Source organism: Mirounga angustirostris, unplaced genomic scaffold (assembly GCF_029215605.1).
Source record: "Mirounga angustirostris isolate CCGP_5_RB_7025 unplaced genomic scaffold, mMirAng1.0.hap1 SCAF_8, whole genome shotgun sequence".
In the NCBI taxonomy this organism is placed as follows: domain Eukaryota; kingdom Metazoa; phylum Chordata; class Mammalia; order Carnivora; family Phocidae; genus Mirounga; species Mirounga angustirostris.
In genome coordinates, this window is record NW_026991716.1 from 82,080,982 (window position 1) to 82,225,160 (window position 144,179).

General features: G+C 36.1%; 1 protein-coding gene across 3 annotated transcripts; it reads left to right on the plus strand.

Annotated features, from left to right (window-relative positions):
• Positions 1-18,752: 18,752 nt before the first annotated feature.
• Positions 18,753-94,479, plus strand: MANEA (mannosidase endo-alpha). Of its 3 annotated transcripts, XM_045867240.3 has the most exons (6): positions 18,856-18,992; positions 31,065-31,151; positions 32,605-33,183; positions 62,144-62,253; positions 88,187-88,263; positions 88,889-94,479. In XM_045867240.3, the coding sequence occupies exons 2-6, from the start codon at positions 31,133-31,135 to the stop codon at positions 89,544-89,546; spliced, it is 1,443 nt and encodes a 480-aa protein (XP_045723196.2). In that variant the 5' UTR covers positions 18,856-18,992; positions 31,065-31,132; the 3' UTR covers positions 89,547-94,479. The 3 variants fall into 3 exon arrangements, with proteins under 3 accessions (XP_054361446.2, XP_045723196.2, XP_045723197.2); XM_054505471.2 differs by lacking the exon at positions 31,065-31,151 and having other exon boundaries at positions 18,753-18,992; positions 32,966-33,183; XM_045867241.3 differs by lacking the exon at positions 31,065-31,151 and having other exon boundaries at positions 18,866-18,992.
• Positions 94,480-144,179: the final 49,700 nt, after the last annotated feature.

The window sequence follows — 144,179 nt, forward strand, 5'->3', positions numbered from 1 at the left end:
TCACCTAATCCTGACTTGGTGTCAGGAAAAGCTTTTTTTTTTTTAAAGGAAATAACATGTAAACTGAATACTAAAACTTGAGTAGGAATTTAGCCTTGTAGAGGGGGAGAAGGAGAGAGTATTATAGGCAGAAAGAACAATAAGTATGAAAGTAAGAAAGATCATGGCATACGTCAAGCCTAGGAATAGAAAATAGTTTATTATAGCTGGAGTACAGGTGGTATAGAGTAGTGAGTTTTGAGACAGGAAAGGCAATTGATAGCCAAAGTCTTTAGGGCTCTTTAAGTTGTGTAGAAAGAGTCTACTTTATTTCCTGAGAAACAGAGAAAGTATTGAAGTTTATAAGAAAGGGAGTTACATGTCAAATTTGAATTTTAGAAAGAACATTTTGACTGCAGTGTGGAGGTTGGCATTGAAAGGCCAAAGGCAGGGGAAATATCAATTAGAATCAAATGAGAGGTGATGAAATTTTTGATTAAAGTAGTGACATTAGAGATGGAGAAAGCTGAGAGGTTTAAAATATATTTTTGGAAGACTCGGTGATTTATTTGATTGGGACCCTAGAGGAAAAAAGAGACAAAGATTTCTGGCTTGAGTAATGGGTTGGATAAAGGTATCTTTGTGGGTATTTTTTTTTTTTTTGTCATGACACTGATCAATTCTGACACTAACAGGGTGTCCTACAATTCAGTTAAATTCTGACACTAACTACCCTGCAGGTAGCATCAGACTCCACAATTTTAAAGTCTCAGTCTATAAGACTGCTCTCACTTCAGATGCCAATTGCAAGTTTTGAGTCACAAGGTTATCTGCAGTTCTGTTCCACTAAGCTAAAAAGTCTTGCTAAGCTGGTAAGGGTTCCTACAATCCCCACCCCCTCCATTGTTCAGGTCTGGTAACTTGTTAGAATAACTCACAAGGCTCAGGGAAATACCTTACTTACTATTTTATTTTATTATATGGTTACAACTCAGGAACAGCCAAATGGAAGAGATGCATAAGATAAGCTATAGAGGAGGGGACATGGAGCTTTCATGCCCTCTTTGAGTGCACCTCTCTCCCAGCACCTTGGTGTGTTCACCAACCCAGTAGCTCCCCGAACACTGCTGATTAGGGATTTTTATGGGGGTTTCAACATCCAAGTCATCTCATAGAACAAATGATGCCCCTAGAACTCTTATCACTAAGGCAATTTCAAGAGTTCTAGGATCTGTATGCTGGGGACTGGGGACAAATACCAAATATTTATTTTTTTATTATACTGCAACCTTCCATGGAGAAATGGGGCAGAAGGAGAGGAGCAGGTTAAGGAAGAAAACTTGTGTTCAATCTTGGACATGTTGCATATGAGTTTCCTAAAGTATTTATAAGCATAAATAATCAAAGAGAAGTCAATGGGTCTGGAGTTTAGGAGAAAAATCTGAACTAGAAACTTTGCTTTGGTGATTCTTAGGATACTGTTGATTATGAAAGCCAGGAAACTGAACGGAGGTTGCCAACAGTGAGTACATTGCATGAGAAGAGAGAGGACCCAGACAGAAGAGAGTCAACTCAAGGGCTCAACCAAGAAAGAAAAGCCTAAAAAGGAGATCATGGGGTCATCAAAAAAGTAATAGGAATAATCACAGGACAAAGCTAACATATTTTGAGCACGTGTGGGCACCGAGCATTAAGTGCAGTGCACTTTGCATGAATTGCCTTATGTAAAACTAGAGAGTATGGAGTCAAGAAAGTCAGAAGAAGAAAGTGTTCAAGACAGATGGAGCAGACTAAAGAGCTGAATGTAGCCAAGAAATCAAATATGGTAGAGACTAAATTTTTTTTATTTCATTTAGTGCAAGGAAATCACTGGAGACCTTGAAAAAGCAATTCCTAAGGAGTGTTGGGAGCAGTAACCATCATACAGAAGGTTCAGGAAGTAATGGAAGGTGAGGAAATGTTTCCCATGAGTATTGCTAACAGTTCTACTATTCTATGTACCCAGAATAGAAAACATGGAGTCATTTTTGATTCTTTTCTCTCATATGTCTTCTGATGTTAATTCTATGCACAATTACTCTTGCTTCTTTCTCACTTCTCCTTGTCATTGCTTTTAATAGGACCACTCTTATTCAATCCTTGGCCTATACTCTCACACCCCTGCTTCAGTTCCTGTTTATGGAAAATCATATAATATGTATTATTTCAGGCCCATTCCAAATACTGCTTGTTTGATTAAATTTCCCTAATGATCTCATACTCAAGCAATCTACTTGTCTCTGAACTCTTATAACACTTCATTGGTACTCTTTTTATAATTCTAATGACTTTCTGCCTTGAGTATGACCACCCACATACATGCCTTACCACCCTTTCTACACTGTTAATTTCATTAGGGAAGAAATTATATTTATTTTTACATTATACATCGTTCCCAAAATAGAACACCTAAGTGTTCTATTTTGTTCTGCATAATTTTGAGTTAGTGGAACTTCATGAAGTTTTACCTAGGCCTTTTGAATATTTTCCCTTTGAAAAAGTGATAATATTATCTGTTCTCCCTACTTAATATTATAGGATAGTTTTCAGATTTTTTAAAAAAATATTTGGAAATATAGCATTATAAATCATTAAAATATAAAACAATTTAATATTTGCCTTGTTATTACCATCGCAGGAGTAGTTAGTGTTATTAGTAGCAATATTAATACGACCATTTTATACTAAGAATATTTAGATATGTCGCAAATCAGCCAGTTACTAGTTTAAAGGTTAATTTCTTCAATTCAGAGTATATAACACCTGTGGTGAAGTGTCTGCCAGTTTATTTTGATGAATAATTCAAGGAGCATTGATTTTACTAAGAGACTGTTTCTTTCCCTAGGTGTTTATATTAGGAGATGTAGAAGTGATTTACATCAAGTGTCTTGAGGCCAATTGATCAATTTATTACTTTTTTACTTTTTTCAGTACAAAATTAATGTGCACTTATTGTATATGTGCAAACTACTCTTAAATGTATACATAGAAACTGAAACCCCAATTCCCAGAAATAACCAGTTAAAAGTGTTTGGTATATTTATTTCCAGAAACTTGTTCTACATGAATACATATTTTGTTGTTGTTGTCAGTGTTGTCCTCCCTCAGTCTCTCTCTTTCCTCACCTCTGTGGTTGTATGTATTTAAATATACATACAAATATATGCATATGTATACACACAAAAGAATTTATATATATATATATATACACATACTTACACACACACACACACATATATATATATATATAACACACTTATAGATATTGTGGTAGGTGGAATGATGGGCCTCTGAAGCTGTGTTGTTTAAGCCACTAATTTATGGTAATTTGATAGGATAGTGATAGAAAACTATACAGACATAAATGTATTTCTATAGCCATCTACATAGCTTGGCAGCTTCATTTTTCTTAAAAAATATACATGGACACCTTTTCGTGCCATTTACTTATGGGTATAGCTTGCACAATATAGGTGTAATTTGTAGGAGAAACTGCTACAAATAGCTCACACAAAGAATAAACTTTACCAGGTGTACCCAGATTGCCTTTTGGAAAAGTTCTCTCAACTAACATTTCCACCAATAATATACGAGTGTCCATATTCTGTGTCCTTGCCTGAACTGGATATTATCAGTCATTTTAATGTCATGGCCTTTGTCTTTTGCGGGAATGAAAATTGCTTTTGTGACCATTGAATGCCATTATTTTTTCTTTGTCTGAATCTCACACAGATTCCAATGTGACAGAAGCCCACACATGATTTTGTAAGACTGGCCTCTTAACCTAGTATATTTTCTTAGTGTCTGTAAGGAATTGGCAGTATAAAATTCATTATTAACTCAGAAAATAGTTAGATAGTTTTGAATAAAAGGTCCATACTACTGAGTCTCAAATCTTTGTGTTTGGACTTAACTGAAGGGTAGTTAACTGTCTATATTCAATCAGATGCTTTATGTACCTCAGTTGATGATGTTAGCAGCACTTACCAGATTCCAATGTCACTCTCCAGTCTCTTCCTACTGCTACAACCATTTCCACCCCAAGTTCTGAGAGTATTCATTTCTAAATAACTTAAATAAAAACATAGGAGGTGTCTTAGGATATTTTCTGAATGCACAACAGCTTATATGTAGTGAGATTAAGGTAAATCTTCGAGGATTCATAAGAAAATAGAATAGCTCAGACAAAGAGTAGATACACTTTATCAGAGAAGACTTTCATAAGGAATGTCTTTCAAATTATACCTGCTTAGGGAGGTTGGGAAGATGGCAGAGTAGGAGGACCCTAAGTTCACCTTGTCCAATGGATACAACTAGATAACACTCACGTCAGTGTAAATAATCCAGAAAATGACTCAAAGACTGGCAGAACAAACTATACAACTAAAGGTAGAGACAAGGCCATATCAAAGAAAGTAGGAAGTGTGAAGACACTGTTTGGGAGTGAAAAGGACCATGGCTGTCTGTGGTAGGTAGGGAGCCACCCCACAGGATACAGAGAAGGGGAGGAAAACAGACTATCATACTAGCGAGCCCATCTAGGGAAAACAAATCCCTACAATATTTGGCTTTGAAAGCGAGGGGGCCAAATCTTGTGATTTCTTACAACCAGTAGGACTTAAAGCCTGGAATTTTAAAAATTGGTGGGCCTGGCTCTGAGAGAGCCCAGAGGGTATTAGAATGATGAGCACTGGGTGTTAACACTCAACTAATGAATCATTGAACATTATATCAAAAACTAATGATGTACTATACCTTGGCTAATTGAATTTAAATTAAAAAATAAAAAATTAATTAATTAAAAAAAAAGTGGAGTCCTCAACCTTAAAGAGACAGCATGACAAATAGCCTGCAGGGATATAGCCTGGAAGTAGCACTTTGAAAAATGCCAGGACCAGAGGGGAGGGAAGTTATTTACCCATCTCAAAGCTTGGCCCAGAGAGGCAGGGATCACAAAGAAGACCCTCCAGGAACAAAGGAGTTGGCAGGTGCCCTTTCCTTCCCCACCTCCCAGCATGAACACATAGCCACCTGCGAGAACAGGTGTAGGTTCCACACTTATTACCTAACTTGCTTATACCACCCCCCCACACCCAAACCTTGCTTCAGTGGGTCCATCCTTCTCGGCCATGCTTGCCTCAATTCTGGCAATGTGGGCCCCATTCCCTAGAAGACCTCGCCAACACCTCATCCCCCAACCTGTGCATTTTGTGGAACCCAGTTCCAGTAGCGGTGGCAGCAGCAGGGCAGGTCTCATTGTGTAAGCAGACCAGTGCACACCTTCTTAAAATGCACCCCACCCAGCCAGGTACCAAGCACTGCCCACAACAGGCAGAGAGAAGCTCTGCAGACAACTGGACTGAAAGAAAAAGTGGCCAGGACTCAATAGCAGGGCACATGTAACATACAGGGGAGATACTTCTGGAAACATAAGCTCTGGTGAACAGGGGACACTGTGCTACAGGGCACTATGGGACCTCTTCTTCATAAAGTTATTATCTTCAAGAGCAGGAGATGTAACTGAGTTTCCTAACATACATAAACAGACACATAGAGTTAGACAAAATGAGGAGACAGAGGAATGTCTTGCAAATGAAAGAACAGGACCAACCGTAGTAAGAGACAAAAAAAAAAAAAAAAAAAAAGAGAGACCTATAAGAAACAGAGATAAGTAATATGCCAGGTAGAGAATTTAAAGTAATGATCATAAAGATACTCACTAGGCCTGAGAAAAGAGTGGAGGACAACAGTGAGACCCTTAACAATCAGATAAAAAAAGAGCCAATCAGAGATGAAACACAATAAATTAATTTAAAAATATACTTGATAGAATAAATAGGCTAGAAGAATCAGAGGAACTGATTAATGACCTGGAAGACAGAGTAATGGAAAGTAATCAAGCTGAGCATAAGGAGAAAAAAGAATTATGCAAAATGAGAATAGACTTACAGAACCCAGTGACTCCATCAAGCATAATGACATTCACATTATAGGGATCCCAGAAGATGAAGAGAGAGAAAAAGGGGCAGACAATTTCTTTGAAGAAAAATAGCTGAAAAATTCCATAATCTGGAAAAGGAAACAGACGTCAAGATCCAGGAGGCACAGAAGTCCACCTACACAATCAACCCAAGGAGATCCACACCAAGACACATAGTAATTAAAATGGCAGAAAGTAGTGATAAAGGAAAAACCTATAAAGCAGCAAGAGAAAAGAAGACAGTTATACACAAGAAATCCCATAAGGCTATCAGCACAATTTCAGCAGCAACTTTGCAGGCAAAGAATAAAGAGAAAGGAATTCAGGTATACCACTAAAGAAAGCCAACAAACCATGAAAGAGAGGAAGAAAAGAAAGAATGGAGAAAAACTAAAAAAAAAACACAAAACAAGTAACAAAATGGCAGTAAATATTATCTATCGATAATTACTTTGGATGTAAATGGACTAAGTGCTCCAATCAAAAGACATAGGGTGACAGAGTGAATAAAAAAAACAAGATTTGTCTATATGCTGCCTACCAGAGACTCATTTCAGACCTAAAAACACATGTAGATTGAAAATCAGGGAATAGAGAAACATTTATCATGCAAATGAATTGTAAAAGAAAGCTAGAGTGGCAATACTTACATCAGACAAAATAGACTTTAAAACAAAGTTTGTAACAACAAAGAAAGACACTATATAATCATTCAGAGGACAATGCAACAAGAGGATATAACAATTGTAAATATTTATGCACCAACATAGGAGCACGCAAATACATAAAATAGTTAATAACAAACATCAATGAGGTAATCTATAGTAATACAATAATAGTACTTTAACACCCAACTTATATCAACAGAAATGGGACTTTAACACCCAATTTATACCAAAGGAAAAATCATCCAAACAGAAGATCAAAAAGGAATCAGTGGCTTTGAATGGCATATTGGATCAGATGGATTTAATGGGTATATTTAGAACATCCCATCCTAAAACAGTAAAATACACATTCTTTTCAACCTTATATGGAATATTCTCCAGAATAGATCACATAATAGGCCACAAAACAAGTCTCAACAAATTAAAGAAGATAGAAGTCATGCCATGCATCTTTTGTGACCACAATGCCATGAAATTAGAAATCATCCACCAAGAAAAAATCTGGAAGAGCACAAATACATGGAAGTTAAATAACATGCTACTAAACAATGAATGGGTCAAACAAGAAATCAAAGAAGAAATTTAAAAAAATACATGGAAACAAATGAAAATGAAAACACAACAATCCAAAATCTTTGGGATGCAGCAAAAGCATTCATAAGAGGGAAGTTTATGGCAATGCAGGCCTACCTCAAAAAAACAAGAAAAATCTCAAATAAACAACCTAACCTTACATCTATAGGAGCTAGAAAAAGAACAAACAAAACCCAAATGCAGCAAAAGGAAGGAAATAATAAAGATTAGAGCAGAAATAAATGATACAGAAACAAACAAACAAAAAGAACAGATCAATGAAGCCAGGAGCTTGTTCTTTGAAAAGATTAACAAAATTGATAAACCTTTAGCCAGACACATGAAAGAAAAAGAGAGAGGGAGAGTATGAGGGAGAGAGAAAAAGAGAGAGAGAGGACTCAAACAAAATCACAAGTGAAAGAGGAGAAGTAACAACTCCACCACAGAAATACAAACAATTTTAAGAGAATATTATGAAAAGCTATATGCCAACAAATTGGACAACCTAGAAGAAATGCATAAATTTCTAGCATATAACCTACCAAAACTGAAGCAGGAAGAAATAGAAAATTTGAACAGACCAATTAATAGCAATGAAATTGAATCAGTAATCAAAAAACTCCCAACAAACAAAAGTCCAGGACCAAAGGGCTTTACAGGTGAATTCTACCAAACATTTAAAGAAGAGTTAATACCTATTCTTCTCACACTATTCCAAGAAAATAGAAGGAAAACTTCCAAATTCATTCGATGAGGTCAGTATTAACCTGATACCAAAGCCAGATAAAGACACCACTAAAAAAGAGAACTATGGGCCGACATCTTTGATGAACACAGATGCGAAAATCCTCAATAAAAGATTAGCAGACCAAATCCAACAATACATAAAAATCATTCACTACGATCAAGTGGGATTTATTCCTGTGTTGCAAAGGTGATTTAATCTTCATAAATCAATCAATGTGATGTATCACATCAACAGGAGAAAGGATAAAAACCATATGATTATTTCGATAGATGCGGAAAAAGCATTTGACAAAGTACAACATCCATTCATGATGAAAACCCTCAACAAAGTAGGTTTACACGAAACATATCTCAACATAATAAAGGCCATATATGAAAACCCACAGCTAACATCATCCTCAATGGGGAAAAACTGGCAGCTTTTCCCCTAAGGTCAGGAACAAGACAAGGATGTCCACTCTCACCACTTTTATTTATTTATTTATTTATTCATTCATTCATTTATTTATTTATTTATTTATTTATTAAAGATTTTATTTATTTATTTGAGAGAGAGGATGAGAGGAGAGAGAGAGCACATGAGAGGGGGGAGGGTCAGAGGGAGAAGCAGACTCCCTGCTGAGCAGGGAGCCCGATGCGGGACTCGATCCTGGACTCCAGGATCATGACCTGAGCCGAAGGCAGTCGCTTAACCAACTGAGCCACCCAGGCGCCCTCTCACCACTTTTATTTAACATAGTGCTGGAAGTCCAAGCCACATCAATCAGACAACAAAAAGAAATAAAAAGGCATCTAGATTGATAAGGAACTAGTAAAACTTTGACTATTTGCACATAACACAATACTGTGTATAGAAAGCCCTAAACACCAAAACACTACTACAACTGATAAATGAATTCGGTAATGCTGAGGATATAAAACTAACATGCTGAATATTATTCAGTCATAAAAAATGAAATCTTGCCATTTGCAACAACATGGGTGGAGCTAGAGAGTATAATGCTAAGTGAAATAAGTCAGTCAGAGAGAGACAGATACCATATGATTTCACTCATATGTGGAATTTAAGAAACAAAACAAATGAGCAAAGGAGAAAAAAAGAAAAGAAACCAGGAAACAGACTTAACTACAGAGAACTGATGGTTACCAGCATGGAGATGGGTAGGGGGATGACTGAATTAGGTGAAGGGGATTAAGAGTACATTTATCATGATGAGCACTGAGTAATGTATAGAATTGTCAACTCACTATATTGTACACCTGAAACTAATATAACACTGTTAACTATAATGGAATTTAAAATAAAAAATAATAAAAAATTTAAGAAAACAAAATTACACCTGCTTCACCTGCTTACCAAGTTTCCCCAGATTCCTCCGAGATTCTCCTTAGATTTTTTTTTATTTTTATTTTTTTTATCTTTTTTTTTTAAGATTTTATTTTATTCATCTGAGACACAGAGATACAGAGAGAGAGAGAGAGCATGAGCAGTGGGAGAGGCAGAGGGAGAGGGAGAAGCAGACTCCCCAATGAGCCAGGAGCCCGATGTGGGGCTCAATCCCAGGACCCTGGGATCATAACCTGAACCGAAGGCAGACGCTTAACCATCTGAGCCACCCAGGCGCCCCTTCTCCTTAGATTTTTTTTTAAAGACTTTATTTATTTATTTGAGAGGGTGAGTGAGAGAGAAAGAGAAGGAGCAGGGGGAGGGGCAGAAGCAGACTCCCCACTGAGCAGGGAGCCCAGCAACACGGGGCTGGACCCCAGGACCCTGGGATCATGACTTTAGCTGAAGGTAGATGCATAACCAACTGAGCCACCCAGGCGCCCCAGAGTTAAGTGTAGGGTTCTCCTTAGATTTTTGTTGTGTTTTGAAGTGTTTCAGCTTTATTTAACATTTTAAATGACTGTACAAACTCATTTTCGTATAATGCACAGTACTAAAAAAGTACAAAATGTTTGCCATAAACATAGGGTTATGAAACTCAATACCCACAATGGTTGCATCATTAAGCCCAAATAAGTATTTTTGGTCATTTCACTTTTTCTGAAATCTTGTTGCACATTGCAGCTGCTCTACATTTTCTTGCACCTACTCTCTTCTGAACTGGTTAAGGTTGCTCAGCACATAAACAGCCACTATCCACCAGAAGGTTGTAAAAATCCCCGTGAGTGCAACAGTCCTATCCAGACGACTTGGGGAGCAAGCAGAGGCAGACTGTGGGTCCATGCATCTCATTTTTTAAGTATATTAAACATATATCCTTAGATCTTTTATCATAAAATATTTTCATATGTCCAAAAATCTGAAATACATGTAATTACTGTCCATTTAAAATTTAGTAATATTTGCCTGAGTCTTCAATCTTTCTTTCTTGTTTCTTTGAACAGTTTTCAGGAGCTCTTCTAAAACAGTCTGTGCCTAATGGGTTGTTGCTGTTATTAATTGTATTGTTGCCTTTGTTGTTTGGCTTCAAATTCTCTTCGTTTTTGACAAAGTATTCTCTCTCTCTTTCTCTCTCTTTCTCTGTCCTGTTATATATTAAATGCAAATAGTTCGGAATTAAATTTTACCAAGCATTTCTATGTGTGTGGGAAGGGGACTATCTACGTTGGTTAGTTCACCCACCATTGTGTTCACCAGAAACTTGATATTGAAAGTAAGTTGATGTGAAAAATGAGCTTTTCCTTTTCCTCTTGATACCGACATCTCAAGCTAACTTGACAGAAAAATAGAGTATATTCTGCACTGGCAACTCAGTTCTTTATTCTGGCTGCAAAGTCACAGAGAATTTTTAAAGAGGTCAAATACTTCTCTCTAAAAACTTGGAAAGAAAATTAGAAACGTATTTGTTTATTTTTAGGGCCTTCTTATAGAAGAGGGATTACAGTATTTTCTGTAGCTCCATAAAAAAGAGCTAGGATCAATTTATGGAAGGGATAGGCTTAGTTTTGGCTTAACTTGAGGGAAACTTTGCAGCAAGTTGTCCTGACTTTGTGGGCATTGGTTGCCTCTTCTTGGATGTTTCCAAGCAAACTAGATTAACCATGTGTTTGGAGTGTTGTAGAAGAGATTGTTCTACTAAGAGAAATGCTGTCTCACTGAACTTTAATATCCTTTCACACTCTAAAATTCTATGAGTTGCCGTAACTCCAACAAAGCTCCAGTAGATGTGAGCCTGATGTAATCCAAGCGGAACCAATGAGCCCAAGCCAGGTACCTCTAGTCAGAATTTTCAGAACTACAGAGCTGCCCATGGTAAGAGCTGGAGGGAAAAGAAATCTCAGGCTTGGAGACAAAGATACCCCAGGGAGAACTAGGAAGATAAGAATCATCTGGGGAGCTTAAACTTACATAGGAGAGAATCAAAATTGAACCAGAAAGTTTGGAGAAAAATTTGGGGGAAGCCAACATATTCTGTTTTTGGTAAGCCCAATCTAAAATTTCCTTACCTTGTTTTTTTAAATGGACTAAATATCATTGACACTCACTTGAAAAATGGTTTTTGAAGTCAATGTTTTCTCATTCTTTCGATATTTTCTTCTATACTTTTCCTGAACAAGTTGTACAAAGTTGAAAAATTAATGTTGCAAAATAAAGATATGTCATACCTTGAAACAAGTTCTAAACATATAAAAGCAGTTAAAATATATGTGTAAAACTGTATTTCTAATCTTTCTGGGAGCACATTAATATTTTTCTAATGAATCATAAAATATTAAGAGAGCGTTTAGAGAATATATGTGTATTTCTTTGCTATGGAATCATAAATGGTAATTTGATAAGTTCTGCTTTCATTGTTGTATTTTTTTTTATTCTAAAAGATGATTAAGCATCATACTCAAAGAATTTATTTTGAAAGAAGCAGGAACATAAAAATGTTACCACCAAGTTATCACACACATGAATAAACACACACACACACACACACACAGTGCTTTATTTCTTATTTAGTCAATAAAGGATGAATTTCTGGCCACTAGATACATTCAGTTAAAGAAACATATTTGAAGACTTGCTATGTGAAAGGCATTGAGCTAGGGGCTATGAAAATATAAAGATGAATGAAGGAAAGCCCGCCTTACAGGAAAACAAACTCTTGAATATAATTGAAGTAGCCCATACAGTGGTAAGTGGATAATTAATATAAACCACACAGTGTGTATCTCTTTATCTTCTAGATAACAAGCTTCTAGAAGGCAGACATTTCTTCTGAACTGACATATTCTGACAGTAGGCACCCCCCAAAAAATTATGAATAAATGCATAATCAAAACCAATTATCATAAAACTAACATACTGAGCAATCTCAACAAAACAAAACAACCAAAACAACCAGATGAATAAAAACCCCAGGTTAGATTAGTGTGATTAATTTTAACTCCATGTATGTATTTGAAAGACAATTCTCTCACATCCAAAAAACCATTTTAATGTCCACAATAAAAAGAAGAATAAATGGTACATCTACCGTTTTTCTTCTCACACTATCTTTAGACCAACCTCATATCTTGTAATTAATGTAACATTTACTGAATCCCTACTGTTCATTGCTTTATTTATTCAACACATTTTTTGAGCACCATATTAGTTCCTTTAGCTGCTGGAACCAATTAGTACAAACTTGGTAGCTTAAAAAAAAAACATTCATTTTCTTGCAATTCTGGAATTCTGAAGGCTGAAGTCAATTTCACTGGGCTGAAATCAAGGTGTTGGCTTTGTTGGTCTCTCCCTTTGGAGGCTGAGGGAAGAATTTGGTTTTTTGCCTTTTCCAGCTTCTAGAGCTGCATTCCTTTCATTCCTTTCCTCCCTTTCCTTGTAGCCCTTTCCCCAGTCTTCAAAGTTGGCAGCATACCATTTTGCTTCAGCAGCCACACTGCCTTCTCTGTCAAATTTCCCTTTCCCTGCCTCTGATTAGGACACTTGTGATGATAGGGCCCACGCAGACAATCTTCATCTCAAGATACTTAATCACATCTGCAATGTCTCTTTTGCCATGTAAAGTAACATTAACATTTTCAGAGGATTTGGAGCTAGTTCTCTTTAGGGACCAATACTCATCCTACTACATGCACCTACTACGTGCTGGATATAGGAGACCCAGCAGTGAATTAGACATCTTTGTATCTGTGCTCATGGATCTTGACATTAGGGGAGGTAGAAAAGATGTACAAGGTACAGACCTGCTTTTTAATTGGGTTCTCTAATAGATATTTTATCAGAGAATAAGTGCATGTTCTTTCTTTTACTCTTTTAGCAAGAGAAATTGCCAGCTACTTCTTAGAATAAGCAGGCACAGAAAATCACCTTGCAGCACTCACTGTTGAGAAAAATTACCTGTGCTCTCTCTTATATAAATAGAGGATGAGTGGGCTCATCTATCTTAAGCAGTAACAGGCCTTTTTTTTTTTTTCTTTAGTAACTTTGCAAACTGCTCCTTTTTTTTTTTTTTTTTTTTTTTTTTTTAACATCAGGAGATGATGATGGTTTTATGGCAGAAGAAAGGTTAGGTCAATTTGGTTAAGGAATCTATGTTATCCTGGAAAGAAAGAAAGAAAAAAAAAAACCTAATGCCTTAGAAAATAACTGTAAAATCTGTAGTAGATTTAGGTAGTACAACATTTGGGGGTTGGCTAATTAGGGTATACAATTAATGCTTGATCACAATACATGAAACTTCCTTCCCTTTAAACATTGACAGGCTAGGTATCAGCCTGTGGAGTAATTGTACCACTCAGGAAGTGCCGTATCCTTCTGCTGGCCCAGATTTCAACTAAAGACAACCATCTGTCTCAAGTGCCACATGGAACAGGGTCTTGCCAGGAGAGATGGCCCATACCCAGTCATCAGTGCATTCAGTCTAGCCGCACCAATTAGCCAGAGGTGAATGCTTTGCCACCTCTGTGTGGGCCAGTAAGGACACCGGAACTCTCTCCCATCTCCATCACTTGCAGTGCCATAACCTGGCCAAGTACTTCAATCAGAAATGAAAAGAGCTTCTGTCAGAGGGACTTGGCCTATTAGGTTGGTTTCTCAGTCTGCTTAGGGCCGCTATAACAAAATATGACAGCCAGACGATTTATAAACGTCAAGCATTTATTTCTCCCAGTTCTGGGGGCTGGAAGTTCAAGATTAAGGTGCCAGCATGGTCAGGTGAAAGCCCTCTTTTGGGCCATAGATTTCTTATTCTATCCTCAGATGGCAGAAAAGGGCCGGGGTCTCTCTGGATCCTCCTTTCTAAAGGCACTGTTATCTATTCATGAGAGCTCTGCTTTCATGACCTAATCACTTCAAAAGTCCCCACCTCCAAAAGTCTCCACCTCCTGGTACCATCACCGGAGGAGTTTGGTTTCAACATGTTTTGAAGGAATGCAAACACTGAGACCATAGCAGTTGAGAATTACCTACACTGAGTTTAATACTAGGGTGTGAGTCAATCCTAAATCAGCCTCTATAATGAGTAAAGAAGGCACCTTAGCCCCTGTGGCGACTATAAGGCCAGGGAATTTACACGGCTTTGAGTTAGAGACATGGCCCGCCAACACTAGTTTCCTCTTTGACCTGTGTCACAATTCATGAATTTATGTCAGATAGAGTTAGATTGTATTCTTTGTTGTCAAGACTGGTAGGTACTCAAGATCTCTGGTTACACATGGTGAAAAATTAGAGCAATAGGGTGATGGGTAAGAGTTTGGATCTCTGAATTATCTGCTGCTATCAGCTGGTAGAGGCTTTGGTGTTATATTCAGGGGATTTCTTGAGAGTTACATTCTTTGCATCCCAAATGATGTCAAGAGATAGCCTAGTCAAGAGTTATACCTTTATAAAGCAAAACATGATGTAAAGAATGGTATGACAATTTAATTAATGAAGAAATTATTGCTGTGTTTCATAGCACTGCCTGTACTCACTGTAATAGTGATTAATGTATGTATGTAGTAGTAATTATATTGTACGTAGTACAATAGCATTAGAGAAGGTAGACTTGACATGGACATTGAAGCATAGTGTAGTAGATAATTGAACTTTTGTTTTGAGATTGACTGCATTTGTTTGTTGGCTATTTAGAATCCCAAAATCCTGGTTTTGGAGGAATACCGTAGTGTGTGTCTTGTGCCTGACTTCCCATTAAGGAAGCCAAAAGGACCAACTTCCTTTTCAAGGAAGCTAAGGAGATACAGACATATAACCTAGGCTTAGCTAATCAAATTTTTCCAACCAAAGATTTTAATCTTGAAGAAGTAAGGCAAACAATGCAGGCAGAATGGATAAATTCTTCATGGTGGTGTCAAAAACATTTGAGAGTTCAGTGCACACTTGAAAGTATCAGTGCCTTAATCTGTACCATTTCATGAGGCTGTGATCCCAGTTGTCCAGCCCTTCTGGGTTCCCGCCCACTGCCTAATTTACTAGGCTTCACCTTCCTGCTATACTCTGTAACCTTTCACATGAGGTCTATTTGTGCTTTAGTGTGCCAGATTCAGTTTCTATTGCTGGCAAAAAAGAACTCTGATTAACGTGAGTGGAGAGGATATCGACAGGAACTGAGAAGGCATGTCAGGTGAGTGGAGTGATGAACAAAGGTATGAAATGACATAATATGTCTAGGAGATTCTAATGAACTGCAGGGCCTGGAGGGGAAAAAAAGACAGTATTCAGGTGACAGACAGGACAGTTCTAGGACTAGAGCAAACAGTACATATCAGAAGTAGGATTAAATAATAATGAGTCAGTAACCTCTTAGTCTTTTATTCTTTTATCCCCTGAATAAATTATTTATTGCATTCTTGTTATATGTCAATAACTTTTGTTGGCTCTGGACATATAAAAAGGGCAAAATCCATGCTGTCAAGGAGACGCTAATCTTTTACAGTGCAGTAGGGGATTTCAGGATACAAATTCCTTTCTTGCTTCAGTTTAAACATTTAGATAACTCTCTCTCTCTCTCTAGAGTCAATTGTTGCCACCAGTTTATCAATTTTAAAAATTGACAAAAATAGAAATTCTAAAGTAATATTTCCAGTATCATAGAATCCTAGTAAATCAAAATAAGAGAGTATCAGCCCTGAGGGCCTAGTTTTTTTCCTGCATTTTTTGAAATAATCATTATTCCCTACTCTAATACGTTTATGGGAGTTATTATATTAATAAATATCCTGATGTTGAATGAAAGAAAGGGTATTTTATTTTATAACTATATTGGTGCTTGCCTACTTCTTAAAAGCTGTTTGATTATGTCTGCCAACATAAATTAGGGTAGATTCTCATTGCATGACTTTTTCTACCCATCAGATTCAATGCAAAACAGTATTTATAAATAGGACTGGTATTGCAACTAATGCCTCATCTTATAACTCTGACTGTTCTGTTGGTCCCTTGCTAATGGCAAGAAATGTTGAAATATCACTTATAGAGAGAATGTTATCATTGGTTTTTTTTTTCCACATCACTTTTTTTTTTTTCAAAGTGTTTTTGTGTGGATTACTTAATTATTGGGAGGTATGGGAACAATGTTTTGTTGTAATGATCACATATATTTTTACATACTAAATCTTGACATTTTTCAAATACAGGATGGCTATAATTTCTGCCAAATTCAATTGTCTATTTTTCGTATGTATTTTAACTAAAAACTAGCACTGGAGGAATATGCCATTCATCTAATAAATGGATTGCCAAAAGGAAAAAAAGGGAGAGCTGCAGATAAATTGATTTTGTGTAGTAAATAGACATTTCAAATGTGTTGCATCAGGGTGGTCACTGAGATCCCAAAGGAAAAAAAAAATGATCCAAACAGGGAAGAATGGGGAAAAAATACAAATTTTGCTTATCAAATTCTTACTGAAACTATTCTAATGCATTAAACCAATAGTAGCCTTTGGCTTCTCCTAATTCCCATTTATTATTATAATAGTCTCTACCCCCACAAGATCCTTGGGGTTGATCTTGTCTTGCTACTAGCAAAACAGCATCCATTTCTTTTTTGGCATTAGCAATAAAGATCTTTCTCCTTATTTCCCAGGCCTGTGCATAAATTAATCAATAAAGTCAAATCCATTCCAATCAAAATCCAAATAGGGTTTTTTATGGATCTTGGCTGATTCATCCTAAAGTTTATATGAAAGAGCAAACAGCCAAGAGTAGTTAAGGCAATTTTAGAGAAGAATTGTAAGAAAGAGGGGCTCGCTAAATTTTTCAATGTGTAGAGCTGAGTGCATATAACCAACAAGAGAGAAGTATTAAACTTTAAAAATATATAAAGATTATCTACAAATTAATTTCCAAAAGCAACAAAGCCTATAACATACTCATTTTATTTATATTTTCTGTGTCTAAAAATATTTCATAATTAAGCTTTAAAACTTTTAGAAAATAAAAGAGAATATCTTATGGTCTCAGGTTGGGAAGACTCTTAAACAAGAAAGCAAAATGCATGAAACTATAATGTAAAAATTTGTTAAATTCAATTAGCATTACTTAAAATATATAGCTTTTGGTTATCAAAAGATACCACAGAAAGTTAAAGGACAATCCATAAACTGAGAGAAGCTATTTGAAACACATATAACCAACAAGAGAGACGTATTTGAACTTTAAAAATAAAGATTATCTACAAATTAATTTCCAAAAGCAACAAGCCTATAAAAAGTGAGTTAAAATTGAGAACAGGCATTTCACTGAAACCAAATGGCCACTAAGCATTTATAAAGATGCACAACCTCATTGGCAAGGGGGTTAATGTAAATTAAAAGAGCAAATTAAGAGATGCTATTGCCAGGCAAAAATTTTAAAATCTAACAATAACAGGTGTTACAGTGATGTGCCAGCCTATGTGAAATGTATCTGTGTATAGATAAATCTCAAAACCCAAATGTGTAGCGAAAAAAAGCTGGAGGGGAAAATGCTGTATGATTCATTATAAAAAATACAACACCAGGATAACTTATATTTTTAAAGAAATCACACATATATAACTATGCTCAAAATTAAAGGAAATAAATAATACAAAATTTAGCATAATGGTTATTTCTGTCTGGGAGCGAGATGGTGAGGGCTTTTGAGAAGGCTTCAAAAATACTGGTATTCTTCATCTTGCTAGTAGCTCTGTAGTGGGTACCAGGGTATTCTTTTTATTATTTTTTAAAATGTGCACATACGGGATACATTCATATATGCATATTTCACAACTAAAATTCCTCTTAAAACTCCAGTGTGATTTTAAGGACAGCCCTTAAAAAATTGTTCACGTCAGCAAGTTCTAGACTGTGAGCCAGGATTTCCTTGTTACTATGTAACCAAACAAAATAGAGAATTCTCTTGGCTTCTCAGGCTGATGTAAGATAGAAGCCTTCAGCTGTAACCCCTATTTCGAAAGTTCTTGTTCTTTACACCTGTCTCATTGTTCTCAATTATTTCTGTACTCCACTACAAATGTGATTTTATACATTTGCAAATTAAATGTCATCTTTATTTACTTAGGGCCTTCAAGAAAAGTTTGTTTTTTTTTTTAAACTGTTCCCTAAAGAGTTTGAAAACAACCGGTGTACTCGAGTTAAAGCAACTTTGGAAAGCCTCCCATCAAAACCAGCTGTCCTGTATTAGAGCTTCCCAGAAGAACCTAAGAACAGTTTTTAAGAGAGGGGTGGGTCCTCCCTAGTCGGAGAGGTGGGTGGGGAGTCCAGCCAGAGTCGGCTCCGCCCCTTTTCTCCATCCGCTCGGGACACCCGGAAAAGCTCTCCTCCCCTTTATCCACGCCCCTCCCGACGCTCACAGATTAGGGGGAGCCCATGCCTGGAAAGCCAGCGCCCCGCCCTCTTCTAGAGCCCGGAGTCAGGCCCCGCCCCCCCCGGGGCTGCAAGAACGCTCTGCGCGCGCCTTTTGGGAGGCGGGGCTGGAAGGGCTCGCGGCGGGGAGGCCGCGGGCTGTCTGCGCCCGCTCTCCCTCTCCTCTCAACCCCTGCGGCTCTGGCTGAAACGTCTGCTTGTGGCCGGATTCCCAGACCCCGGTGAGTAGCTGGAGGATTCAGGGTTCCGCAGACGCGGCTGCGGCGAGTACGGGACCCACCCCCAGAGCCTGCGCGCCTGTCCGTCAGCCAATGTGCTTGCAGCTTCTGCAGATGGCCTTTAACCTCGCGCCCCTCGGGCGGGCGGGAGGCGGCGAGCTGCGTTTTTCGGGACTCCGGGGTACCTCACTGTCAATCTTAGCTCTTGTGTCTGGTTAGTTTTAGTGCCTGCCTTTTACAGACCCTGCCGGGTTTGTGTCGGCCGCTTCTTTGGAGCGGAACCTCCCGTCGTCGCCTCGGTTTTCCCTCCTCTCCCCAGCAAGTTGGGAATTCCGGGAGTGACGGAAGCCGTTCAATGCCTTGTCCTTTTTGTAGCCGGGCTGCTGCTGCGCCTTGAGCCTGCGGGCAGAGGGGGAGGATCGAGGCCTACTGCGCTCGGGGTGTCGCAGGAGGGTCGCGGCCGCCTGCCTCCTGGCGCCTGTGGGCCTCTGGCGAGGAGATCAGGGATGGCGAAGCCACCCCAGAGATTTTTTTTTTTTTTTTCATTCATTTGTCAACACGCTTGGCTCTATCAGCGTAGACTTTTATCTTTTGCTAAGTTTCAGGACGCAGCTATGCCGGACTAATGTCTTTTTCCATTTTCCACAGGAGCAAATTGAAATTCAGGCATTTATGATAATTTTCGTTTTATTGTTAGACCCATGGATAAATGTTGAGAGAAAACGTGGAAGTATTTAAAGATGAATAAAACAAGGGAGGATAATATAGGACTTTAAAAAAGACAAATAGGACTGGAAGGGGTTATATTAAAGTATTTTCGATAGTAGTTTGAAAGAAAAATACAAAATACAGGTTTGGTAATGCTGTCACAGAGCATTTTCATGACCATGTGATTTCCTTCTTATTGAGCTATATGTAAGCTCAGGAAAAAACGGTGGGGTGCAGTGAATCTTGTAGACTTTCGGGCTCTGTGCATAAAACATTACCAGACCCGTTTCTGGTAGTCATGTGATGAACAGTAAGCGTGAGATCAGAAAATAAACTGTCCTCAGATTAAAGTTGAGTTGCAATTTATGAGTAGGTAACATAATTATTTTCTAAGCCCATACTATTTAAATGAAAACATGACCACATGTCAGCAGTTTCCATCTGTCTAAAAAAAAAAAAAAAAACTCAACCTAATTTGTGTAGTAGGTTGTATGTAGGACGGTGGAATAGAGGCAAGAGCTTGAGTTCTAGAGCCAAGTTTGCTCTGCTTCTTGCTGGTGCTTAACCTCAGTGTTACTTAGCCCTTCACTAAGCCCACTGAAAACTTACCATTTGCTTTGTACCTCTGTTACATCTGTCATCTGCAAAATGGTGTTAAAAAGAAGTTTTACTTCATAGGTTGTTAGGAAGACTAAAATGGAAGGATACGATTATGCGTAACTGAATTTCTGTTAACCAGAGGGCGTAAGTGTTTACACTAAAACCACCTGGGCAAGGAAGCCTTGGTATAGAAACTGATTTTGAACGTTCCAGGTGTATCTTCTGTTATTTATCTATAATGGCTTCTTAGAAAATAAAATTAGAAAACAATACTAAAAGAAAAAAGCACTAGGAGTCTGTATAATTTAATAATAGGTAATTAAAAGGTGAAATCTTTTGGCCTAACTAGATTGACAGCAAATACTTTCTGAAATAAGTTGATGTCACAATGCTCTGGATCTCTTAGACCTCTAAGTGAAAAACTAGCATTTCGAAGATTAAAAGCATAAAACACAAAAGTAGAAACCATAGAGTTTCAAGAGAACCTATTAGGTATAACTACTGTGTATTACTATGTAATGTATACTGCCCTTTGAAGAAAACAGGTTTTCAATAGCCAATACTTTGAGTAGATTCCTACTTTGGGAACCCATACATCTGTAATTAACTTGTAATTTTATTTTCTCAGGTGACTTTTGAAACTTCTTCCTTTTGCTGAAGCCAAATAAATAGTTCCTCCACTCCTTTCTTCTTAGATCATTAGACCTGTTAGCATTTCAAGGGTCACTGTGGTTTTGCTGTCTTGAACATGATAATTTTTATTAAAATGAATTTTTAAATTATTGGATGTTTCTTCCTATATAATATGTTCAATATAGGTTAATGGTCAACCATCTATATAGTCAGTAGAATCTGTTTATACACATACTGCCCAAATATATACTAATGTCAAAAACAAAAGGGCCTGAAATTGTTTAAGCTGACCATTTAATGGTCACTGTGTATAAAATGTGTGGGGCTCTTCAGTGTAAATACAAGAACATTTTTTGACCTCAAGGAGCAATCTAGTAGTGGATACAATACATGTAAGTAAATAGCATGATGCAGTAGGTAAAGAAATGCCACTTTAATAAGTAGGCAATGCTGTAACAATAGAATGTATGAGAAAATGAGTACTTTTCAGTCTGGAATCATTAGGGAAGGTATCAAGAAGTGGCAACATTCCAGCTTTGTCTTGAAGGATGAGTAGCATTTTAAAAGTTAGCCGTGTAGAGAATAGACGTTTAGAGAGAATTAACTATGTTATTAATTGCTTGCTAGATGCCCATATTTAATAACCATTATAATAAATACTCATTTTTATTCAGTGTTACTCTAAACAGGAAATGATTCTAAAAGTTTTATAATTCATTTCATGCTCAAAAATCTGTGAATGAGGTAATAACTCATTGTATAGATGAGAAAAGCAGAGAAAGATGAGGTCATTTGAATAGGTGAAAGCTTTAAAAGGCACAGCTGTAGGATATTTGCCTTTAATCACAGTGCTCAGCCTTTAGGTTGAGGTGACTTACCGTTAATTGAGATGTGGAGGTTAGGATAGAGCCAGTGAATCATCTATAATGTAATAAATGAACATTTTAAGTGAGTTAAGTAACGTAAAAGAGAGGGACCCACTTAAACTACATTTACAGGCAAGGGGGGGGGAATAAGGCAGCTTCCATAAATGGACATTTTGTTTTGTGTTCTTGTGTAGATCTGAGAAATGAATCAAATATAAAAGTTTCAGAACTATTTGTCTTCTATATTTTTTCACCTTTAACTTCACCTTTATTTTTAAATCTAATTGGTATTTACCATATGATTAAATTACTATCCTTTTACACTTTCACATACATTATCTTGCATGATTCACAGAACAGCTTTGTCAGAAAACACAACAGATAATAGTTTCTTTTTTTAAGAGGTAAACATGGCTGATTAGGACTTTGTTTTTTTAGATTGCAAGGCCAATATTCTATATCCTGACTCTTCCACACACTTCAGCACTCAGCCTTTCAAAAGGCAAGATCTTACTAATTTTTTTAAAAAATTATTTTTATTGTTATGTTAATCACCATACATTACATCATTAGTTTTTGATGTAGTGTTCCATGATTCATTGTTTGTGTATAACACCCAGTGCTCCATGCAGAACGTGCCCTCTTTAATACCCATCACCAGGCTAACCCATCCTCCCACCCCTCTCCCCTCTAGAACCCTCAGTTTGTTTTTCGGAGTCCATAGTCTCTCATGGTTTGTCTCCCCTTCCGATTTCCCCCCTTCATTCTTCCCCTCCTGCTATATTTCTAAATCCTGTAGTCATTGCTCCTGTTCTCTGTGACTTGGCAATGTTCATTACTGTTATTTCCTAAACTTTTCTTATGAAGTATTATGTTCTAATTTTAGAAGGTAGAGTAGGAAAATATCACTAGATTTTATCACCCAGAGGTAATCATTTTACATGTTTAAGTGCTTTTCTTTCCTTTGTGCATCTTTAATGTAGTTGAGATCCTGTTATGCCCATAATTCTTTTTTCTACTTCATGGCTTGTCAAGTTTCTGTCTTTAAGGGAGGGATTTGTTTTCATCTTGATAATTTGGAATTTTCAGGACAAGAGATGATAGAGGCAGGCCAAAATTATTGTATCATCTCTTTATTCTTCTCTGTGGGGCTGCCACATTCCATACATTAGAAATTCACTCTCTGGAGTCCTGTATTGCAGAGCTTGTAGGATGGTATGAGTTGGCCCTTCCCAGAAATAAGTGTTAGGTTACCAGCGTATGTCCTCCAGTTTGCTGGTGGGGTTCTTTCTTTTTTTTCTTCTTCTTTTCAAATTTTATACTTAAATGTTTCAAAAATAGTACAAAAAACTCAGTTCCTGTATATTTTTCCTGGATATTCACCAAATGGTAATATTTTACTATATTTGCTTTATCATTATACACATATACACACTTATGTTTTACATTGTATATAATTATATACATTACATGAAATATGTTTGTGTGTACATAGGTATATATGTATGTGTGAATATATGTGTGAGTGTCTAATATATTGTCTGATGTTTCCTCATGTTTAGAGTCAAGTTAAATTTTGACAAATACCATAGCAGTGATTGTTTCCTTCTTATGGCATCCTCAGAGTTCATTTTGATCACTTGTTTAAGGTGGTGTCTGCTAGGTTTTGCAGTGAGTTACTGTTGTTCCCTTTGTATTAATTAGGTGTCTTTTGGGGAGATTCTTTGCCAATATATAGATATCCTGTTTCTCATCAAATCATTTAATATCCATTGATGATTTTTGCCTAGTATGCTGGTTATGGTAGTTGCCAAATAGTGATATTCCATTATTCCATCTAAATTTATTAGTTGGCACTCTAACATGAGTCTTCTTTATTCCTTTTATTTTTGCATTTAAAAAAAATATCAGTATGAAAAAATACCTGTATGGATTCATGAATTCTTATTTTAGTACCTATCATTCATTACTCCTTGTTGTTTTGCTGAAATTGTCTAGGATTTAGCCAGTTGCCCCTTCAGGCTGGCTCCTGTGTCCAATGGACATGTCCCCAACACTTTTTGAGTACTTCTTACTTTCTGGTAAGATGATCAAGGCTCATTTTGTACTTTCCCAGCCACAGTCTGGGAATCAACATTTCTCCAAGGAACCTGGTTCTTCTAGGTAGAGAAGGATATTTAAAAACCAAAATATTGGCATCAGATGTGTTCATTGCTGCTGGGATTTCTTGGGGTCTAGACTCTGTCAGCGTACAGAACTAGGAAATTTTAATATATTAATGTATATACACACACAAACACACCCCTATTTACTGATAAAAGCCACACATTCATACAGATACTGCTAACTACAATCTGACAACACAAGTTTTATTCTAGCTTCCCACTTTATACATAACTTTTTTGTCCGTGAAAAACCTGGGCCCCAGTTTCCGGCATACATTTGCTTACGTGTAGAATACACATTAAGAATTGTAGGACACCTGGGTGGCTCAGTCGGTTAAGTGTCTTCTGCCTTTGGCCCAGGTCATGATCCCGGGGTCCTGGGATCGAGTCCCACATTGGGTTCCTTGCTCAGCGGGGAGCCTGCTTCTCCCTCAGCCTGCCATTCCTGCTTGTGCTCTCTCTCTCTGACAAATAATTTTTTTAAAAAAAATTGCTAACGTGTACCATTCCAAAAAACAGCTTACTAACTGGGCTTTAATATTTAATACTTGTTTTTTTAGAGTATGTGAAATATGACATGGCTCAAAAAGCCAAAGCTGTACAAAAAGGTAGAGTCCCATTCTCCTCCCTCCACATTCTCGGTCCCGTTTGTCCTTACCCCCATACATAATCAACCTCAAGATTCTTGTTTGTTCTTCCTGTGTTTCTTTTGTGCACTTGAGAAAATGTATATTTTCTTGTTTGTATTTTCCTTTTACTTAGAATTATATACAGAAAATCAATTTGTCATTTCAAAGAGTTCTTCCTCATTTTATTCAGCTGAACACCCCAATATTTTACAATTACAGTGCTGTATATGGATTTATGTGCTATTTATGTGGTTCTGTATTTTTAAGGTAATTTTCATGAAGTAGGACTTCTGAGTCCAAAGATAAATGGATGTGTAATTTTGTTAGCTATTGCCAAATTTACAAAAAGGCTGTACCAGTTTACATTTCAGGTAGCAATGTTTGGAAGTGCTTGTTTTCCCACCGTTTTGCCAACAGGATGTATTTTTGTTTTTGTTTTCTTAGTCTTGTAGATAAATGATATTTTTATGTAGTTTTATTTTGCATTATTTTAAAGGTTTATTTTAGAGGGGGAAGGGCCAGAGAGAATCTTAAGCAGGCTCCATCTCACAACCCTGAGATTATCACCTGAGCTAAAATCAAGAGTCACATGCTTAACGGACTGAGCCACCCAGGAGCCACTTTAATTTGCATTTTTAAAAATTTTGAGTGAGGTAGAAGATCTTGCCAGTATTTTCACTGTCAGTTGTCTTTTGTTAATAGTGTTTTCTGATATGCATATCTTTAAATTTATGTAGTTAATTTGCCTTTTTATATATTGCATCTGAATTTTGAGTCATTGTTATAAAGCCTTCCATTGCACTCAGGTTATAAGGGAATTCAGGTGGAATTCCTTAATCATTTCAATGGCTTTGAGCCCTACAACATGCATTATTCTTTGGGAGATTGTGGAGGAAATAGGGGAGGATTGTTTAAAACCCCTGATTCAAGAATAACAGAAGCTAAGAACATGAGTAGAAAATAGAAAGTGGCAGGATCTTGATAAAACCCATGGCTTTAATTTCAGTACTCATGCATGTAAGGGAGTAGGATTAATCAGAAATAGATATTTACAAGGACTTAAAACCAGTTTCGAAGATTTTACTCTGATTAGATTAAGATAATCTTCCTCTACCCTAGCAGTCCTCAAGACGCAAACATAATTTTTTTCTGGAGGAAAATAATATATAGAGCTTCATTGTCTCTAAAAATTTTCATTATAATGACTGCCATTCAATTAAAAAAATTTACTTAGCATACAAAAAAAGTAACCAGATATTGAGAGAGAACAAAACAACAACAACAAAAAACAGGCAATAGAAGCAGAATCCCTAAGATCCAATTCAGGTTAGTAGAGGTGGACTTTAAATAAGTGGAATTAACATGTTCAAGGAATTAGAAGATGGAAAATTTTAGCAGAGAACTGATGGCTTTGAAAAGAGTTAAATGGAAATTCTAAGTAAAATTATAACATTAAATCACAGCTGAAGAGAATTAGGAAACAGGAAGCGTTCAGAAGGACTCAGACTGAGGTAAGGAGAGATGAGGGAAATTTTAAAATGTTTAAAAAAAAGAGGATATAAAATTCTAACATGAGTATTGTATTCCAAAATGAGATATGAACGAGAAAGCAATCATGGAGCAAAAGCAATATTTGAAGAGATTGTGGTCAAGAATTTTACAAAGCTAAGGAAAGATATCAACCCAAAGACTGAAGAAGCATGTTGGACCTAAAGCAGGACAAATACTAAGAAAACCATATTCCATAGCAAAACTGCTGAAAACCAAAATGAGAAAAATATTAAAAGGAGCCAGAGAAAAAGAAAATATCCTTAAAGTCTTTAAAAAATCAAGGAAAAGAACCACAAAACAATAGTTGAGCTTTCAACAGAAACAAAGATAATGGGTTGTGCTGAAAGAAAATTGCCAATATAGAAGTCTATAGATCTATGTTACAGTGGAGGCAAAATATATTTTCAAACAAATTAACATGGGATTTATCAGCAGCGGGCTGATACTAAAAGCCTTATTAGAGGGAATAATTTCTTCACCATAAGGAAAATTGTTTTGAATGGAAGTAGGGGGATGCAGGAGGAAGTGAAGAGCAAAGGAAAGGGTAAATGTAATGAATGCTGACTGTGTAAAACCATATCCCATCTGGTGGGGTTTAAGATTTGTGTAAAAAGGGGCGCCTGGGTGGCTCAGATGGTTAAGCGTCTGCCTTCAGCTCAGGTCATGATCTCAGGGTCCTGGGATCGAGTCCCGCATCGGGCTCCCTGCTCCTTGGGAGCCTGCTTCTGCTTCTCCCTCTGCCTCTCTCTCTCTCTCTCTCTCTGTGTGTCTCTCACGAATAAATAAATAAAATCTTTAAAAAAAGATTTGTGTAAAAAATAAAATACACCAAAACAGGAGCACAAAGTTGGGGCAGAAGTGTGCTTTTATTGTTGAGACATAATAAAGTTCTAATTCATCCTGGATTTTGATAAGAATGCATGCTATAATCACAAAGATAAAAATAATAGCAAAGACAATGTAAATGTAAAATTAACAAATAGGGAAAAATAAAACAAAAAGGTAAGAGGAAAAACGGAGCTTAAAAGGAGGCCAAAAGGAAAAGCGAGGATGTAAGAAGTAGATTTAAATACCCATATTTGCAGAACTGTAAATATACTGCATACTACAATTACTGGACAGACTATCAGATTAGATTAAAAAGAGCAACAATAATAAAACAATGTGCTATTTCAAAAAAGCTAACCATTTAAGGTGACAATAAAATGATGAAAATGATACTCTGTTCCAGCATGAACCAAATGAAATCCATTGTAGCTATATTAATATTGGAGTAGAATGTGAGACAAAACCCATCAGTGGAGAAGGAAAGGACATTTCTTTGTAAAACAAGATTTAATACTTCAGGAAAATAGTCTGCAAATTTGTCTCTACATAACATTAAAATTATATAATGTAAACTATAGATATAAATACGGTAGTGGGGGATTTTTAACACAGAAGAAAGATGAATGAGGATATGAAAAATATAAACAAAATGGTTAGCATATTTGGTTTGGTAGACACATGTAGATACCTGTAACCACTAGCTGTGGAATATGTATCCTTTTGAGGTGTATATGGGACACTTAACAGAATTGGTTATAGGTTAAGCCTTAAAACAAGTCTCAACATATTTCAAAGGACTGAAATCATACAGGGGATGTTTTCAGTGGATTCACACTATAAATCAACAATAAAATGAGAAAGTCTCCCAAATATAGTACATTTATAAATAGTCATTGGAGGACAAATAATGGAAATTTGAATATATTTTGAACTAAGTGGTCATAAAAATACAGGGGTGCAAAACTCATAAGATACTGCTAAAGATGTGATGGCAACAGCAGTGGTATAGTGTTTGAATCATTCTGAAATCCTAAAAACAGACCATTAAATAGTAAAACTAAAACAAATATCTGTAACTGAAATGACTAGTTATCCCCATGGACCCCAAGGTATGAGTGGAAGGGGACAGCTCACTAACAGCTATAAGACTTGTATTCTAACTTGGTTTGTGCTGGAGGAAGGAGAAGAAACAGTGCATCTGCTTCAACTGATAACAGGAATAAATATAGATATTCTATATGTAGAATATATTAAATGTAACATAGATGTTAATTTGAAAGAAGGACAGCCCAGTCTGAGAATAATAGCTGCAAGGGGCGAGGGGAACTTTGAAGTCTTCTATCTGAAGAGGCTAGAGCATCTTGGTTTTCAGGACAAAACCACATATAGAAGAGTAACTTCTGGAAATAACTTTCAAATGGAGCAGAATAACAAAATAGAAGCCAAGGAAATAAAAACATCCAGATAAATGTGGGAATGGAGAAAAACCCAGCTGATCTCAGGAAAAAATTCGAGGCCATAGTAAGATTTCACAAAAACAATAGTTCTCTCTAATGCATGAAGCTAGAAAAACTATCACAATAAAACACTCCTAAAAATTGAGAGAAAATTATTTCATGTAATATTTAGTAACAGAAAAAGGTAAGTCAAATCCCATACAAAGTCAGTATAGGCAAAAAAGTTCAACATACTTGTAAACACTGAAGGCATGCCAGAGAGACATGTTCACAAAATAGGACTAGTGTAGCCTAATATTTACATAGAAATAAAATCGTTATGAGATATGAATGAATAAGCAAATTACAACTATGAAAAGTAAAAGAGCTAATTATTTCATAAATGACTACAAGGTAAACACAACAGATCAGGCCTTACAAGAGGGTAAAGAAACTTAGAGAAAATGCAGTTGGAAAAATTGAGCAAAATTCAACAAAATAAAATTTTCTATAGAAGAAAAAGTGAAACAGATATTATATTTGGAAACATTTGCTGACAAAAGTTGATGCCAGTAGCTTAGTTAATTTCTTAATGGGAAGATAAGGGAGTTCCTGTATGATTGTTTCTTTTTTCTCTATGAAGTACTGTTCACCCTTGAGCACTGGAGGTTAAGGGTACTGATTCCTGTGCAGTTGGAAATCTGCATATAACTTTTGACTGGAAAAATTTAACAACTAATTACCCACTGTTGACTGGAAGCCTACTGATAACAAACAGTTCATTAACGTATGTTTTGTATACCCTACATATTATATCTGTATTCTTACAATAAAGTAAGCTAGAGAAAAGAAATGGTATTAAGAAAATCATAAGAGAAAATGCATTTTTACTACTGTACCATATTTATGGGAAAAAAATCCACATATAAATGAATCTGCACCATTCAAACCCACATTGTTGAAGGGTCAACTGTATAAGACATAGCTATCTGAAGATAATAAAGGGAGTTGGTGACATTAGCAGTAGGTTTGATGAAAAATATGAAAATGACATTCTGAGGTTAGAAAAGTGAACATACTAGAGTATGGTAATGGGATAGTTAAGCGGTCTTGAGTGTTCATTTGAAATTTATGGCCATGAATTCATAGTGAAAAATCAGCCTGGTTGCGTGTTTTTGTCCAGTATAGTTCCGTAGTTCTCAAAGTCAAGACACACGTCATTTATTTGAAGTTTTACCAGGTATGTATCAAGAAAGGAGAGAAGTGAGGAATTAAAATGTTGGATTATGGAGGATGAACTATGTCACTAGAGGCAAAACATGAAGAACAGGAAAAATAGAAACAGTGGACTAAGTAGATAGGACATCTCAATGTCAAGAAATTACCAGAATGAGACTACTAAACTAGATGGGCTCAAAGCGCAAGAGGTTATGTTTGGAAAATGGAAAAAAAAAAGATTTTGGAGTGGTAAAAGATTTAAAAGACAGGATCAATAGTAGGAGTATGATACCTCAGTTGGTGAAGTGGGGGTAGAAGAACAGATCTGTAGAAGTGAGGCAAAGAATTGGGAGACTAAACTACTGGATGGATCATCCATGTTGGTAGAGTCACTAAAAATAGTAATGTGGGAAGAGAGTTATGTTAAAATTATTATGAATGGGAGATTATTAGATTGAGCAAATGGTGAAGTTTGATGTCTTGAATATTTTTAAGTGCTCCATCCTTCTACTCTGAACTTTCATTATGCCAATATTTTGTTACAAGTCTTCAGTGATCCCCTCTTTACTGGAAGAGTCCTCTTTGTTTGGTACAGGATGGTTTCAGCATGGCACTACAGCTTTATTTTTCCTCCTCCTCTTGTTTTCTTGGCTGCATGTGGCCTGCAGAGGCTTTTTTGTTTCACAATGTGTCTTTCATGTCCAGAAAACATATATTTGGGCACACTTTCTCCAACACTATGGCCATCTCTTTTTCCTTTCCTTTTCCACCAGCCTATGCATATTGTACTCATTCTTCTAAGCTCTTACTATTTTTGTCCTAAAGCATTTTCTTCAACTCCTTAATTTATATAAGCATTTTATTGCTTTATATATGCCTTTCACTTCTCTGTTGGCACTTTTCTTCTTTGAATTATAGTTACTTGCGTGCTTCTTCTGCCTTCCTCATGGACTCTTAAGTACCTTGAACATAAGAACTATGTTTTACTAATCTATCTAATCCATCTATTTCATGTGGCGCTTAGCATACTAGTTTTTACACAATTGAGTTGCTCAATTGAGTTATACATCTTTTTAGTTTTCTAGACTTTTTTTGGTATTTCAACCAAATGAAATTTTTGTTTGTTGAAAAACAACAGTAGGGACTTAACTGTTTCTCATCTTAAACTATGTCTACTTTCATAATGCTTGTTTTAGTTTATGTGTAATGTTAACGATTGGCTATATGACAAACTTAAATGAGTCTAGTTTGTTGGTGTGATCACAATGTCTCCATTTAATAATAAAATATAATAACTTTGGGGGGTCACTAAATTAGAGTCTAAGGAACAATAGAGAAAGGGCTACTTTTTATTTCCAAATTTTAAGAAGGAGAATACTTGACATGAAAACATTTTCATCAAACCAGTGGATTAATACAGTTGTAAAATAAAATTCTCCAGATCTATCTACCTACGCCTTTCCATTTTCATGGTTTTTTGTATGGGAGTGGAAGAACTGATGTGATGGAATGCAAGGATGGGAAAGAGGTAAGACACAAAGTAAAGTGTCAGAGAAGGTTTAATAATGTTGTTCCCCAATATTTTTGTATATTTTATGTATATCAAATTATATATAATTATACGTATTTATAGCATATCTAAGTATATGTAAAGCATACAAAAATCTATGTAGGAGATTAATATGCATATTAATGTGTATATAATTACTTAAAATTTTGAAACTGGCAAAACAAAATTAAGATTGGTTAGGTATGTTTATGTTTTGGAAAAACTACAAAGAAAGGTGAGGGGATGGTAAATACAAAAGTCAAGTCCTTCTTAAGGAGAAGGGGCAGGGCTGGTGATTGGCAAAGGGCCCAAAAGATGGAAATGAGCATTTAAACCGGCACTTTCCTTTTTGAATGTTTGTGTTTCAACCTAGACATATGTCTTCTATATTGATCTTTAGATGTAATGTATTTCACAATTAAGGTTAACTTTGAGAGGAATCTGTGATTTTAGTCTTAAAAGAAATATGCTTGCTCATCTTAGTAATTCTTGCATATATGCATAATGGAAGTAGCAATTTGTAGAGAGGGTTTGTGTGTGTGAGACAGAATTACTTGCTGGTTAGATTAAGTTTTACTTATCTGTCTTTTCTATTAGGGTTAGTTTATTGTAACTTAATTCTCTAGAATAACAACAGTATCGTTTATTATAAAAAGTCATATTTTATAAATAAAGTCAATGTCAATTTTTCCCCAAATACCTTTCTAATAAATTTGTAAAGACATTTTATTCCTATGTACGTATATATACCTATGTACATATATACACATTACACATATATGTGTATACAGTTACTGAAACATAAAAATACATACACAATACCATTTTAGAAGTTATAAGTCTGTGTTTATAATCTTTGTTCAATAAGGTGTTCAAAGTTATAAAGTAATATATTTTTAAATTAGGAACCCCTCCCTTGTGATCATTCTTCTTTTATTTCTCATTCTTTTCATTTCAGAAATGAAATAATATGTGTGATTACTCCCTTGTGCAATCATTATTTTAGTTAAAAAAAAGTTTGTTGAAAATCCACTTACTGACGAGGCTTTTAATCCATTCATAAGTATTTCCTTTTTTAAACTGTGAGCCTTTAATTTTATATTTGGAAAGTTTTAGTCCACTTGCATAGAATATTTCCTTCCTATATTCAGCATACACAAAATCTGTTCGAATGATGCAAAATACTTTCTTAAATAAAATTCCTAAGATGTTTATCTGACAAGATATAATTGCTATTTCCAAATAAAATACTGCTATTTAGTCTAGCCATATATAGATTTTGTACACATCAGTATTTGATGATAGAACTAATATATTGCACTTTTAAAACTTTTCAATGTAATGAACTTTATGGATTTTAGTTTTCATTTCGAATACATTGGGAAATATTGTCAATACCATTTACTAATTACCATTTTTCAACAAATTACAGCTAAACATTTACCATTTTGGAGTTTAAAGTATGTCATCATGGCAAAGTTTCGAAGAAGGACTTGCATCATTTTGTCACTTTTTATTCTATTTATTTTCTCCCTGATGATGGGTTTAAAAATGCTGAGACCAAATAAAGCTACTTTCGGAGATCCTTTTGGACTTGAACTTCTTCCAGTACTTCATCAACAAACTCGCTTAGGGAAAAGCTTTGATTCCCAAAACAATGACAAAATCAACAGTGAAACAAATAACAAGAATTTAAAAAGTGTTGAAATCACTATGAAGCCTTCCAAAGCCTCTGAACCTTACCTGGAAGAGCTGCAACCTCTGAATTATTATTTACATGTATTTTATTACAGTTGGTATGGAAATCCACAATTTGATGGTAAATATATACATTGGAACCATCCAATCCTGAAGCATTGGGACCCTAGACTAACCAAGAATTATCCACAAGGGAAACACAGTCCCCCGGATGACATTGGCTCCAGCTTTTACCCTGAGTTGGGAATTTACAGCTCTCGGGATCCTTCTGTCATTGAAACTCACATGAAACAAATGTACTCAGCTTCAATTGGTAATTATTTTTATGGTGTGTGTTTAGATACGTGATTGCGTGTATGTGTGTATATGTGTGTGTGTAGAAATGTAGACCGTTTAAGTTACTAATTACTCTTCACATTGTTATTAATTACAAGTTTAAGCTTATAAACTCTAAATTAAGCTGTATGTATGTACTTAAACATCCAGGAAACCACCTTTTAATACTATAAAATACATTGTTTAATTTTTAATTTTTAGAACATTTCTGGATATATTTTTATTGATTTCTAATTTAATATTCTTTCTGAATTAAATTATGATCTACATAAGATACAATGAATTCTCCCATTTCAAGCATACAGCTCAATGATGTTTCTCTTCCCAAGATGAAGTAAAATATTCTATAACCCAGAAACTTTTGTCATTCTTCCTTATGCACCCCTATATTCTTCCCCAGGAAACTGTGAATCTGATTTTTCTCACTGTAGAATAGTTGTGAATGTTCTCTTACTGTATGAAAATAGAATCATCTGGCATTTTTGTGTGTGTGTGGTCTTTTGCTTGGCACATCATTCTGAAGTTTACCCTTGTTGTTAACTATGTCAGTAGTTGAGTCATTGTTATTGCTGAGTAGTAGTCCATTGTATGATTATAGCAATTTGTTTCTGCATTCATCTTGATGAACATTTGGACTGTTTCAAATTTTAGGCATGTAGTATATAATTTGGTCTTGGTTTTCTGTTTTTTAAAACTTGTCTAACAATCTCTGCTTTTTAAATTTGGGTTTATTTGTATTTAATAAGGATATGGTTTATTTTAAATGTTTTGTTTGCTGTTTTCTGTTTATCCTGTCTGTTCTATTCCTTTTTCCTCTTTTTCTGCCTTCTCTTGTATAAGATACGTTTATTCCATTTTTTTCTCTTCTTACTATATATTTCTTTTATTTATATTATGACTGCTCTAAAATTTACAATATGCACTTTAACTTAACTGATGAGAAGTCTCTGGTTATTTTTATTCCCCTTTTCCCTCAACTTTGTCTTCCCTCTAACTTCTGGCACTCCAACTGCACACATTTACATAGAGTCATTATCCCACAGGTAATTAATAAAAAAATACATAATTGGATGCCTGAGAATTCTTTAAATTGTTAATCTACCCTTTAAAATAAAAAAGTCTCTGTTATGTTTCCTCTGTCTTGTTAGTGTCCCTAACACTAGGGCCACAAGAACAAATTGGGTGTTCTCACATTTTTATAGCTGTACAAAAGGCACAAACTCACTATTGAGCTAATAGGTATATAGAGATGTGCAAGGCTTTTTCATGAACAAAACATTGTAGGATTCTGTGAATCTGCATCAGCTATGCAAGATGACTTGTTTTTCGTTTTTCTTCTGTAATTATTTTTTTCCAACTATTTAAAAAAATTTAATTTTCTAGTATATACTTACAGCTCCAGTTTCTATGTTCTATAATATAAAATATGACATGAAATAGGATTGGTAAATCCAGAGATCATTGACTACAGTCTCTGTTTACAATTTATTTTGGGGGAGAGGACTTTTCAATGACTTTACTATTTTGTACAAAGAATTTATATCACATTTAAGGCTTTTTTGTTATTACAAGGTTGGCTTGTTTGTGACTGCTATGCTTGACAAAAGCATATCCATGGAAGTTAAGATTTTTTTAATACAAACTGAACTTTATGCAATGAGTGCCCCCCCCAGGTATGTTTCATCTGAAGAAATAATACGTAAATGACATACTTTGTATGTTATTATTTGTAATTAGGAAGAAAATTTTCAAATCATATGTAGTTTTATGCCTGTCTTATGTTTATGAAGACCTTTCCCCCATATATTATTTTACTACTACATAATATGTGTGAACATGAGTTACTTCAAAACATTGTCAACAATACAATTATTTTAATTTTAAATGTTGACTGTTCACTATTGATGCAAATATTTTATATCCTTTGATAGAAATAAAAGTGACATTGCAGTCCATCTATAAATTATTTTCTTATCGGTTAAATATTGTACTCATTTTTATTGAAATACATTTAACATTCCGTAAATTAAAAGTATACAGCACAGTAATTTGATATATATGTTTGCATATGATTACCATTGTAGCCATCAGCAAGCCCTTTTATCACATCCCATAGTTATCATTTCTTCTAGTGGTGGAAAAAATAAAGATCTAGTCTCCTAGCAAGTTGACTGTTTTTAATAGCCTTTTTGTCTATAATCACTGTACTGTGTATGAGATCTCCACATCTTATTTATGTACTAGTTGCAAGTGTGTACCTTAAACAACCTCTCTTCCATGTCCCCACTCCTGAGCCCCTGGTAACCACCATTTCACTCTATTTCTTTGTTTTGTTTACATTTCATATAAGCCATCTGACAGTATTTGTCTATGTCTTCTTAGCATAATGTCCTCAAGATACATCCATGTTGCTGCAAATGGCAGGATTTCACTACTTCTGGCCAAATAGTATTCCATTTTATATATGTATATGTATATATATCACACTTTATATGTATTTACATATATGTGTGTGTGTGTGTACGCATGCAAGTGCATCTATATCTATCCATCTATTTATATTTATCACCATGTCTTTGTCCATTCACTCATTGATGGACACATTTTGGCTGTCGTGTAATGTTGCAGTTACACAGGAATACAAATATCTCTTTGGTAACATTTCATTTCCTTTGGATTTATACCCAGAGTTGTGACTGCTGGATTATACAGTAGTTCTATTTTTAATTTTTGGGGGGGGGAGCTTTATACTCTTCTCCATAGTGGCTGAACCAATTTAGATTCCACCCAAAAGTGTGCAAGGTGTCTCTTTTCTCTACATCCTTGTCAACACTTACTATCTCTTGTTTTCTTGATAATACCTGTTATAACAGGTATGAAAGGCTGTTTCACTGTGGTTTTGATTTGTATTTCCCTGGTGGTTAATGATGTTGAGCACCTTTCATGCCAACAGTGGCAAGTCTTCTTTGGAAAAGTGCCTGTTAAGTTCCTCTGCTCATTTTTTAATTGGATAATTTGTGGGGATTTTTTCATTATTGAGTTATAGGAATTCTGTGTATATTTTGGATATTAACTCATTATCTGTTAAATGGTTTACAAATAATTTATTTGCCTTTTCGTTTTCTTAATTGTTCCTTTTGCAGTGTAGAAGCTTTCAGGTTTGATGTAGTCCCACTTGTTATTTTTTTCTTACTTGTGCTTTGGGTGTCCTATCCAAATGTTTAATTCTGATCCATTTCTAGGTGGTGTAAGAGTCCAGTTTTCTTTTTCTGCATGTGGTTATCCAGTTTTCCCAGCATCATTTGTTGAAGAGATATCCTTTCCCCATTTAATATTAATATTCTTTGCTCCCTTATCCTTTACTAATTGACTGTATATATGGGGGTTTAATTCTAAGTACTCTATTTTGTTCTGTTGATCTAAGTCCCTATTTTTATGCCAGGATCATACTGTATAATTAGTATAGCTTCATAGTATAGTTTGAAATCAGTAAATATGATGGCTCCAGTTTTGTTTTTCTTTGTTATCTTTGCTTTGTCTATCCAGGAGTCTTTTGTGGTTCCATACAAATTCGAGGATTGTTTCTTTTATTACTATGAAAAATGCTATAGGAATTTTTTTTGGCTTGAACAGTGGAGGGATTTTTAATAATTTTTATTTAAATTCAATTAATTAACATAGGGTATTACTAGTTTCAGAGGTGGAGTTCAGTGATTCATCAGTCTTATGTAACACCTAGTGCTCATTACATCCTGCACCCTCCTTAATGTCCATCACCGAGTTACCCCATCCCCCCAGCCCTCTCCCCTCCCGCAACCCTTGGTTTGTTTCCTGTGATTAAGAGTTTCTTATGGATTGCTTTGCTCTGTAGATTTATTTATTTTTTTTAAGATTTTATTTATTTGTCAGAGCGAGAGCACGTGTACAAGCAGGGAGAGTGGCGGGCAGAGGGAGAAGCGGGCTCCTCACTGACCACGGAACCTGATATGGAACTTGATCCCAGGACCCTGGGATCATGACCGGAGCGGAAGGCAGACACTTAACTGACTGAACCACCCAGGTGTGTCCCACCCTCTGTGATTTCATCTTGTTTTATTTTACCCTCCCTTCACCTATGTACCTCTGTTTTCCTTTTTAAATTCCACATGAGTGAAGTCATATGGTAATTATCTTGTTCTGATTGACTTTTTTCACTTAGCATAGTACCCTCTAGTCCCATCCATGTCGATGTAAATGGTAAGCATCCTTTCTGATGGCTGAGTAATATTCCATTGTATATGTATATACCACATCTTCTTTATCCATTCCTCTGTTGATGGACATCTCAGCTCTTTCCACAGTTTACCTATTGTGGGCTTTGCTGCTATAAACTTTGGGGTGTAGGTATCCCTTTGGATCACTACATTTGTATCTTTTGGGTAGATACCTAGTAGTTCAATTGCTGGGTCCCAGGGCAGCTCTATTTTCAACTTTTTGAGGAACCTCCATACTGTTTTCCAGAGTGGCTGCACCAGCTTGCCTTCCCACCAACAGTGTAGGAGGGTTCCCCTTTCTCTGCATCCTCGCCAACATCTGTCATTTCCTAACTTGTTAATTTTAGCCATTCTGACTGATATGAGGTGGTATCTCATTGTGGTTTTGATTTGTATTTCCCTGTTGCCAAGTGATGTTGAGCATTTTTTTCATGTCTCTGTTAGCCATTTGTGTGTCATCTTTGGAGAAATGTCTGTTCATGTCCTCTGCCCATTTCTTGATTGGATTATTTGTTCTTTGTGTGTTGAGTTTGATAAGTTCTTTGTAGATTTTAAATACTAGTCCTTTATCTGATATGTCATTTGCAAATATCTTCTCCCATTCTGTCCGTTGTCTTTTGGTTTTGTTGACTGTTTCTTTTGCCGTGCAAAAGCTTTTTATCTTGATGAAGTCCCAATGGTTTGTTTTGCCTTTGTTTCCCTTGCCTTTGGAGACGTGTCTAGCAAGAAGTTGCTGCACCAAGGTCAAAGAGGTTGGTGCCTGTGTTCTCTGGGATATTGATGGATTCCTGTCTCACATTTAGGTCTTTCATCCATTTTGAGTCTATTTTTGTATATGGTGTAAGGAAATGGTCCAGTTTCATTCTTCCATGTGACTGTCCAATTTTCCCAACACCATTTATTGAAGAGACTGTTTTTCCATTGGATATTCTTTCCTGCCTTGTCAAAGATTAGTTGACCATAGAGTTGAGGGTCCATTTCTGGGTTCTCTGTGCCATTGATCTTTGTGTCTATTTTTGTGCCAGTAGCATATCATCTTGATGATTACAGCTTTGAAATAGAACTTGAAGTCTGGAATTGTGATACCACCAGTTTTGGTTTTCTTTTTCAACATTCCTTTGGCTTTTCTGATTCCATACACATTTTAGGATTATTTGTTCCAGCTCTTTGAAAAAAGTTGATGGTATTTTGATAGGGATTGCATTGAATGTGTAGATTGTTCTAGGTAGCATAGACTTTTTAACAATATTTGTTCTCCCAATCCATGAGTGTGGAACGTTTTTCTATTTCTTTGTGTCTTCCTCAATTTTGTTCATTAGTGTTCTATAGTGTTCTGAGTACAGATCTTTTGCCTCTTTGGTAGGCTTATTCCTAGGTATCTTACAGTTTTGGGTACAGTTGTAAATGGGATCGACTCCTTAATTTCTCTGTCTTCTGTCTCATTGTTGGTGTATAGAAATGCAGTTGAGTTCTGTGCACTGATTTTATATCCTGCCACTTTACTGAATTCCTGTATGAGTTCTGGCAATTTTGGGATGGAGTCTTTTGGGTTTTCCACATAGAATATCATGTCATCTGCAAAGAGTGAGAGTTTGACTTCTTCTTTGCCGATACAGATGCCTTTTATTTCTTTTTGTTGTCTGATTGTTGAGGCTAGGACTTCTAATACTATGTTGAACAGTGGTGAGAGTGTGCATCCCTATGGTGTTCCTGACCTGACAAATTATATTCGCTGTGAGCTTTTCATATATGGCTTTTATGATATTAAGGTATGTTACCTCTGTCCCTACACAGTGAAGAGTTTTAATCAAGAAGGGTTGCTGGGGCACTTGGGTGCTTCAGTCAGTTAAGCATCTGCCTTTGGCTCAGGTCATGATCTCAGGTTCCGAATCGAGCCTGGTGTCGGGGTCCCTGCTCAGCGGGGAGCATGCTTCTCCCTTTCTCTCTGCCCATGCTTGTTCTCTCTCTCTCTCAAAATCTTAAAAAAAAATAGGATACTGTACTTTGTCAAATGCTTTTTTCTGCATCTATTGAGAGGATCATATGGTTCTTAGCCTTTTATTAATGTAGTGTATCACATTGATTTGAGGATGTTGAATCACCTTTGCAGCTCAGGAATAAATCCCACTTGCTTGTGGTGAATAATCCTTTTAATGTTTTGTTGGATCCTATTGGCTAGTATCTTGGTAAGAATTTTTGCATCTATGTTCATCAGTAATATCGGTCTGTAATTCTTTTTGATGGGGTCTTTGTCTGGTTTTGGGATCAAGGTAATACTGGCCTCATAGAATGAGTTTGGAAGTTTTCCTTCCATTTATACTGTTTGAAACAACCTCAGAAGTATAAGTATTAATTCTTCTTTAAATGTTTGGTAGAATTCCCTGGGAAGCCATCTGGCCCTGGTCTCTTGTTTGTTGGGAGATTTTTGATTACTGCTTCAATTTCCTTGCTGGTTATGGGTCTGTTCAGGTTTTCTATTTCTTCCTAGTTCAGTTTTGATAGTTTGTATGTCTCTAGGCATGTATCCATTTCTTCCAGATTGCCTAATTTGTTGGCATATAGTTCTCATGATATGTTCTTATAATTGCTTGTATTTCGGGGCGCCTGGGTGGCTCAGTCGTTAAGCGTCTGCCTTCGGCTCAGGTCATGATCCCAGGGTCCTGGGATCGAGCCCCGCATCGGGCTTCCTGCTCCGCGGGAAGCCTGCTTCTCCCTCTCCCACTCCCCTGCTAGTGTTCCCTCTCTCGCTGTGTCTCTCTCTCTCAAATAAATAAATAAAATCTTTAAAAATAAATAAATAAATAAATAATTGCTTGTATTTCTTTGGTGTTGGTTGTGATCCTCTCCTCTTTCATTCATGATTTTATTTACTTGGGTCCTTTATTTATTTGGGTCCTTTCTCTTTTCTTTTTGATAAGTCTGGCCAAGGGTTTATCAATCTTATTCTTTCATAGAACCAGCTCCTTGTTTCGTTGATCTGTACTGTTCTTTTGGTTTCTATTTCACTGATTTCTGCTCTAATCTTAATTCTCTTCTCCTGCTGGGTTTAGGCTTTATTTGCTGCTCCTTCTCCAGCTGCTTTAGGTGTAAGGTTAGGTTATGTATTTGAGACCTTTCTTGTTTCTTGAGAAAGGCTTGTATTGCCAGGTACTTCCCTCTTAGGACCACTTTTGCTGCATTCCAAAGGTTTTGAACAGTTGTGGTTTTTTTTGTTTTTTTTTTAAGATTTTATTTATTTATTTGAGAGAGAGAGAATGAGAGACAGCCCGAGAGGGAAGAGGGTCAGAGGGAGAAGCAGACCCCCTGCTGAGCAGGGAGCCCGATGTGGGACTCGATCCTGGGACTCCAGGATCACGACCTGAGCCGAAGGCAGTCGCTTAACCAACTGAGCCACCCAGGCGCCCGAACAGTTGTGTTTTTATTTTCATTTGTTTCCATGAATTTTTTTAATTCTTCTTTAATTTCCTGATTGACCTATTCATTCTTTAGTAGGATGCTCTTTAGCCTCCATGTATTTGAGTTCTTTCCAAATGTCCTCTTGTGATTTGAGATCAAGTTTAAAAACATTGTGGTCTGAAAATATGGAGTTAATCATCCCAATCATTTAGTACCAGTTGAGACCTGATTTGTGACCCAGTGTGTGATCTATTCTGGAGAAGGTTCCCCGTTCACTTGAGAAGAATATGTCTTCTTTTGCTTTCAGATGGAATGTTCTGAATATATGTGAAGTCCATCTGGTCCAGTGTGTCATTCAAAGCCCTTATTTCCTTACCTTCTGCTTAGGTGATCTGTCCATTGCATTGAGTGGGGTGTTAAAGACCCCTATTATTATTTTTGTTATTGTTTTGTATATTTTGTTATTAGTTGGGTTTTTTTTGTTATTAATTGGTTTATATAATTGGCTGTTCTCAAGTTAGGGGCATAAATATTTACAGTTGTTAGATCTTGTTGGATAGACCCTTTAATTATGATCTAGTGTCCTCCCTGATCTCTTAGTCCAGTCTTTGGTTTAAAATCTAATTTGTCTGGTATAAGGATTGCCACCCCAGCTTTCTTTTGATGTCCATTAGCATGATAAATGATTTTACACACCCTCTCTTTCAATCTGGAGGGGTATTTTTGTCCAAAATGAATCTTTTGCAGACAGCATATCGATGAGTCTTGCTCTTTTATCCAATCTGATACCCAGTGTCTTTTGATTGGGGTATTTAGCCCATTTTCATTCAGGGTAACTATTGAAAGATGTGAATTTAGTGCCATTGTATTACCTGTAAAGTCACTTTTTCTGTGTATTGTCTCTGTCCCTTTCTGGTCTGTGTTACTTTTGGACTGTCTCTTCGCTTAAAGGATCCCCTTTAATATTTTTTGCAGAGCTGGTTTAGTGATCACAAACTCTTTTAGTTTCTTTTTGTCCTGGAAGCTCTTTATTTCCTTCTATTTTGAATGACAACGTTTCTGGATAAAGTATTAGCTGCATATTTTTCTCATTTAGCACCCTTAATATATCATGCCACACCTTTCTGGCCTTCCAGGTCTCTGTGGATAGGTCTGCTGCCAGTCTGATGTTTCTGTCCTTGCACGTTACGTACCTCTTGTCCCGAGCTGCTTTCAGCATTTTCTCTTTGTCTCTGAGATTTGCAAATTTCACTATTATATGTCAGGGTGTTGACCTTTTTTTTTTTTTTTTTTTTTTTTTGAGTTGGGGGACCTCTGTGCCTCCTAGACTTGAATACCTATTTCCTTCCTCAGATTAGGGATGTTCTCTGCTATAATTTGCTCCAATATACCTTCTGCCCCCCACCCTTTCCTCTTCTTCTGGGATCCGAATTATTCTAATATTGTTGTCGCTTTATGGTATCACTTATCTCTCTAATTCTCCCCTTGTGATCTGGTAGTTTATCTCTCTTTTTCTCAGCTTTATTCTCCATCATTTGGTGTTCTCTATCACTAATATTCTCTTCTGCCTAATTTATCCCAGCAGTTAGAGCCTCATTTTTTTTTTTTTTTTTTTTAAGATTTTGTTTATTTGAGAGAGAGAGAACACAAGCAGGGGGAGGGGCAGAGGGAGAGTGAGAAGCAAGTTCCCCGCTGAGGAGGGAGCTGGATGCAGCTCTTGATCCCAGGACCCTGGGGTCATGACCTGGGCCGAAGGCAGACGCTTAAGCAACTGAGCCACCCGGGTGCCCTAAGCCTCAGTTTTTGATCACACCTCATTGGTAGCCTTCTTTATATCAACATGATTAGATTTTAGTTATTTTATTTCTCCAGGAAGGGATTCTCTAGTGTCTCCTATGATTTTTCAAGCCCGGATAGTTTCTGTATAATCAGAATGACAATTCTGATTGCTCCATCATCTTACTTACATCCAAACAGATTAGGTCCCTGGCAGTCAGTATTGCCTCTTGTTCTCTTTTTGGAGGGTTTTTTCCCATCTTGTCATTCTGTCCAGAGAAGAATAGATGAACAAGAGAACAAAATAGTAAAATAGCAACAATGACCCCAGAGAATTATACACTAAACTCAGAGACCAGAAACCATCAAGAAAAAGAAAATAATCAGACATGTGAACAAAACCAAGCAATACACTAGATACACTAAATCCTGAGTGTATTTTGGTCTGTTAGAAAACTAGGTCCCAAAACTATAGAAAGAAAAACCTATATATATAAAAATAAAATACATTGAAATGATAGAATGTAACTGTAAAATGAAAATTAAAAGAGACTTAAAAATATAATCAGGTGAACAGAACAGAGCATTACACTTGATTCTGGGTGTATTTTGGTCTCTTTGTTAGAAGAAACTACATCTCAAAATTGTAAAGCAAGAAAAACATATATACAAAAATATATAATGAAAGGGGGTGCCTGGGTGGCTCAGTTGGTTAAGCGACTGCCTTCGGCTCAGGTCATGATCCTGGAGTCCCGGGATCGAGTCCCATATCGGGCTCCTTGCTCAGCAGGGGGTCTGCTTCTCCCTCTGACCCTCCCCCCTCTCATGTGCTCTCTCTCTCTCAAATAAATAAATAAAATCTTTTAAAAAAAAAAAAATATATATATATAATGAAAGGAAAGAATAGCTAAAAAAGAAAATTAAAAACTTAAAAAGTGTTGATAAAATAAGAAATTAGTTAAAAAGGAAAATTAATTAAAATTGAAAGACTGAAGAATTATGAGAAAAATACCCCAAATTCTATATACTGTTTTCCCCTAGTGCCGGAGTTTTGCAGTTCTGTGTGATCGGTAAACTTGGTCTTAGTTCTTGCTGATCTGGGGGAGATGCCTGTTGCACTGATTCTTAGGTGTCTTTGCCCCGGGCGGAGCTGCACTGCCCTTGCCAGGGGACTGGGCTCAGTGTAGGTGGCTGTGGATTGCTCTATGTGGCTTTTGTTCCCTGAAGGCTTTCTGCTTACTTTAGAGGATAAAAATAAAAATGGCAGTATCCTGATCTCCAGAGCTGAAAGATTGCCGAGCTGCACTCCTCAGTGCACCCTCAGGGAGAAGCAGTCAATCACGTTTATCTCCCTGGTTTCTTTCAGCATTCTGTGCTCGCCCAGCCTGTGACCCAAATGTTTTGATTTCAGTCACGCTGCCACCCCTTTTGGAGTCTGCAAAGCCTGCAGACTCTGTAGCACGCACCTGTGCTTCCCCTCCCAGGGGAAGCATAAGGGTCTTGCCGTGCTTCTGCCACTTGCTGGGCCTTGATTGGAGAGTGGTTGCCTTACCAACTGTGCTGTGGTTTGTGGTTTACAGGAACACCCAGCTGAAAGCCCACTCCTGGGCTCACTGATTGCAGCCGGCTTCCCTGCTCTGATGCCTGGGAGCTCTGCCGCACTCAGTCACACCCGTTCTTTCTGTGACCCAGTGGATCCTGAGACCACACTGTTCCAGCTAGGATTCCGCCCTGGTTCGCCACCTGAGCGCCTTTCAGGCGGGGACATCCTTCACTGGAGAAGATTTCTGAAAGTTCCAATTTTGGACTCTGCTGCTATATCACTTTCTGGTAGTTGGCTTTCAGAGGGTCCTTCTCCCGTGGTTTATCTTTCAACATATCTTCTCAGATTAACTTCTCCACACCTCCTACCTTGCCAAAAGTTGTCCCTTTTCTATTTGTAGAATTGCAGCAATTCTTTTCTTAGATCCTTTTCTATTTGTAGAATTGCAGCAATTCTTTTCTTAGATCCTTTTCTATTTGTAGAATTGCAGCAATTCTTTTCTTAGATCTCCGGTTGAGTTCGCCAGTGTTCAGAATGATTTGATAGCTCTCTGGCTGAATTCCAGGGACCAGACAAAACTAGGGTCCCCTACTCCTTTGCCATCTTCCCCGGTCCCCCACCATCTGCTACGGGAATTTTCGTAGTGATTGTGTTGGATATATAAATGGCTTTGATAACATGGATATTTTTAAATTTTTTTTAAGTTTATTTGAGAGAGAGAACGAAAGGGGAGAGGGAGAAGCAGACGCCCTGCTGAGCAGGGGGCCTGACTTGGGGCTCGATCCCAAGACCCTGAGATCATTACCTGAGCCGAAGACAGATGCTTAACCGACTGAGCCACCCAGGCACCCCAATAACATGGACATTTTAACAATATTAACTCTTCAAACCCTTGACATGGGATATCCTTCCATTTATTTATGTCATCGTCGGTTTCTTTTAGCAAAGTCTTGTAGTTTTCATAGGTCTTTAACTTGATTAAATTTATTCCTAGGTATCTTATTATTTTTGATGCTGTTGTGAGTGGGTGTTTTCTTTAGTTTTTTTCAGATGCTTTATGGTTAGTGTATAGAAAACAACTGATTTCTGTGTTTTGATTTTATATCCTGCAACTTTATTGTATTCATTGATTAGACCCAACAGTTTTTTCAGTCTTTGGGATTTTCAATATATAAGATCATATCATCTGTAAATAGCAACAATTTTAATTCTTCCTTTCCTATTTGGATGCTTTTCTTTGTCTTGCCTATAGGACTTCCAGTACTATGTTGAGTAAGAGTGGTGACAGTGGGCACCTTTGTATTATACTTGATCTTAGAGGAAAAGCTTTATTTCTCTTTGTTGAGTATGATGTTACCTGTGGGTTTGTTTTATATTACTTTTATTATGTTGAGGTATGTTCTTTCTGTACTCAACCTGTCGAGGGATTTTATTATGAAAGAATGTTGTATTTTATCAAATGTCTTTTTTTTTTTTTTTTGCATCTTTTGAGATGAGCCATATGCTTTTTATTTTTCATTCTATTAATCTGGTGTATCACATTTATTGATTTATGTATGTTGAATCATCCTTGAACCCTAGGGATAAATCCCACTTGGTCATGGTGTATAATCCTTTCAGTGAATTCTTGAATTTGGTTTGCTAATATTTTGTTTAGAATTACTGCATCTGTGTCCATCAGGGATCTTGGTCTCTAGTTTTTTATTCTTGTAGGGTCCTTATCTTGTTTTGTTGTCAGAGTATTGCTTACCTCATGTAGTAACTTCAGAAGTGTTTCCTTCTCTCCAGCTTTTTGGAAAAGTTCAAGAATTGGCTTTAATTCTTCTTTAAACATTTACTATAATTCACCAGGGAAGCCATCTGGTCTGCATATTTCTGTGTTGGGAGGTTTTTGATTATTGATTCATTCTCTTTACATGTCATCATTTTTTTCAGACTCTGTACTTATTCCTGGTTCAGTCTTGGAAGATTATAGGATTGTAGGAAATTATTCATTTCTTCTGTTATGTAATTTGCTTGCATATACTTGTTTATAGTAGTCTCTTATGAGCCTGTGTATTTCTGTAGTCAATTACAATTTCTTCTCATTCATTTCTGATTTTATTTGAGTTTTCTCTCTTATTAGTACTCTCGCTAAAGTGTTGTCAAATTTATCTTTCAAAAAAACCCAGCTTTTTCTTGACTTTCTATTTTTCTGGTCTCTTACTCATTTTTTTTTTTTTCCAACTCTGATTTATTATTTCCTTCCTTCTAACTCTGAGCTTTGTTCTTTTACTTCTTTGAGGTGTAAAGTTAGGTTTTTTGTAATCTTTCTCATTTCTTAATATATGCATATATTGCTATAAACTTTTAGAAATGTTTTGCAGCATCCCATTTGTTTTGGTATGTTCTGTTTCCATTTTCATTTGTTTGAAGATACTGATTCAGTCTATTTTTAGTCTGTTTCACTTATTAGTTGTTCAGGAGTTTGTTTAGTTTCCATGTATTTGTAGATTTTCTAGCTATTTTGATATAAGTATAGATATCCCTACTTCCTTTTGGTTTCCACTTGCATAGATTATCTTTTTATCCCTTCACTTTGTATCTTCTGTACATCTTTAAAGCTGAAATAGATCTCTTACTGGCACCACATAGTTGGGTCTTGTTTTCCATATATAAAGTCATTTCATTTGCAAACATAATTTTACTACTTTCTTTCCAACTTGGGTGTCCTTTCCTTTCCTAATTGCTCTGGCTAGATCCTTCAGTACTATGTTTTTTGTTTTTTTGTTTTTATGTTATGCTTTTCCTTTCCCCCAAATTTTTATTTAAGTTCTAGTTATTTGACATATACTATAATATTGGTTTCAGGAGTAGAATTTAGTGATTTATCACTTACATACAATACCCAGTGTTCATCACAACACATGACCTCCTTAATACCTATCAACCATTTAGCCCATCCCCTGCCTGTCTCCCTCCATCAACCATGTTTTTTCTCAATCATTAGAGTCTCTTTTTTTTTCTCCTTCCCAGATGTTCATGTTTAAGATGTTTCTTAAATTCCATATAGGAGGGAAATTATATGGTATTTGTCTTTTTCTGACGGATTTATTTCACTTAGCATAATACAATCTAGCTCCATCCACATCACATCATTGCAAATCGCAAGGTTTCTTTCTTTTTTTTTCTCTTTTTTTGATGGCTGAGTAGTTTCAGTGCTATGTTAAATGGAAGTCCTAAAAGTGGCCATCCTGCTTTGGTCTTGATTCTCTAGGATAAACTTTGAATCTCACTATTGGCTATTCACTGTGTTTTGTTTTGTTTGTTTTTTTAAATATATATATAGCTTTTGTTGTTTCCTTCTATTCTTAGTTTTTGATTTTTGAGTATTTTTATCAGGGAAAAGTTGAATTTTGTCGTATGCTTTTTCTGCATCAACTGAGATAATTTTTCCCCTTCATTCTGTTAATGTGTTATATTACATTTATTAATTTCTACATATTGTACCATCCTTGCATTCCAGGTGTAATCCTTTTACCATATTGTTGAATTTGTTTTAGTAATAACAGTTCTTCCTTATCTTATGATGGGTTGGTGTCCTGATTAACCCATAGTGAGTTGGAAATATTGTAAGTCAAAAATACATTTAATATGCCTAACTTAACAAATATCATAGCTTAGTCTAGCCTGCCTTAAATGTGCTTAGGACACTTAATTTGCCAGCAGTTGTGCAAAACCATCTAATACGAAGCCTCTTTTATAATTGTTAAAAACCTCATGTAATTTACTGAATACTATATTGCAAGTGAAAAACAAAATAGTTATATGGGTACAAAATGATTGTAAATGTTTCAGTTGTTCACCTTCATAATCACATGGCTGACCAGGAGCTGTGGCTCATTGCTGCTGCCCATCATCACAGGGGAGTATTGTCCCACATATTGCTAGCCCAGGAAAAGATCAAAACTCAAAATATCATTTCCACTGGATGCCTATCACTTTCACATTATCATAAAGTTGAAAAATCTTGAACCATCTTACATCTGGTACCATCTGTATCTTGTTGAGGAATTTTTACATCAGTGTTCATTTGGGATAGTAGTAGTCTAGTTTTCTTGTGTCTTTGTCTGCTTTTGTATTAAGGTAATGCTGATCTCATACAGTGAGTAAGAAAGTTCTCCCTCCTCTTTAATTTTTTTGGAATAGTTTGAGAAAATTGGTTTAATTCTTCTTTACTTATTTTATAGAATTCACCTATGAAGCTAATGGGTCCAGGGCTTTTCTTTGGGAGATTTTTGATTACTGATTCACTTTCCTTACTAGTTATAAGTTTATCCTGTTTATTTCTTGATGGTTTAATCTTGGTAGCTTTGAGCTTCTAGGAATTTGTACATTTCAATCTGGCTATCCAATTTTTTGACATATTTATTCATAGTACTCTCTGATAATGGTTATTTCTGTTATTAGATTTTCATTTCTGATTTTAGTAATTTGTATCTTCCTTCCTGTTTCCTCAGTCCATCTTACTAAAGGTTTGTTAATTTTGATGATTTCATCAAAGAACCAACTTTTGTTTTCATTGATTCCTGTTGTTTTTTAATTTCCTATTTCATTTATCTCTGCTCTAATCTTTATTGTTTCCTTCCTTCTGCAAGCCTTAGGATTATTTTTTTTTATTATTATTCTAGTTCTTTAAGTTGTAAAGGTATGTGGTGGTTTTGAGATCATTCTAATTTTTTAAATGTAAGCATTTATACCTGTCAGTTTATCCCTGTAGCACCACTTTGTCCATATCCAAGTTTTGATATGTTTTTGTTTTATTCATTTTTAAGTGTTTAGAAAACACTTCGCTTATGATTTCTTGTTTGATCTGTTGGTTGTTTAATCCTTTTGGCTTTAATATAGTGACTTAGGAGGATTTATTTTCAAATGTTGAATTTTATTCATTCTTGGAATTAACTCCATTTGTTGATGATTTATTGTTTATATAATACTAAATCCTATTTGCTAATTTTTTAAAAAGATTTTGCCTGTGTCCATGTTCAGCTAGTGGATCAGTCTGTAGTTTCTTTTCTTGAAATATATTTGTCTTTTTGTTATTAAAGTAGTGTGGTGGGGCACCTGGGTGGCTCAGTTAGTTAGGCGTCCAACTCTTGATTTCAGCTTAGGTCATGATCTCAGGGTCATGAGATCAAACCCCACATCAGGCTCCATGGTTAGTGCAGAGTCTGTTTGAGATTCTCCCTCTCTTTCAGCCCTTTTCCTTGCTCATGTGTGCAAGTGCTCTCTTTTCTCTCTCCTAATAAATAAATAAAATCTTAAAAAAATAAAAATATAAAGTAGTGCTGGTTGACCTCATAAAACTAGTTAAGAAAACTTCCCTCTTTTTTTCTGGAAGAGGTTGAGTAGAGATGGTAGTATTTCTATGATGTATTTGATAGAATTCATTAGTGAAACTATCTTGGTCTAGTGGTTTCATTGTTTAATTATAAATTCAAGTGCATTAATAGGACTATTCAGGTTATCTATTTCTTCTTGAGTGAGTTTGGTCCTAATTTTTTAAAGAACTGGTCAATGTCTGTTTTTCAGTATTATGGACAAAGAGTTGTTTGTATTATCCCTTTATTAAGCTTTTAAAATATATGGGGTCTGTATATTCTGTATGTTTTACCTCTTTCTCCATGCTTTTGATAGTTGTTTTTTTCTTCTTTTTTTTTTCCTTGGTCAATTTATCTAATTAAAGTTTTTTATCCTTTCAGGAAATCAACACTTGGTTTCATAATCCAGAGAAAGGTTGCTTGTGCTGCTGTGGAATTATCTTACAAATGTCAGTTAAAGTTCTTGATAGTATTATTCAGGTCTTCTATATGTTTTCCAATTATCTATTTGTTCTATCACTTATTGTTAAAGCAATATCGATGTATTCAAGTGTAATTTTGGGTTTATCTACTTCCCCTTTCAGGTCTGCCGTTTTTTTGTTTTCTATATATTAAAGGTCTTTTGTTAGGTACATAAACATTTAGGACTGTTACATCATTTGGATAGAGTCCTTTATTATTATGAAGTATTCCATTTTTAGTGCTGGTAATATTTGTTTTCTAAAGTCTACTTTGTCTGACATTAATATAACAATTCCAGCTCTATTTGATTAGTGTTTGCCTGGTAAATCTTTTCTCATTCTTTTTAACCTATCTGTTTTCATACTTCAGTTGTGTTCAAGGAAATCATTCTGTGGTCAGGTCTTGCTTTCTTTTAAATCCAGTTTGAAAATTCTGTCCTTAAAATGGTATGCTGAGACTGTTCTCAGTGTGATTATTAATATGATTAGATTGATTGAAATCTGTCTTGTTAGCCACATGCTATTTATTCCATTTCTTTGTTCCCTCTTTTTTTCTGCGTTCTTTTGGATTAATTGAATAGTTTTTATGATTCATTTACTCTCCACTATTTGCTTATTATTTTTTCTTTTTTAGTTGTTGACATAAGGTTTACCAAATATACCTTTTTATCATCAGTCCACTTGCAAATAAGACATACTTTGTACGTAGTATAAGGACCTTACCACAATATATTCCCAATTTGGGGCGCCTGGGTGGCTCAGTCTAAGCGTCTGCCTTCAGCTCAGGTCATGATCCCAGGGCCCTGGGATCGAGCCCCGCATCGGGCTCTCTGCTCAGCGGGAAGCCTGCTTCTCCCTCTCCCACTCCCCCTGCTTGTGTTCCCTCTCTCGCTGCCTCTCTTTCTGTCAAATAAATAAAAAATATATATATATATTCCCAATTTTTTCCCTCCCATATCTTTTGCTATTGTTGTCATAATTGTCACAGAAGACCCTGTACATTACTACTCTTTTTCTTGTAGATCAGAGGTTGGCTAACATCTTCTATAAAGAACCAGTGATATTTTTGGTTTTGTGGGCCACATTGTCTCTTTACAACCACTCAAGTCTGCATTATGGTGTAAAAGTAGCCACGTGTAAACAAATGTATAGAAGACATAAAAGGCAAGATTTGGCTCATGGGCCATAGTTTGTTGATGACAGCTTTAAACAATCATTCATCTTATAAAGTATTTAAAGGACAAATATTAATTTTCTCTTTATTACATTTTCAATGTTCTTGTAATGCTGGTCTGTATACAATGAATTCTTTCAAATTTTGTTTATATCCTTTGTTTTGAATGATGCTTCCTCTGCTATAGAATTCTCAGTGGTCAGATTTTGGAGGTTTTACTTTCCTTTTGGAACTTTAAAAATGTTATTCCATTATCTTCTATCATGGTTTATGATGAGAAATATACTGTAACTTTTACAAATCTTTTCGTATCTTTACTTTCCTGTGTGTTTCTGTCATTTTGCACTGACTTTAAAATTCTTTTTCTGTTTTTGATTTTTAGCAGTTTAAACATATGTATATGTGTTGGTTTTGGTATTTATCTTTCTTGGTGTTCTCTGAGCTTCTTGAACTTGTTGTTTTGTATCTGTCATCAATTTCTACCTCTTCTGAGTTTTTAATTACGTGTATGGTAGAATGTTGATGTTTATCCTAGAACTGTTGGATGTTGGACGTTTTGTTTTAATCTTATATTTTAATTATTGTCATTCTTTGTGACTTGCTTGAAGTTACCTCTTTCCTCAGCTCTGTTCAGTCTGTTCATGAGCCTGTTGAAGGTATTCTCCGTCTTTTAACATGTTTTTCATTTCTAGCATTTCTATTTGATTCTCTTTATTGAAGTATAGTTAACATACAATGTTGTATTAGTTTCAGGTGTACAAAACATTGGTTCAATGTATCTTATATATTACTCAGTGCTACTATAAGTGTAGTCACCATCTGTCACCATAAAATGTTATTACAATATTATTGACATTCCCAATGCTGTTATCTTTCATCTCTGTGACTTATTCCTTAACTATAAGTTTGTACTTCTAAATACCCTTTATCCATTTCACCTATCCCCCACCTCCCTCCCTTCAGGCAACCACCAATTTGTTCTCTATATTTATGAGTCTGTTTCTGCTTTGTTTGTTGTTCCTTTATTTTTTAGGTTCCACATATGACAGAAGTCCCATGGTTTTGTCTGCCTGACTTATTTCACTTCACATAATATCCTCTAGGTTCATCCATGTTGTTGCAAATGGCAAGATCTCATTCTTTTTATGGCTGAGTAATATTCCATTGCGTGTATGTATATACATATATACACACCATATCTTCTTTAGCAGTTTATCTATTGATGGACACTTGGTCTGCCTCCATATTTTGGCTATTGTAAATAATGCTGCAGTAAACATAGGGATGCATGTATCTTCTTAAATTAGTGTTTTTGTTTTCTGTGCATAAATACCCAGTAGTAGAATTACTGGATCATAAGGTATTTTTTATTTAAGGTTTTATTTATTTATTTGAGAGAGAAAGCGTGTGCACAAATGGGGGAGGGGCAGAAGGAGAGGGAAAAGCAGACTCCCCACTGAGCAGACAGCCTGATGTGGGGCTCAATCCCAGGACCCTGAGTTCAATGACCTGAGCTGCAGGCAGAGGCTTAACTGACTGAGTCACCCAGGTGCCCTGACCATATGGTATTTCTATTTTTAATTTTTTGAGGAACCTCCATACTTTTTCCACAGTGGCTGCACCAATTTACAGTCCCATCAACAGTGCACAAGGGTTCCTTTTTTTCCCACATTCTTGCCAAGACTTGTTATTTCTTGTCTTTTTGATTCTAGCCATACTGACAGATGTAAGGTGTTTTGACTTTCAGTTCCCTGATGATTGGTGGTGTTGAACATCTTTTCACATGTCTGTTGGTCATCTGTGTGTCTTCTTTGGAAAAAATACTCAAGTCTTCTGCCCATATTTTAATCAAATTATTTTTTCATTTTTTTTGGTGGTGGTGGTACTGGTGTTGTATCTGTGATTTGGAGATTTCTTCTTCTGTTTAGTAGGTTGCCTTTTAATTTTGTTCATGGTTTCCTTTGCTGTGAAAAAGATTTTATTTTGATATAGTCCCAATAGTTTATTTTGCTGACATAACTAGAAAAAATTTGCTAAGGCCAATGTCAGAGATTGCTGTTTTCTTATAGGGAGAGATATAGTTGCAGGTCTCACATTTAGGTCTTTAATCTAGGTCTTTAATCCCTTTTGAGCTTATTTTTTTGTATACTGTGAGAAAGTGGTCCAGTTTCATTTCTTTGCGTGTAGCTATCTAGCTTTACCAGCACCATTTATAGAAGAGTCTTTCTTTATCCCATTGTGTATTCTTGCCTCTTTTGTTATAGACTAATTGACCATATAAACATAGGTTTAGTTCTGGGCCCTCTATTATGTCCCATTGATTTATGTGTCTTATTTTTGGCCAATACCATACTGTTTTGATTGCCACAGCTTTGTGTAGCATACCTTGAAATCTGGTAGTATGATACCTTTAACTTAATTCTTCTTCACAAGATAGCTTTGACTCTTTGAGATACTGTGGTTCTATACAAATTTTAGCATTATTTGTTTCAGTTCTGTGAAAAATGCTGTTGATATTTTGATAGAGTTTACATTGAGTCTGTAGATTGCTTTGGTTCATACAGACATTTCAACAATATTAATTCTTCCAAACCATGAGCATGGAACATCTTTACATTTATTTGTGTCCTCTTTAATTTTTTTCATCAGTGTTTTATAGTTTCAGAGAACAGGTTTTTCACCTCCTTGGTTAGGTTTATTCTTAGATATTTTATTATTTTTGGTGTTATTGTAAATAAAATTGTTTTCTTAATTTCTCTTTCTGCTACTTTGTCATTAATACATAGATAATGCAACAGATTTCTATATATTATTCTTGTATCTTGCAACTTTAACTTTTTCGTTTATTCTTAGTAATCACATCATATGCAAATAGTGACAGTTTTGCTTCTTCTTTACCAGTTTTAATACCTTTTATTTCTTGTCTGATTACTGCAGCTAGGAGTTCAGTACTATACTGAATAAAAATGGTGAGGGTGGACATCCTTGTTTCATTCCTGATAGAGGAAAAATCTTCAATTTTTATTGGGTGGGATGTTAACTGTGGGTTTTTAATATGTGGCCATTATTAGGTTATGTTACCTCTAAACGCACTTTGTTGAGAGTTTATCATGAATGAGTATATTATTATGTCAGTTGCTATTTCTGCATCTGTTGAGCTGATCATGTGATTTTTATCCTTTCTCTTGTTAATGTGATGTATTACATTGATTGTTTTGTGAATATTGAAACACCCTTGCATCCCTAGAATAAATCCTACTTGATTGTGGTGAATGATCCTTTTAATATATTGTTGAATTGTGCTTGCTGGTATTTTGTTGAGGAGTTTGCATCTATGTTCATCAGAGTTTTTGGCCTCCAGTTTTCTTTTTGTGTGTTGTCTTTGTCTAGTTTTGGTGTCAGGATAATGCTGGCCTCATAGAATGAATTTGGAAGTTTTACTTCTGTTTTGGGGAATAGTTTGAGAATAAGTATTAACTCTTCTTTAAATGTTTGGTAGAATTCACCTGTGAATCCATTGGGTTTGGGCAATTTTTTTTTTTTTTAAATAGAGTGCAAGTTGTGGGAGGGGCACAGGGAGAAGAAGAATCCTAAGCAGGGTCCATACCCAGAGCAGAACCCCATGTGGTTCTTGCTTTCTTGACCCTGAGGTCATGACCTCTGCCAAAATCAAGTTGGGTGCTTAACTGACTAAGCCACTCAGGCGCCCCTTGTCCCAATTTGTTGGTATGTAATTTTTCATTATATTCTCTTAAAAATCTTTACATTTCTGTGGTGTTGGTGGTTATTTCTCCCTCATTTCTGATTTCATTTATTTGAGTCCTCTCTTTCTTGGTTAGTCTGGCTAAAAGTTTATCAATTTTATCTTTTCAAGGAACCAGTTTCTGGTTTCATTGATCTTTTTCTTTCTTTTTTCTGTTTCTTCTTTTTTTTGGTCGCTATTTTATTTATTTCTGCTCTAAACATTATCATTTCCTTCCTTCTACTGTTTTTGGCTAGGTTTGTTCTTTTGCTAGCTCTTCTTGGTGTGGGTTTGGTTATTTATTTGAGACCTTTTTTTTTGTTTCTTGAGATAGGCCTGTATTGCTATAAACTTCTCTCTTAGAACTGCTTTTGCTGTGTCCCAATGATTTTGTACTGGTGTATTTTCACTTTCATTTGTCTCCATGTATTTTTTTATTTCCTCTTTAACTTCATCATTGACCCATTCACTGTTTTGTAGCATGTTGTTTAGCTTCCCTGTATTTATGTTCTTTCCAGATTTTTCTCTTGTAATTGATTTCTAGTTTCATACTATTATGGTCAAAAGATGCTATATATGATTTTAATCTTCTTAAATTTATTGAGACTTGTTTTTTGTGATATGTATTGGAGAATGTTGCATGTGCATGTGAAAAGAACGTATATTCTTCTGTTTATGGATAGAATGTTCTTTATATATCTTAATTTCCATCTGGTTTAATGTGTCATTCAGAGCTACTTTTTCCTCATTGATTTTCTGTGTGGATTATCTAACCATTGATACAGTGGGGTTTTAAAGACCTCTACTATTTTTGTAATACTGTCAATTTCTCCATTTCTATCTGTCAATGTTTGCTTTATATATTTAGGTGCTTCTATTTTGGGTGTATAGATACTTACAATCACTATATCTTCTTGTTGGATTGATCCCTTTATCATTATGTAATGCCCTTTTTTGTCTTTTGCTACAGTCTTTGTTTTAAAGTTTATTTTGTCTCTTATTAGTATCGCTACCACAGTTTTTCTTTTCTTTTTTTTTCTGGATGGTGTATGTTTTTCCAGATCTCCTTCACTTTCAGTGTGTGTGTATTGTTAGGTCTGAAGTGAATCTCTTGTGGGCAGAATATAGATGGGTCTTGTTCTGTTATCCATTCAGTAGCCCTGTGTCTTTTGATTTAGTCCATTTACATTTAAATTATTGATAGGTATGTACTTATTGCCATTTTGTTAATTTTTTGTTTTAGTTTTACTCTGTCTTCTCTTAACTTGGTTTGATGGCTTTCTTTAGTGTTATGCTTGGATTCTGTGTGTGTGTGCGTGTGTGTGTGTGTGTGTGTATCCATTATAGGATTTTGGTTTGTGGTTTCCATTAGTTCATATGTAACATGCATACCAGTCTATGTTAATGTTTGCTTAAATTCAAACACATTCTGAAAGCACTAAGTTTTTACTCCCCCTTTGTTTTATATATATATATATATATGTATATATATATATATAGTCATATCTTTTTCTTTTGTGTATGCCTTGAATGATTTTTGTAAATATAATTCATTTTACTGCTTTTGTGTCTTAACCTCCATACTGGCTTTTTAAGTGATTCATCTACTACTTTTACTATATGTGTGCTTTTACCTGTGAAATGTTCTCTTTTATAATTTTTTTATCTGTAATTATGGCCTCTTCTTTTGATTTGAAAAAGTATGTTTATCATGTAAGGCTGTTTTAATGGTGATGAATTCCTTTAACTTTTGATTGGAAAACTACCTCTTGTTCTGTTCTGAATTATAACCTTGCTGGGTCTTCTTGGTTGCAAGTTTGTTTGTTTGTTTTTCCCTTTCATCCCTTTGAATATGTCATGCCACTTTCCTCTGGCCTCCACAGTTCTGCTGAGAAATTAGCTGATAGCCTTATGGAGTTTCCTTTGTATGTAACTGTTTACTTTTCTCTTGCTGATTTTAAAATTCTCTCTTTATTATTACTTTTTGCCATTTTACTTATGTGTCTTGATGTGGACCTTGGGTTCATCTTGTTGGGGGCTGTGTGTGCTTCTTGGATCTGATATCTGTTTCCTTACCCACATTAGGGAAGTTTTCAGCTTTATTTTTTCAAGTAAATTTTCTCCTCACTTCTCTCTTTCCTTTTTCTGTTATCTCCGTAACAGGGATGCTATTACACTTGGTGATGAGTTTCCTTAACCCATTCTTATTTTTTTATTAATCTCTTTTCTCTTTGTTGTTTGGCTTGGTTTGCTTCCCGTTGCCCTGTCTTCCAGATCACTGATCTGTTCTTTTGCATCCTCTAGTTTTTTGATTCCCTCTAATGTTTTTTTCTTTCTTTTTTTAATCTCAGCAGTTGAGTTCTTTAAGATTTTATTTATTTATCTATTTGACAGAGAGAGAGAGTGCACGCACACAAGCAGAGGGAGAAGGAGAAGCAAGCTCCCCATTGGGCAAGGAGCCCGATGTGGGACTTGATCCCAGGACACTGGGATCATGACCTAAGCCAAAGGCAGATGCCCAGTGACTGAGCTACCCAGGTGTCCCTGACTGGTTCTTTTTCTATACATTTCTGTGTTGAAGTTCTGACTTCATCCACTCTGTTGTCAAATCCAGTGACTGTCTTTATGACCACTACTTTGATTTGAATTCTCTATCAGGCATATTTGCTTATCTTAATTTCATTGAACTCTTTTGATGTGATTTGTCTTGTTCCTTCACTTGGGACATATTTCTCCATCTTCTCATTTTGTCTGACTCTCTGTTTATGTCCCTATATTAGGGAGGTCAGCTGTGTCTCCTTGTCTTAAAACTAGTGCCTTCTGTAGAAGAGATCCTGTGGTACCCTGTAAGTCCTTCCTTGGTCACCAGAAACAGGTGCTCCAGGGGTGTCTCCTCTGCATGCTGTGTGTGCCCTAATGTGGCTGAACTGCATTTGTCTTCAGTCCAGCCAACTGCAATGACCTGATTTGCCTGCTTTGGGCAAACAAGGAAGAATTTGTGCAATTGAGAAGTCTGTTTGAGGCCTCTGCAATCTCGTAGGTGGGTGGGGTCAGCAGTCAGGGTGTCTGAACTTAGCCTGTCTACCACAGCTGTGGGATACCAAACAGCAAACTTTACTTTTTGCTCAGCCAGTGAAGAGGCTTTGATGCTAGAACTGTGGGCATTCTGGTGTGTGGGATTATCTTCCCCTCTCCCCAGGGCAGGCATCACTTTTGAGTGGTGCTGGTCCCTGCCGGGGCTGCTTGCAAGTAATGGTGGGGGCAGGAACCACTTTGGTGGGATGCTTGTCAATGCAGGAGGGTTCGATGGGCAGATCTGCATGTAAATAGTGCTAGCAAGATAGGTAGAGAGTGTTATGCTGGCTCCTGCAAGTGTCCAGCTATCTAGGATCAGGGAGGGGAAGAGAAGTGGCAGCCACCAGTATTTTTGTTTCTAGAGAAGTCTCCTGATGATCCCTACCCCTCTAGCGTATGTTCTGAAATTACTAAGTAGATCTCCTTCATGTATACCCCAGGCACTTTTCAAACTGCTACTATTGTGCTATGTTTCTGGCTGAGTTATTTGTTATTCTGGCTTTTTAAAGGCAGGACTCTGTTTCCTGTTATTGTCTGACTCTCCTGGAGTTAAGCCCAGCTAATTTTTAAAGTATGTGGAGTTAAGTTTTGCTGATACCAAAAGCTCCTGAAGTTAAGGCCCATTGGTTTTCAAGGCCAGATGTTATGGGGACTCATCTTCACAGTGCATTTCCCAGTGTCTTGGGTGCCTGGTATGAGGTTTAATCCTCTCCTTTCTCTTTGCTTGTAGTGTAAGTCCTGTTTGTGGTTAATCTCACCCAGTGTTTTGGTTCCCAACTGTGTCTCCACGGCTCCTACCCTTTTTGATGTGACCGCCCGTCTATGATTAACTTTGGAAGGTCTTTTCTGCCAGTCTTCAGATCATTTTCAGAGCTAGTTACATAAATGTAGCTATAATCTCAGAGATGTGTCCATGGGGGAAGGTGAGCTTGGGATCAACCTACTCTATCTTCCCTGAACTATTTGATTCTTAGTTTTCGTCTCTGCTGATAATTTCCCACCTGATCCACATATGATGGCTGTCTTTCCATTAGATCCTTTAATGTTTTAATCATAGTAATTTTATATTCCTTGTCTAATTATTTATATATCTGTTTCGTATTGGAGTCTGCTTCTGTTGACTATTTTGCCTCTTGACAGTTATTTTTTTCTTGCTTTTTTATATGCCTTATACTTTTTGTTGAACATGGGTTATCTTGTGTAGTGATAATAGTGTTTATGTCTGGAACTGGGCTTGCCTTTCTGCTAAATCTTCAGTTTGAAGTAATGTTTTATATGTTTGAAAGAAACAGTAAGTTACCTATATATAAGGGAAGCTATCATAAGCTCTGTGGAGTTAAATGTATCCTAATTTATTTGCCATTATCTTTTTATAACCTTCTTTGTAATTACTTTTGGGGGTCTTATTCTATATAAGGCATTCTCTATAATTTTTAAAACATGCTTTTAGGGAATGAACTGAACTTATCCCCGTTTTACAAATGGAAACTTAAGTAAAATTAAACACCTATCAAATAGTAGAATGGGAACTTGATTCTCCAGGTGTCTGATTTCATATCTTATGTCCTTAACTATTACCCTGTTTAGATTCATCATTTGACTTCACCTAAAAAAAAGGATTGGGTATCACTTATATTGAAGGCCCTGTGATATGTGCTATGGAGAGACAACATGATCAATATGATATCTGCATTTAATAAAATGTTAGGGGTGCCTGGGTGGCTCAGTCAGTTAAATGTCTGACTCTTGGTTTCAGTTCAGGTCATGATCTCATGGGTCATGAGATAGAGCCCCTTGTTGGGCTCTGAGCTTAGTGGGGAGTCTGTTTAAAGATTCTCTCCCTCTGCGCCGCCCCCCCCCCCCGCACTTGTGCCTGGTGCCTTGCACTGTCTTGTGCTCTGTAAAATCTTTTTAAAAATAATAAAATGAAATGCTAATATTCTAAGAATAGACCTTAAAGTATCCCTTTTCACTACACAATTGAAATAGTAGAAATATGCAGTAATCTTATTTATAAATGATACTTAGTTTATACGTGTTAGAGAAACCTTTGGTTGCTGTGATGATTCATAACCATTTTAAGTGGTCCAGCCATCCTCATGAGGAGGATCATCATTGGCTTATTTCCCAGGCCATTACTTATTCAGAACTCATGAGTGATATAGTCCAAAAGATACTGTACAAAGATAAACTGGATTGTGGAGCACAGTATGGAGATAGACATTTGGAAATGATAATTTGATACGATACAAAGCTGAAAGAAAGTAATAATGAGGAACAAAGAACATTCTTCTCAAACCTTAGAGGATAACTTCAGTGAGGATAAGGAGGAAGAAAAATCAGTAGATAAGAATGAAATGGTTAGGGTATTAGGAGAATCAACAATATAGCAATGCTGTCCAATAGAAATTTCTGTGATAATGATAATGTTCTTTATCTGTGTTATTCAATACAGTAGAAAATACTAGTCACTTTAAAGCTAGAGAATTTCCCGAGCACCGTCAAAATGGGACTTAATCCACTGGTTTTGATGGTTGGTTTACTTCTGTCAATTATGTTTTGGGAAATCTGACTTTCTTGCTCATTTACTTCTCCTCTTCATGTTTTTGCCTCAATTTGGACAGGTAATTCCTTACTGTCCAGCTCTTTGGCTTTAAGAAGTTTTTTGTAATCCATATTTTATTTAATAATTTTTTTCATGGAAATGTTGGCCTATGTAACCTAATCTATTACTAGAAACAGTAATCTTTTGTTTTGAATTTCATGGAAGAATGGTATACTTACAATTTTTCTAGGCTTCATGGCATAATCTTTCTTTTATATGTTCCTCCTTTACTATTTTGTGTCAACTTTTTTTTTTATTTTTTTGTAGCATTTTTTTCATAAGTTCCATGTTGAGAATTTTTTTTTACTGTGACTCTTGATTGGTACTGTTCTTTTTATAAGCTAGGCTAGTAGGTAGCTTAGATGTTTGATCAATTGTTTCCAGACACTTTTCTTACCAGCACTTTTCTGTATATAATATACTCCCTTCATGGCTAGTCATAAGCTTCCCTAAAGCACTTCATGTATTATAGATTACTTTTTTCTACCTCTTGTGTTCTTATTGCTATTCTTATTTTCAGAGTGGATAGAAGACATAGACATCTTTTTTTTTTTTTCTGTAAACTGTAAGGAAAGTTCTCTTGTTTTTCTAGATGGGGCTGCTCTGTACATGGCAGGTCTACTATAAAGTCATATAATTTAGTTCTCTGCCAGTTTCTAACCTTGTAGTTCCTATATTTCCACATGCTTCTCTTTTGGTACCATCGCATTTCTCTCCATGCCCTAAATAGCATGTTGGTTGATTTAGAAATAAGTAGCATTTTTCTAATGGCCTTTCTTACAGGGAGAAATTAATTTTTTTTCTTGAATCTTCTTAATTGCCCCAAATTAGAAGCATCCATGGTATCGTCCAGTAGGTGAATGGATAGACTGTAGTATATCCATGCAATGAGTTATCATGCGGCAGTAAAAAGAATGATCTATAAATCCACAAAAAGACATAAATGAACCTTAATTATGTATTGCTAAGTGTAAGAAGCCAGTCTGAAAAAGTTACTGTTATGATTCCACCTATTAGCATTGTGGAAAAGACAAAACAATAGAGATACTGAAAAGATCAGTTATTATCCAGGGAATTAAGGGAGTGAGGGAGGAGGGATGAATAGATGGATGTCAGAGGGTTCTGAGGTCTGTAAAACTATTCTGCATGATACTGTAATGGTGGGCAGATATGCTTATGTCAGAAGCCATACAACTGTACACCACATTCTTATTATAACAAGAACCATATGTGGGTTGGGGAGTGGGTTTGTAAGAGGAGAATATATGGAAACTGTACTTCCTGTGCAATTTTTCTGTAAACCTAATCTGGAAAGTAAAACCTATAACTAAAATATATTCATACTTGATAAAGAGTTCATAAATAGACTAAAGTAATTAAATAACTAGGTAGTATCTAACAGCAACAGTAACAAAACAGCAACTTATATGAGAATGTGTTTCTTTTCTGTTGTTAATTTGGTCTTTATTCCGCCTTCTTAAATTTTTTTTTTAGAATTCCTCCAGTCATTCTTGTTTCTGTATTTATTTTTCTTTTTGGTCTTTTCTATTAGGTGTACTAGCCCTATCTTGGTACCCACCTGGTACAAATGATGAGAATGGAGAAAATACTGATGACTTGGTACCGACTATTTTGGATAAAGCTCATAAATATAATCTGAAGGTATTTAATTTTATTTTTTTTGGAGATATCATCGATATTAGTATCAGGTGTTCAACATAATGATTTGGTGTGTTTATTTTGTGAAATGATCATCACAGTAAGTCTAGCTAACATTCATTACACAATTACAAATTTTTGTGTGTGTGAAGAATTTTTAAGATCTGTTCTCTTAGTGGCTTTCAAATGTATCATACAATGTTAACTGTAGTCACTATGCTGTACATTATATACCTAGGTCTTTTTTATTTTATGACTGGAAGTTTGTACCTTTTAACCATCTTCACCCATTTCACCCCCTCCCCACCCCCACCTCAGACAACCATACATCTGTTATCTGTGTCAATGAGGTGTTTTAGGATATTTGTCTCTGTCTGACAGACTTATTTCACGTAGCATAATGTCCTCAAGGTCCATCTATGTTGTAGCAAATGGCGAAATTTCCTTCTTTTTGTGGCAGAATAATATTTGCCTTTATATATACACCACATTTTCTTTCTCCACCCATCCATTAATGGACATTTAGGTTATTTCCATTTCTTGGTTATTGTAAACACAGGCACACCTCATTTTGTTGCGCTTAGATTTTGTGCTTTGTAGATACTACACTTTTTTTAAAAAATTGAAGTCTTGGGGCAACCCTGCATATAGCAAATATATTTTCCAACAGCTTTTGCTTCATGTTCTGTGTCACGTTTTGGTAATTCTTACAATATTTCAAATTTTTTCATTATATTTGTTAAGGTGATCGGTGATGAGTGATTATGACTTGCTGAAAGATCAAATAATGGCTAGCATTTTTTAGCAATAAAGTATTTTTTAGTTAAGACACATACATTGTTTTTTAGACATAATGCTATTGCAAACTTAACAGACTACAGTGTAGTATAAGCTGAACTTTTTTATGCACCGGGAAGCCAAAAAATCCATTTGACTCCTTTTTTGCAATATTCATTTTATAGTGATGGTCTGGAACCGAACCTGTAATGTCTCTGAGGTATGCATGTAATTGTGCAGTAAGCATCACTATTTTTTCAAACTTGTTTTTGTTTCCTTTGGATAAATACCAGAAAGGGAATTGCTGGATCATATGGTAGTTTTATTTTTAATATTTTAAAGTACTTCCATAGTGTGTTCCATAGTTGCCGCATCAATTTATATTCCCACCAACAGTGCACAACGGTTCCCTTTTCTCCCCAACCTCTCCAACACTTGTTATTTCTTAAAGATTGATTTATTTTGGAGAGAGAGAGGGTATGTGCATCCATGAACAGGGCTAGGGGCAGAGGGAGAGAAAGAGCATCTCAAGCAGACTCCATGTTGAGCACAGAGCCTGATACAGGACTCAATCCCATGACCCTGAGATCATGACCTGGCCAAAACCAAGTGTTGGATGCTCAACTGACTGAACCATCCAGGTCCTCCCAACATTGGTTATTTCTTGTCTTTTTGATAATAGCCATACTAACAGGAGTGAGGTGTATCTCACTGTGGTTTGATTTGCATTTCCCTGATAATTAGTGAGGATGAGCACCTTTTCAGGTACCTGTTGGCCATCCAGATATCATCTTAGGAAAATTATTCAGAACTTCTGCCCCTTTTTTAATTGGATTGTATGCTTTTTAAAATTGATTTTGGATATTAACTCCTTATCAGATATATGATATGCAAATATTTTCTCCCATTTGCTAGGTTGCCTTTCACTTTGTTGTGCAGAAGCCTCTTAGTTTGATGTAGTCCCACTTATTTTTGCTTTTGTTGCCTTTGCCTTATGATGTCAAATCCAAAATATCATCGCTAAGACCTTTGTCAAGGAGCTTCTCACCTATGTTGTCTTCCAAAAGTTTTATACTTTCTAGACTTATGTTTAAGATTTTAATCCATTTTGAGTTAATTTTGTATATGGTGTAATTTAGTGGTTCAGTTTCATTTTTTTTGCATGTAGCTCTCCAGGTTTCCAAACACGATTTATTGAAGAGACTGGCCTTTCTCCATTGTGTATTCTTGGCTCTGTTGTTGAAGATTAATTGACGATATCTGCATGGAATTTTCTGGGAGGGAGGGAGGCTTTCTATTTTGTGTGTTCCATTGATCTGTGTCTGGTTTTGTTTTTTTTGTTTGTGTTTTTCCGAGTACCATACTGTTTTGATTACCATAGCTTTTTTTTTTATTTTAAAGATTTTTATTTATTTGACAGAGAGAGAGAGATAGAGCAGGAACACAAGCAGGGGGAGTGGGAGAGGGAGAAGCAGGCTTCCTGCCGAGCAGGGAGCCCAGTGCGGGGCTCGATCCCAGGATACTGGGATCATGACCTGAGCCAAAGGCAGACGCTTAATGACTGAGCTACCCAGGCACCCCAATTACTGTAGCTTTATAATATAATTTGAAATTAGGGACCTCGATGCTTCCAGGTTTGTTTTTCTTTCTTAAGATTGCTTTGGTTCTCTCTTGTGGTTCCATACACATTTTAGGAATATTTGTTCCATTTCTGTTGACAATGTCATTGGAATATTCATAGGGATTGTACTGAATCTATACATTGCTTTGTGTAGCATGGACATTTTAACAATATTAGTTCTTTTAGTTCATGAGCATGGAATATCTTTCCATTCGTGTTTTCTTCACTTTGTTTTCATTAATGTCTTATGCTTGTCAGTGTCCAGATCTTTCACCTTCTTAGTAAAATTTATTCTGGTATTATTTTTGATGCAGTTGTAAATGGATTTTCTTGATTTCTGTTAGCTCATTATTAGTGAATAGAAATACCAACATTTTCATATACTGATTTTGTATTCTATGACTTTACTAAATTTCGTATTCTGCAACTTTACTAAATTAGAATAAAACAATAAATTGTTTATTCTAACAGTTTTTTGATGAAGTTTTAGACTTTTCTATGTCATCTGTAAATAATGACAGTTTTGTTTCTTCCTTTCTAATTTGTATTCCTTTCATTTCTTTTTCTTGCATTGTTACTCTGGCTGGGAATTCCAATATTATGTTGAATAAAGTGATGAGTATAGGCATCCTTATCTTATTCGTGATCTTAGAGGAAAATACATTCAGTATTTCTCCATTGGGTATGATGTTAGCTGGGGGCTTGTCATATAGCTTTTACTATGTTGAGGTACATTTCCTCTATACCCACTTTATTGATAGTTTTATCATAAATGGATGTTGAATCTTGTTGAATGCTTTTTTTTCTCCATCTATTGAGATGATACATTTTTTTTTGTTAACATATAATGTATTACTTGTTTTAGGGATATAGGTCTGTGATTCATCAGTCTCACAAAATACACAGCACTCATCACAACACATACCCTTCCCAGTGTCCATCACCCAGCCACCCCATCCCTCCCACCCCCTCCATTCCAGCAACCCTAAGTTTGTTTCCTGAGATTAAGAGTCTCTTATGGTTTGTCTCCCTCTCTGGTTTCTTCTTGTTTCATTTTTCCTCTCTTCCGCTATGATCCTCTGCCTTGTTTCTCAAATTCCACATATTAGTGAGATCTTATGATAATTGTCTTTCTCTGATTGACTTATTTCGCTTAGCATAATACCCTCTAGTTCCATCCACGTCATTACAAATGGCAAGATTTCATTTTTTGGTGGCTGCATAATATTCCATTGTGTGTGTGTGTGTATGTATATATATATATACACCACATCTTCTTTATCCACTCATCTGTCCATGGACATCTGGGCTCTTTCCATAGTTTGGCTATTGTGGACATTGCTGCAATAAGCATTGGGGTGCAGGTGGCCCTTCAGATCCCTACATTTGTATCTCTGGGGTAAATACTATTTTTAACTTTTTGAGGAACCTCCATACTGTTTTCCAGAGTTCCTGCACCAGCTTGCATTCCCACCAAGAGTGTGTGAGGGTTCCCCTTTCTCTGCATCCTCGCCAACATCTGTCATTTCCTGACATGTTAATTTTAGCCATTCTGGCTGGTGTGAGGTGGTATCTCATTGTGGTTTTGATTTGTATTTCCCTGATGCCAAGCCATGTTGAGCACTTTTTCATGTGTCTGTTGGCCATTTGGATGTCTTCCTTGGAGAAATGTCTGTTCATGTCTTCTGCCCATTTCTTGATTGGACTATTTGTTCTTTGGGTGTTGAGTTTGATAAGTTCTTTATAGATTCTTTATAGATTTTGGATACTAGCCCTTTATCTGATATGTCATTTGCAAATATCTTCTCCTATTCTGTCGGTTGTCTTTTGGTTTTGTTGCTGTTTCCTTTGTTGTGCTAAAGCTTTTTATCGTGATGAAGTCCCAGCAGTTCATTTTTCCCCTTGCTTCCCTTGCCTTGGGCCATGTGTCTAGGAAGAAGTTTCTGTGGCGAGGTCGAAGAGGTTGCTGCTATGTTCTCCTTAGGGATTTTGATGAATTCCTGTCTCACATTTAGGTCTTTCATCCATTTTGAGTCTACTTCTGTGTGTGGTATAAGGAAATGGTCCAATTTCATTCTTCTGCATGTGGCTGTCCAATTTTCCCAACACCATTTGTTGAAGAGACTTTTTTCCATTGGACATTCTTTCCTGCTTTGTCGAAGATTAGTTGACCATAGAGTTGAGGGTCCATTTCTGGGCTCTCTATTCTGTTCCATTGATCTATGTGTCTGTTTTTGTGCCAGTACCATACTGTCTTAATGATTATAGCTTTGTAATAGAGCTTGAAGTCTGGAATTGTGATGCCACCAGCTTTGGTTTTCTTTTTCAACATTCCCCTTTTATTCTTAATTAATGTTGCATTTCACATTGACTGATTTGCTGATGTCAAACCATTCTTTCATTCCTGGAATAAATCCCATTTAATCATGGTGTATGATCTTTTTAATGTATTGTTGAATTCAGTTTATTAATATAAGGTTTTTGCTTCTATGTCCTCATGATTGTGGATTGCTGCACTGATAGTGGGGTTTATGGTTAGATTGTGTCTCAGCCTGTCCTATCCATTTCAACATGGGTTTTTTTTCTTGTTAGCCTGATGTATAGATGTAAGTTAGCTATTTTTTGCTTTTCTTACAGAGGAAATTATTCTGTACATAGTTGTAGATTTGGTATATCCATAGGAGGAGGTGAGTTAAGGATCCTCCTATGTCACCATCTTGAACTGGGCCTTCTGAAGATATTTCATTTTATTATCAAGCTACTCAATTCTTTTGGACATGAGTATATTAGTTTTTGGAATAGTTATTTTTATTAAAAATGTGTGAAAATATGAATGAGAATCTTTTCTAATACTGTATTTTTTCATTTTTCATAAATTTCTATCATGAATTCCAAAGCTTGTGTACATTATAATTTATTAAAGATCTCTACTATTTTAAATACATATATTACATTCATTTACTTATTGTTTACTTAGTAGAAAAGGATTGAAGTGTTCTTTTATGAAGATAATATAGTAATTAGATTTACGTTTAAATATTTTAGATGTCAAAGATGTACTAAAAACAAGTGTTGTTCACCATGTGAATTTTAGTATTTATAAAGTAATTGGAAAACAAACTGCCACTCAAAAATTTGTCAAAATCTGATATTTACTTAAGCTGTATTTAACACATATACCCCCCCACACACAATCACACACCTATTTATATACATATAAGATGCAGATGAAAGTCTGAAGACAGCTGTGAGACCAAGTATATTCTTTTTTTTGTTTTGCTTTTTAAGATTTTATTTTTTTGTCAGGTAGAGAGAGCACAGCAGGGGGAGCAGCAAGCAGAGGGAGAAGCAGGCTCCCTGCTAAGCAAGGAGCCTGATGCAGGAAGTCAATCCCAGGACCCTGGGATCATGACCTGAGCAGATGCTTAACTGACTGAGCCACCCAGGCGTCCCAGACCAAGTATATTCTATCCATATATTAAAGGGTGTTACAAATGGCAGAAATTTTTTCACAGTATAAGGTTTTCTTTTGGAAATTAATGAATCATGGAAACAAACAGAAATGGTGATTAAAAGGATTTCAGTAGCACTGCAAAGGAAAATTCTGTACTAAATAGTAAGAGGATAAGCATTGTTTTTATCCACAGATACCTTTCAAAAATTGGTTATGTAGAAGGTGGCAACATTAATCATAATAAATTCACAAGAACTATAACCATAGATTCTGCATTCTTTGGCCATATTCAGTATAACTAAGCAACAATTAAGGCCAAATGAAACATTTAAAAGGTATCAAATTTTAAAAAATTTAATTGTAAAATTCTAGTTACAATAACACTTAAAAAGAAAAATCAAGAGTGAAATTTAAGATGATATAAAAATAAATAGCACTGAGAAAATTACTGCATTATTAATACTAGTGGGATAGCGATAATCTAAAAAGCTAAAAAATAATAAGCTGAAAAGGGAGAGGAGGAATTAATAAGGATGAAGTAAACAATTAAATAGAATACAAAACCTTCAAATCAGTAGCCTGGATAAATCCATCATTTTTTCACTTATAAAATAGAAAAGTCACTGGTGAGATTAAAAAAGGAAAAAAAATAGAGAAAATATATCAAAAATTAAAAGGGAGTATACCCATAGATACAGAAGAGAGTTTAGATTTTATATCACCATATTTAAAATGTATAAGAAATGGGCCATTTTCTTAGAAAATATAAAAAAATAAATTTATGTATAGGAGGAAGTTTAAATAATCTGAATTGACTTGTATCCTAGAAAAAATTCTGGAAGTTTATTGAACATGTCTTCCCAGAGCATCAGATTTCACCTGGCACTTCTAGTCAACCTTTGAGAAACAGCAGATTCTTATGATACTGAAATATAATGGAAAGTTTATTCATTATCTAGTGCTGCATAACAAATTACCCTAAAATTCTGCAGTTTAAAGCAACACACCTGTATTACCTCACCCATTGTCTGAAAGTTGAGAATCTGGAAATGGCTTAACCTGGTGGGTCTTGTCAGGTTATAGTCAAGAGGTTATAGTCAGTCTGTTTACTGGTGCTGCAATTATCTCTGAAGGCTGTAGGATCCTTCCAAGCTTTCTCATGTGACGGTTAACAGGCCTCAGTTCCTTTCAGCTATTGGAATGGGAGTTTGGGTTCTTTTAAGCCTCTCCACAGAGCTACCTGAGTCTCCTTAAGACATGGCAGCTAGTTCCCCATAGTGAATGATCTGAGAGAGTCCAGTGGAGAAGCCACAGTGTTTTCTTGACCTAATCTTAGAAGTGACTATCACTTTTGCCCTATTCTATTGGTTTATCTACTGGATAAACCAACCAAACAAGTATAGTATGAGAAAGATCTGTAGACTAGGCCACCTGGGTGGCTCAGTCAGTTAAGCATCTGCCTTCAGCCCAGGTCGTGATCTCGGGGTCCTGGGATCGAACCCTGAGTTGGGCTCCCTGCTCGGGGAGGAGTCTGTCTGCCCTTACCTCCCACTTGTGCTCTCTCTCTCTCTCAAATAAATAAATAAAAAATCTTTAAGAGAAAAGATTTATAGACTGATCTTACTAATGAAAATATGTGCAAAATTTCTGAAGAAAACTTAGATAAGAAGTGTTTATTAGCAAGAATCTAAGAATGGTTTCGAGTATGAAATCTGAATCCAAATCTCTGCATTCACTTCTGACTCAGCCACTTATAAGAACTATGTAACTCGTATGCCTCGGTTTCCTCATTTCTCAAATGGAAGAAGTAAGAAAATGTACTTTACAGAGTGATTATAAAGGTTCCATGAGGTAATATATGAAAAGTACTCAGTGTCTGGCACACAGTAAGCACTATATTAAGTAAATAAAACTGAATTGAATTTGTTTTAAGATTTTATTTATGAGCGAGAGAGAGTATGAGTAGGGGGAGGGGCAGAGGGAGAAGCAGACTCCAGACTGAGCAGGGAGCCAGATGGCTAGATCCCAGGACCCTGAGATCATGACCTGAGCTGAAGGCAGATGCTTAACCCACTGAGTCACCCAGGCGCTCCTCAAACACCATCCTTAATGGAAAAACAGTGGTATGCTCATTAAACCAAGATCAATCAAGAATGCCCTCTGTCATCAGTATTATTTAATACTGTTATAGAGAATCTTTTTTTTTTTTTTTAAAGATTTTATATATTTATTTGACAGAGTGAGCACAAGCAGGGAGAGAGGCTGAGGGAGAAACAGACTCCCCACTGAGCAAAGAACCCAATGCAGGGCTCAATCCCAGGACTCTGGATCATGCCCTGAGCCGAAGGCAGCAGTTTAACCGACTGAACCACCCAGATGTTCCTGTTATAGTGTTTCTGAACAAATCATTTTAACTAAAAAATACAAAAAGAGAAAATGTTTTAAGTAAAATTACCATTCTTTGCAAATAGAAAATATCTATAAAACTCATGAAAAGTATCTAAAAACTTGTATGTAATGAGTCCAGTAAGGTGGATGAAACCAAAGCATATTTGAGTCAATAGGATTCCTATAGTAACAGGGGAAAAATGGAAAACATGTACACTGAAAATAGCATAGCAGTAGACTTACGAAAAATCTTTGGCATTTTATGAAAGGATATAAAAGACTTGCATAAATGGAGAAACATGAATTTAATGTGAAGAGTCAGAATTGCCAAGTGGCCATTCTTTTGATCATTTGCATTTTATATATACATTTTAAAGATTTTATCCACTCATTTGAGAGAGAGAGCGCACGTGAGCATGAGTGGTGGGGAGGGATAAAGGGAGAGGGAGAAGCAGGCTCCCCGCTGAGCAGGAAGCCCAATGTGGGGCTCCATTCGAGTTCCCCAAGATCATGACCTGAGCCAAAGACAGATGTTTAACCAACTGAGCCACCCAGGTGTCCCCTGTATTTTATATTTTAATATAATATATAAATTTAATCCCAATGAAAAATTATAATGAGATTTTAAATGCAGAATTTAACCACCTAATCCTAAAGTTTATAAATGTTAGAAAAAAGTAAGACTTTTAGGGGTGCCTGGGTGGCTTAGTCAATTAAGTGTCTGACTTCAGCTCAGGTCATGATCTCAGGGTCATGCTGAGATTGAGCCCCCTGTTGGACTCTGGGCTTAGCGGGAGTCTGCTTTTCCCTCTCCCTGTGCCCCTCCCCCGCTCATACTCGCCCACATGTGTGCTTTCTCTCTCTAAAAAATAAAATCTTTTTCTTCTTTTTAAGATTTTATTTATTTGACAGATAGCAGCAGAGGGGAAGGGAGAAGCAGGGGCCCTGCTGAGCAGGGGCCCAATGTGGGACCTGATCCCAAGACCCTGGGATCATAACCTGAGCAGAAGGCAGAAGCTTAACTAACTGAGCCACCCAGGCACCCTTTTTAAATTTTTTTTTAAAGATTTTATTTATTTAAAATATAATTTTTTTAAATTTTTATTTTCTTTTATTTGAGAGAGAGAAAGAGCACAAGCAAGGAGAGCTGCAGGCAGAGGGAGAGGGAGAAGCAGGGTCCCTGCTGACCAAGGAGCCCAGGGCAGGGCTGGATCCCAGGACCCTGGGATCATAACCTGAGCCAAAGGCAGACGCTTAACCAACTGAGCCACCCAGGCGCCCCTAATATAGAAAATCTTAAAAAAAAAAGTAGACTTTAAAAAATGTTAATTAATGAAAGGAAAACTTGTTTTTCCAAATAATGAAATGTACTATAAAATGACAGATATTAGGAGTATGGCATTAGCATTAGGATACAGAAAGAGATCAATGAAACATAATAGTCCAAAAACAAAGCACTTCATATGAGATTCTAGTTTATAATTCAAGAATAATTTAGAATGAAGTGTAAAAGGAATGTTTATTAATAACCTTGTCTTCCTGATACTGATGTAGTTTTTTTTCATTATCCGTTCTACTGTTCTTGTCCTTAAGCAATAATTTTCATGTCTAATAATTCTTAGATTGCTCATTTTTCTTCATGTTTGTGCCTGTTTTTTAAGGTAGTGTGTTAGCAAATCTTAAAATGTAAATCAGAGTATCTTTTCACTAGAGACTACTTAGTCTGAATTCTCAGGTTGTTACCACTCTTAAAAATCACTGAGGGTTTTTATTTGCTCTGAAATGTCTTGAAGTTTATGTATCCTAATGGAAGACAGGCTGGTTTGTCCAGTACAGGTAAGTTAAGTGAGGTCTTTAAGAGATGATGTGGACCACTGTTGAAATATTTATTTCCAAATAAAAATCTGAAAAATGAGTTTTAAGACTTCTTTTGCAGCTTAAGGTATCAGTAATTTATCAGGGAGTGGAACTAGAACTCTAGGGAAACAGGATCAGCTAAATAGGCAAGTTCTTTTTTTTTTTTTTTTTAATCCCCAATTCCTGTCCATAAAGCCTTCTTTTTCTACTTTATAATCCTAAAGCTCCTAAGGCAGCAGCATCACCTAAATTAGCTGACTGGAAAGAGCTGTCATATGCCATGTCCCCCAGTACCATTCAGTAAGCTCTCATTGGCACTTGAAATCTGCAAATACACAGACCTTGCAAATTCTGGCACCAGGTCTGAAACTGGATAAGTAATATGATTATTCTCCCACAAAACAGGTCCAAAGGCCCCTCTTCTGTCCATGTAATTCTAAGTTCTGTAATCCTGGGAGATGAGAGGGAAGAGGCCTTCACAACTCAAGAAAGCTGGCCTTTAAGTATATACTTTCAGGAGTTTAAAGGTAAAGGGAGGATGTTCTGATGCATGAGGATAGGTTTGGTTTTCTCCTCTTTAAAGCTTCCTGTTTAGGAGAATGTGGCAAAGATATCTAATTGCCAACATACTTGGTCTCTCTGTGCTTCAGCTTTTATATCTAATGATCAGAATCATTTGGAACCAGACAGGCTAATATTTTACAAAATGTTTAGGATGATTTCTTGGCCTTGTGTCTGGGGAGCAACTATGCAGTGCTTACAAAAATAGACCAGGAACCATGAGACTGGAGTTAATCTCAGCTCTGGAATTTTATATTAATTACTTCATCTTCTTGGCTTATCTACCTCATTTGTAAAATGACAGGATGAAACCATAAGATGGTTTTAGTTATTGAGTTTTTGTGTGATTTCTGTAGTGATGAGCAGGTACTTCTTATAATTAAAGTGTAATATGTCCTGTTTTTATAAAGAATGGAAACTTTGCTAATACAAAGAAAAGTTAATGCTTAAATAATGACAGTAACTTACTAAAATTAAAGTTCTAAGGCACTGATAGAAGAAATGAATAATATTGTGAGTTCTGTGCTAATAAACTGGGGCCTACAATCTGCATAATTTACCACACCTGAAACTTTAAGAGTAAAATAAGTAGGTTTATTAGTAACAACTCTTTTTGCCCTTGCTAAGTTTCAGCACAAGGAAATAATCTCCCTTTTCTACAATTTGATTAGTATAGAATTGCTTAGCCCCTTCCTGCCAAAAAAGCAGCCCTTCAATTTATCAGTTTTATTTTTAAAATATTCTAATAGGTTTTTAAAATATTCTAATAGTTTTAGTGTATTAATTCTATTCAATCTTGATTGATAGAATTAATCATTCTTTCCTCAGGTTTGTTTTACTCTTCCCTTTCTACTTTTTGAGCTAAAAATGTTTTTCCTTTATTCTCTTTTTTTGGTTTAGGAATAGAGAGTTTGTTAAGAAATGAGATTGTCTCACAGTTAAACTTTTGTCATAGCTTATTAGTTGTGATTACATAAGGGTTTAACTAGTATTAGTCACTTTGTAATTGCAGTTTTTATTTATTAACTTCAACCAAGAGTCATTTTAGGTGAGTGCTTTTAAGTCAAATGAGCAGGAATAACAAAAATGTTTGACACTTTAGTTACTTGTTTTGCTTTATCTCTAGCAAACGTGGACTAAATTTCTTGGGGGGAGCAGAGTAAATGAGTAAAGCAAAATATAAATTATGAGTTTCAAGTTATCTGCTCTTTGATATATTTGTTAGCATATTCATTGGAACAAGGACTGTTGTAGCACTTTTTAACTATATAATAAAAATCAGAGCTGGGTCTTATCCACTATATCTTTGCCATCCTCCTGTATCTTTAAGAACATAGCAGTGAGGGGCTCTCCTGGGTGGCTCAGTAGGTTGAGCATCAGACTCTTGATTTTGGCTCAAGCCATGATTTCAGGGTCTTGAGATGGAGCCCTCTGTGGGGCTCCCCACTCAGTGGGGAGTCTAATGTTCTCCTTCCTCTCTCTCTGCCCTTTCCCCCTGTTCACACGCTCTCTCTAAAAGAAATAAATTTAAAAAAAAAAGACCACAGTGGTGAAAAGTGTTTGAGTGAAACACATTTTGGTAGATTGTGTCACTGTTTAGTCAACAGTCCCTTTTCCCTTCCCCTCCATGGAAAAGAGTGAGTGTACCTCCTGACCCATTGATGTTGGCCTTGGCCTCATGGCTTGCTTTGGCTAATAAGATGTGAAAAAACATAATATATACCATACCTGAGCATAAACACCATATGTGCTTCCATGGTTGTATTCCTTTTCTATAAGAACAGCATGCCTCAGGTGCTCTTTCTTCCTAGGCCCCAGAATGATAGGCACAGGGAGCAGATCTGAACCTGATCCACAGTCTGGAACACAGCCATCATAGCCAGTCCATATAACTATGTGCAACAAACAAATGTTTGTCTTTGAAAGCCACGGTGATTGTGGGTTGTTATTTATATAACATCATCACATCACAATCTGACTGAATTAAACCACCCATCTAGGTAAAAGAAAATCAGGAGTATCCAGTGAAAGAACCAACTTAGCCACTGATGGTCTTGCATTTTAATAATTTTGTATTTTAAAATAGCAAGTGTTTTTCTATGTTATATATGAATCACATTTCTCATACTGTTAGTTTACCAGCATCCATTATTTATTTGGCCTATGGCTCTAGAGTCATAGGCCAAATAAATAAGAAAATTCTGTTTCTCAGGCTCATGCAGATTTTTGGCTATGTTAAAAGTTGCATGTAGTATGTTTGTGGTTTTTTTTTTTTTTAAGATTATTTTTCAGCTCCATTTGAAAGATGTTATACTATCAATGATCTCCTCCCCCTGCCCCTTTTTTTTTCCTTCCTTGTTCTTAAGTTACAGGGTGAATTTGTGGTGAAAACTTGGTAAATCTCACCTAAATGGGGTATATAAATGGCAGACCTAGAGTTTAATTTGACTGTTAACCAGTTTTGCATGAAAATCTTCCACTCACGTATGCATTCATTCAGGTGCTATTCCAGATGCTGGTAATATTAAGAATAATATCTCTCTGTATCTTAAGGGGCTTTGCAGTTTGGTGGAGGTCAGAGACAAACAAGTAATTGCAGGAAGAGAAAAGTACTAAGTATTATAGCACCATATAGGTGTAGGAAGACCTCATTTGTATTCTAGGGGAAGATGAAAGGTATAGAGGAATGAAGGTGGGGTGTGGAGGAGCTGGAGGAGGAAAGCTTGATCTGATTTTTACCTCCTTTTTTGGGATATTACCAGCATATAGCATGTAAATTAAGGTTTACAACGCAATGATAAATTTATACTGTAGTATGATTGCCATTGTAGCACTAGCTAATACCTCTATCATGTCACATAATTATAATCTCCTCTAGTGATGGGAACAATTAAGATCTAGTCTTTATAATACGGTTTTGTTGTGTAGAACCACTGTCCTGTGTGTTAGATCTCCATGGTTTTTATCTACTAGTTCCAAGTATATACCCTTAAACAAAATCACTCCCATTCCTCCAGCCCCCAGGCCCTAGCAACACCATTCTACTGGTTTTTTGTGTTGTTGTTGTTGTTTTGCATTCGTTTTCTTTTAGATTCCACATATAAGAGATATCCTAAATTGTCTGTCTTTGTCTGACCTATCTCACTTATCTTAATGACCTCATGGTCCACCCATGTTGTCACACATAGCAGGATTTCTTTTTTTCTCATGGCTGAATAGCATTCCATTGTGTGTATATATACCACATTTTCCTTATCCATTCATCCAATGGACACTTACATCGTTTCCATATATTGTCTATTGTAAATAATGCTGGCAGGAACATGACGGTGAAGATATCCTTTGGGGATAGTGATTTCATTTCCTTTGAATAAATACTCTGAAGTGAAATTTCTATATTATGATAGTGCTGTCTTTAATTTTTTAAGGAGCCTCCATACTGCTTTCTATAGTAGCTGCACCAATTTACATTCCCACTACCGGTGCACAAGGGTTCCCTTTTCTCCACATCTTAATCAACAATTCTTTTTGATGATAGCACCTCACATCTGTTATTATGGCCATCTTATTTTGGTTTTTATTTGCATTTCCCTGATGATTAGTGATACTGAGCACCTTTTCATGTACCTGTTGGCCATTTGGATATCTTCTTTGGAAAAAATGTCTCTACTCTTCCTCTGCCCATTTTTTAATCAGATTTTTTAATTGTATGAGTTCTTTATAAATTTTGGATATTAGCTCCTTATCCAATACATGGTTTGCAGATACTTCCTACCATTCCATAGCTGTCTTTTCATTTTATTGTTTCTCTTCTACAGTGTAGATTTCAAGTTTGATATAGTCCCACTTACTGATTATTTTTTCTTTTGTCGTTTGTACTCTTGTTGTCATATACAAAATACCATGTCAAGACCAATGTCAAGAAGGTTCTTACCCATGTTTTTTTCCTAAGAGTTTTACAGTTTCAGGTCTTATGTTTAAGTCTTCAAGTCCCTCTCAAGGCAATTTTTGTGAGTTGTATAAATTAGGGGTCCAGTTTTCTTTTTCTACATGTGGTTATGCAGTTTTCCCATGTTATGTTCCTGATCCCCTAATTGACCTTATATGCAGGGACTTAATTCTGGGCTCTTTATTTTGTTCCATGGGTCCATGCATCTATCTTACACCAGTACCAAATTTTAATTACCATAGCTTCGTAGTATAGTTTGAAACTAGGAAGTGTGATACCTCTAGTTTTATTGTTCTTTCCCATGATGATTATATCTATTAGGGATCTTCTGCAGTTCTAAACAAATTTGAGCATTATTTTTTCTATTTCTGTGAAAAATTACATTGGATTTGGATAGGAATTGCACTGAATCTGTAGACTGCTTTGGGTAGTGTGAACATCTTAACAATATTATCTCTTGAAACTGTGAACACGAGATGTCTTTCCATTTGTTTATGTTGTCTTCAATTTCTTTTAGCAAAGTTATGTAGTTTTCATTATACAGATCTTTTACTTCCTTGGTTAAATTTATTCCTCTGTATTTATTATTGTTTTTGATGTGTTTGTGAATGAGATTTTTTTTTCCTTTTCAGATGTATGTTAGTGTATAGAGTGCAACTGATTTCTGTATATTGGGTTTAATTTGTGCAGCTTTACTGAAGTCACTGATTAGATCCATTAATTTAAATTAAGAGTCTTCGGGATTTTTGATATATAAGGTCCTATCATCTGCAAATAATGACTGTTTTACTTATTCCTTTCCTATTTGGATACTTTGTATATCTTTGTTTTGCCTGGTTGCTCTAGCTAGGACTTGCATGGGCTATTTTGAATAAGAGTGGTAAGGTGAGCATACTTGTCTTGTTCCTGATCTTAGAGGAAAAATTTTCAATTTTTCCCTGACTATAGTGTTAGCTGTGGTTCTGTTGTATTTTGCCTTTAATATCATTAGATATGTTCTTTTTCCTCTCTTTTCATAGGATCTATAGTTTTCCATCCATCCCTGTAGCATCATTATCTAGCTTTGGCATCAGGATAATGCTGGGCTCATAAAATGAGTTTAGAAGTGTTCCCTCCTCTTCTAGTTCTTAGAAAAAAATTGAAAAGTAATGGCATTAATTCGTTTTTAAATATTTGACAGAATTGCCCAATTAAGTAAGACATCTATCTGGTCATGGGGTTTCAGTTGTCAGGAAGTTTTTGATAATGATTCAATCTCCTCACATGTTACTGTTCAGACATTCCTATTTCTGTGTCTCTAGGAAATTATCCATTTCTTTGAGGTCATATAATTATTCATAGTAGTCTCTTATGATCCTATTTATTTTGGTAGTGTCTGTTGTAATTTCTTTTGAGTCTTCTGTCTCATATTCTCAGTCTTGCTTAAGAGTTGTAAATTTTGTTATCGTTCAAAAAAACCAGGATCTTAGTTTCATTGATCTTTTCTATTGCTTTTCTGGTTTCCATTTACTTTTGCTCTGATCTTTATTATTTCCTTCCTTAAGCTGACTCTTGGCTTAGTTTGTTCTCTTTCTAGTTCCTTGAGGTGTAAAGTTAAGCTGTTTATTTACGATCTTTCTCATTTCTTAATATGTGCATTCATCACTATAAACTTCTGTCTCAACTAGTTTTGCAGCATTCCATTGGTTTTGGTATGTTGTGCTTCCATTTTCATTTGAGATATTCTTTGATTTTTTTTTTTAATTGAGTATAATTGACATGTAGCATTATATTAGTTTCCAGTGTACAATGTAAAGATTTTATATTTATATATATTGTGGAATGATCACCACAATTAGTTAACATCCGCCACCATACATAACTATAAAGTTTTCTTGTGATAAAATCTTTTAAGATCTACTCTCTTAGCAAGTTTCAGATGTGCAGTGAAGTATTAGGAACTGTAGTCACCATGCTATACATTACATCCCCATGACTGACATTTTTTATAACTGGAAATCAGTACATTTTAAACACCTTTGCCCACATCCCTCAACCTCCCGCCCTTTGCTTTGTGAGCTTGGTTTGTTCCACATTTAAGTGAGATCAAACAGCATTTCTTTCTCTGACTTATTTTACTTAGCATAATTACCTCAAGGTTTACCCATGTTGTCACAAATGGCAAAATTTTATTATTCATTCTTTATTATGACTGAATAAAATTCCATTGTGTGTGTGTGTGTGTGTGTGTATACACATACATACTGCTACTTCTTTACCCATTCATCCTTCACTAGACATATAGGTTGTTCTGTTGTCTTGGCTATTGGCAATAATGCAGACTAGTAATATTTTGTTGATGATTTTTGCATCTGTGTTCATCATGGATGTTGGCCTGTAATTTTCTTTTCTTGTGGCATCCTTGTCTGGTTTGGGTATCAGGGTAATGCTAACCTTGTAAAATTAGTTTGCTAATTTTTACAAGAGAGTTTGCTTCTCTTCTGTATTTTGGAAGAGTAGAGATTGCTATAAATTCTTTGAATATTTGGTAGAATTTGCCAACAAAGCATTCTGTCCCTGAAGTTTTATTTATTGGAAGTTTTTGATTACTGACTCAATCTCCTTACCAAGAATTGGTTTGTTCAGATTTTCCTTCTTCATGATGAAGTCTCAGAAGGTTGTATGTTTCTAGAAACTTATCCGTTTTTCTAGGTTGTTCAATTTGTCGGCATATAATTGTTCATTGTAGTTTTTATGATCCTTTGTATTTCTGTGGTTTATTTGTAACATCTCTTTCATTTCTGTTTTTTTTTTGTTTTCTTTGTGAGTCTAGTTAAAGGTTTGTCAATTTTGTTTAAATTTTCAAAGAAACAGCTCTTGTTTTCTTCTTTTCTATTGTCATTTCAGTCTCTATTCCCTATATAAAACTCCAAACTTTGTTATATATATTTTCACATACAGCTCCAAACTCTTTGGGTTTTTGTTTTGTTTTGCTTCGTTTTCTAGTTCCTTAACGTGTAAAGTTAGGTTGTTCGTTTGAGATTTTTTTCTTATTTCTGAAGGTAGGCATGTATTGCTATGAACTCCCCTCTTAAGTTTTTGTATTTTTTATTACTATTTTCTTTGTCTCTTTTTTTTTATGTTCAGTTAGCCACTGTATAGTATACATTATTAGTTTTTGATGTAGTAGTGTTCAATGATTCATTAGTTGTGTATAAAACACCCAGTGCTCACCACAACACGTGCGCTCTTTAATACCCACCACCCTGTTATCCCATCCCCCTACCCCCGTCCCCTCTGAAACCCTCAGTTTGTTTCCTGGGGTCCATAGTCTCTCATGGTTCATCTCCCTCTCTGATTTCTCCCCCTTCAGATTTCCCTCCCTTCCCCTATGGTCCTCCATACTATTGCTTATGTTCCACATATGAGTGAAACCATATGATAATTGTCTTTCTCCACTTGACTTACTTCACTTAGCATAATCCCCTCCACTTGCATCCATGTTGATGCAAATGGTGGGTATTCATCCTTTCTGATGGCTGAGTAATATTCCATTGTATATACATACCACATCTTCTTTATCCATTCATCTGTTGAAGGGCCTCTCAGTTCTTTCCACAGTTTGGCTGTTGTGGACATTGCTGCTATGAACATTGGGGTGCATGTGCCCCTTCTTTTCACTACATCTATGTCTTTGGGGTAATTACCTAGTAGTGCAATTGCTGGGTCATAGGGTAGCTCTATTTTTAACATCTTGAGGAACCTCCATACTGTTTTCCAGAGTGGCTGTACCAGCTTGCATTCCCACCAACAGTGTAAGAGGGTTCCCCTTTCTCCACATCCTCGCCAACATTTGTTGTTTCCTGTTTTGTTAATTTTTACCATTCTAACTGTTGTAAGGTGGTATCTCAGTGTGGTTTTGATTTGTATTTCCCTGATGGCTAGTGATGTTGAGCATTTTTTCATGTGTCTGTTAGCCATTTGTATGTGTTCTTTGGAGGAGTGTCCATGTCTTATGCCCATTTTTTGACTGGGTTATTTGAGTTTGAGAAGTTCTTTATAGATCTTGGATATCAGCCCTTTCTCTGTAATGCCATTTGCAAATATCTTCTCCCATTCCGTGGGTTGCCTCTTAGTTTTGTTGACTGTTTCCTTTGCTGTGCAGAAGCTTTTTATCTTGATGAAGTCCCAAAAGTTCATTTTTGCTTTGTTTCCCTTGCCTTTGGAGACGTGTCTTGAAAGAAGTTGCTGTGACCAAGGAATTTTTAAATTTCTCTTTTAATTTCTTCTTTGATATATTAGTTGTTCAGTACCATGTTGTTTAATCTCCACATGTCTGTGAATTTCCCAGTTTTCTTATAATTGTTTTCTGGTTTCATCAAGCATCTTTTCTGACCACATGGTGTATGATTTCAATCTTAATATATTTGTTAAGACTCGTTTTGTGGCCTAACATATGACCTATCCTGGAGGATGGGTGAATGACGATGCACTTTAAGAAGTGCAGTCTGTTGCTTTGATTGAAATTTTCTGTAAATATCTGTTAAGTTCATCTGTTCTGACATGTTAAGGCCTATAATTTCTTTTACTCTCTGAATAATTTATCCATTGACTTAAGTGGGTATTTAAGTCCTCTACAATTATCATATTGCTTTTTCTCCCTTCGGGTGTTTTAACATTTGCTTTATATATTTAGGTGCTCCTATGCTGAGTGCATAAATATTTATAAATGCTACATCTTCTTATTGGATTGACCCCTTTATCAGTATATAATCCCCTTTTTTATCTCTTATGATAGTCTTTGTTTTGAAAGCCTATTTTGTGGGATATACATATAGCTACTCCTGCTTTCTTTTGGTTTCTTTTTGAATGAAATACCTTTTTCCATCCCTTCACTTTCTGACTACATGTTCTTATATCTGATACTCTTGTAGGTACCATATAGATGGGTCTTGTTTTTATTTATTTTTAATCCATTGTTTATTGATTGTTGATTAGAGAATTTAGTCCATTTACATTTAAAGTAATTTGATAGTTTGTACATCTTGCTGTTTTGTTGTTTTCTGGCTGTTTTGGGGTTCCTCTGTTCTTTTGTCTTCTTTTGCTCTCTTCCTTTGTGGTTTGATGGCTTTCTAGTGGTGTGCCTAGATTCCTTTCTCATTATTTTGTGTGTGCACGTATCTGCTGTAGGTTTTTGCTTTGTGATTACCATGAGGTTTACATATAACAAGTTATATTTGTAACAGTTTTAAATTGATAAGTTTGAGTGCATTCCAAACTCTACAGTTTTACTCCCCTCACACCTCTTTTATGTTTGTGATGTCACATTTTACATCATTTTATTGTGTGTATACTTTATTTGTAGTTTCTGCTGTTTTTATTTTTTAAGCTTCATGCTAGCTTTGTGATTAATTCACTACCCTCACTATATATTTACCTTTACCAGTGAAACTTGTACTTTCACAAGTTGTGAAATATTTAGTGCCCTTTCTTTTCTACTTAAAACAGTCCCTTTAACGTTTCTTGTAAGGCGGGTTTGTGGTGGTGATCTCCTTTGGCTTTTGCTTGTGTGGAAAACTCTTTTATCTCTTCTGAATTCTGAATGATAACTTTGCCAGGTGCAGTGTTCTTGGTTGTGACACTTTCTTCTGGTCTGCTTAGTTTTTGCTGAAAAATTTGCTATTAGTCTTATGGAGGTTCCCTTATATGGTAACAAGTGTTTTTCTTACTGTTTTTAAGAATCTTTCCTTGTCCTTAACTTTTGACATTTTAATTACATTTTAAGACATTTAATAATCTCTAACTGCGAGTCTTTCTGGGTTCATCTTTTTAGGAATTCTCTGAGCTTCTTGGATCTGGAGGTGTTTTCCTTCCTCAGGTTAGGGAAATTTTCAGTTATTATTTCTTCAGATAAGTTTTCTGCCCCCTTCTCTCTCTCTCCTCCTCCTGGGACCTCTATCATGCAATTGTTAGTTTGCTTGATGTTATCGTATAAATCCCTTAATCTAGCTTCACTGTTTTTCCACTTTTTTTTTTTTCTTTTTTTGCTGCTCTGATTGGTGAGTTCCTATGACTTGTGTTTGAGCCTCTCTTCTGCTTCATGCTATCAAACCCATCTGGTGTATTTTCCAGTTCAGCTATTTTATTCTCTAGCACTGACTTCCGTTTGGTACTTTGTTATATTTCCTATTCCTTTGTTGAAGTTCTCACTTTTTAAATCCATTCTTCAGAGTTTTGTGGGCATAATTGTGATCATTAATTTCAACTCTTTATCAGGTAAGTTACTATCTCTATCACTTGATTCTGTGTTGGCTTCTACACATTAGATGAAACAACTACCTCTCCCAGTCTTGAATGGCTAGCCTTGTGCAGGAGATGAACCTTAACATTCAACCCTGCCCTAGCTTTTGGTTGTCTCTCAATCCTTTGTGTTTGTCCAAGCATCCTATATTATTTCTAACAGATCCCTGTAGTTGGGGTGTTCCAATAACTAGTTACCCAAAGCAGGGGAGGGCCTCATTCAGCATGTAGACTCAGGCTGACTAGAAGCCAGACCCTTAAGGCAGTAGCTTTTAAAGAATGCAGATATGTTTGTGGTCCCACTGAACTATATATAAGATGCACTGGCCATCAGAGCCAGGTGATCGGGAGGTGTTGTCTGAGTGGCAGTTGTGAAAACTGGGGCTTCAGGCAAGTTTATAAGCTCCTTTCTGGGAGATTCCACAAGCTGTAGTGAGGCAGACAGAAGGCACAAAGATAGCATCCCCTGGCCTATGTTCCCTGAGAGCACTTCGGTAGGCTCTAGCTGGGTGCCAAACCTGAAGCCTGCCCCTAAGGCTGAAGCTCCAGGACAAGCAACTCAGCCTTTTTGACAGAATGGGGCTGTGTTTCAATCTGCTGTCTGGGTGGTGCCCCACCAAGGACTATCTGATTATTATAGTTATGGGGGACTCAGGAACTCAGACTCTGATGCTACAAGAGCCAGGCAATCAGGGGTTATCCTTTGGGTTGCAGCCACAAAAATCAGGGCACCAAACACATGTAAGACCTCCCCTCTAAGAGATGCTGACCTTCTGGAGTGCAGCAGAGGGAGCACGAGAGATAGTACCTGCCCTCTGAGGACTCAGGAAAGGTTTACAGCAGCCCTTAAATGTGGGTGGTTGGTGGTGGTTTTTCGTTTTGTTTTGTTTTTAGATTTTGTCAGAGCACAAGCAGGTGGAGTGGCAGGCAGAGGAAGAAGCAGTTTGGTAGTGTTAGATTGTTACAGCCCTGTGGGACCCAGGAACCCCTCATTCTCTAGAGCCAGGTGATCAAGGGGTGTTTTCTGAGTTGCAGCCACAAAAACTGGATTACCAGGCATGGATAAAAGCTCTCCTCCAGGAGATCCTGGTGCTCTATAGCATAACTGAGATTAATAAGATGGCACTCACCAGCCTTCTCCCCAGAGTCCTCCTTAGGCCTCTGCCCCTCAGACCAATGTTTTCACATTAGCAAATGAGTCTGTTTCACATAAAGTCTGGTCACCTGCAAAGGACTGCTTCCGTGCTGGGCCTTGGGGCAGGTAAATCTGCACATGAGCCTTTTAAGAGCCATTTTTCAGTTTACCATAGCCCCATCAATCTGGTAGGTGTAAACCCTGGAGGTCTTCAAAGCCAGATGTTTTGGAGTCTCATCTCTCAGATGCCAGTCTTAAACGTTAGGATGCCCAATGTGGGATCAAGCACTTTGCTTCTCAGGGAGAGGCTCCCAACTTTTGAATCCCCATCCAATTATGGGTCCGTGGTGGGGGTTTAGGGTGAGATTGTGTCTCGGCCTTTCCTACCCACTTTGATGTGGTTTTCCCCTTGTTTACCAGATGTGAAGAGCTCACTCTGCCAAGTTTTAGGGTTTTTTTCAGAGGAAATTGTTCCATAGATAGCTATAGATTCAGTGTGTCCGTGTAAGGTGAGTTGTAGGTTCCTACGTCACTATCTTGAATTGGAGCTTTTTTTTTTTTCTTTTCCTAGTAGAGTTATATTTATTTCAACAAAATTATAAAGTAAAACTACAAAGAAAAATATTTGACACATTTTGTAAAGAGGAAAGTTAGCAGTAATTGGTATAAGTATAATAAATTATATCTGTTGATATTTTGGGGGAAAGTATTACCAGAAGAAACACTAAAATACGCATTGTTGCCATAGCATGTGAAAACATTCCCAGAGAAAATTAGTGATTTTCACTTGAACACTTAATTTCTCAGCCCTCTTTGAATTTATATTCTGAAATTTGATGTTCTATTGCAGTTTCCACTTGCATGGATTATCTTTCCCATCCCCTTCTCCCTCTCTTCTGAAATCCTGATTATTCTGATATTTGTCTTTTTTATAATCACCACTCATTTAGGCTTTCTATACTTTAAGTTCCCTCTTCCGTGTTATTTCAAAATTCTTATCCTCCATGCAATTATTCTTTCTTTCATGTGCTCTGTATATGCTCTCTGTTACATTCTGGATCTAATTTACTGAATTTTTCCTCCAGAATTTGGAAAGAACTCATTTTGTATTTTTAATTCCTGATTTGATTGAATTCTTTCTGAATTTCCTTGTAACTTGTTGAGTTTCCTCATTATAGCTATTTGAAATTCTTATCTGCTTTCCCAATTTCCTCCCAATCCCCAGTTATAGATCTCCCACCTTAGTACTCCAGGTGCTGAGGGAGAGAATGGCTTTCTCTGGTTGCCATAATTAGGCACTCACTGCTTTCCTTTTCCCCTGCAGGAGAGGTCACTGCCACCAGATAAATTAGCACCCTTCAGTGTTTCATTGGGCAGAGGGGTGGTGCCAGGAAAGTTTCTCTTACAATCTCTCAGGTGGCCCTTTACAATGGTGTGCTAGAGTCTGCCTTAGGGAAGACTCTCTGACGCTATTCCAGTCTGTACTCACCCAGTTTTTGTCCCGTAGGGGCAAGAATGGTCTAGGCAGTTTGGCTCACTCCTCTGGTGGGTGACACTCCTCCCAGGTTCCTTGGAGTAAGGTGATGGGTCTAAAAACACCCATGAGGGTGCTTTTGTTCATGTATGCATAATCCTTTGATTTTTGGGGTGGATAAATAGGAACATTTTATGGCAGTGTGTTGCTGACCTCTCTCTCCAGGATCATCAGATGTACAGTTTAGAAAGTTTACTTTGGCTGCAGGGTGGAGAAGAGCTGGAAAGGTCAAAAGTGTAGCAGTATGAAATGAGGGGACATTTATGACTCTAATCTGAAGCTAACGTTTGATTTTATATATAGTATTCTGTCATTTATCAGGTTACTTTAATATTGGTCTAATAGGTTTTTCCCAATGAAAGAGAAATATTAACTAGATAAAATCACTTTGTAGGTTTGATTAATGATGTAATTATAATTAAGAAGTTTGAAATATAGGAGGGGAAAATGAAATATTGTATATTTATCAATGGCTTTTTTTGATCTGTACTTTACAAAAGAAGGAAAGGATGACATTTATATTTTGACATAGGCTATTTGCTTAAACAAGGTACCCTTTATATATAAAATGGAAGCTTAGAAAATACAACATTCCATCTAAAGGGAGAATTAGCCAAGGTAACATTATATAGGAACATGAAAATACCTATACCCTTGCCATTCTGCTTTCACTTGAAGTTAAAAAGTAAATACTAGTGGTGCCTGGGTGGCTCAGTCGTTAAGCGTCTGCCTTCGGCTCGGGTCATGATCCCAGGGTCCTGGGATCGAGCCCCACATCGGGCTCCCCACTCTGCGAGAGGCCTGCTTCTCCCTCTGTTTCCTCGCTCACTGTGTCTCTCTGTCAAATAAATAAAGTCTTTAAAAAAAAAAAAAAGTAAATACTAGAGCTACTGAAAACTATGACTGTCCTAGCAGTACTTAAATATACAGAATTGATTGTTACTGATAAAACTTCCTTTTAATAAAATGAGATTTCAATAATATTATACAAAGTAGGGAATATTTTCACTAAATGCTGTCTGACTTTAAAATTCTGTGACTAGTAAAATCCATTTTATTATTTTTCATAGTACTCATATTTGTTATTTATTCATTTTACTTTAATTGGGTAATTGAAAACAAAAGCATTTTAAAGATGGATTTATTTTAGAGAGGGAGGGGCACAGGGGGAGTGAGAGAGAATCCCAAGCAGACTGTGCGCTGAGCAGCAGCCCAGGCAGGCTAATGCCACCACCCTGAGATCATGACCTGAGCCGAAACCAGGAGTGGGCTGCTCAGTCACCTGTCCCACCCAGGTGGCCCCAAAACAAAGGCATTTTATATTGCAGTAGCATAGAAGTTTCTAATTCCATACCTGCTTCATAGAGACTAAACCCTAAGATTAGAATAACATCAAGATGTTTATTAGATGGTCATCAAGATGTTTAATGGCTACTGGTAAGTCAGTTAAAGTTAGTAATAAAAGTGCAAAATCTCCTATTTGATTTACAGATCTAAGTGACAATCTACACTACTAGTTTGAAGTATCACACAAAATGGTTTTACTAGCCATAATCAGTTTTTGATTTATATATAAGCTGAAAATGAATCTTCTGTGCACAGTATTTAAAAAAAAATACTTTTGGTTACTGCTTTCTACAGTTATGGTAGAGATCTATAAACCATATCAATAAGAAGACTTCATGGTACTAGTGGGTATTATTTTTCCAGTAATTTTGTGATAAATTCTTTGAGTACTCTTACACATTAAATGTAGATTATTTTGTGAAATGGTATTTTAATGATAGAGGACTTTGCTATTGGGGAGCCTGGGTAGCTCAGTTAAGCTTTTCTGCTCAGGTCATGATCTCAGGGTGGTGGGATCCAGCCCCTAGGCAGTCTCCTCGCTAGGTGAGGAGTCTGTTCCCCACACTGGTATGTGCCCGCTCTCTCTCAAATAAATAAATCTTAAAAAAAAAAAAAATTTTGCTGTTGGTCACACTTGGGAAAAGAATCCAGATTTTTCTGGACCATGTTCTTTTTAAAGAAACATGTCTGGATGTAGAATATATCCCTATTTTTTCTTTATAAGAAATAAACATATAGGAAGAAGTACTGCATAGTGGTTGAACATTTGAGTTCTGAATTCTGATCGCTTATTTTGCCTCCAACAGTCTGCCTCACTTAGTAACTACCTTAAGGGAGTTGTGAGAACGGAGGTAAAAAGTATAAACAGATGAGCATATTATTTCACAGTAACATTAACTAGGAGCTTTCTCTGCTAGAACTCGCTGTTAATTTAGGATGAATACTTCTTGAACATAAATAAGATTAAATTATTAAAAATATGAAATACACTTTCATTTTTACATAATTTTTTCTCTAATCTTTTTTTGTTTTAGGTCACTTTTCACATCGAACCATATAGCAATCGAGATGATCAAAACATGTACAAAAATGTCAAATATATTATAGACAAGTGAGTTTCTTGTGTTTATAATTACTGTTTTACGACCCAATTGTTTTGAGATTTGAATGACTTATGGTCTGAGATAAAATTTTGTAATGAATAATCATTTTGAGGAACATTTCTGAAATTCCTTATGATTTGCTTTCTGTATAGATTGTTTAATAAGCTATTTATGATTTGTTGGCTGACATTTTAAATTGATATTCTATAAATCACGAATACAGTTTTGTCTTTTTAAATTATGAAATGTGAAATGCTTTTATATCTGTGGACCCACATCTAATATTTTCATTTATATATAAATTTTGTTCAAGGATTTTACTGATAAGAACCCGTGACAGATACTGTACTCTTAAAAAGAAACTTGTCAGCAACAGTGAGACATTATTCATATAGAAAACGGGCTTTTTATACTGAGGTTTACAAATGATGACCAACACCATGTCTTGATGTATCCAGTATCTCAATTTTCCTATCTGCAAAATTGAAAATGCATTTTTAATGATTACCCTTAATATGAAAGTGAACAATGTGCTTAAACTGCACTGATTACTTTCATTTTCAGTATAGAAACGGTTATTGTCTGTGGAAAATGAGTTACAGATATTCACTTCTATGTATTTTTGTATTCTAGATATGGAAATCATCCGGCCTTTTATAGGTACAAGACTAAGACCGGCACTACTCTTCCTATGTTTTATATCTATGATTCCTATATCACAAAGCCTGAAAAATGGGCCAATTTGTTAACCACCACAGGGTCTCAGAGCATCCGCAATTCTCCTTATGATGCACTGTTTATTGCACTTCTAGTAGAAAGCAAACATAGATATGATATTCTACAAGCTGGTTTTGATGGAATTTACACATATTTTGCCACAAATGGCTTTACTTATGGCTCATCATATGAGAATTGGGCAAGGATAAAATTGTTTTGTGACCAGTTCAACCTATTGTTTATCCCAAGTGTGGGCCCGGGATATATAGATACCAGCATCCGCCCATGGAATGCTCAAAACACTCGAAACCGAATCAGCGGGAAGTACTATGAAACTGCTCTGGGTGCTGCACTCCATGCCCACCCCAGTGTGATTTCTATCACCTCTTTCAATGAGTGGCATGAAGGAACTCAGATTGAAAAAGCTATTCCCAAAAGAACCGGTAGTACATTGTACCTGGATTACCGGCCTCATAAACCAAGTCTTTATCTAGAACTAACTCGCAGGTGGTCTGAAAAATACAGTAAGGAAAGAGCAACTTACGCATTAGATCAGAAGCTGCCTGTTTCTTAATGCATTAATGATTATAGAAATCACCTAATTTTAGTAAGTACCTTTTAAGTATATACCAGTTGGTAGTTATCCCCATAATAAAAAGAATTTGTATTTTTTAAAAAAAGGGTAATATCATCATTGCCACCCTTCACAATGCTGCACTGAAAAAATATCAGAAAGATTATGCAAATTACATTCCCTGTGGCATAATATGCTGAATTTCTGACTGAAATTCTACTTTGCTACTAATTTTTATTTCACCCAAAAATGTTTGTGTTACTTAAATCCTTCTTGTATTCTGGGCTCAAAGAAATAGATTGTGTATATTTAATATGTCTAATGAAGAAAATAAGACCTAGAAGATAGTGTACATGTTTCATTTAGATTTTTTTCCAATAATTCAGTCATCCAGAGTCATAAAGTCTCCAATAAAAATTCTTAAGGAAAATGAAATCATAACTTAAGCCTTACTGTGAATCACATTGTGTTAGGAAGGCCTGCTTTCTACAGCACAATATGCATCATCCTTTGAGGATTTTTTTGATTACATATAGCATGCTAGGTGTTTTGCATGTCTAATGTATCTGCTTTACAGTGCTGAATTCCAGATACTAGAAGCTGTGGAAAGTTCTTTCATGCTTCTCTATTAAGAAAACATAGTTGGTTCATAATTATGAAGACAGAATGCCCAAAATATCAGTTTTTGGATAACCTGTCAATTTTTAACTTGTTAATCAGAGACCAACTGTTAGTATCAACCTTTTTCTTCCGTACCTATCATTGGATTTCCTTAATATTTTAAGCTACTTTTACCAAAATAAATAGAGAAAATTTACTTAGCATCTTAGGAACATGGAAATGAAAATTCTTTTATATCTTAAACTTAAAAGTCAAACTTCAGGAATGAATTTAACACAATGATGGCAATAATCTCGTTTAAAAGGCAATATATCCCCATGTAAAAACATTATACTTTCATGGTATCTATCAGATTCAATACTTGTGATCAGTTGTCATATTGTGACAAATTAATCCACCTCTATGCTAAAAATAAATCTCTTTAATAGAGTATATGTTATCCTTCAGTTCTTATAGTTAACTAGAACTATAAAATATATATATGCTATTACAAGAGTATTATTTCTTAAATTATTTACTAAAGAGAAGCAATATTAAACAATAATACATATAAATCGTCAGGTCTTAGTCATTTTTCCAAAGAAGACATCCAAATGGCCAACAGACACATGAAAAAGTGCTCAATATCGCTCAGCATCATCAAAACCTCAATGAGATACCACCTCACACCAGTCAGAATGGCTAAAATTAACAAGTCAGGAAACGACAGATGTTGGCGGGGATGCGGAGAAAGGGGAACCCTCCTACACTGTTGGTGGGAATGCAAGCTGGTGCAGCCACTCTGGAAAACTGTATGGAGGTTCCTCAAAAAGTTGAAAATAGAGCTACCATATGATCCAGCAATTGCACTACTGGGTATTTACCCCAAAGATACAAAAGTAGGGATCTGAAGGGCTACGTGCACCCCAATGTTTATAGCAGCAATGCCCACAATAGCCAAACTGTGGAAAGAGCCAAGATGTCCATCGACAGATGAATGAATAAAGAAGATGTGGTATATATATACAATGGAATATTATGCAGCCATCAAAAGGAATGAGATCTTGCCATTTGCAACCACGTGGATGGAACTGGAGGGTATTATGCTGAGTGAAATAAGTCAAACAGAGAAAGACATGTATCATATGACCTCACTGATATGAGGAATTCTTAATTGCAGGAAACTGAGTGTTGTTGGAGTGGGGAGTGGGGTGGGAGGGATGGGGTGGCTGGGTGATAGACACTGGGGAGGGTATGTGCTCTGGTAAGCGCTGTGAATTGTGCAAGACTGTTGAATCTCAGATCTGTACCTCTGAAACAAATAATGCAAAATATGTTAAGAAAAAAGAAGAACGTAGCGGGAGGGGAAGAATGAAGCGGGGGAAATCGGAGGGGTAGACGAACCACGAGAGACGATAGACTCTGAAAAACAAACTGAGGGTTCTAGAGGGGAGGGGGGTGGGAGGATGGGTTAGCCTGGTGGTGGGTATTGAGGAGGGCACATTCTGCATGAAGCACTGGGTGTTATGCACAAACAATGAATCATGGAACACTACATCTGAAACTAATGATGTAATGTATGGGGATTAACATAAGAATAAAATAAAAACAAACAAAAAAAAACAAGTAATTTCCCACTGATAAAAAAAAAAAAAACTTCAGGTCTTAGAGATATTCATTCAGAAATAAAGCAACCGTAGAATTTATCATAACATAGCCCATCAGGTGATGAAATTTATTTTAGCCAGTGATTTTGAAGTAAAAATCTTTTCTTTGAAAAGAGGCATGATTAATGTTAAACTTATTTATAACTTAAGAATTTGCCATTTCTCAGAGAATGATCAGGCCTTGAGAAATTAGAACAATAGTAGTAAACTACTTTCTAGAGGAAGTTATGAGACTAAATCACTATAATGATATAACCAAGACTCTTCATAGGAACATTCATACAATATAACCTGTGGATTTTTTTTTTTCTTATATCCATTTGGCCACTCTATGTTATCATAGGCATGACACATTTAGAGTTTATTCCTAATAATCACTTTTACCGTATTTTATTAAATTTAGAGAAATTACTACTACAGAGGAGTTCTTATAATTGCTTATACTGTATATTTGAACCTACCGTGACAGAAAATTTTATGAAATAGTTCTGAGATTAAGAGAATAAAAACAAGGTCAACAAATACTCAATGCGAATACTACCACTTTCTATCTTGCTCCCACTGCAGACATAGATAATCTACTACAGCACTCTTTACCTCTGAATTTTGTTGTGGTTCCTAACACATTACTCCAACCAGCCAGTAATGATCAGATTTCAAAGTAAGATAAAACAAATTTGTTCTCAAGGGAAGAATGTTTGTTTGGAATCTGAACTCATAATGGTTTAAGAATTTATAATTATATGAAAATCTGTGTCTTTTTGCCTGTTTTAAAAACTAGGAGGAATTATCTCATTTCATAAATCTTCCTCAGGTATTCATTACAGTTGCCTTTATCATTTGACTTTTTAGATCATTATCACAAGTAAAAGCAAAGAACTGATTGCCTAATTTAAACTGTTAGTGTAGTATATGCAATGCATGAATCACAATTCTTTTATGGTTTAATCAGTCTGTTTTGACTGTATAGAAAACAACCTGTTTTACTGTTCCTAATATTAAGTTGTACGTTAACTATTTTCTGTTTTAAAAGTAAAAGACTATTTTGTTATATGGAGTAATTAACTTTCATTTAATAAAAGCATACATGAAATAGTGTATCTTAGGTATAAAAATGTGTCCCTTTCTATTTATGAAATATTTGAGATATGTAGCACTTACAAAGTCTGTATCTTTAACTGTATATACATTTTTAAATCTGTAAATTTGTTAAACACACACAAAAAACAAAGGTTTTTGGGGGTGTGGGGGCAGAGATGTTTTATTTTTTTATTCTTTGGGCATAATCATACGTTAGCTCTAACTCCTTTGGGAGATCTTACCCTAACAAGCCACCAGAGAATCTACCAAATTTATAACCATCACTTTTTCAAACTGATTAGTTAAACATGATGACTGTTCCTGAACTCTGTAGTGCCTACAGAAATAGCTCTTGAAAGTCTGTATCTAAATTTTGAATTAAGGTCGAACACCCTTATGTCCCATAGTATAGAAGCAATACTATTTATGACTAGAAAAATTCCAGTTATTTTTATAAATATCTGTAATTTCAAAATGGAAAATAGACCTAGCCACAAGCAAAAAAGTTTTTTAGCTCAGATAAAATTTTATGCTGACTTTGTTATATATCCACATAAAGTCTAATTGTTATTGTATGCTTCCTATTAGATTATTATTCTTGAGAATTCAAGTGCTACATTGGCTTAATTACTTTACAGAGACTCACTGTAGTCCAATCAAAGAACTTAGCAGTAGTGCTATTATATTTCATCAATGAAGAGAGGAACATTTTTAAATGTGGTTAGTTTCTGTTGTTACATAAGTTATGATATCAAAAGAAAAAATAAAGAACTAGTAAGTAAATGGTCACAGATCTAAAATTTAGTGAAGTTAAAACATAGTAGCACTATTTTGGATGTTCTAGACTTCATTTAAAAGTGTCTTAAAGTTTCTCAATTTATATTAAAAATTAGCCATAAATTTAATCATAAAGTTAAAGAGCCTTTCAGAAACTACCCCATGAAATAAGTACTTCATGACAGAAGGCAATGCTGTACTATGGTTAGATAATTCTATATATAATTTAACCTATGGTATATGATTGTATCTTCATGCTTTGTTTTTGACTTTTTGAAAGAATTGGTTAATCTGAGCAAAGATTATAAATAACATGAAATAAAGTGACTCTTTAGCTATTCAATTACATTTAAAATATATTAATTATAATTATGTTCATGCATAAAAGTGTGAGTCAGTTTTTAAAAAGCCATTATGAAAACACAATTTGATAATAATGTCTAATGTAATGTGATCTTTACCCTGATTTTGAAACTATCAGATACAAAAGAGAAAAATACCTAGAAGAAATTCAATTGCAATAAATGCAGTAAGGTTTAGAAATTTATATATTTAAACACAGTCACCCAAGGGTAGGGTGTCAGAATGTTTTTTGGATGTAGTAAGTTTGTTTTTATTGAATGCTGCCATTCTATGTATTGTTTTTTAATTACTTAGATTCCTTAGCCATGTGGCAGTCTATTAAGCCATTAATATTAAAATAGAGCAGTCTAATCTCGGGCTTCTTGTAAAAAGTTAACTGCAAGGCTGCTAAATTCTTACTTGAAAATTTGGTGTTATATTTAATTAAAGTACATTCTTGAAAATTATGCGCTTGACTTTTTAGCTGTCTTATAAAAAAAATGTTGACAATCATTTTATGGATAGTAGCTGAGCTCAAATTCTATTTTATCTTTCCTTATGAGTATTATGTCTTCTTAGCTAAAGAATTAATATAACCCCCAAATAAAATATCCTTTTAATGTATAATATTTCATTGTTTTCTTTGTACTTGAGTCATTCTTATATAGAGTGTAGGTAATGTTTCCTCTTTTTAAAATGTGTACTCATTTTGAAAACAGGATTTAAAGTATTTTTTCCATAGAATTTAAAAATATATGAACAATGAAAGATGGGATTTTTAAAAAGAATATACATATACAATGCTAGCATATATGGTTGACTACATATTTGGTATTGAGCTTCTGAATAATTAATACAAGATGTTATATGGGTTTTTTGCCAGGAAAGAAGCACCTTCTTTCCTCTACAAGGTAAACTTGACCTTGTCATCACAATTTAAAATAAAAGGTAAAGCATAGGGAATATAGTCAATGGTACTGTAATAGTATTGTATGCTGACAGATGGTAGCTACACTTATGGTGAGTTGAGTCACCATGTTGTACACCTGAAAATAATGTAACATGTATCAACTATACAAAAAACAAACAAACACAATTTTTCAAATTGGCATTATACCTACAGTTAAAAAATGTAAAAACCTACAGGAACCTGTCAGGTAATGTAATGTAGATAAATGCATCAGGTTTAAGACCCTAGAGAGTCCTAGGAACTGTGGACCACTCTCACCTAAAAGGAGTAGTTGCTAATCAGCTGTCAATTCATTTTGTAGTTATGGGTCACTAAAATGAGGAAGTATGTATGCCCATGTGTGCATAAATTTTTCTAATTACAAATGTTGGCAAATACCAGAAAAGATCTTTAAAATATTTGCTGGTTGGGGTCACTAATTTGTGACCTCTGATAGAATATAAAATTATTGAGAACATTTTTCATAACATTACACTCAAAGGGATTTCATATGACTAGTTATTGTGATGATGATTGGATAGTTCTAAGTATGTAACCAAACTCAATGAAAGTGAATCCATGAGGGTTCTGACTATATGATAACTTTTCCCAGATCCTATGGAAGATCAGAAATAAAGCACCCCAATAATGAGATACATATCTCAGCCAGGACCAATATGCCAAAACCAAATTTCATTTATTATTTATCCTAATATGGCTTTTGACTAGCAGATTTGAATTAATTTTAATGCCAGGGAAAAACAACTTAGAAGCCGTGAAAATAGAATCAGAGACATAAGTGACACCATGAAGCGTTCCAGTGTCAGAATAATTGGAATCCCAGAGGGAGTGGAGAGAGAGGACTAGAAGATGTATTTGAGCAAATCGTAGCTGAGAACTTCCCTAATCTGGGGAATGAAACAAACATTCGCATCCTAGAGGCAGAGAGCACCCCTCCCAGGATCAAGGAAAACAGGCCAACACCCCGGCATGTAATAGTAAAACTTGCAAATCTTAGAACCAAGGAAACCTTCTTAAGGGCAGTTAGGGGGAAGAGATTCCTTACGTACAGAGGGAGGAACATCAGAATAACGTCAGACCTATCCACAGAGACCTGGCAAGCCAGAAAGGCCTGGCAAGACATATTGAGGGTACTAAATGAGAAGAACATGCAGCCAAGAATACTTTATCCGGCAAGGCTGTCATTTAGAATGGATGGAGAGATGCAGAGCTTCCACAACCGGCAGAAACTGAAAATGTGACCACTAAGCGGGCCCTGCAAGAAATATTAAGGGGGGTTCTGTAAAAGGAGAAAGACCCCAAGAGTGATATACAACAGAAATTTACAGGGACAATCTATAAAAACGTCTTCACAGGCAACATGACAATCAATTCATATCTTTCAATGATCACTCTCAACATGAATGGCCTAAATGCTCCCTTAAAACGGCTCAGGGTTGCAGATTGGATAAAAAGGCAGGACCCATCCATATGCTGCCTACAAGAGGCTCATTTTGAACCTAAAGATACATCCAGACTGAAAGTGAAGGGGTGGAGATCCATCTTCCATGCCAGCGGACCTCAAAAGAAAGCTGGGGTAGCAATTCTTATATCAGACAAAATAGATTTTAAACTAAAGACTGTAGTTAGAGACACAGAAGGGCACTATATCATTCTTAAAGGATCTATCCAACAAGAAGAACTAACAATTGTAAATATCTATGCCCCCAACATGGGAGCCGCCATCTACATAAGCCAACTGTTAACCAAAATAGTCATATTGATAACAATACGTTAATTGTAGGAGACCTCAATACTCCACTCTCAGCAATGGACAGATCATCTAAGCAGAAAATCAACAAGGAAACAAGAGCTTTGAATGATACATTGGACCAGATGGACCTCATAGATATTTACAGAACATTCCACCCTAAAACAACAGAATACTCCTTCTTCTCGAGTGCACATGGAACTTTCTCCAGAAGAGACCATATACTGGGTCACAAATCAGGTCTCAACCGATACCAAAAGATTGAGATTATTCCCTGCATATTCTCAGACCACAATGCTCTAAAACTGGAACTCAATCACAAGAAAAAATTTGGCAGAAATTCAAACACTTGGAAGCTAAAGACCACTCTGCTCAAGAATGTTTGGGCCAACCAGGAAATCAAAGAAGAACTTAAACAATTCATGGAAATCAAGGAGAACGAAAACACATTGGTCCAAAACCTATGGGATACTGCAAAGGTGGTCCTAAGGGGGAAATACATAGCCATCCAAGCCTCACTCAAAAAATAGAAAAATCCCGAATTCACCAAATAACTCTACACCTTAAAGAACTGGAGAAAAAGCAACAAACGATGCCTAAGCCATGCATTAGAAGAGAAATAATTAAAATTAGAGCAGACAAGATCGGGCATGCTCAGGGTGGGATGGCAGAAATCAATGAATTAGAAACCAGAAACACAGTAGATCAGATCAATGAAACTAGAAGTTGGTTCTTTGAAAGGATTAATAAGATCGATAAACCACTGGCCAGACTTATCCAAAAGAAAAGAGAAAGGACCCAAATTAATAAAACTATGAATGAAAGTGGAGAGATCACGACTAACACCAAGGAAATAGAAACAATTATTAGAAATTATCATCAACAACTATATGCCAATAAACTGAGCAATCTGGATGAAATGGAGGCCTTCCTGGAAACCTATAAGCTGCCAAGACTGAAACAGGAAGAAATGGACAACCTGAATAGGCCAATAACCAGTAATGAGATTGAAGCAGTGATCAAAAACTTCCCCAAAACAAGAGTCCAGGGCCTGCTGGATTCCCTGGGGAATTCTACCAAACATTCAAAGAAGAAATAATACCTATTCTACTGAAGCTGTTTCAAAAATAGAAACAGAAGGAAAGCTTCCAGATTCATTCTATGAGGCCAGCATTACCTTAATCCCCAAACCAGGCAAAGACCCCATCAAAAAGGAGAATTTCAGACCGATATCCCTGATGAATATGGATTCCAAAATCCTCAACAAAATCCTAGCTAATAGGATCCAACAATACATTAAAAGGATCATCCACCACGACCAAGTGGGATTTATACCCGGGATGCAAGGGTGGTTCAACATTTGCAAATCAATCAATGTGACAGAACACATTAATAAGAGGAGGGAGAAGAACCATATGGTCCTCTCAATTGATGCAGAAAAAGCATTTGACAAAATACAACATCCTTTCCTGATTAAAACTCTTCAAGAGTATAGGGATAGAGGGAACATTCCTCAAGTTCATAAAATCCATCTATGAAAAACCCACAGCGAATATCATCCTCAATGGGGAAAAGCTGAGAGCCTTTCCCTCAGGAACACGTCAAGGATGCCCACTCTTGCCACTATTGTTCAACATAGTACTAGAAGTCCTAGCAACAGCAATCAGACAACAAAAAGAAATAAAAGGTATTCAAATTGGCAAAGAAGAAGTCAAACTCCCTCTTTTCGCAGATGACATGATACTTTATGTGGAAACCCCAAAAGACTCCACCCCCAAATTACTAGAACTCATCCAGTAATTCAGTAATGTGGCAGGATACAAAATCAATGCACAGAAATCAGTTGCTTTCTTATACACTAATAATGCAACTGTAGAAAGAGAAATTAGAGAAACGATTCCATTTACAATAGCCCCCAAAACCATAAGATACCTCAGAATAAACCTAACCAAAGGGGTAAAGGATCAATACTCTAGGAACTACAGAACACTCATGAAAGAAATTGAAGAAGGTACAAAAAGATGGAAAAATGTTCCATGCTCATGGATCGGAAGAATAAACATTGTTAAAATGTCTATGCTGCCCAGAGCAATCTATACCTTCAATGCCATCCCGATCAAAATTCCAATGGCATTTTTCAAAGTGCTGGAACAAACAATCCTAAAATTTGTGTGGAATCAGAAAAGACCCCGAATCACCAAGGAAATGTTGAAAAAGAAAAACAAAGCTGGGGGTATCATGTTGCCTGATTTCAAGCTATATTACAAAGCTGTGATCACCAAGACAGCATGATACTGGCACAAAAACAGACATATAGACCAATGGAACAGAATAGAGAACCCAGATATGGACCCTCAACTCTATGGTCAAATAATCTTTGACAAAGCACGAAAAAAACACGCAATGGAAAAAAGTCTCTTCAATAAATGGTGCTGGGAAAATTGGACAGCCACATGCAGAAGAGTGAAACTCGACCATTCTCTAACCCCATTCACAAAGATAAACTCAAAGTGGATGAAAGACCTCGATGTGAGACAGGAGTCCATCAAAATCCTAGAGGAGAAAATAGGCAGTAACCTCTTTGACATCGCCCACAGCAACTTCTTTCAAGATACATCTCCAAAAGCTAGTGAAACAAAAGCAAAAATGAACTTTGGGGACTTCATCAAGATAAAAACTTCTGCACAGCAAAGGAAACAGTCAACAAAACAAAGAGGCAACCCACAGGATGGGAGAAGATATTTGCAAATGACACTACAGATAAAGGGCTGGTATCCAAGATCTATAAAAAACTTCTCAAACTCAACACCCAAAAAACAAATAATCAAGTCAAAAAGTGGGCAGAAGATATGAAAAGACACTTCTCTGAAGAAGACATACAAATGGCTAACAGACACATGAAAAAATGTTCATCATCATTAGCCATCAGGGAAATTCAAATCAAAACCACATTGAGATACCACCTTACACCAGTTAGAATGGCAAAAATGGACAGGGAAAGAAACAACAAATGTTGGAGAGGTTGTGGAAAAAGGGGAACCCTCTTACACGGTGGGAATGCAGGTTGGTACATCCACTTTGGAAAACATTGTGGAGGTGCCTCAAAAAATTAAAAATAGAGCTACCCTATGACCCAGCGATTGCACTCCTGGGTATTTACCCCAAAGACACACATGTAGTGAAAAGAAGGGCCATATGCACCCCAATGTTCATAGCAGCAATGTCCACAATAGCCAAACTGTGGAAAGAGCCGAGATGCCCTTCAACAGATGAATGGATAAAGAAGATGTGGTCCATATATATACAATGGAATATTACTCAGCCAACAGAAAGGATGAATACCCAACTTTTACATCAACATGGATGGGACTGGAGGAGATTATGCTAAGTGAAATAAGTCAAGCAGAGAAAGTCAATTATCATATGGTTTCACTTATTTGTGGAACATAAGGAATAGCATGGAGGACATTAGGAGAAGGAAGGGAAAAATGAGCGGGGCGGGGGGGTGGAATTGGAGGGAGAGATAAACCATGAGAGGCTACCTGAGAAACAAGCAGGGTTCTAGAGGGGAGGGGGAGGGGGGATTGGTTAGCCCGGTGATGGGTGTTAAGGAGGGCACATACTGCATGGAGCACTGGGTGTTATACGAAAACAATCGATTGTGGATCATCACATCAAAAACTAATGATGTATGGTGACTAACATAACATAATAAAATTTAAAAAAAAATTACAGGATGAAAAGGTACAGCACAGGGAATATAGTCAATGGTATAATAGTGTTGTATGGTGAAAGATGGTAGCTATACTTGTGGTAAAATAGCATAATGTATAGATTTGTCAAATCACTATTTTGTACACCTGAAACTAATGTAATGTGTGTCAAGTATTTTATATATATATATATTATATATATATATGTTAGTATTGAGAGGAATTTCTTTTTGAGAGTTCTCAGAAAGAGGATACTGTAATAACAATGTCTTTATCAACACCCTCCTTATAATATGCCAAGACCAAATTTCATAAGGCTTTTTCTTATATCTTTACAATATGTGATTGCAGTATCATGCTAAAGCACAATCACTAAAGAATTTATATATTTATCCATCTATCCATCCACCCACTCATCCATCCATTTATCTCAAAAAGTGAATAGTCCATGTATCTTTCAAGCAATTCTTCCCACAATTTTATGAATATTCACTAACATTTCTTGAATTTTTGCCAGGAAGTGTAATGGTGAAGGGGATTACACATGAATAAGACACTAGCTTCCTGCTTTCAAAATAAAGTTTTTAACAAAGCATGTTTTAGGTGATGCAGTTTACATTTTTTGATCTCTCATACCCAATCAGCTATATACATAATAGAAGTTTTCTTATAAATAATCAAAATGAAAGGCTGAGTCAAATATATATTAGTTCCAGAAGGGAAAATGAAATTATGTAACTCACAATTTTATACAGAAAAAGATTTACATTTGCTGAATTGGTGGTATATTAGCCATAGATCACCATTCATTTACAAAACGGGAGACCAAAATGTTTACTGATAACTCATCTGTCTGGTTTCCATATCTTTAAAATGAAGGCACTGGGTTGGAAATAGCTAAGATTGCTATTTAGAACTATTACTATTTTTATGTTATCAATAGCATCAAAACCAAAACAAAAAAAATGAAAAAATTCTGTATTTCTACAAACAAAAACTATCTGAAAAAGAGGATTTGATAAAATCACACAAACCTTAAAATTAACATCTGTCATCCACTCTGGATTTTATTACTCTAATGTTTGCCTTTCAAATAACATTGTTATGGATATTAAATATGTTAATACAAATAAAGTGTCTAAAATCATCCCAAAACATGCTAATGTTCAATAAATGTTGGCCATTCATGTCATTTTTATACTCAAGAACAACCAAAATGTCCATCAATGAGTGAAAGGACAAATGAACTCTGGTATATTCATATCATAGACTATTGCTCAGCAATAAAAAATAACAAAACACTGATACATGCAACCACGTGGATAAATCTCAAATGCATTGTGCTAAGTGAAAGAAGTCAGCTGCCAAGGATTACAGGTTTTCCCCCACTTATCTGAAATCAGAATGTTCCTATGAAAACTTTGTGAGCTAAAATCCATGTAAAGCAAAGAAGCAATGGCCATTTCACAAAATTGAAAATCCTCTTTAAATTTCTTTTAGTTAGCAAAAATAGATACTAATGTATGTCTTTCCTGAATGAAAAATGGATAAAGCAAACTTTTGGGTAGCAGGGGAAGCCTGTATATACTTTATGATTCTACTTCTATGATTCTGAAAAAAAGCAAAATAGATTGGTGGCTCCCAAGGTCTAGGAGTTGGGGGCAGGGGCTTGATTACAAAGGAGCAGCACAAGATCTTTGATTACTCAACAGCACTATACATTTGCCAAAATCCACAGAGCTATTCAACGCCTCTCAACATATACATATGCAAAAACAAAAACAAAACCCAGATGAATTGTCCGTATATTAGTATTTTTTAAGCCTACAATGTGGTACTACTACACACTCATACAAATGACTAAAATTAAAAAGACTTACAATGCTAAAGCACTCATACTTTTCTGGTGCTAGTATAAAATATTTCCCCAACTTTCAAAAGTCGCTTAGCCATTTCTTATAAAGTTAAACATATCTTTACACTATGGCCACCAATGTCTCTTTCACTAGTAGTAGAATTTCTCATCTTCTCTCATTTTCTCATCCCTATCTCAATTCACAACATTGTCATTCATACCATACAACCAAAAACATGACGTCATTCTTTGTCTTAACATACTCTCTCAGTGCCCTAAACCACATCAGTTAATAAGTACTGCAACATTTTTTCCCTAGATATTCCTTAAATATTTATGCTATTCTTCATCTGTATAACCTCTGACCATACCCAGGACATCATCATTTTTCACTTGGCCTGTTAGACATTTTCAACTAGTTTATATACCTATAGCATTGCTTAATTCAAATCAATCTGTAGACCCAGAGTCTAGGTCATTCTTTTGCTTCAAATCCTTTAAGTGACTGCCAGTTTCCTGTAGAATAAAGCACAAATTTCACAAAGCATATAAGATGTCCCATTACTGTTCTATCCAGTATGTTCTATAGCAACATACTATAGCTCCTCTCCTATCATTTATTTCCCTCAAAATTTTTGCTACAATATTTTACTTCAAAGGGATTATCAAACACAACTTGCTATTTCATAACCCCACAAAGGTTATGTGTGTGTGTGATGTCTTTTTCATTGCTCCTCACTTATTTACTCCTACTTGAAAAAGGATGAGAATGGAACAGAAAAGCAAAGGAAGAAAGGAAATATCTCTAACAAGTATCTAATGTATATCAAATGCTGTGTTAAAGTGTTATACATGTTATTTCATGTAATATTCATCCAACATTGAGGTAGCTTTTATTTATTTTATATTTAAATAAACTATATTACAGAAGTTGCCAATGTCCCACAACTGAGTAGAGATGGGTCTGAACAAACCATGTCATGCTACTATAGGGCCAACTTATCTAGAAGTATTTCCCTATGCCCGACACTTCCCCTGTTCTCACACAGGTTAGGTACTCTGAATATACTTCTATCCTAGCACTCACTACTTTGTTTTGGGATAAGTTTCATCAGTGAGTATCTTTCTGGGGGTGGGAGATATCTTTGGTTTCATTTTTTTCACACATTGAAAAGAGAACATAATAGATATTTATGGTTTTTTAAAAGGCAGTCATGGACCCAACACTAAATTTAATGAAATGTAGCATTCCTCATAACTTTGAAACCTCATGGAGTATGTCTTTTCCATCTTTACACTCTCAGTGTCTGACACAGAGTAGATGCAAATTAAGTACTGATTGAATATATGAAGCTTTGCATGTTACAAAACAATGTGTTACACAAAATTTTCTGTTCATAAACATTTATTGTTATCCTATTCCTCTTGAGCTACTAGCAAGAAAATTGTAGATGTGTTCCAAGATGTGATGGTTATAACCAAATAATACTGACATATATAATTTCTTTTTAATCTTCATTAACTAAAACATTAAAAATAAAATTGTAGTTGTATCTCATAAGTTTTTTTTTTTTGTCAAAGTAAATTTCAGGAAAGTTCTACAATGCAAACAAAAACAAACAAACAAACAAAAAAACTCCATTGCTTACATAAAAGTAAAGCTATTTGGTTGATTAAACACATTGGTGGCAGAAATTCTAGAAGTGTCCCAATTAAACAGACTCGTAATCAGTCATTTACTCTAACAGTATAATGTTTGAGATAGTCATAGCTTCTGAGCTATTTGCATAATCCCGGTGCTCTTTCCACTAAATGTTTTGCTAAATTTAACACAGCTATTAAAAGAGAACATGCACCAGAAATTTTTTAAAAAGTAAATATTTACATGCTTTTCAATCAGTATTAAGATTTAGAAAACCATGTGTTGAATATTAACCTCATTTCTCCATTAATCACAATTCCTCATAGATCATTCAATCTTAAAACAGTAGAATCAAAAAAAAAAAGTAGAGTCAATTCTTTTCTTGCTATTTGTGATAAAGTCCCATAAATATGATTCAGAATATTAAGTAATTGACAAAAGTATGATGATTGGGTTGAATAAGCCATTATGCAAGGAAAGCACATGCTGGATAAATTTTGAAAAGATTAGTCAAAAGGTACACATTCTTAGATATAGGTCACCCTTTTTCCCATTTCCTAAAACCTCCACCACCTTCTCTGTCCAATTTGTGATCTTGCTTCCTCCTTAACTAAGAAAGTAGAAGTAATTGACAATGATGCCCAGTGAGCCATGCCCTTGTGTAATCCCCTTCCCATAAGTGTGAGCAGGAACTATAATTTATTTCCAACACAATACAGCACAGTTAGTGGGCTATCATTCCTGCAATTAGTATATGGCAAAGGTGAAGGGATTTTGAGGATATAATTGAGATACCTATTCAGTTGATTTTAAGTTAATCAAAGGGTAATCCTTGGTGGGCTGATCTAATCAGGTGGGCCCCTTTCTTTTAAAAAAGTCCAGAGGTTAGAGTCAAGACATTAGAGACACTCTCTTGTTGACAAGAAGAAAACCACCATGAGTCTACAGCTTCAAGGAAATGAATTCCCCCAGCAACTACATGAGCTGGGAAGAGGACTCAGCTTTGTATTTTCCTCAACACCAGTTAACACCTTAAGTACAGCCCCATTCTCCCTGCTCCGCGGGAAGCCTGCTTCTCCCTCTCCCACTCCCCCTGCTTGTGTTCCCTCTCTCGCTGTCTCTCTCTCTCTGTCAAAATAATAAAATCTTTAAAAAAAAAAAAAAAGTACAGCCCCGTGAGAATCCAGGTAGACCATGCCACATATCCTGACTCACAGAAACTGTGAGATGATAAAGTATTTGCTGTTTCAAGCTGCTAAATTTGTGATAATTTGTTACATAGCAATGGAAAACTAATACACAATCAAAAGAAAATGTGCCTAAGCTGCTACTGCCACATGTACTCTCCTTCATGCCTCTGGGCTCAGAAACGCTGTCCGCCTTTCCTTTAATTATGGATAAACCATCCTTGTTTCATCTAAGGCCAATTTCTCCCTCTGGGTTCTAAATCCTATTCCTTCTTGTGCGCTCAAAGGCGTGACTCTGACAGTAGTCTTCTCTTACTCAAACATCATTAAATCTCCCCTCTCTACTGACTCATTTCATCAGCAAACAGGATCTGTCTTCTTCTAACTTCAAAAAACATACTGCCTCTGTGGTATCCTCTCCAAGAAACAATAATCCCAGTCTAGTCCTGAGAAAAAAACATCAGACACACTCAAATTGAGGGACCTTCTGCAAAATACCTAACCAGTACCACACAAAACTGTCAAGGTCATGAAACAAGGAAAGGTTGGCTGTCATAGGCCAGCAGAGACTAAGGCAATAGGGCAACTAAATGCGAATGATTCATGCGACTGGACCCTGAAACAGGAAAAGGACATTAAGGGAATAACTGCTGAACTCTGAATACAAAGTCTGAAGTAACTGGAGTGAGTTTCTTAGTTTTGACAAATATACCATGGTGGCCCCTTACCTTCTTCAGGTTTTGCTGAAATATCAGTGAGGACTTTCCATTGAGGCCTTCTTTGACTCGTCTATTTTAGTTTAGATTATACCCACCATCTTCACTGAACACACATATATAGTGTACTCACTTTTAGATAATGAGGAAATAAAATGAAGGTAATCTCTCCATGCCCAAGGAGTTCACAGGTTATAAGCAAAAGAATAATTGCTTCACAAGATAATCATCATTTCCGCCTGCCCAGTGTCCCTTAACTCTTAGGATAAAAAGTCTGTCCTTTGTATTTGAGGAACAACCTTTCCCTATTCTATGTGGTCCTGGTGGGATTATTAATCCCTATATCTTTGGGTTGAATATAAGGTATAAACTAGCAAATGAATCTACTCCCTTTGCTACAGTGATTGCTCCAGGGCCAGGCAAGTGAACCAAGCTCAGTTGTGCTCTGATAATACAGATTCGGGGCACTCCATAGGTAAATTTTGTCCCACATGGAAATCTTCGGTCTGAGAAAAAAAATATACAGAGGGCAGCAAGAGTTGGAGAAAAGGAGCCTTGGTAACATATTTGGAAACCTCAAATTCTACCCTAAACCATGTCTGCCTTTCAGCTCCATTCCATTAGTCAGTAAACCTTTCTTTTTGATTAAGCTAATTTGTTAGGTTTCATTCATGGAACTGAAAGTGTTCTGATTAATACAACTGCATATACGGTTTTAAGTCTCAACATAGAGGTAGATAAGGAAAAGATACCAGGAAGAATGAGTCAATCCTCTCTGAAAGACTAAGGAAACATTCACAGAAGAGTCACTCTCAAGTTTTAAAGCCTAAGAACCCAGCATATGGGCTAACCAAGAAAAGACCTTATTGAATTTCTGAGTTCTTACTGTGAGTCAAGCATTGTCTTAAGTATATCACATACATTATGAAATAGACTCTGTTACTGTCATCAATTTCTTAATGGAGGGAGAAAGCAATTAATAAATTGCTCAAGTTTACATCTGGTAAGTGAATCATCAGCCAAATTCCACTGTAGGCACTTTTTAGGAAGACAGGTTTTATGATATATAATTTTTGAAATGTTTGCCGTGTTCTGAGAACTCATTAAACTAATACACAAAAACTTTGTTGTGGATTGGATTTCCTATAAAGGGTATAATTTGAGTCCTAAAACCATCTAACTTTGGTTTAATTAAGGTGAACAATATACTAAGGACCAAATGGATAAAACAGAAATGGGGCTTAAGAAGAATAACTAAGTTTATTGACCAGTGGTCTACTACCTGTGGACTGCTGACCCCTGAGCGGAGCAGTTATTTCTAAGCATATACAGTTATGAACAACTTCTTAAGGGAATCAAGTATTTCCCCTAGGGTGGCTGAACCACTGAGTCAGGTAGAGCTGATGACAACTGCTTGGATGAGTTAGTGGGTGTTCTCTCCATGAGTGCAACTCAGTGAAGCAAAAAGAAAAAGAGTTTGAGACACTTAAGTGTGATAGTTTTAAAATGCTTTATTTCTGAATAAAGCAAGGTATTTTTTTACAAAGAAATATGTTAATTTCTATAAGGGAAAGTGGCAAATATTTTTGGGGATGCATGAATAGTCCTGTAAGAACTGACAGTTTTGAGAGAACTTCAGATTTCTTTGATCTACAAAGTTGCTCACAAAATCTAGTAACATCTAACACCAATTGATACAGAATTTTCTACATGCTCTTGAACTTTTTGTCTTATGAATATTCCTCTTATAAAACCATTTTAAGCCTAATATGTAAGTTATGTATGATTTATTTAACCATTGTATGTTTTTACATAGAAGAAAAAACAATTATTTAAATTATGTTGATTTTGTTGCCTCCAGTAAGCATGCCCTGCTTAGCTTCAATAAGGACATTATTTCTTAATACACTACATTTACAATGTAACTCAAAATTTTTTCTGCCTATGTTAAAAGGGGTCATTATTATGAATATTAAGTTAATTCAGTAGTAAGGAAGACTGAATAACAAAACCATACACACAGATCTTTTGTTTAATTTTGTGTTGTTTTATCATTAAAATACACATAAAATTAGCTATTTTTATAAAGTTCCATTACATAACTTATAAAATTGAGAAATTAAAAAAATAAAAAAATATATTTATGCAAGGATGACTAATAATTGAGAACCTGTTATTTTATATTTTTTTTCTCAATGTCAGCTGCCACAGATTCATATTTGGAAATTTTCATGGTTATTACAGTATTTGATAATTATTTGAAATCACATTTAATATCAGATGTTTTCAGATATATTTACTTAAATTTCTTTATTCTTTCTTACATTCCCTAGGTATGAATAAACTTAAAATTCCATACTGTTATCATTAAGTGAGACCTGGAGTCACTTAAACATGGTTTTATTTTACTCTATTTTATTTCATTTTAATTTTTTATTGACATATAGCTGATATACAATATAATATTAGTTTCATGTGTTCTAACTTTGGCTTAACTAAGGTAATTTAAATGCTTTAGAAAATGATGGAGTTAAGTCTAGTTACCATCTGTTACCATATAGTTATTATATTATTGACTATATTCCCTATGCTGTACTTTACATGACTTATTTATAACTGGAAGTTCATACATCTTAATCCCCTTCATCTATTTCACTCGTTCTCCATCCCCCCCCAAACATCAGTTTGTTTCCTGTATCTGTGAGTACTGTTTTTGTTTTGTTTCATTTGTTAGTTTCTTTTGTTTTCTTAGATTTTACATAAAAGTGAAATCATATAGTATTTGTCTTTCTCTGACTCATTTCACTTAGCATAATACCCTCTAGGTTTATGTCATAGCAAATGGCAAGATTTCATTGTTTCTTATGGCTGAGTAATATTCCAGTGTGTGTGTGTGTGTGTGTATGTGTGTATCACATCTTCTTTCTATATTCATCTATCTATGGACTATGGATATATCCATATCTTGGCTATTGTAAATAATGCTACAGTGAATACAGGGGTGCATATATCTTTCTGAATTAGTGTTTTTGTTTTCTTTAAATCAATACCCAGAAGTGGAATTACTAGATCATATAGTTCTATTTTCAATTTTTTGAGGACTCTCCATATTGTTTTCAGTAGTGGCTGCACCAATTTACATTCCCATCAACAATGCACAAGGGTTCCCTTTTCTACACATTTTCAAGCATTCACTTTATTCAAATAATATCTGATAGTCTGCAGATGTGATTATAACGCCATGCACATTGATCTCAGTAATCTCTTTATAATTAGTGAAACACCCAAAACTTTTCTTTAGTTAAGGTATCTTTTACTAATTGACAAATGTTCTTTTGTTGCTCAGCATTATGGCATTATATATTATTAAGATAGCTGAGAAAATATTGATTTTCTTTAATGATGCTGTGCAACATTTCAGTCTTTTTGACTTTTTACCTTTTGTAGGCATTAATCCAAGAGTTCATAAGCTGAAATATTTCTCCTTTATTGTGCACTGATTTCCAAGAACTCCAGAGAAATGTGTTTTTATTTGCCATTTATAAGCATCATGCTTTCTTAATGGTAATTATTATGCTCTAAGAAATAAAATATTTTCAACTACGAATTTGAGAAACTTATTTTGCCTAAGTAGCTTCAAGAGACCCAACAATTTATAGTGACACTTCCACTAAAAGCTTGATAATCAACTTGGAAATAAGCATAAATGTACTTCATTTTCAAAGTTTTAAAAATTTCTCTAGGGCCTCCTTTTCTTTTTTCTTTTTTCTCTTCACTTCTTTCTTGCTTTCTGTCTTTTCCCCTTCTTCCTTCCCTCTCCATTCCTTTTTTCCTTCCTTCCTTTCTTAAAAAAAAAAAAAATCTAACTGCTACAAATAACATTCCTCCAGACCAGATTTTTTTTTATAGGTAGAACTATTGGGATACAAATTATGATGCCATACATTTTTGAGTTGTCTTTTCAATTTTTAAATCTAAATACCAAAGTAATTTTACATGTTATAATCTGCCTTAAACTTTGTGGACTTTGAAAGTAAATTTTAGTGGTAATGGTCTATCATATTTTTCATAAATTACAAACTCTAAATTAGGTGATAGTTGAACTTCCATTACTCTCCCTATATATATTTTGATTAGAGCATGTTGGTTCATCTTAGATCAGGATGATGACTAATTGTTTTTGAATATCTACTATGTTTTAAGTTTTTTGTCCCGTTAACCCTCAAAACATCCTTGTAGGGTAAAGGAGATAACTTTAGCTCCAGTTTTACTGAATATCTACTATGTTTTAAGTTTGTTGTCCCATTAACCTTCAAAACATCCTTGTAGGGTAAAAGAGATAACTTTAGCTCCAGTTTTAGTTTCCTCATCTGTAAAATGCAAATAATAGTCGCACTTACCTCCTGGAGTTATGTGCTATTAGTTGAGGAAAATGATTCACAGTAACCTATGCAGGGTTCTAGAGCTAACAAGTATAAGACCAGGATTTAAACCTAGACATGTTCAACTCTAGATCTTGTTTGCTTAATTGTGCTATAATGACATACTGAAAGCTAACTGCTGCTGGAAAGAACCACTTCCCCTAGCTCTTGCACTGCTCTCCATTGGATCAGGAGTTGCGGGGGGGGTGGGGTGGGGAGCTAACAGAGTTTGGCTTACTTTCACTATGACCATGTCTTCCCATCCTCCAATCATCCAAACTTTACCTTGAACCAGTTCCAAGATGGGTCTGTAATTAGACTTAATCATCCATCTCTTCATAAGATACCATCAGTACAAGTAACACTATGTCCTATATTCCTGTTTATCTTAGTCCCCCTGACAAAAAGTCCATACCCCATATGTCTTCTCAATTTACCTGCACATGGGACTAAACATTTTTTTAAATGTTTTATTTATTTACTCATGAAAGTCAGAGAGAGAGAGAGGCAGAGGCAGAGGGAGAAGCAGGCTCCCCGCCTAGCAGGGAGCCTGATGCGGGACTCGATCCCAGAACCCTGGGATCATGACCTGAGCTGAAGGCAGACGCTTAACCATCTGAGCCACCCAGGCGCCCCATGGACTAAACATTTTTTAATCTGACTCAAGCTCCCATTCTTTCCTGTGGTCCACAGACTCTAAGACAACCTCAGTTATCCTTAATTCCTGGTACTCAAGTTTTTGTGTAATCTCTTCCTCTTGAGTGTGGGGGGGGCCTGGGACTTGCTTCTAACCAGTAGAATACTACAAAAGTGACTAGATGTTCACATTTGTGGTTATGATATGAGATGATGATTTCTGCTTTGCTAGAAGACTCTCTCCCTTGCTGGTTTTGATGAAGCAAGCAGCCTTACTTGGAAAGTCTACATGACAGAGAGCTGAAGGGAATCAGCTGACAGAAGCAAGAAACTAAACAAGAAACTAAGGCCTTTAATCCATCAGTCTGCAAGCATCTGAATCCTGCCAACAACTATAGGAGTATAAAAGTAAATCCTTCCCTAGTCAAGTCTTGAGAACATGCTTTGGCTGACACCTTGATTGCAGTCTTTTAGAAGACCAGATAAACCAATCTTAGATTCCTGACCCACAGAAATTGGAAGATGATAAATCTGCCTTGTTTTCAGCTGCTAAGTTTGTGATATTGTTACACGGCAATATGCAAGTAATACACCCCTGAATTCCCAAAACTCTTTGTCTATGATCTCTGGAATTCACTGAGGAAATGGAGGCTATCTGAAGAGGATTTTTACATCCATCAGCAAGTGTTCCATTCTACCTACATTTTTTCCTTGATTATTCAACTGTCTTACCTATTACAATGTATAAACTTTCCGTGTTCCTAAGGCCATCTTTTGAATTGTTCATTTTATCCAATCCTTCTCCTCACCTCAAAGACTTTGCTCCTAGAATTATTTCTTCCCTCTCCATCTTCCATTTTTTCTCTATCTACTGGATAGTTCTCATTTGCATAGAACAATGTATAATATCCCTATCATAAAGCAACAAAACCTTCCCTTGACTTTCTCTCCCACCAGTTATAGCCCTCTGTTCCTTTATATAGCAAATGTCTCAGGAGAATTGTTTATACTCTCTTATTCATTTCTGCTATTCTCTTTTGGACCCAATTAAATCTTTCCTACCACTTCACTAAAAATGCTTTTATTAGGGTCTTTAATGACCTCCAAATTACCAAATTTAAAAGGTAATTCTCAGTCTCCATCTTATTTAAATTCATCAGTGACACAGTGGATCACTTCCTCCTCCTTGAAGAACATCCTTCCCTTAGTTTTGGTGACATCACCCACTTCTGGTTTCCTTCTAACATTCATTGCTTTTTTTCAGTCTACCTTGCTGCATATTCATGCCTTTCTTAACCAGTGAAGGTTACAAGACTCTGGGCTCTGTACTTGTACATCTTCTCTATCCACATTCTCTTTTCAGGCAAACTTGTCTAGTTCCATGGCTTTAAATCTCATGGATATGCATATAACTTCTAAAACTGTATCTATAGTATATAACTTCCAAAATTGTATCTATAAGCCCTGACTTTTCATCTGAAATGTCTAGGCTTATATAGCCAATCTGAATTTGGATTTCTAATAGGTAACTTAAATTTAACTTTTTAAAAACTGAACTCAATTTCCTGCATCCCACAAACATTTACTTTCCCAGCAAGTGGCATCAGCATACTTTCTGTTCCTCATGCCAAAATCCTTGGAATCAATCTTTACTTCACATCCCACATCCATTTTTTTTTTATGGAAAATATACCAGTGCTGCCTTTAAAATATGTCCCAAATATGAAACTTTCTCACTCCATTCCCTAGGGCCACTTTGGTTGTAACCACCATCTTTTACTTCCTGACCGTAACTTCTCAACTTGTTTCTATTTTTGGAAGCATGCAGTCTATCTCCTTCTTAGTAGCTAAGTGAGTGATTCTTTTTACTAGTAGTTAAGTTACATCGTGATATTTCACAAAAACATCCAATGACTCCCGTCAACCCTAGAAATAAAATCTAAAGTATTTAGTAGGCATCTAAGCCTGCATGAACAAGCCCCTGCTTCTGTCCTGATCATCTTTTCCTCATTCTTCCTTTGCTCACTCCATCCTAGCCACACAGATCTTTTTGCTGTCTCTAGAGTGCTCTCTGCAGGTGTGTTCCTCAGGCCCTCCTTTTTCTGTCTTTGCTGTTTCCTCTTCCCAGAATGATCTTCCCCAAGATGCTTCCTGTTACCCTTATTTCATTTTTGCCTCTGCCCAAAAGTCTCAAATTCATTCCCCAACTATACTATACTATTTAAAATAGCAGCCATATCACTTTCTATTCCCTTGTACTATGTCACTTTTCTTCAAGGCTATTTTACCAAAAGATAATATTATATAGCCATTTTTATAGTCTGTCATCCCTTCTGGAATTTAAACTCCATGTCCTGGTAGGTCCTCTCTTTGTTTATTCACTACTGTATCTCAATGCATACAAATTCCTGGAGTTAAGTGAAGCATGAGCAAAGCAGCAAATCATAAAAAATTAAAATATCAAAATACTATCATTTGTTGGGTTACAGAAAAGACCGTTTTCCATTAAAATTTTTTGTATCTTGATGAATTTTCTGTTATGCAATAGATCCATCACTGTGTGCTACAATTTATTTGTAGCTATATATGTGGTTTTGATGATCTTATCACATTTCTGATAGATTGATATTTTTTTCTTCTGGGAAATAGGGGATCTTGTCTCCATTCTCCTTGTTCAACTGTCATAGCTGTACTTATCTAGGCTTTTACGAAATTCTCATTAACTGATCCTTTTCTGAAAATTTCACTGAGAAAAAAGAATTATTTAGGACATAACATTCATTACCTAATCAGTAACCCTCTAGTTAGCTTTGCTCTTTCACAGATGGCAAAAACATTCAAAAGATCTTTCAACACTTTTGAAAGACATTTTGTCTTAGTTAGCAATACCTCATATCTCCTTCCAACTTACTTTTTAAATGTGCCAACATACCGGTGAATGTTTTTGAGACTATCACAAAGGTTTTCCCTTTTCCCATTTCTTTTTCATTATAAATATTACAAAAGAATCCTACTCCTTTATTCTGAGTCTTTATTTAAATGTTTCTCACACCCTGCCCATCCTCATAGTAAATTTTTAACACACAGCCAATTTGTCATTTAGTGCCTAAGAACGGTGCTATATTTCCACAGAGATGAGTCTATGCCAAACTTTCATAACCCCATCGTGCTTTACTGCAAAAGTATCCCTTCATAGTGTTCTTTTTAAATGGCTTTCTCAAATTCCCTCCAAAACTGAAGATGAGAGTCTCATACTAAAAATGCTTCATTTTCAATGCACTTAGACCTCTGACAAAACCCAACTTGGATGCACTATTAGCAAACTATATACATACAACAAATATAACTTTAGGATGAGGTTTTAAATTTGCAAAAAAACAATCATTCTATGTCTTCAAATTAGCATTTCTTCTATCACTCCATTCCTCTTCTCCATTTAGAATGTGTAGTTCTGTGCTTCCTGCATTTGAGATTAAAATCTGGCTTTAAGAGTTTTTCTTAACCGCCCCCCCTCCGCAAGTAGTTTCCATGGAAACACAGCATGACTTCTCAAATGTCAGCTTTCTCAAACTAGCACTTGCAGTTTATGAAGGACCCTTCATTGAAGTGTGACAATCTCTTTCACCTCTGTGAAGTAAGTAGGGAATATTGGAACAAGAAGAGATATCACGGGCATGCTATATCGTTAAATAGTATTTCCACACCCAAAAATACGAAGTAAATACCAATCAAATTAAAAATTGGTGTTTTAAGAATAATTACCCTTCTGCATACTAATAAAAAAAGCAGTGGGCAGAGAAACAAACACAGGACGCCTATTGGTTTCCTTTCCACAAAATATGTTAGAATAGCGGTGTCCTGCCTCTTCCACTGCTCTCAAATCTACCTCACAAAGCAAAGGGGGTACTTCACACAGCATAGCCTCCTCCCTTAGCTGGGAGCTCCTGGGCCTGGCCAACCCCTAGGTTAAAACATAGAAACTGGACACTGACAAAGTTAAGAGAAAAGTGGGTAATTCAGCCTGTGAATTGCACACACCAAGCAGGCTCCTGTGTTGCAATAAGCATAGAAAGTGATGAGCTGGGCCTGGGCTCCTGGTTTTCCCTGGATAATGCCACAGGGAAGAAGATCAAACATATGGATCCAAGTACATGTGGATTTCCTTTCATGAGTGCAGCCATATGCTCTCCACTGGGGTCCCAGACCACTGAATGAGTCCCTCCTCTCCATCTGGTGACTGTGCTATTGCTTCAGACAGATCTGCCACAATCCTTGCCACTTCATACTTCCAATACACCCCTTTATCACAATATTCTGAGAATGACAGGAGTAAATCAGTGGCTCCCCCAATGTATGTGTGGCTCTAACCCCTGGGATTGCCATTATAGGTCCCCCAGAGGACCTCTAGAGATATGAAAGGGTTGTTTGGGATTTCCCTCTGAATCAGTTCCAAAACAGGCAAGAAGAAAGAATTCAGCATATTTGTGTCACTGCAGTCAAAATTCAGCTAGCAAAATTGAGTAGAAAGTCGAGACAATGAATCCAAATAACCATGACTAAAAGAGACTTTTAAATAAAAGTTCATTTTAAGTTCTTATTTTAGGATCTTATCTTTGAATACTCCTTAAGCCTGACATTTTCCTCTTGATTTCTTCATATTAAAGAAAGAAATGAATTGGTCAATAGCTTACAAAGTTTTCTTTCTGGGTATTAGTTGGTTGAAATTTGGCGCAGTTTACTATATGTTATCCCCAGAGTAGCTCTTCCTTCTTCTCCTCCTCCTGCTCTTCGTCCCTCCACCCCTATACTTCCACCTCATCTTTCCAAATCTTTTTGGTAAATCTTTGTTACCTTGCTTTCAAAAAAATTGTTTCCTCCAAGTTATCCTTTTATCCTGTTTTTGTGTTCATTTTTGGCCTTGTCTTTCATATTAAATGCATCCCTAAGGTGTCAGAATACCTTTGGCTGTCCATCTATATTTTAGAGTAGGTAATAACACACTGATAGGGACATCTAATTAAGATTGTATTGAGTGTAGTTTTAATGAGGTATGTTCATCTGGACTATTTATTTATTGAGACATTTTCTGTCAATATCATTAAGTCTTTCCTCTTGATTGATCCAGAGTACTTGGAGAAGATTCTTTCTATCTCCTGACGTGGCTATTAGCATTCTAGGGGCCAAGTGAGGGAGAAAGTTTGAGGACTTAATCAATATGTGCACTTTAATATTCTCCCTCTTTTCTATATGGACTCTAACTTTCAACTTGGTCTGCTCTCCCCCAGTTCAGAAACCCTTAGTTTGATTCAACCCATAAACATAATTTCAATCACTCTCTGGATAGAGGAAGAGCCATTGCCCAGTTGCAAAACTGAGAACAGTATGTGGAGGTCTACCAATATCTTAAAGAGATTTTTAATCAGCCTTGTATAGCCCTACTTTCTGCCCCATTTTCAGAAGTAACTAGTAAAGTGAATTCTGGAGCCTTTTGAAGGGTCACAGTATAAATATAGTTGCTGTTCTGCTTTCCCTACCATTGGTGTAGGGTTCAGTTTTCTTGGGTGTACCAAGTCAGTTGCTTCTTCTGCCTCAATTCTCTTATAAGAATTTCTTTCCAAATCTTCAAATCTCCAAATCTTACAAACATTCTTTTGGTGTCATTTAATGGGATTTTAGGAAGAAGCAGAACATAATACATACATTCAACATGCCATTATTTGTGGTTTTAGTCTTTATTTTGTTGCACTAATAATCTACAATCCTTAATGTTATACTTGAAAAAGCCTATGGTTATCAGATACTTTCTTTCTCTTGTTTCACAGATGAGAAACCTAACCCCAGGGAGATCAATTGGCCAATCAATAGAGTTTATTAGAGTAGATTTGGGATTTGAACATAGGCCTTTTAAAATTTCAGTTCGCAGAATCTCAGAATTTTACAGCATGTAGACCCTAGAAATGATCTCATCAAAACCCTCATATTTTCAACCAAATACCAGAGAAGTTAAGAGACATGTACCTGGTCAAACTGCCAGATAAAACGTTGGTCTCTTGACAACCAATCCATATTGTCACAAATTCTTTTCAGAATATTTTCTTCAGTTAGTAAAGATGGATTTGGAAGAGAAAATAGATGTGGCTCATGTTTTGGAAAGTAAATGATATCTGTACTTTGGGCTTCTCCTTGAGTTTCTAAACTTAGTAATGATTGGCTGGGTCAATACTGGTGTTAGCCCTTAGCAAAGTTCTGGTAGACTCTATTTCCATTGCAGGAAGACACTCAACTAGTTAGATTATTCATAACCCACACAAATTATAAGATGGTAGAAATGATTTAATATGAAAGGTTTTGATATAGGAAATATTGCATCAGATATATGTAAGTAATGCAAACTAATGTAGCAAAGATAAAACAACTCTTAATGAATATGTTCGATCATTGTGAAATGAGTAAACTAACTTCAGGCTAAGAAATGAAAACAACAAAAAATACAAAACTTTCTAAACTTTATACTATCCCCACACTTGGGAAAACACACACATATACACATGCACGCACGTTCGCATGTGTATCTCAATACATAAAAAAGAACTGCAAATAAGTGGGTAAGTTAATATTAGCTTCAGGAAATATTTACTGTCATGCTATAAAACTTAGAAAATAGGATTTTATAATGAAGTGCTAACTTTAATTATAGCAAAGAGATTAGCAGCATAATAATTAACATGTAAAGCATATGCAAATGGGCCATTATTATGTAAAAGTCAAGCTGAGGTTCAGTGTGAAAAATCTGCATGTTTAGTGAAAACAAATACAAAATTATGATTAAGTCGCTGTAGCCACAGAGTAGCTTCAGAGAATATCCTAGAGGATCATAGAAATGAAGGAAAAGGAATAGGCTTGATGATTTTAGTAATAGGAATAATTCTAGCTTCTGGATACAACATGTAAAACTGACCCAAGAAATAAAAAATGACTTCCCCAATTGATTAAACCCTTAAGTTGGGATCAATCTTCTAACTACATCATTATTTCTGGTTGATAAACATTAGCCAATTGCATGAGAGAGTTTCCTGCCTATTTATTAAATTTGCTTTATTCCAAGAGACTTAGAAATTATTCCTAGGGCTGAAAAGAAAAGGAAAATGTTAGGGGTCCCCAACCTGGGCCCTGCAGTGAGCCCTGGTCTTGGTACCATCTGAGGCTCTAGAGAAACCAACACCCAAGTCCAAACTGATGTGAGAGAGATGTGTGTTACCTATCTTGCTGTTCATTGAACAGTGTTCTGTTTGCACTTGCCAAAATATATGTGGGTGCCTGAGCAGGACTGATTTTTCTTTCCTGGATCTGAGATCAAGGTGCTATTTAGAGTGAAGTACAAGTTAGTCAAAGAAAGCATTCAGAACAATTCTGATTCCTTTCATCCCTTGGGTCACTCCTCTCTTTGGTCTCTATTATTGGTTTGGTTGCTATTTGAAGTAGGACAGTTTTCCTTCTTTTTTCTTTTTTTTTTTCTTTTCTGTTCTTTCTCTCCTTTCTTTCCTGTTCTTTCTCTCCTGTTGTTTCTTTCTTTCTCTTTCTTTCTTTCTTTCTGTCTGTCTGTCTCTCTAGTCAGGAATTCTTATTTATAATCTTTTCTAAACCCCATGTTAGGGAAACTTCCTGAGTCATTTCTATGGTCTGAATATTTGTGCCCCACCCACCCACCCACCCAAATTCATATGTTAAAAACCTAAAGCCCCAAAATAATGACTTTAGGAAGTGGGGACACTGGGAGTTGCTTGGTCATGCAGGTAGAGCCCTCAAGAATGGGATGGCATTCATATAAAAGAGTCCTCGGGGAGCTCCCTTGCCCCTTCCACCAAAAGAAGACACAACAAGAAGTCTGTGATCTGGAAGCGGGCCCTCACCTGATCATGCTGGCACTAAATTTCTGTTGGTTATAAGCTATTCAATCTGTGGTATTTTGTTATAGCAGCCCAAACTGACTAAGACAGTCATCATAATAGTGGTGATTATGATTAGATAGTAAGAAGTCTGTTACTAGTCTCTTATTAGTGCCAGGCACTGAGCTTTGGGCATTATATGTATGGTGGAATTATATCCTGAAGTATTAATTAATAGAGCTATTTTCCCTACTTCTCTACCCTTTTCTTTCACACTTGTAACCCAGGGGCTATTTTCCTTCTATCTTACACTAAAGGGAAAAGAAAGATTAAAAGGAATTGCCAATCTAAGGGGAAAAACATGATTTTCTTTTCAGAAACAGGCTTCTTAGATGAAACAGCCTGTGGAAATGAGAGGGAAAAAATGATGTGACATCTATAACCTAAAGGAGAGACTGGATGGTTTGGAGAGACCTCTAAGATGGAACTGTAGTGGGGCATGAATCTCCCCTACTGCTACCAATTTATTAATGGTAAACAACCTGATCTTCGATAGGTTGGATGCTTGTAAGCTCTCTCTTAAAGAGATGGTAGGAAATTCAAACATCCTGATGGAAACAGGCTGAGGAAAGAACCTCATCCCTGACCAAAGGCACACTAGATTAAACCAGCATATATCCCTGTAAGCATAAGTAACATTAGACTCATTATAATGTATGTAATTAACATACTATATTCATTAGGAAACTGAGATTAAATAACTTGTGCAAGATCAACTATTCAGTCATTTTTGGAACTGGGATACAAGTCCATGTACTCTGGCCTCAGAGCTTTCATTTATCATAATGTTCTACTGCTTCTAAATATCCACTGTGAAATAGTTCAGAATAAGGATTTATCAATATAGTGACACTCCCCTGCCTCTAAAAAGTATCCATCTTCTCAGAGGATAATTCTGGGCTTCATTTTTTTTTTCCCTATTACATACTTATTTTCTTCATAGAGAGATCTGGAAAAAGGGCATTTCTGACAATGAAAAATAACTCACCCATCCTTATGCGGCCGGGGCTTTAGAATGTCAGTATCACTTGCAGGTGTTCACATTTCAGATTTGTGGGAAACCTAATATAATTTAGATAAATGGGTTTTTAATTAACAAAAGCTAAATTCCAACCTAAGGGAGAGTACTTGAACCTTAGAATTAGCTGTATAATAAATCTAGTTTTTAAAATGTCAGCCATGCCCACCCGCCTGCATTTCTGATAACTGTGTTACGGTTTCCAAAGAGTTGTCTATCAATCTGACCTCCTGGTATCAATTGCTGAAGTAAGATTTGCACAAGGACAAAGTAACTTTAGTTTATATAATCAAGTCAAGCTACTTTGTCTTTTCTTTACTATAAAACAATTTATAGAATTGAGCCTCAAACATGGCAACTAAGGATATAAGAGTATGCCATGTACAACCCACCACTTCCTTCTACCCTTCTTTTCCATGATACATTCTCAAAAATTCAACCTAAGATTTCAGGAGCCCTCAAGTTCACCCAAGACTCAGAGAAGATCTGCACCCAGAAACATGGAACATGAATAACAGACTAGAACTCTAGGGCCCCATAGCACCAAGGTGGAGCTTGGTCTTGGCAGCCAACAGAGCTATCACATCAAGGAGATATGTTGCCAAGGTTTTGGCCTATATAATTGAGGCCAGACCACTCCCAAAGACAACTTTTCTTTAATCCAACTCAGTCCCTGGTGGGCTGAGCAATTGACAAAAGTGTCTTGGAATAGGAGATTCATCTTAACAAAAGTAACAAAAAAACCAAAAAGATATTTTAATTGATGTATATCTTACATAAAAAATGTATATCCCAAATGTAAAATGAAAAATTATAAAACTCCTAGAAGAAATGTATGAGAAAATCTAGGTGACCTTAAATCTGGTGATTAGTTTTTGATGCAACACTAAAAGCATAATCTATAAAAGACAAAACACGTAAGCTGGTCTTTAATAAAATGAAAAACTTTTTGCAAAAGATACTATTAAGAGAATGAAAGACAAGCCACAGACTAGGAGAGAATATTTGCAAAACACATGATAAAGAACATATCAAAAATATACAAAGAACTCTTCAAACACAAAAATAAATTAAATCAGTAAATGAAGAGCATAAGAGCAGAACAAATACCTCATCAAAGAAGATATAGTGATAGCAAATGAGCACCTGCAAAGATGCTAAACATTTTATGTCATTAAGGCAATACAAACTAAAACTATAATGACCCATACCCCTATGCATGTATTAGAATGGCTAAAATCCAAACAGCTGACATTTCCAAATGCTGGTGAGGATATACAGCAACAGAAACCCTCATTCATTACTGGAAGGAATGCAAGATGGTACAGCCACTTTGGAAGACACTTTGGCAGTTTCTTTCAAAGCCTAACATAAACTTAACTTGTGATTCAGCAATCGAACTCTTAGATATTTCCCAAATAATTTAAAAATGTATATTCACAAAAAACCCACACAATTTTTTATAGCAGATTCTTTCATAATCACCAAAGACTGGAAGCACCAAGATGTTCTTCAATAGGTAAATTGATAAACAAGCTGTTTTATATCCATACAATGGAATACTACTCGGCAATAAAAAGGAACAAAGTATCAAGCCACACAAACACATGAATGGATCTAAAATGTATATTATAAAGAAAAGAAGTCAGTCTCAAAGGCTACATAGGTATACTTTCAATTATATAACATTCTGGAAAGGGCAAAATTGTAAAGACAATAAGCAGATCAGTGGCTTCTAGGGGCTCAGTGGTTGTGAGGGAAGGATGATTAATGGGATGGGAATTTGGGGGGAGGCAAAACTGTTCAGTATGATACTATAATGAAGGATATACAAAACTGTGTATTTGTAATAACTCATAGAACTTTATAGTAAAAAGAATGAACCTTTATGTCTGTAAATTTTTTAAGTCATTTGAAATATTTAAAAAGATACCATATGATAAAGTGCAGAGTAAATGTATGAAACAACTTCACTAAAAGGGATGGAGTGAAAGGTGCTGACTGAAGTAATTTTGGAAATGTGTGGAGCCTGTGAGACTAAAGGCAAAAGAAACTGCATTTAAGTACTGTACCCTAGTTGATAAAACTGTTTCACACACCATATCTGATTAACAATTCTGATAATGTTTTACATGTATACTGCAATTGACCAATTAAATTAATGACTTGCATACAGTGGGAGCTAGGTTTCTTATTATCGGAGTGGGAGGTTACATATAGGAAATAAGAACAAGAGCTAGAAGGCTTCATGAAGTAATGGAATAGAGTTCACTTATATTTAATTTATATTCAGCTTATGTAGTTGATGAATTAATATGAACTGAGAAATTAATGAATTAGTTGATGTAGTTGTAGTTGAATTAATATAGAAATATTTAAGGATATTTAAACCTACGTTAGCTAGTATATACACACATATTTTCTTGATCTGTCAGCTGAGAAGGATTAGAATCAACAACATCCTAGTGACAGTGATCACACTTAGCACTCAGATCTTGGTTTTATCATTCTCCAATAAAAGAGCCAGTTGCTCCCTGAAGAAATGGCTGATTCTAAGCCTGAAGCAGGAAATACAGAAGAGGAGCCTGGAGCATTTTGTGTGCCAGGAAGGAAGGAATTGCTTACCAAAACAAATAAACAAACAAATACAACAAAAACAAAACAAAAAAGGCACAGTATTTGGGTATATCAAAAGGGCACAGGAACCAGCTAAAATGGTTCCCAGTGACTAAAGTTTGAGCAAATAATAAAGTAATATTAATTCAATCCAAAGTATAATATGAATATTTATGAGTTCATATTGATATAACAGATAGAATAAACAAATAAACAGGAGGAAATAGATAAAGCTCCTGTGCAGAAGAATTCCAAATAATTTATGTAGGTATCTTAACCTCAAGTAGTTAGAGCATAACTTCCCACTGACTGAGTGTGGGCTACAGTGATTTCCATCCACAGAGCACAGTATAGAAAGGGAAGAGAAAAAGGGACTTTGCAGTGGAGAAATCTGACAATAACTACCTTAGGCAGGTGATGAATGTTAATATCAATAGTGGTAAGTCATGTTGTAGTATGTACTCTTGATATGATGTGATGAGAATGGCACTTCCTCCCCCCAAAAACCCATAACCCCAATCTATAATGAGAAAAATATCAGACAAATCCTAATTGAGGGATAAAAATACCTGACCATGTTCTCGAAATTGTCAAGGTCATCAAAACTAAAAAAACAAAAAACAAACAAACAAACAAACAAAAAAACTTTGATAAATTGTAACAGGTAATGAGACATGATGTCTAAATGCAGTGTGAAATTCTGGATAGAAGCCTGGAACAGAAAATCTGAATAAAGTATGACAAATGTAAGATGTTAATAATAGGGGAAATTGGGTGTGAGGTATATGGAAATTCTCAGTACTATCTTTACAATCTTTATGTAAATTTAAAAGTATTCTAAAACAACAAAAAAAGTTATTTTATTTTACTTTATTTTACAAAAAGTTATTTTAAAAAGTACAGGTCCTATGTATATAGCTCAGTGTTTTTAAACCCTTGTGTATCTAGCTCCCAGATCATGAAGTAGAATATCACCAGCACCATCAAAACCTCCTCATTCTCCCCAAAACCTCCATCCCCAGTCCCTACCACCCCTTCCTCCAAGGGCAACCACAATCCTGACCTCTAACAGCATAGATTAGTTTTGCCTGTCGCTGAATGTAAAATACGGATGGAATCATACAGTGGGAAGAAGATTCTTTTTTAAATGACAAATTGGCTCAAGTCACTTGAGGCTCCAGGGGGAACATATTTGCCCTTGATTATGCCCATTCATAGGTATAAAATTAAGGTACCTGTCAGCAGTTGGCACACCTTGTGTTTGACTTCAGGTATAATTTAAGCTATTTGGAAACGAAATAATTAGGAAAAGTAGAAGAATAAAATAATGAAATTTTGTCTTCATTTCTTTGTAAGATTTCATTCCCCTAAACTTTTTTAATTATACAGAGTTTGCATTCTCTAAAGTATTTCAGCTTTTTCTGGTTATCTGTTAATACATCCAATATTAGTTATGACGTTTTTAGATTTTGAGCAGATGACATTTGTGTTTTCAGTGATTTACTCCCCTCTTTTCATACTATCTAAAATCTGGGCTTGTTATTCCCTTGTGGAATAAGCCCTGTGAAAGTGCCTTCTTAGTTTATTGGAACAACCAGTTTAACAAATCTTTAGTTTAGTCCTCATGCAGCCTGTCATATGATTGGTCATCTAAAGAGGGTTTTTTTTTAAACAGATTTCCAGGCCTGCCCCATCTTACTGAATCAGACTCTTCAGAAGTAAAGACTGCACATCTGTAGTTGTACACCACCACCATGCAATTCTTTTGCCCATTCAAGTTTGAGGACCTTTTCCTTAGTGTCAGATATAGCATAATTGGTGAGATTTTTCACAGTATATTTTAAAAATATTCAAAGTGAGTGTACATGTGTGCATCTGGAATTTCAAAATGTATACATTATAACTCAAATTCATAAAATCTGTAATCTTATTTCCTATTACTGATTTCATCTTGCTATCCAACTCTCGTTTCAAAAGACTGAAATAAAGAACAAAAAGCGAACTTTAAGTTTAGCTTATCCATTGTTTCTGGTTCAAAATAGTGTTTTTCATCTGTACACAGTCCCTTTTGGAAAATTATTCCATCTTTTTATGAGTTGATCTTAGGAAATGCAAGCATTTACCCACCTTGACCTTTCTTTCTGAGAATCTTTCATGTCATTATGTGTGGTACTCCATGAAGAACCATCACTACCTCCTAGACATTTTTCTTAGCTGTCTCTAAGTCACCCCATGATTGTGGCCAGTTTTTTCAGGGGTCTTGCTGTTGGAAAAGTTTTAAATTTTCCCTTTCTACATGAAGGGAACAAAGAATACCCACCACCACTCTCCTTTCCTCCAATTACTAGTATTCCAAATTTGAAAATGAGTGGTGGAGATACAGGCAGTTTCCATCTCTTTAAATAAGGCCATGTTGCTCCCCACCCTGACAAATCTAATGTTCACTGAGTACTTTTTATGCTGAGCTGTGTTCTAGGCATTTATTTTTCACAATAATGTTGGATTGTTTTTTCATCATTTCTATTTTACTGAGACATCATGAGACCAAGTAAATTGCTCATGGTGCATAGCTAGTGGACAGTGGGGCTGATATTCAAAACCAGGCAGCCTGACTCTAAGGTCCCATGCTCTTCCTACCATGCTATATATTGTTTCTCATTCATTCATTCAACAGAGAATTATTGAATACCACCTGCTGTGGGAAGATCACTGGGGATATAGCAAAAGACAAGGTCCCTGCTTTAATGGATCTGACGGAGGTAGAGAGAGACAAGGAAAACTGATAATAAACAAATAAACATGTAATTTAATGTTGGATTGTAAAAGGTGCTGTGAAAAAAAATGGTTGAGTATGGTTTAATTAGATATGATTATTAGGGGAAAATTATCTTAAGAAGGTAACATTGAACTGATACTGAAGGACAGTAAGGACTCAGACATGCAAAAACATAGAAGAGCACTCCAGATAGAGGGAAATAGGGTGAAGACCCCAACATGAGAAAAAATTGGCATGTTACAGAATATTGGACTGTATGCCTGGCACCATAATCAAGAGTGAGAATGGTATGAAAGGTGGGAGAGACAAGTAAGAGTCTGATGATATAGGGCTACGTAATTCAAGGTAAGAGGTGGATTTTTCCTAACATCCCCTGTCTTAAGCAGGATGATGACATGATCTGATAGGCATTTTCAAAAAATTTTTGGCTGCTGTGTGTGGGAAATTAATTTTAAGAAAGTCAAATGGGAACAGGGAGAACAGTTATTCCTTGTAACTCTTTAGAATGAAAGATGTTGACTTTGTGAAGATTTGAGAAAAAGATGAACCAAAATATAAGAAGGATATTTTGCTAGAAGTGTCCTTCATCACTGCAGAACATTATAAAATAAAGGCAAAGAGAAATGATAGGGCTGGTTTCTATGTTAATATAATGTTTTTCATTCTTATATTAATCTGGCTATTCTGTAAGGTATTTTTTTTTTCTGATGTCATATAACACAGCCTCAGATGATCCTCCTAAGATGCTTGGGCTTTATTAAGTGCTTAAAATCCCTGAAAGTTCCCCATAAATCTATAGCTATAATTTGCTAGAAGAGATGCCTTCCAAAATCCAAATTGCCAGAGTTTGCATCTGTTTTAAGAATATAAACAAGTTGAAATTGATATGTCTCACTGACTAAATGTTATAGTGCACATTTTACAAAGAAGTTTCTTATCTGGTTTTGTGGACAACATGCATATGTATTCACTATGTCACTTTTAAGGAATTTAAAAGTTACGTTTTCATTCAAGAAATGATTGAAAACCTATGATGTGAAAAACACTGGGATGGGCATCATGGCTGTGAAGATAAATAGCACACTGTTATCACTTTAAAAAATGTTATAGCCAAGTACAGGGAGGCATAACATAGAAGACCTATTGTGATAGAGAATGAAGAAGTGATTGCTTTTCATTATCACCAAGTAGGTTGTCTTCCTCAAGCTATAGACCTAGAAACGGAAGTAGAGAATAGGCAGGTAGTTTATTTTCAGAAATAGTTGCAGGGAAGAGGAGTGGCAGACCAGATTGAGGGAAATAGGGAAGGAGGGAAAGCCAACTCCAGAGTACATTTTTGAATTGGTCACTACTGATAGCAACCTGGCTTGATTCTCTCTTGACATTCTGTGGAGCCATGAAGGGTGTGACCCAGCATTGCCTGTCTGAAGGACAAAAGAGGACAGAACTTAGTAACAATGATTCTCTCTCTATTCAATCAATAGTGGCCCATTGGGACATTAATGCTCTCATATTCCCAGGTTGCACATAAGTGTCCAGATTGGTTCCCAAAGGTGTCCTGTGTCAGAGAAGCTTGGGACAGAAAGTAAAAGATCACTGGTACAGCCCATGGAAGGTGTTGTCAGGTCATATCTGTGTGAAGCTGGTTGCTATGCAATGGCTGAAGACAGAGAGAATTTAACAGGATGGGAAGGGTGGGTAAGATATTTTTTATACAGAAAACCTTAACATGAGGTAGCATTTGAGCTAGAATTCAGAGATATATTAAGATTTTATACACAAAGATTAAGAATATATAAGATGAGGAAATTATTTAGAAATGTATTTCAGGCAGGAATCTGGTGAACAAATATATAGATTTGGGAGAGCAGAGAGTATGTTGGTAAGAGGATTATGATAGGTAAGTGTAGATACATCTCTTGGGTTGAAGAGTGAAAGATCTGTAGTAGTATGCTCTGGAATGTACTATCATTGTCCATTGGATGGAAGTCATTGGCCTGATCTGGTTACATGCTAACCCCTGGGTCCAGGAGAGCACTATGAAAGGCAGATGCATTATTATGGAAGAAAAGTAGTTCTCTGTAGGAGGGTGTTGTGGTTTCAAAATATATCCACAAATTATCTGATGCTCCTTCTTTTGAGAGGTAAAGCTTAATTCCCCTTTCCTTAAATTTGGGCTGGATTTAATCACTTGATTCTGAAAAATAGAATATGGTGAATGGAGAAGTCACAGCCAGCCACAGTTGTGAGACTAGATCATAAAAGGTATGCAGCTTTCTCCATGTCATGAGAACACTAGAGCTTTCCCGTGGCCCCTATGGAGGAATGGAGGCCTCTGGCTAGCAGCCAGCAAGGAACTAAGGCTTCTTGCCAACAGCCACGTGAGTGAGATTCCAAGTATATCTTTCAGCTTCAGCAAATCCTCCAGATGACTGCAGCCTAGCTGGAATCTTGACGGCAACCTCATGAGAAACTTTGAGCCAGAAGCACTCCTAAGGGCTCCCCAGTTCTTGATACACAGAGTGGTATGACAATAAATCCCTTTTGTTGGGGTGCCTGGGTGGCTCAGTTGGTTAAGCGACTGCCTTCGGCTCAGGTCATGATCCTGGAGTTCCGGGATCGAGTCCCGCATCGGGCTCCCTGCTCAGCAGGGAGTCTGCTTCTCCCTCTGACCCTCCCCCCTCTCATGTGCTCTCTCTCATTCTCTCTCTCTCAAATAAATAAATAAAATCTTTAAAAAAAAATAAAAAAAATAAATCCCTTTTGTTTTAAGAACTAAATTTAATTTGTTAAGAACTAAATCGGTAATTCGTTATTCATCTATTGAAAACTAATATAGAAATGATGCCAAATAGACAAAAAAGATGTTTGATCAGTATAGGTTATTAAGACCAAATTTAGGGTGAAGGTGATGGACAAAGAAAGAAATGAAGCCATATGAGAGATGAATGAAGGCTAGGTTTCTGTGAGAACAGTAACAAAGCAAGGTAGATAATTAATAGACGTTAATAGAATCCTACCACACATGAAAAAATGGAGTATCAACATTTCGTTTTTTCATCAGGTAGTTAGTGGATAATCCCAGATTTACAGATTCTCAAGGATAACGCATGTTACGTAAGGAAGTCAATTTCCGATTTGGCCTGAGGAATGCATAGATAATAAGGAAATGATAAAATATGAGCCCTACTTGCTTGGTTCTCTCAATTCAAAAGAAGTTAGTGGAAAGTCTGGAGGAAATCGGTAGATAATAGATTCCAAATTCAAATCAATTCCACCCTAAGTCTACAGTTTCCCTTTTAAGTGTAGTGGATCTGATATTTTGAAATATATTAAGGCACCATTTTTTTTTTTTCTGTAATGGGTTTGTGATTGTCTCACTAGTCTGTCAGAAGCAAGCACCCTTTTCAGTTTATATGTGAAGAGTAATAGTTGATGCAGTAGGAACTCAAAGGATTAACATTGATGCAGCAGGAATGCAAAGGATTAAAGAGTTAATGCTGTACTCGGTTTATAATATTCAAAATAGTATTTTGGTGATAAACAATTATCTAGATCTCTAAGCTTTTCCATAGAGACAGGATTTTCTAATTTTTTTTAGTATATGAAGCAATAAGCCTAATAAACTCTATTCATAGAGTTTCTTTCATATTGCAGAGAAGATATTCCCATCTGCTTATGATGATTGGGTCATAAGTCTTGCTCTCGTAAGGGAGAGTAGGTAGTTTCAAGGTCAAAACTCCTTTCTTCTTTATCACTCAGTACCAAAACTTAAAGGTGAGGGTTTTTAAAAATTCCATTCTTGTCGGTTAGATTTTGGAAACATTGTAGCAAGTGCATAATTCCATAGGAATTGTGATGGCAGCTGCAGATCCCTGATAAAATGCTCTGGATCCACTGTGTCAATGTGGTATAAAAGTACTGGCTAAATGGTGATGGCCAGAGGCATGTCAATGGACTTGAAGAGGTGCACGCACATGTTCTTCTAGGCCTTTATTTGTTGTACTAAGGCTCTGGGCCGTCAGACACACCTTGAGAAGAAAAGCAGCTGTGCAAAGGGGGACAGGAGATGTCCTGTCAAACTTGCGGTTTCATGACAGAGCTAGTGCAGACTGGAAATTAGAGGCATAGGACAAGTATCTGTAGCCAGAAGTGGGGCCCACAACATGCATAGAGTGCTATATGATTAGTCGTACTTCACTAGACCAGAGAGTTGACCAGTCGTACTTCACTGGACCACAGCCAAGATCATAGAGGATGCATGGGGCATTGTTAGAAGGTGGAGAAGGGACAGTAAAACATCCTCCAGACTGTGAAGTCACTTGGAGACCAAAAAATGAATCAAGCCACTCCATACCATTTACCCAGAATTTTGTTCAGGGTAACTTACGGATGGGAGGTTGGGTGGATAACGATCAGGGCAATACACAGCTATTCTCCACAAAGTCTGGACCTAAATACCAGATTGCACAGAGCAAGGGGCATTATGGTGAAGTCAAAGGGTAGTTATCTAAAGTGGCACCATCTGTGTGCCAGAGGGAAGAAACCATGTTTCTCTACTAGTTATCTAAACTTTAGGGAAGATCAGAACAAGCCTTCCTGAACTCTGGTCAAGCATACATTAACCTCCAAGGGGCCTGGAACACTTAGCCCCAAGGGAGATCATCACTGGGACATGAACAAGATGGAGTCAGTATTGTCAACACTCCTACATATAACATGTGGGTTTACAGCCTGAGTCTCTTCTGACATGAGAGTGCATAAATGGCCACCTTTTCTCAAAAGGAGAGATAGTCATCTGAAAGAAAACCTTTTTATCCAAAGAAATGGAATTACTTAGAGAGTCATTTGACATTATTGATTCAAACTAAGATGACTGGACTAGGTAAATTTAGTTTTCTTTCTTTCACCTGCCCAGTGCGGGTGGAGGCTTCTGAGGAAGAACAGATCAGATAGAAAGAATAAAAGGTCTATGCACTCTTTTTCCCTTTGAACTCCAATGGAAGTGAATATGTTACCCTGCCAAATTTATCCCTTGTGAATGTGATTATGTACCAAATTTTTCTGATCCTAGGAAACCATAGATAAAAAATCTGCTCATCTATTTCTGTTTTAGTTACATTATTTTGTACTAGAATGAGAACAGGCAACATGGGCATGATAGAATTTTTGAACCTGGATCCTAGTACCAAATTTATGTAGATATGACCTCATGAGTTTTCAGACTTGCTGACTGTGTTGTGATTTTATACCATTTACTGTGTCTATATTATAAGAACATAAGAGACTTTCTTAATGGGAGATGTCTGTAATTTTTTCCAGTTTAAATGTGTTCTTATGAGTGAATAGCATTATTTACCACTTTCTGAATGCATATCCACTGAGATAATTTATTTTTATGAGAACAATTTCCATGCATTGAGGCATGTTGTGTTTTCAGTTAGCTTGCATTTTCTGAGACATAGATAAATCAACTTTAATCCTTTTTTTAAGGCCTGTTTTTTTCTTAGTTTTTGTAATAGCTATTAAAGAATTCCTTAGAAACAAATTAGCTTTCCTAAGGCTGTGTATATTCAGCCTATTAAAATTTGCAACAAAAGTTTATAATGAAAACCACCCAGATAATTCAAAGATGAGGCACTGTTACAGAATGAAAATAACCCCTTAGCTCCTAATGTGGTTTATTATATGAGCAGGGCCACTAAGACAGAAAAAAAAATAATAAGTGATCACTTCTGTTAATGTCAGCTGTCTGATATTAGCTCATCTCTCACCCATTCTTTAGTGAAATTAAACAACTTTTCTTTATTTGCCAAATTCTCAAAACCCATAATGTTATCATTGTCTCTTCTGAAGAAGAACATTCTATTCCTATGATTCTCCAGCATTCTACCAAACACGTCTTTAAATACAATTTCCTATCTTCAACCTCCCATTCATTCTTTCTTATTAAACCTTCTCAACACCAATATTATATTAACTTCTGTTCTCGCCATCACTCACTGTTTGTTTACATTACCAGTAAGCTAGAATTGTACCACTTCTATTTTTTTTTATTATGGTAAGACCACTTAACATGAAATCTACCTCTTAAATTTTTAAATGTACAATACAGTATTATAACTATAGGTACCAAGTTGTATAGCAGATCTCTAGAATATAATCATCTCATATAATGGCAACTTTATACCCAGTTGAACAGCAACTTCCCATTTTCCCATTCCTTCAGCCTCTGACAACCATCATTCTACTCTCTGCTTCTTTGTGTTTGACCAGTTTGGACATCTCATACAAGTTGCTAAGTGAAATAAGCTAGTCAGAGAAAGACAAACACTTTTCATTGTTTTCAAGATGGCCTAGCAACGTATTTTAATGAAGGTTGAGACCAACTGGCATATTCAACTTCTCTCTCCCATGATTTAAAAAAAATATATTGCAAATTAAATCCCCTTAACCCCTTTTCTTCCTAATCCATTTCCTTCCAAAGTCCTTCACAGTTTTTTCCATTAACCATATCTATTTTGTTGTGTATCATCAACTTCTTCCATTCACTGAAAATGCTCAGATCTTTGCATTTAAAAAAAAAATAGCCCTTCCAATCTCAAACTGCACCATCTGTGTCTTCACTGTCCATTCAACCACTCAATCCTAAACCCTTTTCATTCTGTCACACTATTCTGTTTATGAATTCCATAGTTTGTTTTGTAATCCCTTTATCCTTGATCGCTCTACACTTAATTGTAGATATTCTTCAGTATGCCTTTCTTGAAATGCTTTTCTTTCTCCCTCACTGTTATGTGCTGATTGTGTTCCCTCAAAATTTGTTTGTTGAGTCTTAGACCCCAGTCCTCAGAATGTGCCTATATTTGAAGATAGGGCCTTTAAAAAGTAATTAAGTAAAAATGAGGCTGTTAGGGTAGGCCCTAATCCAATCTGACTGGTGTTCTGGGATATTAGGACATACAGAGATACATCAGGGATCTTTCTTCACAGAGAAAAGACCCTGAATGACACAGTGAAAAGGCAGTCACCTGCAAACCAAGGAGAGAGGTCTCGGAAGAATCCAAACTTGCTGATATCTTGGTCTTAGACTTCTAGCCTCCAGAATGTTAAGAAAACAAGTTTCTGTTGTTTAAGCCACCCAGTCTATGGTATTTTGTTATAGCAGCCTAAGGGTACTATACCCAACTATTTGTGTGTGTATGTGTGTGTGTGTGTGTGTGTGTATTCCCCATACCACCACTAATTTTCTGAGAACAGCTGGGTGTCCTACTCAACTCAGTAATACTATCTACCTAGAGATAGCATCATATTCCAGGGCTTAGTCCTGCAAGACTGCCCTGCTCCCCCATGCTTACTTCAGATGCCAATTGTAAGCCCATGCTGTCATCTTAGTTTCTGACCCACAGGGCACAGATTGGAGAATCCCATGACCCCCTCCTTGGGCGTGTTTAATTTGCTAAAGCAGCTCACAGAATTTAGAAAAACACTTTACATGCTAGATAACCAGATCATTACAAAAGCAATATAACTCAGGAATAGACAGATGAAAGAGATGCATAGATGCAGAGAACAAAGCATTGGGAAAGCATGTGGAGCTACCATACTTTGCTACTCTCCCCTAATCCCATGTTCACCAACCTGAAAGGTCTCCAAACTCCATCCTTTTGGGTTTTTATGGAGGCTTCATTACATAGACATTCTTGATTAAATCACTGGCCATTGGTAATTGAATACAATGTCCAGCCCCTTTCCCCTCCCAGGATGTTTTTTAGGGAGTGGGACTGAAAGTTCCAATCTTCTAACCACATGCTGGTTCTCCTGGCAAACAGCCCTCTTCTTTAGGTGTGTTCCAAAAGTCACTTCATTACCATAACAAAAACACATTTATTGCTCCCATCACTTAGGGAAATCCTAGGGGCTTTAGGAGCTCTGTGCTGGAAGGATGTCAAAAAACAAATACATATTTCCCATTATAATCATGATATCACACAAGCTAATTTACCCACTGAACACTGGAAATCTCACTTCTTACCACCCTTCATCTATGTTGGCTAGCTCATCTTCCATTTCACTCATCTGAATGTCCGATTTACTTCAGATTTTATCCTAAACTTTCTTTTATTTCCCTTAATGTCAACTTCTTCATTAATTACCTTCTAAATGTCTATGGTCACCTCTAAGCAGGTCACCTTAAATTCTATATATTCAATTCCAGCAGCTCACATAAAATATGTCTCTTTATTCTGTTATCAGCTGCACAACTTCACCTCAGTGCTACACCAGCACTTCCAATTCAGTGTATACAAAATTAGACTCATTTCCACATGTTCAAGACATGGCATACTTTTTTGTATCCTTGTCTATTGTATACATGTTCCATATACTATTTTTTTTAAAGATTTTATTTATTTATTTGACAGAGAGAGACAGCGAGAGCAGGAACACAAGCAGGGGGAATGGGAGAGGGAGAAGCAGGCTTCCCGCCGAGCAGGGAGCCCGATGTGGGACTTGATCCCAGGACCCTGGGATCATGACCTGAGCTGAAGGCAGACGCTTAACGACTGAGCCACCCAGGCGCCCCTGTTCCATATACTATTAATGGTGCCACCGTTTTCTTTTTTAATCTTTGAAACTCCAGGCTTTAATTTATCCCTCAGCAGCATCTCTCAATTTATTTCCTTTTTTTTCCATGTTGCCATCCCTGGAGTTCAGGTCATGATTACTAATGGAAAACTTCAGTTTTGCTAGCTGAATTCAAGCCCCCTGTATTCTACCTGCCAAGAAAAAGAAGCACCGATGGGAGTCATAATGAAGAACATTATTAGGCCATGGTGCTGAGAGGTAAGAGTGTTTGTCATGAGTGTTAAAATGGTTCAGAACTCTTGCTTTTATGAAATTTGTCCCTTTCCCTTTAGATTCATGCGTATGTGTATCCTATATTTATTTTCTATCTCTATCCTCTATTCCTCTTTTTCCTCTTGTAAGAAGACGGTCACATCTCCACTTCCCTTTTAGTAAGGTTTACCCCCATCCCCACATCTAACATTAGAAAGCGAAGCAGGAACAAGAAGGGGGTCCATGAAGAGAAGCAATACAGGCTGAACTGCTTAAAGGTTTTTTACTATAAAGTAGATTCTCTACTGAATGTTCGGTAAGATATTTCTGCTCTGGCTCATCAGAACTCAAATATATTCAATCCCTTTAAAAATTCCATTTGGTAATTTTTCACTGAATAGCTCCCAGAAGTTGGCCTGCTCCAGTAGTTGTTCTTTGATGGCCTCATAGAGTCTTATCACATGTGATAGTTCAAGACTTAAAGACCAATGGAACCCCTCTGTAAATTTTAGTGTTCTTTTTTTGTGCTGCTCCCTTGACTACAGTACTGCCCTAAAAATTCCAGCTGCCTTAGCTTCCCTGATCTCTGCTTGCTAACTCCTCAACTGAGCAAAAATGTCACCCTTAGCTAGATTCTCTCTCCCCGCTCCATAATCTGGAACAGGCATCCAGCCAGAAAGCTGAAATGATTGTAGGTCTCAGCATGTTTCTTTTCCCTTCTTTAATGGCAAACAGTCAGCTCTGGGTATGGCCTAATGTCTGGAAAGAGTTGTTTCAAATATTTGTACATATTTATCTAGTTCTTTACATAGGAAGAGAGAGCGCATGCGCACAAGCAGGGCGAGGGGCAGAGGGAGAGGGAGAAAACAGATTCCCTGCTGAGCAGGGAGCCCAATGCAGGCCTCAATCCCAGGACCCTGGGATCATGACCTGAGCTGAAGGCACCCCAGATACATTTTTTTTTAAATTGAAACTCATACAATTTTTATTCCCACTTTACATATAAAGAAACTGAGGCACAGATAATTAAGATAATTTGCCTCAAATCACGTAGATATTAAATACTGAGCCAGAATTCAGATATGGATATCTGTGACAAGGCCTATTATCAATTGATGGTACTATGCCTCCCCTCATGGACAGATAGGATCTTTGAGATTCCTTCAGGCTCTAGAAAATCCGAATATTAACTGTGGTAGTGGTACTCGCAGCAACAGCATCAATAATAATAATAGTCATGGGGAAAAGAATGGCAGTATTTATATATACATCGTAATATATAATTTACAAAGTAATTTCATGTTCCTCATTGATCCTTACAAGGCTTCCAGATTTCCTCACTTCTCTTTCATTATCATCTCCACGGCTCCACCTGTGCTGGGAGACAAAGCTGTAACTTTTGCTATGTTTCTAAGAGAAGGTGTGCATGTTCTCACTGATGTGATAGGTGATGGTCGAGTGAGATGAGAAAGGGATGCTCAGTTGGTGAAAAAGGATTTCTTACATTTTTTAAAACTACTCACTGGCATTACTTAAAAATCTTTAAAGAGTTTTTTTAAGGGGTGCCTGGGTGACTCAGTCGGTAGAGAAAGCGACTCTTAATCTTTGGGTTGTGAGTTTGAGCCCCACGTCAGCTAGAGATTACTTAGAAATAATACCTTTAAAAAAATTAAAAAAAAAAAAAACTACTCACTGGAGAAGAGTGGCCTCCTATATTTCTCTGAGGGTAGAAATAGTCTAGATCAAAATGATCTAAGGTTATTTGATAGGTCTAAAATTTGGTCATTGGGTGGATTTTACAGATTAATAGAATTTTATGTTTTGAAAGCTTGCTCATTGTGCTTTTTTCCTAATTGTTTCAATAACCACAACTTTGAATCCAAACAAAAGGTAAAAATCAAATGAAATGGGAAAGTATCTAAGGCTTTGGACATCTGAGAGTATGCCCACAGGATCAAACATGTTGAACCAGAAATTCAGATTAGAATTGTAATAATAGGAGGATGTAACTAATATGAAAGTAACTGTGACATTATGTGTCTTAAATTGCAGTATTTAAAATTTTCTCAGTCATGTACATCATATTGTCTAAATGCACCCATGTTTAAATCCTTCTTTTGAGATTCCAGTTTCTAAAGGAGGAATGGAGGGGAAAGAATATTTTTAAAAATGTCAGTAATACAAGTAGTAAAGCAAAAGATTATCATGCTAAACAGAAGATGATTATTTTAAAATGCAGGTCTTTGAAGGGAGGAGGTATATCAAACTATCTGTTCTAATCACAAAAGAGCACAATGATTCCTCCTGTTGTTCTGTTGTTGCTATCCTTGAGTTTATTATTTAGTCACTTAAAATCAACCTTACTTATCATCCTCTTCCTTTTTGTATACAACACCATGTTTTAAAAGCCTCCATTTTGATTCTTTATGAGAACGTCTAATTTTTGAACCCAGGGTTCATCCCAAAAATGTGGGGAACTGTCAATCCCCACATTGTATGGCATATTTTCACGAATAAAAATCACATGAATTATTCTAGAAAAAAAGCAATTTTATTACTCACTTTAAAGATCCGTGTCCTCAAAAAACAGGTTAATGGGAAAGGCTAATGGCTTAAAGGTTCTAATGGGAAGATATGGAGTAACAGGAAAGGTGCAAATTTGGGAGTCCTTACTTATTAAAAATTATATTAAAATCTAGGGCACAGGGTTGTAGAAGGGAAAATAACTGTTAATACAGATCAATTTCATCATCCCTCATGCTTCTGTAATTAGGGCCATACTTTATCCAAAAGTTATACTTGCATTTTTATTTATTTATGTTTTAATTTTTTTAATTTTTAATTTTTTTAAAAGATTTTATTTATTTATTTGTCAGAGAGAGAGACAGAACACAAGCAGAGGGAGAGGCAGGCAGAGGGAGAGACAGGCAGAGGGAGAAGCAGGCTCCCTGCCAAGCAAGGAGCCCAATGTGGGATTCGATCCTATGACCCTGGGATCATGACCTGAGCCAAAGGCAGCCGCTTAACTGACTGAGCCACCCAGGCGTCCCTATACTTGCATTTTTAGATCGTAGGTTGACACATCAGCTGAGCAGAGCTCACTATTGGAAAAATGCACATGTCACAGAGAGAGGGATTATCTTTAGTATGCAGAAATGGAATAGGAAAAACATTATGGTTACAGTGTGGTCAATTGTTTGTTTTCTTCCAACATGGCTCTCCTCATGATCATAAACTTTTGAAGGGTTTATAAAATAAGAATGCTTCCCAGGATGTACTGTGGGAAAGAAATTCCCTTACCATGGTAGGGGAGCCTGGCTCATTTACTGTATGCTCTCACTTGTCCCTAATATTTCCACCGAACTTTTTACTGACTTAAAATTAAAATTGTCTATATATGACATGCCAGAGGTCATTACTTGCAGTCCTAAAGGACTATTTTTGCTCATGTGAAGTCAGGAGGCCAATAAGCCTCTTTCTGGAAGTAATTCTTGTACTGGTTTTAAAAGACTAAGAAAATAAAATGATCTGGAAAACAATATGGAATGAGTATGACAAATGAGTGGGGAACTGGAGAAGGTAATAAGAAAATGAACCTAAATTTGTTATAGGACTCGAAGATAAAATCTGGCCCATCACCATTTTTCTTTTTTACTCCTTTGCCAATTTCAGTATTCTACAGCTTTATCCCTACTGTCCTCCCCTTTCTCTGTCCTTTTTTTTTTTTTAATTTAAATTCAATTAGCCAAGGTATAGTACATCATTGGTTTTTGATACAATGTTCAATGATTCATCAGTTCAGTATAACACCCAGTGCTCATCACATCACGTGCCCTCCTTAATGCCCATCACCCATCTAGCCCATCCCCCCACCCACCTCCCTTTCCACAACCCCCAGTTTGTTTCCTGGAGTCAAGAGTCTCTCATGGTTTTTCTCCCTCTCTGATTTCTTCCCATTCATTTTCCCTCCCTTCCCCTGTGGTCCTCTGCACTATTTCTTATGTTCCATATATGAGTGAAACCATATGATAATTGTCTTTCTCTGATCGACATGGATGGAACTGGAGGATATTATGCTAAGCGAAATAAGTCAATCTGTCCTTTTCTTCTAAGTCAAATTTTCTTTTCTTTCCAGTATGCTCTTGAGTTCATCTTTCTTTCAAAGCAGTGCTGTCCAAGTTGGGGTATTATACATAACCAACTGGCATGTGGTTAGTGCATATTTTTTTTTTCCTGCATTGGAGGAAAATGGACATAAATCTCTGACCATCTCAGTGTGGAAAAGCCTCAGCATATAAATCTGTGTAAGATGAAATCACTGTGATTATTTGGGCAAGTGTGGCTGCCAGGGACTGGAATACATCTTTTCATGCACTATCAAAGACCAATGTTGAAAAAACTTTTTAGAATGGAAATCACTGCCCATTTCACCCTAGATTGCTACAAAGAACACCACAGACCATGGTGCATGGAAATTTCCATTGAATGATGCTGATTTTTCTCTCTTGCATTAATTTCAGTTCAAGTTGCCTGGACTGCTTCAGTAAAAGTAATAGAAAGCAAAAGCAATGCCAACCCATACCTTTTTCCAGAGCATAAAAATTACTATGCTCTTGAGACTATAATTCTAGGGTAGAATGACATCCTAAAACAAATTAATGAAAGGTACCTTTGTATGAGGAATTAGTTTAATATTTTCAAAAACTTGATTCTAGGTCTAAGGTTATTGGAGAATTAAGTAGTGGCTTTACCTAATACTTGGCCCAGTTTAATTGTTTATTTAATAAAATTTCTGATGTTCCTGTCATTTATATATATTTTTAACCACATATAGAAGAAGAATATTTGAATATAAAAGCTGAATTATTTTTCTTTGTATAATGTTAAGGTAATGAGTCAACTAATAGTGTCTGTATTCGGCTAATTCTAGTGATATATGAGGAAGTTACTTCAGTGGCAGAGGTTATAGCTGAATTAATTGGTGATCTATTGTATTCTGTTTTCTTAAAGTATTTGAGGATGTAAATTCCATTTTGAAACAGAATTCTTATGAAAATAACAATATCAAGTAATAGATTTATGTTTTGTTCTCTGCATATAATAGGGTCATTAACTAATCTTTTTCTTATCTAATATCTACTCCATAAGTTTATCTGAATAGGAGGAATTATCTGTTATGATGTGATAAGTAACAAGCATACTTCTCCTTGAAAAACTAATAAATAATTGGTTTTCATGATACTGAAGAACTATAATCAATGTTGGAAGAAATTCCAAAATTCCAACAATGTTGTCACTGTTGGAAGAAATTCAATATGCTCTTCAATCAATACAATCAATTCAATCTATACAGAAGGGGTATATATTAAAATGGTTGTAGAAATAAGTCAGATATCCAAATAATAATTAAAATATTAGTACATAAAACTTCTCTCATCCATATATGCAAATGAGTTCCTTCCTATGAAATGTCAGAGGTTTTCTCCAGGGTTATTTTAAGGGAATTATGTGACCTAGAACAGAAATTTCAAATGATAGTACCCCAAATTTTCATAATTCTTGCTACTTGCTTTCTATCTTACAGACCTCTAATGAGAAAGAGATTCGATACCCTAGAACTCACAAGTGGCTTGTTAATATACGGCTCTGAGAGTTTTAGGGTAAGAATGTAACACTGCAACACTTTTTTAAGAAGAAGGTATATTAAGCTTATGTCCTTTTCCCCTTGTTTATGTGAAACAGTTGAAACAGCATGTAGTAATTAAATGGTAAATATTGTGCAAATTTAAAAACTACTTTGATCAATAATTTTTTTGAGATTTCACTGTGTACTGCATTGCTCTAAGGGTTATAACTATGAATGTGAAGCTGCAGTTCCTACCCTCAAACAGCCTGCATATTAGTGCTAGGGGCAATCAAATACAAAGATCACTACAATATAGAGAGTACTCAGTGCTATGATAGAACTAAGAACAAAGTGATCCAGGAACAACACATGGTAGGTTCTTAGAAACAGGGCAAAAATTTGGGATGTGGCTGTCAAATGGAATCATAATATTAGAAAGGCCATGAACAATTTGTAAAAATCAATATATATTAAAAAAAACAAGATAAATTCCAATAATTCTTATTTTGGATATGAAAATAAAACAGTATTAAGGGATAGGTAGTGATTGGAGAGGGGCTGGGAGCTCTTTTATTTAGGTCTGTGAGGTTGCATTTTTCACAGAGATCTGAATAATGGAAAGAAACCATAGGATCTGAAGGAAGGGCATACCAGATAAAGATAACAGCTAGTGCAAATGGCCGGAGGCAGGAAAAAGGTTGATATGTTCACAGACAAAGAGAAGGGCCATAAACAGTGTGGCTTACAGGAGAATAAGCTCAGGGTATCTTGTATGACTTAAGCTCATAGATATAGAGGTTTGTGTACTGATTTAGCCTTGTAAGCAATGTAAGAATTTTTACTTTAATTATAATGGAGAACCTTAAGCTGGAGAATAAAACTTATGTCAGTTGTTCACTTCTATACCATTGTACCTAGAAGTAGGCCAGCCACAAAGTAGTTGCTCAATAAATATTTACAGTGAATAAATTACGGCTATGGCTGTGTTTGAAGAGTGGTGACTGAAGAATCATGAAAAGAGTACTCAGATTCATTACTTACATTGCTATATGTCATACTACATGATTTTAAAAAAGAGGACATTTTAAAAGAAAACAAAGACATGATCATTTAAGCCGGCCAAAACAATCCAATTTCTTTTCTACAAGCATAGTTTATAGTTTATTTTTTTTAAGAGAGGGAGAGAGGGGTGGGGGAGGGGTAGAAGGAGAGAGAGAAATTCTTAAGCGGGCTTCACGCCCAGAGCAGACCCCTATGTGGGGCTTGATCTCACAACCCTGAGATCATGACCTGAGCTGAAGTCAACAGTCAGATGCTTAACCAACTGAGCCACCCATGCACCCTTTTAGTTTCTATTTTTAAATAAGAATACTAACAGTGGCCCTGGGACAGCTCTAAAGGAGTATCTTCTTAGGAAGATGATACACCTAAAAACTTCAACTTTGTTGACATTTTATATGTTGTTACAAAAAAGACAATTTAATGGGGAACCCACTGAAGGCTTTTTATGGGGCTCCCTTTTCAAATCACGGCTCACATTAGCATATCATTTTACCAGTGTCAACTATGTAAAAAAATGACTTCAAAATAGTTTTAAATCTCAACAACTAATTTAGACATTCTTATCATGATTTAAGAAATAAAATATGCTACAACTTAAAAAAAAACTTAGATTCTTGGAATGGATGAGAATATGATAACTCATTATTAAATTTTTCATTTTTGAAGTGATTGAAAGAGCACAAGGATAAAGCTGGTTCATCTTTACATAATATGCTCAGTTAATCTTAGAAGAGAACCGCAAACAACAAAAAGCATTCAGAACATCCAAATCTTCTGAAACTTTCTAATCCTTGCATGCAGTGCTGATCAAAATTGGATTTCTTTGGGATTGTTCCATTGTATTTATTTCAAAACAGGTAATATTTTTCTGGTCCACTGAACTAAACCTTATTTCAACTTTGATGGACATAAAATAGCTCCATTTTATCTGGGAAGGATATAGCACATAATGCTTATGATTTTCTCTCAGAAAAGCTTATTTTGTTCATACTGTGGAACCAGTACATTGACTTTGCAAGGTTTTTACATGAAAATCTCATGTAGACTCTCTTCTTACCTATACCAAATGGGATTATTAAGTGAAATATTAATAGGTGCAATTACCTGGACTGACAACAACAAAAAGTGAGAAATCAGAGGAAGGAAAAGCATATAATCAATGAGTATTTACTCCGGATACCCTTTGAAGAGTTTTTTTAAAGGCTTTTTTTTAAGAGGAATTTTAAGTTCACATCAAAACCTGTATTTTTTTATTTAAACAATAGGTGCATAAGATGCAAGAGGGGAGTATATAGGCAAGAATAAATCAGGGCGCCTGGGTGGCTCAGTCATTGAGCGTCTGCCTTCGGCTCAGGTCATGATCCCAGGGTCCTGGGATCGAGTCCCACATCGGGCTCCCTGCTCGGCGGGAAGCCTGTTTCTCCCTCTCCCACTCCCCCTGCTTGTGTTCCTGCTCTCGCTATGTCTCTCTCTGTCAAAAAAATAAATAAAATCTTAGAATAAATCAAAGGAAGTAGAAAAATATGTAAGAATATGCCAATACTAATAGCAAGTATTTATTAAGTCTCTGTTCCAGATGCTATCCAAAGTATTCTATATATGTCGTTTAACTTTCACAATAATGTTACAGTAGCTACCATTACTTTCTTCATGTTACAGATGAATAAACCAAGGGCAGAGGGGTGAAGTACCTTATAGCCCCCAAGTTAGTAAGGGGAGGAGACATATTTGAATGAACACAGCATGAGAGGTATTGCTTGGATTTCCCTTCAAGAAAGTTTGCCGTTTGGCTACAAGAAACACAGTTGGCTGACAGTATCTAACTACGATGTCTAAATTTTTGAATCAGAGCTACACTCCTCCCGGGTCTCCCCCAGCCAGTGATGAGTGTAGCAAAGGTGTGAGAGTCTGGTGTTCCTGCCTATTGCGAGTCTCCTCTACAGGGTAATTTTGCTCCAAAACTCCTTTGGCCAGATGAGAATGTGACAGATCTCTACCTTAGTCTAAGATTCTTGCTTCTCTTTTCACAGAAGACAGTTCTGGATTGCAGTCTGAAGGCTTTTCCTGCCCCCCGCACCCCCAAGTTAAACTCCTGCACTCCTAACTCCAGCTCATGGTCTGCTTCCCAGAGACACAACTCATACACAATCACTCTTAACCACTCTGTGATGATGACCCCCTAAAAAAACCAGTGTAAATTGAACTTGTGACTTAATAAAATTAACAATTTGTTATGTAAAGTACATGCCAAACACTATGCTAAATATTTTATATTTACATTGCACGTTCTTTAAGTCCTTATCATAAATCTTGAGTGATTATACTTTTTCAGAATTACAGATGAAAAAAGCTTCTAAAAGTTAAGAAACTTGCCCAAACTAATAAGCGAAACAAAATTAGGATTCACATCCCTGTCTTCTTGAATCCATTAAGCCATCGTATTTCAAAAGAAGAAAATCCATACTCTTCTCAAGTTTTACTTGTAGAGAGATGAGAAGAATAGACATACTGCTTAGTGAAAATTTATTATTACAAATGAAAGAAGGAAGAATATCCAAATATTCTTTGAATTCCATCTTTTCAAATTATATTTGAATTCCAAATATCCTTTGAGCTAAAAAAAGAACAATACCAAAAAAAAGCTATTGCTGCTTGAGGTAATATGTAAATGGTCTGAGGCACTCCCTAGTTTCTTTAAATTAACCCAAGTCTCAAAACTGTGAAGATTTATATTCTAGGGAGCTGTAGAAATGCACAAATATGACCTCAGACTCATTTCCAGAAGTATTTTAATTATTCAGGAAGGGAAAAATGCAAGACAACCAGAAAGGAGCAAATGTCTCCATTTTCAAAAAGAGGAAATACGTGACTACATTAGATATTGACCTCTGGATGAAAAAAAACATGGAATGACTATCAATTAGACGTGATTTTTATTTTTTTAAAAAGATTTTATTGATTTATTTGAGAGAGAGAGTAAGAGAGAGAGCATGAGAAATGGGCATAGGGAAGAGAAGCAACCTCCCCACTTAGCAGGGAACCTGACGCAGGGCTCAATCCCAGGACCTCAGGATCATGACCTGAGCCAAAGGCAGATGCTTAACTGACTGACACACCCAGGCATTCTTGTATATATTTTTAAATTTATATAAAGTCCAAGTAAAAAGATCAAGAAAAATACATGAAAGTGTATAGAAACTATAAATACCCTATAACACATGTATACATACACAGATACATTAAGAGAGAAATTTGGTTTTCCTCACAAACTGTTTTATAATTTTCCCAAATCTACACAGTGAATGGTGGCTTAGAGTCATCAGTCTGGGTATTAGCAAGAATTTACACAGGCAGGGCCTCTTTTTACCATTTTGTGTTGCTTCCTTGATTTGTCA

Coding starts and splice junctions, on each gene's coding strand:
- MANEA (XM_045867240.3), top strand. Junction 33,184..62,143: donor AATGTACTCAGCTTCAATTG/GTAATTATTTTT, acceptor CTTTTCTATTAG/GTGTACTAGCCCTATCTTGG. Junction 88,264..88,888: donor GTCAAATATATTATAGACAA/GTGAGTTTCTTG, acceptor TTTGTATTCTAG/ATATGGAAATCATCCGGCCT.